Here is a 129,504-nt window from a genome sequence, read left to right as displayed (position 1 = left end):
TAATTCAAATGCAATAATGTAGACCTAGATTGATATCTATGTTTATTAATGTAATGAAATGAACAGCAGAAATGAAAAAAGACAATTTTGCGAATAACAAAGTTAACCCATATTTTGCTAAGTATTTTTGTTGTTCGTTTTTTGAATCCATTGCGATCTCTGCAACTGATTTTATTTCACCAATAGCTTTTTGTTTATGTGTTAAAAATAATGTGAAAAAGTCAAGAATACGATAGAATATTGGACACACAAAGTATGAATTTTATTATAAAAGCACAAAGCAAATATTACCATTAATGCATTTTCATTCACATTGTGTTAATACTCAAATGGATTAAAGTATAGGTTGAGAAATATTTGTTTAACTAAAGCATGAAACCACAGACCAAAAGCAGGTTTATGTAAATTATACTTTTTTTGAGGTAAAAATTTAAATAAACGTTATTATTAATAGGTGTATACCTGTGCAATGCATAAAATCATAAAATCATGCAGATATATGTGAAGAGCTTCAGTTATTGTTTAACTCAAGCATCAGAATGAAGAAAAAGAATGTGAACTTTAATTGTCTCGTGCCAAAAGTGGCTGGTTTGAGTATTTCTTCTAGGATTTTTACACACAACTGTCTCTAGAGTATAAGCAGGATGGTGTGGAAAAACACACTGAGTGAGTGACAGTATTTTGGGTGGTAATGTGTTGTTGATAAGAGAGATCTCATGAAAATGGCCAAAGTTATTAGAAGTGGCAGGAAAATGTAACCACGCTTAACAACTGTGCTGAATAGAAAAGCATCTCAGTATGTTCCAAATGGGTTTTCACAACCACATAAGCAATTGCTTAAAACATAATGTTCTACATATCATTTTCCATTTTATTTGTCCAAGTACATAATAGAAATAACTGACTGCTCCACCTTTAACGTCAGTACAAAAGGCACAAAGCTGGGAGTGTTTCCAAACAAGACTGTGTAATACCTGATGACACCAGATAATTACAAATATACAAGTCTGTGCTGCCTTTATGGCACGAAAGCCCATTTAGGCACAGCCCTAGTACATATATGGGAGACTATAATTTGGAGGAAGTGAACAAAGAGTTTCGATTTCAAGTAGCTTTAATATATGAAAGCAAAGGCTCATCTCATCTACACCAGTTGTGGAAGTATTCACACAACACAGACACGAATGATAACAAAGCATTTCACTTTTTCTCATCTTAAATTCCTTTCCTTTCTGCATCCTAGACTAAACAGGACATTGAAAATTAGTCCAAGGCCAGGATTTTGTCTACGAAAATAAAGATTAAAGAAAAACTCCACCCAATGTGTTTACATTTAAATATAGTTGATGTTTTTATAGATTCTGTTGATAATTTCATGGTTGGTGTTGCGATGTCATTACTCCTGTGAGAAGTTAGTGATTGTCTGGCACTTTAATGTTACAGGGGGACACTGTTAGAACATGATTATTCAACAGGAGAAAAGATTTAACTGTAGATTACAGCAGAATTTATTACTTGTTTTGATCTGCTCTGTTATTTCTGGTGAAGAAAGACTCTGTTAACCCAACATACCCTTTGGCATAAACCAGTTAAATCTAGTGTAATGTAGTGTTCTTTCTATAGTTTGCGTGTGTTGAAATATCTGTATCTGTATACGCTGATGTCCTAACAGTTGTGCAAGTGTGGGAAGGAGTACAAGAACAAAGCTGCGTCAATCACATTAACAAGAATGACTCACATCCATCCATAATGATATGCCAGATCATGTGGTGTTAAATATCAGTGAGCATGTGTGTGAGTGTAAGAGAGAGACCGTGTGCAGATGGGAAGGGCTTTGGGTTGTCTGGCTCCTCCTCTTGTACCTATGCCAAGAAACTCCTCTGACGTGGATTCCAAGAAGTCTTCCCTATGGAAAGACTGGTTTATGTGTTTCATGGTTTATGTGTCTCAGGACTTTACATCCTGAATTTGCCTGAAATGAGGGGAATATTGATTCTCCACTCTTACCAATTGTCCAACATGGTCTAGGGAGGAAAAAAGTATATAAACACATAAAAAATATATATTTACACTTTGTCTGCAACCTGGGAAAGAACATTTTCTGCCAGGTACATTGTGCTGAAATACAAAATCAATTATGTAATACATGCTGGCAAGGAATGTGGAGTAATATCTGTGTTCCTCTTTGTATGTCTCTTGTGACAGAATTAGACATACAACGAATTAGAAAAAAAAATTTAAACCATATTTGAGCCTTAATTAGCATTTGAGCCTTAATGATCCTTAGATTAGTATTGACAGCAGACCTGTTAACACAAATATAACATAATTTTGTGTGAGAAACATTTTCGCAATATGTCCTGTATGAGTAATCTCCCCTCACACACACAGACACAGAACACACACACACATTACAACCATTCTTAAAATTTAGGGGGAAAATAGAAAACATGTTATATTATCTGTGGTCACGTCATCACAGGACACTGCAGATCTGTTAAACAGTGACGTCAAACAACAGATAAACACATCATCTCCAACCCTCCTTGTCTTATCAGAAAGTGATTATACATAAGCTTGGAGCCAAATAGAATAAAGTATACTGTTTATATTAAGTGTAACTTAACTGAGACAAAGAGGAAAAAATCCTCTGATCCAAATTACAGATTATTCCTTATAAATATTAAAGCCCACTACAAAGCCAAAGGATTTGTGAACACCTGACGATCACACACATATGTGCTTGTTGAACATCTCATTTCAGATTTAGTCCTTCTTTGATGTTATAATAATTTTTAATCTTTAGGGAAGATTTTCTTCTAGATATTGGAGCATGGCTGAGAGGATTTGTCTGTTCAACCACAAAAGCATCGGGAGAGGATGTCTGTGACGTAATCAATGTTCCGCTTTATCCCAAAGGCATTTAGTGGTGTGGAGGTCAGGGCTCTGTGCAGGACACTTGAAATATTCGCTCCAACTTTGGCAAACCATGTTGAAGGTCATGCTAGAACAGATTTGGGCATATTATCAATAGTACCAGTTAAGAGAAATTGTCATGCAACAGCATACAGAGACATTCTACACAATGCAACAGTTTAGAGAAGGCCTACATATGGATGTAATAGTTAGGTCCCCAAAAACATGTGGCCAGATATTTTAGGTAACTAGTTGAATATTTTGTTGCCTAACTAGTTTAAAAAAAAAAGTCTCCCTGGTATTAAAACTTGACTGTATTACGTTGGCTGTATCCAACTTTCTAATGTGTTGTAAACATCACCAATGTGACCCTTATGTTGATGTATGGACAAAGCACAAAAACCAGTTCACAGTGTGCATTTGTTGTCATTTTAATTTTAATGGCACCATCAATGTTTTCCAAGAAACTGCTATAGCTGGAAGCCAAGAGTGTTGCCAGAAATAAAGCTTTTCTTAGTTAGAAGGTTAAAACTTGCAGAGTCACATACTGACCTACAGGCGCCTTTACAGTGTACACATGTAGTATCTCTCACAAATATAGCTTCTATATGTACACACAGTTTCAGCTATGCCTTTCCAACTCTGCCTCCTAAGAAAAAAGCCCACCTACATAGTACAGCAGAAATTCTGACTCAGTCCTGTAGCCTTAACCAACTTAACCAACAGTATATTTCATCTTCACAGGCCCTGAACAAAATTGGAACATCATCTTACTCATCCTCAGACTTTTACTCATTAAAAGTGATGTGCTTCCTAGTGTTTGAAGCTAGAAATAGAAAATTGCCTCATGCTCTGGTTTGGAAAGAGATCACAGAATCTGTCTGGAAACACAGTGACAAAATGGGAATAGATTAGAAAAGGTCTGGAATATGGCTTGGAAGCCATATTCACAACCACCGCTAGAGTAATGTAGTCTTTACACATAATGAGGTTTCTTACGTTAGGCCTAAAGTGGAAACATTGACAACTTCAAACCAAATGCACTTTTCAGATTCTGAAGAATCAAATTTAAGAGTAGGTTTATTATAGCCAAAAATGCATCTCATACAGTATTACAGAATTTATAATTTGTACATTTTGTCAGTTTCTGATCACTTCGTGTAATTATCTGATAACATGTGATATAGGTTTTGATCTTTTTTTCTTCTATTTTTATGTTGTAATAGGCTTAGTGAACTATGCTAAATATCCCGGGAATGGTAAACGGTTGCTAATACAGACTAATTCACTTTTAAACAACACTTAAAGCTTTGCTTGCATTTTTGTTAATAGTTCATTAAAAAACATTCATGTTTAAAGAAAATAAATCACTGTTGAGATTCAGTTAAATACATGCTTTCATAGTTAGAAGAGGCAATGGCAATATGCGTATCTGTGTAAAATATCCTATAATAAGGTATCATTCCCCATTTCGAAAGCCAGTGGGTGGGACACTTTCCTATTTAACATATACTGGCTAAGGAACTAATATTTTTAAAAATATTTTGGCAATGAATTACATGATTTACATGTCTGCATGTTCAATATTACCTGTCTTAAGCTTTTGCTCAGTATAAATTATAAGAAAAAACAAACACTGATTAAGGAGACCCGGTAGCTTCCTCAAATCTTTAGTGAACTCTTAAGTCGTATGTTAATATTTTACTGCCAGGTTTTTCATAATTCATTATTAACCAGAAAAAGCAGTGATTTAACAAAATATTCTAATGTGATCTCTTTATCACCTAGAAATGTATGTGATGTATGCAGACCAAATTCTAACACAAAATGTAATTCCTGTAATCAGTTTCACACTTTAATTGAAATATCATTCATGCTATTATACAATCAGCTAATCTTAGGCAGCAGTACAATACTTAAAATCATATATCGAAACAGGTTGAGGTTCAAATCAATTATAAGTTTGGGAAAAACAAAGATGATGTCAATGAGTTTCAACTGTGGCTTGGATGTTTATCCAGACAGGCTGGTTGAGGGAGTTTAGAATGTTCTGTGGTTTTTCACACCCAACTATCTATAAAATTTACTGAGTGTTTTGAGATTATTTATCTAATCACTATGGTTGTCGTGAGGGTTATTTGAATTGTTTTAGCCTTCCTGTCAGCTTGAATTAGACTAGGAATTCTCTTGACATCTCTCAAGGCATTCCCTCTGGCAGAACTGAAACAGGTTTTTCGCGCAATTCTGTGTAAAAGCTAGACAAAGTTGTGCACGCAAATCACAGAGTACCGACAGTCGAAATATTCCGATCAAAGGGTGTTACCACCATTCCATGGTTAAAGTCACAGAGAAAACTTATATTTGATATGAACATTAAACACAATGCAACACTGACGCTTTTGACCTGTATCGGCACGATTTTTTTACATTGTGCATAGATCTCATAACTCATTTGATATTTGCAATTGAAGATCTTTCTATATAAAAACCTATTTATTTGGAAGGTAAACATTAGCAGAAAGATTGAAATCAACGCCTTATTGTAGATATTATATTACCCTCAAGACTAAAGTAAGCTTGAAACCCTGCAGTTCAAATCTTTAAAATGTTCCACATAAAATATATTAGCTAAAAAAGGAAAAAAGAAAAAGCATACACATGACCACATTAGAAGTCTTATTAAAAGTAAGTAAGGTCCTGTTCTTGATGAAAAAATAAGTAAATAAGTAAGTAAGTAAGTAAGTAAATAAATAACACACTTTCTGTGGCATCTCCTGGTATTTATTCTTTACAGGCCGCTCCAACAAATAAGGTTTAAATGTGTATACTATTTGTTGATATTCTTTCTACACTTTCGCTTATTTAAAAATGTTTTAAACAATATTTAGAGAGTTAAACCTCTACTTGTCTCATCTTTTTCAATGTGGTGTTAAAGCATGCTTTGAGCTCACACGCGACGTTGTTGCGCGCGCCGGCCGGTAACAAGCTGGAACCGGTTCTCGGTCAAGGCAGACAGAGGAGAGGCCGGTTTCAGCTGGCCTGTTGCCCTGGAAACCGCTGAACTATATATGAATGCCGGCGCATCATCGACCTCATTCAGAACAGTGCACGCCGGCAGGGTGATCCAGGAAACGCGGGCTATTTTTATTTCACTGATTCTGGTCTAATGGGCAAAAATCTTTGTAAATGCTTTTTAAGGTATGTAACTGACATGGAAATGTTTTTTATTTTGGTTTCTATTCTAGAAAACGGTCCGCCGCTGGCTATTGTAAACTTAGCACGCTAGCGTAGCGGTAAGCATGCTAGCACACGCTACTAGCTAGTCTCTAACTAGTAAGTTTTCATGAATAGCAAGAACAGGACGCGCGGTAACTATTCGGTGCTACTAAGAAAATAATCATTTCGGTCATTTTAATATTATTTTATAATCGATTACATTGAGTTGGCGTTAAAACAGACTAGCTAGCTAGTTGACGTAGACTAGCAAAAAACCGGTTAATCAGGCGGGACGTCCACTTACTGTATAAAAACCAAGTTAGTTACTATGGTGATAACTTTTTAATAATCGGCGAAGAATAAATTGAATTTCTATTACAATAATTATCTGCTTTCGATCAACATAGTTATTGTCTATGTTTGTCTAGGTTTAAATTTAAAATAACGGTTTATTGCTGCACGTGGCTGGATGTTGAGGAGGGGACTAACGGTACATTAAGTATAACGCTGTAAAAGTGAGAAAGGATCACAACAGAAAGCGTCTGTTCACTCGTACACAAGCTGTAGCAAATGAATTTTAAGTAAACCTTAGTTTTACATTTTTTAATTTTCGGCTAACTGCTGAAAGCCGCGTTTGTGACTACGGCCCTTCCATCTTTAATGCCTGCGTAGCACTTTTCTCATTGGTCTACAAATTGTAGCTCGTCTCCTATTGGGGGAACCTCCGAGAGACCTTCTGACTGAGGGTAGATCCCAAAATGTGGAGTGATCACTTCTCTACCCTATATAGTGCACTGTGGGGATTGGGAGTGATCATGTGTCGACCTTTACGCCACCAGCATTTGAACGTGTGTGGATTGGCTTGATGTTAAAAGAAACCATATTTTTTTTGTATCCACCCTTTTTTGTGTCCATATGATGAATTCTGTATTAAATAATACAAATATTTGTAAATAATATCAATTTATAGAATTGATAAATTAATAAATTGTCCTCTTGATTGATGTGTAATATTTAAATAGCCCTGAGTGATGAAAGCTTGAATCTTACTTTTAGTGCTTCCTCATTTCAGATCATTCGCTTGAGCAAAGCACACACTGGCCCTGGCCTTGAGGCTTATCTGAAAGGATTTAACTTCACTGGGGAGCCACCTTGGCTGCGCTGAACTGCTGACATTTAATAATTTCATCTCTTTCTGTCCAAGTAAGTAATAGTATTTTGATTTACTGAAATCAACACATGAAGATGATAACTACATTCTGTGTATTCTCTTGATTTTTTTTTTTTGTTTGCACTGTCTTTTGTCCTCCACTGTCTTGTTTGTCTTGTCCTGCAGTGTTTGCAGCAGGTTGCACAGTAACCTAACCTGACTGACTAACTTACTGAAGTCTTTAGCTCTGTCGTTGTTTTATGTAGCACCATGATCCTGGAGAAATGTTCTCTCATTTCACTGTGTACTGCAACAGTTATATATGGTTGAATTGACAGTAAAAGTTTCTTGACTTGACTTGTGGGCTAGAGAATAAATGTGTATATATATAAACCCTGTATATGTATATAAACCCTGAAAGTTTTAAGTTTTCTTGTTTTTAAATACATATGTTTAACCAAAGTTTCCTTTAAAATCTTAAATAACGTTTCAAAATTTTAAAAGGTGCTTTTGATGTTTGCTTGTTAGGTGTTAGAGTATCGAAGGTAAATCTTTCGTAACTTAGCATTTGGATTAATGAATTGACCTTTTCACAATAAATTGATAAATGATAAATTGGGAATTACGGCCCATTTTACATGGAGCAAGGTCATGGTTTTTAAGAGCCATGCCAAATTATGAAAGGGAAGCCCTTGTTCAATTTGCTGTTCTGTCAGAGAATGCATGTTTGTAATGAACAGACTGATTTTGTTTAACATTAGTGTTGGTGTTTAACATGTATCTTTCTGTAGTTTTTTTGCAGTCGGATCTTAATTATTGACCATGACTTCGTTCGAAGACTTTGAATTTACCTTCCTGGAGGAGGGGTTCTGTGCACGGGACATTGTTGAGCAGAAGATCAACGAGTCCACCTCATCAGTGAGTTTTTTTTTTTGTCACATTTATATTTATCTAGATTTGTTGGTGATGTGTATAGCATGCTACCATATCATTTTCATTTAATAATTTTATTTTGTTTGCCCTACAGGATGACAAGGATGCTTTCTATGTAGCAGACCTGGGTGATGTTCTTAAGAAGCACCTTAGATGGGCACGAGTCTTGCCTCGTGTCACACCGTTCTATGCCGTGAAATGCAATGATAGCAGGGCTGTTTTAGAGACACTGGCAACACTGGGAGCAGGCTTTGACTGTGCAAGCAAGGTTTGTCAGCAATTTCATATGGTTATTTTCAAAAGAAATGCATAATATATCAGTAAGAGTAGCAGTAGTAAAAACTAATGCTGACTTATGTGTATCTTCTTTTAGACTGAGATCCAGCTTGTGCAGTCTCTGGGAGTGGAGCCCAGTCGGATCATTTATGCCAACCCCTGTAAGCAGGTGTCTCAGATCAAGTATGCCTCTGCACATGGAGTGCAAATGATGACCTTTGATAGTGAAGTGGAGCTAATGAAGGTTGCTCGTAGCCATGACAATGCCAAGTGAGTAGCTTTTGTGTTTTGTAGTGTGAATTGTGTTTACATAATGACAAAAAGCCCAATATCCTAAAGTCCATCTAACCATGATTTGTATATCCATGCAGGTTAGTGCTGCGTATAGCTACAGATGACTCTAAGGCAGTGTGCAGGCTGAGTGTGAAGTTTGGAGCCACACTGAAAAGCAGCAGGCTGCTTCTGGAGCGGGCAAAGGAGTTAGGGCTGGACATCATCGGAGTCAGCTTTCATGTAGGCAGCGGCTGCACAGACCCAGAGACATTCACCCAGGCCATTGCAGATGCACGCTGTGTCTTTGACATGGGGGTGAGTAGTTACATGCTGTGGAATTTGCTTGTCTGAATTTGCTTGTTTGATGATGCTGCATTACTAAATTGCAACTTTAACTGTCCCTCAGGCTGAGTTGGGCTACAATATGACCCTACTGGATATTGGCGGTGGCTTCCCTGGCTCTGATGATTCCAAGCTGAAGTTTGAGGAGGTTAATGTTCTTTATATTCATTTGATTATTTAAAAAAATTTAATTTTTGGATTCAAGCTAAAATGTTAATTTTGGTTAATTTAGATTACTGCTGTAATCAACCCTGCACTGGATAAGTACTTTCCTGTAGACTCTGGTGTGAGGATAATTGCTGAGCCTGGACGATTCTATGTAGCCTCTGCATATATGCTAGCTGTCAACATCATTGCCAAGAAAGTCAACATGAAGGAGCAATCGGGCTCTGATGGTAAGACCTTGATGACTTGTGTACATTTTATATTTCTGAAACAGCAAAGCCTTATTTTTTTTATTTTTGATTAAAACAATACAGATGAAGATGATGGGACCGATGACAGAACTCTAATGTACTATGTCAATGACGGTGTTTATGGATCTTTTAACTGCATCCTTTTTGATCACGCACATGTGACTCCCATTGTACACAAGGTACAGAAATCATTTTGATATTTTAATATGCTGTGTTAATCCTTATTAATATGCTATGTGGCATGTAATTTTCATTTATAAATAATTATTACCATTTTTGTTGTGCTCCATAGAAACCCAAGCCTGATGAGCAAATGTACCCATGCAGTATTTGGGGTCCTACCTGTGATGGCCTTGACCGCATTGTGGAGCTGTGTACCCTGCCTGACCGGCAGGTAGGAGACTGGCTGCTGTTTGAAAACATGGGTGCTTACACTGTAGCTGCTTCATCTACATTTAACGGCTTCCAAAAGCCAGAAATCTATTACGTCATGTCCAGATCCGCTTGGTGAGTTCACGTTTTCTTATTTCCGACAGTGTTTCTTGCACTGAGTTTATATTCCTGCTGAATCCATCTATACAGTTCGATAAACTGAGAACTTTCTTCTGTATCATATATTAGGCAATGCATGCAGCAGATCCATGCCCAGGGGATGCCTGCTCTTGTTGAAGAACCGAACCATGGGAACATACCAGGCCACTGTGGGCGTGAAACCACCTTGGAGATGCCAGCGAAGCCCTGCACTGCCCGGGTTCTCTAAGTCAACATAAATGCAGTATAGAATGGTGGTGTGCTGCATTTATTTTTTACATAAATGGACTCTATTGATGGTCCCCTAAAGAGGAAAGTCTTGGTGCCCACTGTATTTTACCATAAAATTGTAACTGGTCCATGAATATGCATGTGCCCAGAATATTGCAGATGCAGATTTTTTTATTATTATTATTATTTTATTATAATTTTGCAATTGTTTAAATATCATGTCATTGCTTCCTTTTTATAAAGATACTTAACCAGCGAATAGGGAGACCATGGATGTCTTTCCCTGTATTTACTGTGTTTTATGGTGGTCTGTTGCTGTTTTACCACCCACTTGCCCAAACATCCATTGAATTACACCATCAGCACAAGACAGTTTGAATATACTTAACCACTACAATGGACCACTATACTAAGGAGCTTGGCATGTTGTTTTTTTTCTTCTTCTGACCATTCACATATCTCATACACATTCCTTTTTTCTTTTAGTTTCTTTTCTTTCTTTTTTTTAAATGGTAGTAAGATGGTAATAATTCTTAAAACTAGCATTATTTATGACCATGATGCATTTGAAAATGGATATGAAAGAGATGGGATTGCATACATACTGCGTTCCTATGGAAACTTTTTGTATTTTATTTGTTTTTATAAATAAAACCTCAGGCAAACACCTCTTTTCTGTCTATCATTGAACATACAGTATACAGATCTTAGAATAGGCATTACACACAAGAGCAAACACAAATTTTAATGTAACTAAAGTATACTTGATTGTGTACATGCAAGAAGATTGAATATTGTAGAGGGTGGTATTTTACTTGGTGTTATAGACCTAATACATTTTTGAGGTCTTGAGAGAAGTAATATGCAAATCAGTATATGAAAATCAGAACTGGAAGGTTCACTGTATTGCTTAATACAAAATAGGTCTCACCTGGTTCATGATTATAGTAAGTTGGACTCAAGGTGTTTCATGTCTCTTCAGATCCTCCAGTTTCCTGTCTATTCTCTTGTGAACTCTCATTCGCCTCATATCAGCTCATTTTATTGAGGTATTGGTGGGGGGTCTGGATTTGGCCATGCTCCTATGGCATTTGAACAATCTTTTTTGGAGATTTGAATCATCTTCCTGGAAGAACTAGTCACAACCCAGTTGTCATTTTATGGCAGATGCAGTCTGATTTTCATTTAAAATATCACATTTCACAAACATCCCAAAAAGAACAGCTCCATGTCATCACATATCCCCTGCCATACTTAACAGTAAGAATTAGATTCCTTTCTGTACAAATATTTATTTTTCTGCCAAATCCACTTTTGAGTGTTTGACAAAAAACTTTATCCTCTGACAGTCGAACTACGTTCCAATCAGATTTCCAGTAGTGTCTACGGCACTCCAGGTGCTTGGATATTGTCTTCTTTTGGTGCTTCCAAATAATTGACATGGAGATTGTGTCTAATATGGAGCTTTTAAAAACTTGAGGATCACAAACTGCTGCCAAAATCTGCAAAGATGATCTTAGAGGATTTTTTTTAACTCCTTAATCCTCCTCAGTGTGTAGGGGAATTATACGTCTCCTCTTCCAGGCTGGGTGCTTTAAACCTCTTAATTATTGAGTGTCTGAGTAATGAGTGTCTGGATTCTGGATAAATGTATTTTGGACCATTCCTCCTTACAGAACATCTCCAGTTCAGTTAGGTTTGATGGTTGCCGAGCGGACAGCACACCAGATCACCCCACAGATGTTCAATGATATTCAGGTCTGGGGACTGGGATGGCCATTCCAGAACATTGTACTTGTTCCTCTGCATAAATGCCCGAGTAGATTTTGAGCAGTGTTTTGGGTCGTTGTCTTGTTGAAATATGCAGCCCTGGCATAACTTCAACTTTGTGACTGATTCCTCAACATTATTCTCAAGAGCTGTTATTGAATGGAATCTATGCGACCGTCAACTTTAGCCAGATTCCCAGTACCGGCACTGGCCACACAGCCCCACAGCATGATGGAACCGCCACCAAATGTTACTGTGGGTAGCAAGTGTTTTTCTTGGTATTCTGTGTTCTTTTGCCACCATGCATAAAGCCCCTTGTTATGACCAAATAACCCAATCTTTGTTTCATCACACCACAGCACCTTATTCCAAAATGAAGCTGGCTTGTCCAAAAGTATTCAGGTATGCGTTTGCATACCTCAAGAGACTCCGTTTGTGGCATGCGTGCAGAAAAGGCTTCTTTCGCATCACTCTCCCATACAGCTTCACCTTGTGCAAAGCTCCAATATTTTACATGGCCTGCCACTTCTGGCCTTAACAAGAACTGTGCCTGTGGTCTTCCATTTCCTCACTATGTTCCTCACAGTGGACACAGACAGCTTATATCTCTGCAATAACTTTTTGTAGCCTTTCCCTAAACCATAATGTTGAACATTCTTTGTTTTCAGGTCATTTAAGAGTTGTTTTGAGACCTCCATGTTGCCATTCTTCAGATGAGAGTCAAAGAGAACAACAACTTGCAATTGGCCACCTTAAATACCTTTTCTCATGATTGGATGCACCAGTCTATGAAGTTCAAGACTTAATGAGCTCACCAATCCAATTGTGTGTTCCATTTAATCAGTTTTAAGTAGTTACAGGTATTCAAGTCAACAAAATGGCAAAGGTGCCCAAATTTATGCACCGTCTAATTTCGTTTTGATGCATATTGCACATTTTCTGTTAATCCAATAAACCTCATTTCACTACTGAAATATTACTGTGTCCTTCAGTTATTTGATATTTGCTAATCCAAAATACCCAAATATTTATAAATGAAAATCCTGGAAATCGTCAGAGGTTCCTAAACTTTTGCATACGACTGTAGCAATAGTTTAGAAATGAAAAGTTATAAAACTGTGGAAAACAGGAGTAATATAATGTACCTCTTCACTCTGCCACTAGGTGGCAATGTTTCCACACGCAAGTCTGAATGTTAGTGAAGCCTTACTGTAGCATAGTAAAACTGGCTTAAAACATGAAGTGCATACATGGTGTTACTCATTTCATAAAACTCTATGAATTTGTGCTGTGAAGTGGTCTGCTAGCTTGCTCATTACTTTAGTAGCTGTCTGCCTCCTCCCGCTTCCCTGTTACGCGTTCACCATGGCTCAGTGCTCCATGACAGCTTGGGAAGTTGCTTCAATTTACTTTAATCCCATCGACTGTTCTTTTCTTATTTAATTTTTTTCCTATCAATTTGTTTAATAAGAATTCCACCATGAGATCCTGCAGACGGGAGTCTCTAGTGTATGAACTCATGCACTTGTTCGATATTTCTTCCTCCACAGGAATTAAACACCAGAGGAGCTCGAGGCAGGATGGATTCAACAGTGCACCTTGGCTAATTAGCGAGCACTAATTGCTGATGTTAATACGACATGTGCCTTGCTGTTTGGGGAACACATATGCAGCTGTGTAGTCCATGACAGGAAGAGAAAGCTGGGAGTCAAAGCTTTTTACACATCATTACACCTCAAAAAAAAAAAAAAAAAAAAAGAGTTAATGGGAAATATTTATCCATTTACATTTCAGTTCTAAAATGCAATTGCACCAGACCATTGCAGAAGAAGGAAAAGAAAACCTTGGTTCTGTATATCCTACCTTCATACTTGCATAATGATTTATTTTTTTATTTGATTATATAATAAAATAGGTTGTGGCTTAAACATATGTGTATTCCCTTACAGTGTAAGCAATATAAACTGGAAATTTGTCATCCAAGTTGTCCTGTTTGTGTTTTTCCCATGAATATTAATTTCCCTTTAACATTACATGGAAGTAAACCCTGACCTCATGAAATAGACTGACCAAAGAACTATGAAACAGTCATTATTTCAATCCAAGAAGGAAGCACAAGCTTTTAATGAAAACAAAAGAAGAACGAAAACAGTAACTAACATTCCAGAGCATAACAGCACGGTCACAGTTCCCTTTATAAACACTGCAGGACATCTGTTATAGCCATGAACAACATCTTTGAATACAAAATGTCAAGATCTGTTAGCTTCATGCCATAACTGTCAGGGAGGGATTTAAAATGCTATGCTCATGATCAAATGCTGATTTGATTTACCTTCATTCTGGTTCTTTTTTACTAGGAGATGTTTACTTAACACTTCCAGTAACACTTCATCTGACATGTTCCTGACAGCGTGTTTTTACAAGACTTGGAATACGGCCAGTACCGAGGTCAGACGCATCTCCATATCCATCTCAAGTCAAGCAGCATCTTACAAATCAAGCCACAGTTTCTATGGTGATGGAAAAAGGAAAATGATGAAGTTGCATTCTCGGCATCTACATGGTGGAAACTCGTGATCCAACAGAAATGAAGGGAGATATAGTATGTGGCACATTGTTATAATGCATCAGTTTGTGAAAGGCAGAGCACTATTTAAAAAAATAATAATAAAAAAAAATGGAGAAACAAGATGTAGATAAGCATTCACATTGGGTTTCACTACATTCCTTAGTGGTGTCAAACTGCACCATTAACACATATAAGGGCACAGAATACAAAATATCAATAGCAATACAGTTAACTCAGTTACAATCTAAAAATTGCCATAATACATGCAACAAATACAAGCAAAGAGTTCAACACAAACATGATCAAATCATCGCTTTTATAAAAGAACAATCACTAAAAGTAATACATGCCGATGAATATTCATGAACAAAATACTAGAAACCTGTCAAGCAGAAGTTTAATAAATATGCACAAATATGCTGTCATTTTATATATAACAATTGAGATCTGTTACAAATAAAAACACAAATTTTATACCTTAAAATATGAAAAGTTAAAATAAGATCATTCTACATTGCAAGCTGAATAATGTAGACACAGCTGTGATTCTACAAAAACGTTACATTTCTATTCAGAATTTGTAAACGTGCACTAAACGTTTGATAACGGATGAAGTAATGAATAATAAAGACATCTTTATACCCAGAAATTATAAATAAGGCTTCTTGAGATAGTTCGAGATCATTTAGTACTTAATCATTCTGTTGGGATTTATTCTTCAACTCCGTCTTCATATCAAAAGGGGGTTATAGTATATAGTGAAACAAGCTTTCAGACACAGAGTATGCCTCACTGACTCAAAATAATGCCAAAGTCACATTCGTACATCCAATACCAATAACCTAAATACATTCAACGAGAGTCTACAGTACTGTTTTGCACCAGTTTTTTTGTTTCACTTCCTTTAATCAGCTCTTTACCTGCCTGCACCGGTGTACTGATCTGGGCATTGCGATAGCTAATCCAGATGGCATTTTGAGTTACATTTCATGCCAAAGGTGACTTTCTAGAGTCTAGATTTGGTAAGTCCCATCACACTATGTAGCACTTAGACACAATTATCATCGATGGCTCAAATTAAGAGAATTAAGATTCTTTCTTAATGAGTTTTCATGTCCTTTTCTATCAAAGGGACTTTTTCCTTATTATAGTCACCTCAGACTTGCTCATTAGGGATAAATACAAAACACATTTAAATATAAGTCTAATATTAATCTTAAACTTTTGTATAATATTAGTCTTTGTATAAAAACTTTGTTCTATATTTCTTATATTCTGTAAAGCTGCTTTGAGGCAATGTCCATTGTCATTGCGCTATACAAATAAAATTGATATTAAAAAAACTAGAACTAGAACTAAGTTTAGAATAGACTAGAATTTGAATGTACTTAATATTTGCTAGGTCATGTTTGATCAGATTAGTGTTGCAGTGGGATTTGTGATTGAGAGCTGATGGATTAGGTTTGGTATTTTGGGATGTAAAGCCATTCTTAAACAGCCAACTCAAGCTTGCTTAGTTTCATTCTTAAATTCATTGAATTTATAATCAATTTCTTGAACTGGAATCGTTACCTGGTGGTGTGAATTTAAAAAGCAGTTTCTGGGATCTCTTATCTGCTTTATTACTAGGTTATTCGAGTTTTAATAGATGTTTAGAAGATACAGAAAGTTTCACTTGAAGGAAAATACTTGCTTAAGATAGAAACCAGAGTTGGTTCCTGATTATTTCTGTCTCGCTGTATATTTATGGTTCGTCTACATCCCACTGCTCTGCCCAGGTTTCTAGCAGTTAATCAGCATGCATGGACATTTGCATTTATATCACCTGTTTGTATTAAAGCAAATCATGTCTGATTTTTTTCAGGGTAGCACTGCACCTCTTCATAGTCTTGCATTGGTTTTCTGCTGGGAGAGTATCTGAGATCTAAACTCGCCACAGCCATCAATAGAAATCCACTCAATGTACAAACTCTTTGTAAATCACCCACAACACACCCACTAGCTCTGGATACGGTTTAGCAGATTCCACTCACAAATCAGCCTCTTTATTTAAAACGTTAGTAAACCTGGCGCCTAGTTTCAGGGCCGATCATGCATTGCTCCTCAAAATGAACACAATCCCAAACATTGCTGCTTTGCTATAAACATTCCATATTATGAACTGCTGTTTTAATACACACATACACGATATACACAACACTATATTCCCAGTCCATAAGTGGTAGTTTTTTTTTTTTGTCTAAATCACCGCTAACAGGACTGATCTAAGTGCTCACTGGCCTCCATTTAGCATTCACATTTTAAAAGTGGTCCCTAATGCCACTGACAAATTAGTAAATGTGATGATAAGTACAACCACATTCTTACGCTTACACAAACACTTACCATGTTCACTTTAGTCTTGAGTGAACACTGTTATAGTGTGCTATGTTTGTTCGACTCAGAACTGACTGGCGCTGCTCGGGTCACACTGGAGGAGGCGGACGATCGAGGGGTCGCTCCGGGCTCCTTTAATAAACTCCTCCAGAGAAATCTTTCCTATAAAAGCACACAGAACCTTTAAAGTTTGTTACCCCTATTAAATAATCACTCTGTAATTATGGTATTGTACAGGGCTGTTAAATCAGTAATTGTGTGCACATCCCACCTTCTGGCAGGTGCAGGACAAAAGAAACTGTTAAAGTAAAAAAATTTGTAATGTCCGCAACACTTTTTAAACTCCCATCTTTATTAATTAATTAAAAAGCAACGTTTCGACCCTGTTGGGTCTTCTTCAGGCGAATTGTACAGGGCTACAATTTACAAATGAGGCATAATTCATCACTATTTTTTTTTTATCTGAGTTTATATCCTGATTGCTCTTCAGATGCTCTAGATTGCTCTAGAGTAATTCTGTATGGCGGTTCACTGATCACATCAAACCTGGCTATAATAATAGAGTCAAGTCTTTATTCTTAAACATTATGTCTTGGAATTACTCTCAATGAGCTGTGCTGTTATAGGAAAACTTCATCTTCACCTCAACAGTAAGAGATTCAATGTAGAATATTTCTGAAATCATTCTGGGTATACACCAGTGTGCATTAAGGACTAGGCTACAGTAGTATACTTATTATTTCCTAAAACCAATAATGGACTAATGAACAGATTCTTTCTGCGGTCAGGTGGAGGGCAGGACAGTAAGAATAATGAAGCACAATGTTTTTTCCCCCTCTTTACCATCTTTATTGGTGTCCATCTGTCTGAAAATCTTATCAGTTCTCTTCTCTGGAGTGGACTCATCCTCTGGCATCTTCATCACAGATGAAACCATCTTATAGATTGCCTAAAAGAAAAAGTAAACATGTTAACCTAATCAAATAAATAAAAGTATATGTACTACTGTTTACAAAAAGTTAGTAACTGTCTTTAAATGCAGATTGCTCATAATTCTGTAACACTTTTTTAATGTTTATTATTTTATTTTGGTGGTGTCAGGATCCAGCCTGTACTTTTGGCCATGTGCTTTTGTTTATGTTCTGTGTCACATGTCTGCCCTGCCCTTGTTTACTCCTCCCCGTCTCTGCACACCTGTTCCTTATGTGTTAATTGTCATTAATATTTAACCGTGCCACATTGACTATGGCAGCGTAGAATCCTCATCGTTATTCCTCGTTCATTGTCCTGTCTAGGTTCGTCTGTGTTCCTGTTCTGTGTATATTATTTATTAAACCTGTTTATTTGAGCTATCCTGTATCTGGGTCGGTCGTCCTCCTCCCGATGTGACAGGTGGTGGTGGTGGTGGTTTTGGTGGTGGTTATGGTGGTCAGCAATTATAGCAAGCGTTGGATTGCTGTAATAGCCAATAAAGGCTTTTCAATTGACTATTGAGAAGGGTATGTATAATTCTGGACATGCCACTTTTTGTTCAAATGTAAATAAAAGATGAGTAATAATGTTTTCCACAATGATGCCTCTTATACATCTTCTTATTATCTTCTGGGAGACGCCGGTGTCATTTCTTATCAATAAAAAAGTTGCTGGTTGAATAAAAGTAACTTTAAGTCAGAATTTTTCCAGGGGTATGAATAATTTCGGGCTTGACTGTATATTTTAAATTTAGTATTTTGCGCCCAGGACCTCGTGCCATGCGATAACCAAGACAAAATATTGGTTAAAAGTGTTTTTAGACAGTTTAGTTAAGTATTAAGATAGTTAAGTATTTTTATTTTAAGTTACAGATCAGCGTCTTAAATTTGTCACAAAAGTATTATAAATTTTCACCTGGAATTATGGTCAAAAAAAGTGTTGACTTCATAAACCTTATAATTGGAGGATACTTTATTAGTTATTTATTGAGACTACTGTTAATAAGAACCTTATAAAAAATACACAGCACTTGATCTTACAAATCAAGTTCCATTTGTGTCTGTGTCCACATTCAAAATGGACTTTATTCTTGTCTGAGTAGAAATTGCAAATGTGACAATGCTCTTGTAAACTCTGTAACTCAAAATCTCTTAGCTCCAGATGAAACCTTATGACCAAGGTCATGATTTGTCTACAAGACACAGATTAAAGAGTATTTTTATCAGATTATAGATTCAGACAAATTGAAAAAAAAAGAGTGTTATTTCTGAAACATCTCGAACTTTGCAAGAGAAAAAAACAGGTCTGCTCTGACCTGTACGATTTCCAGCATCTCGGCTCGGCTGATGTAACCATTGCCGTCCAGGTCATACATGCTAAAGGCCCACTTCAGTTTCTGCTCCAGCTTTCCTCGTGACGTCACACTCAGCGCGATGATGAACTCTCTGAAGTCGATAGTCCCATCACCATTAGTGTCGAACGTTCGGAAGACGTGTTCTGCAAATTTGGAGGCGTCTCCGTATGGGAAAAAATTGGCATAAATTTTTTTGAACTCGTCCACAGTGAGGTGACCTGTTGGACAGTCCTTCAGGAAGCCCTTATACCACTCCTGCAGCTCATGCTCACTGAACTCGGTGTTCTCGCGCAGATCGTTGAGCACCTCCGGCCGCAGCTTGCTGTTCTGTTTCCCCATGACTCCCAAATAATCGAATGCCTCTCAGGCCTTTCTCTCTTCTTGGTCTCTCTTTCTCTCTTTTCACTGTGCTCGATTATGTTCAGTCGTCTTCCTCTTATCTCCTCACACCTCTTACTCTGTCCAATGACCCGTGAGCAGAGAGACAGTCAATGTCAGCTTATCATGTGGAATAAGAAGATAAAGTGTGAGTATATGGTACAAAAACACTTGTTTCTTACTACAGGTGCCCGAATCCGCTATTCATTTTAAAAACGATTTAAAAAATGTGCTACATTTAACGTAATGGTTTCAAAATTGCAATTTAGTTTGAAAATTAAAACTAGGGCTTCAGAAAACAGACTCACAATACATAAAAGCATAATGCTATGCTAATTCAATATATTTTTCATTTTTTATCTGCAATCTCCATATCTGATCATTAACATACTAAAAGCAAAGGATTAGAAACTAAGCCCTAATGCACCCAACAGAGCAAATATTTCTTTTTCTCTTGTCATTTAATTATAATGCTCTCAAGTCATTATTTAAGCAGGAGTGATGGACATTTGGAGATGTTTCAGTCATAAAATCAGTTTAAATTGCTTTATGCAAATTCAAACCTTTAAATAATTCATCAGCTAAAGTTTCAATGGTAATAATAATAATAATAATAATAATAATAATAATAATAATAATAAATGTTTTGCATGTATTTGGTATTTAAAAGAATCTACATTTATTTATTGCCAGACCACCATAATAGATTGGTTGCGATTCATTATATATTCCTTATTTTCATTTCAGATTCCTGGTTTTGTGCTGAAATGCTGCATCTGACCTTTAAGTGTTTGCTATAGTGAAGGACACTGTACAGGTTAGTATTAAAAAAGCCCTGAGAGGTAACTAGGTTTGTTTAGCTAGGCTTATTGATGACTGCAGCCTTGTTCCAAATTGCTATCCCCACTGTGATGAAATTATATGCATCCCACAGGCCTTGCTCTCAGCACTATCAAAAACATCCATTTCCTGCTTCATGTAACAAAGAGGACTTGGCTGGATTTAATGGATGCATGTGCAGAGGTTTATTGGATACACAGAGGTAGTTGGGTAACCATAAAACAATAGTGAAAACACAGAGCAGGATACAAAGTGCAAGAAACAATCCACTACCCAAAACATGAGTAATTCAGATGCCAAAGGTCAAAACCAGGGTAAAATAAATCAATACTATAAAGAATGCGGAATACATTATCAAATAATTTCACCGGTTCTAAATGGTAATCCTGGTAATAATGATAAACATTTGTGGCTTGTGCTGGTGTTGCACAGTCTGTGTTAATAAACGCCATTCATTCACCCATTTATTCATTCATTCATTCATCTATACCTTCATCCAATCTTTAATAACAGATTCCTCCTGATCTATCCTGGTATCACTAGGTGCGAAGCAGGAGATTTCACACCAGATGTCATGCCCATCATTCACCCATCATGTCATTCACAACTCAAAGTCAAGTAAGCATAACCAGTCCATCTGCTAGCATAATTTCAGACAATGTGAGGAAACCACAGAAGTCGGAGTTATACCGCATGGACACGCGGATAACATGTACATACATTAAAATAAACCTAAACTGTATGTACAGCAGTAACACTGCCCTCGGCACTGCCTGACTTGTTTCTGATTCCAAAAACAATTTCAGAAAGCAAAGTTTCAAAGTTGTACTACCACAATGCAGGATCATACAGTAAAACAAGCAACGCAAATCTTAGTTTAGCATATTCCTTATGTGCCTAAAACACTAGCAGATCAATACAGTACATCAAATTTATCTCGGCATTATTACTAATTTTCAATCCCTTACAGAAGAAAATGGTTTAATTATGAGATGATATGTAAACTATGGATATTATTTATGACATTAAAATGGTATTATGATTGTTCTTTATATAGTGTTACACCAAGTCTATTTTTAATAGTGATTTTTTATTTTTACTTGTACGTTACGGTCTGACCTAGACCAGGTCGTAACAATAGTGATTATGTTTGTTATTATGTAACAATAGTGATTACATTATATATATATATATATATATATATATATATATATATATATATATATATATATATATATATATATATATATATATATATGTACACTGTATATTTTTTTAAATAATCCCTAATAAGCCATAGTTCAGATAAGCGGTAGAAAATGAGTGAGAGAGAGAGAGAGAGAGAGAGAGTAATAAGCCATAGGTGACTGAAAAAGAAAAAAAACTCCCCAAGATGATTTAAAAAAAAGAAACCTTGAGAGGAACCAAAATCTAGTTTTAACATCAACTTAATTTTGTCTAAGTTATCAACTGTTCACTGATGGAGACTCAACTGATAATCTGTTTGTTCCAACTGCAGTACAAAGTCATCTGTATGGTTTCTAAGTGGTTTTATCCTCAGTAATATTATCTATCTATGGGCTGTCCATGCAGGGCCTTATATCCTCGAAGCAGAGGGCGGCCTTACTTGCTGTAGGGAGCTATATAGTTGAAAGACATGGGTTGATGTTCTTTTATTATATGAGGAAAGAAATTTAAATAGTGTTATATTTGTTCATAAATAAGAATTTAAATAAATAAACAAATAAACAAACAAATAAATAAACAAACAAAAAGGTTCACGGCTGGATCTTGAGCTCAGGTTACTGTCACATGGGTTTCCTGCAGGTTTTCTGGGTTCCTCTCGCTGTCCAAAAGCAAGCACAGTTGGACCAGCTATGTTAAATTAGCCCTAGGTTTGCATGAGTGTATGGATGTGTGTGTGCAAGGTGAACTCAGAAGGACAGCATTCTATCTGAAGTTTATTCTCCGGACTCAAACCTAGAGTTCCCGGGATAGGCTCCAGCCATGATTTCTTGTTTCTTAGTTCGTTTTACTTTCTAACTGCAAGTCTGCATTAAGGTTATTCATCTTGCTCTATAAAACATAGCAAAAGGACTAGGAAGGTCTAGTATAGCAGAACTGGACAAAAGTTGCCCAAGGCAAACACGGTCAGTTAAAAACTGAAAACTTTTACCCATGCCTTACTGGCCATAAATAGAACCATTGCCTGAGGAAGGAAAAGAAAAAAAAAGAAAAATCAATCTCTCTTCACACACGGGGGGGAAACTGAAACTCAGGCTGAAGTTTCAGTAAGTTGGAGGCCATTAATATATCATAAGAGCATTAGCTAACCAAACAGTAGCAACATGGACAAATGGATAAATATGGTTTCATTAACAAATATAGCAATCTGCATTTAACAACAGCATCTTATCTTCGTATAGGAACTAGTCTTGATTCATTTTTCATTATTCATCCTATTATTATAATATATATTATTATATTTTTTGCTGTATTCAGGACTGACACATTACATTAGAGGAGACAGATTCATATCTATGAAAAATACACAAGATTGTTGATCGTGAACGTTTTCAAAATGGTAAATATCGCACTTAAATGATACCCGCTGAAACTCTTTGGTGATTCAATAATCCTGGATATCTAAAGAAAATTTAGATATATCATGCTCCATTATTTTATACAACACCATGTGTGGAATAAAATGGTAGACAACAGGGTGGTGTGATGAGACCCACAGTTTGCTCCTATTCAAATAACTGCAGATCCCAAAACATACAGAAGATTAAATTAACTCCTCCTGACCAACCAGAATAGAGAATTCAGAATGATTAATAAATATCAAACGTCACTTTTGCCACAAAATGGATGCAGTAAGATCTCAATAACCACCAGCACAATAAGAAACATCAACCTCTTCAGAAGTACAGGGACTGCATTCATACACTGCATGTTAGTCACCACATGGTTCTATCTTTAAACTGAACAGCATAAATTCAAAGACTCTTACAAGCCAAAACCCCATCGAGATACACGCATGTGCACACAGACACAGGTTGCAAAAGCAGATGCTGCATCAAAGTAATGTGCCAAGATCTGACGCACATTAGTCTCTCACCTGATAGTGAGAGAAATACCCTCCAACTGCCATGGCCAAACTAAACACACCTTCATACACATGCAAAGCTTGCATCAGTGACAGTAATCCCTCTCATTACTCATTCAGCTACACTTTCACTGTTCATAGAGCCTCTGGAGCCATGATATAGTGTGCCATGTTTACCTGTTTGTGCCACCTGTTTTCATTCCGCATCCACGATAATAGCTATTCAAACTCATGGTGAATGATGCATTATAAAATTCAGTGGACAAGATATTTTGGAAACTAACAGGCCGAAGACTAGAGCGAGAGATTATACCAAAGCTTCTCTGCTGCAAACAGATCCCCCATCTGGCAAAATGAAGGGAGAAATAGTGAATATTGATCAGAAGATGAGATGCATCCAGGGGAATGGAGTTAATTGCAGAAATCACAGCTCCTTGCTGTCAAAAGCTCTTAAAGTTGATGACACTAATAGTACTGCAGGCTACCTCATGGAGTATGAAACAAACATTTCATCCACATCACTGTGCATGAAATGACGTCCAAGTTACGCATAAACCCTTTGGTCACAGATGGATTTATTGGAGATTTGAAATGGGGAAGAAAGCAATTCATCATTCTCTGGAACAATTCTGCATTATAACAAACCGATGTGAATATTCACCTACACAATCTCAAAATTGAGATGAAAGTAACTATAAATTCGTTTATTAGGGAGGTTACAGTGCAGCAGTACTTTTCACTTTAATTCAATTGAAAATAAAGGGGATTTTGATTGCAATTGTTTAAAAAAAATTATGTTCACTCTGACATCTGTATCTGAAATACATTATTTTTCATGATGGCTGAAATATATACACATGGCAATTGGAAAATAGGGATACAAATCAGACGTTAGGGTTATAGAAAGAAAAAAAATAAGCATCATGATGCACTTTATGACTGCATCATCATGATCTCCCTTGAGCGTCACACTGCTACTGCACGGCGATCTGTATTAATGAACGTCAACTATGAAAATGTAAATGCTTTTCTTGCTGACCCTGTTCCTGTCACAAAGCTACTGAGAAAAGAAATAAATAAAAACATTAGTCTTTATCTCATTTAGTTTTTATGAACTTATTGAATCAATGTCATTGTCCTCATACTGATTCATAAAGGGACAATGAAGAACAACAGGATGTGGGAAAAATTGCCCACCCCAAATATCCTGTGGGTTTATGGGTAACAATAGACTATACCTTTTCCGGCTGTTGACTTAACTTAAATCACTGACTCCAACAGGGAAGGAAGGAGTTATTGAGGACAGATCACAATACCTCGAAGAGGATGTTGACAGAAATATTCACATTCGCCTCAATCCTGAGATTGTGTGCAAGCAAATAATTATTAATTAGTTTAATCGCAGTAGTAGTCCTCGTGTAGAGTACTATACCTTCACACAAGTTTCATAATCGGCCTCTTAGCTAATGATCAAGTTAATAAATCTTGAAAGTGTGAAGTTCTTGCTTTTCTTTTCCAAAGTCGGCTCTAAATAAAACGGTTATTAAATGCTGCTAAAGCAGAACACACAAGGCTCTTGAGACTGCAGATAGACCTTCCACTCCCACAGGTCTGACAGTGTGAAAAGATTCTGTGTTCCAGTGGAGGTGTGGGAAGTGCTTGCGTGTTTGGGAATGCTCAAACCAATGAAAAACGATAGACTTGTGTGAACAGATCCCAAAAACACAGCACAGCTGAATCCACGCAGGAACAGACGAATAAGTTACGCAGCATACAAGCATGTTTTACAGGAGTGCTTTTCAAAGACTCAAAAAGTTTAGTAATTATGAAAACAATTACAAATTGCAGTCTATATATCCCCCCAGATGAAAAAAATCTGATTTGAAAATAAAAAATTATTATAAATATATATAAATCATAATTATTTACATTTTCATTTCTTTTTTATTTGGAGATGATGATCAAATGATTTTTAGTCTCACTAGCTACAGTCTCAGTTGTAATACAGTCAGCTATACGTTTTCTTCATTCAAGTGTGTGTCATTAATTATGTCAATAAAAAACGTGAATTTTAGGCAAGATGATAAGCTAGAAGTATAATCTGAAGCATAATCCTTAGGTAAAAGCCTAATGTCAAAACGCTTAAAGAAATACATGTTTCTGTCTAATTACTACAGAAAATAATGTTTCACTGTGATGAAAAAAAGAACTGACTTTACAAACATCTCAAAGAATTGAACAGCGAGTTTTTGTTAATAAACTACAAGTCGATACAATTCATTTCTTTTCAGATGGAACTGCTTTTACATCTAGGGACGAATTTGTGACGAATGACTAACCACAAAAGTGCCTGAGTTTCCCCAACTCCAAAAATGAAGTGATGTATTGAGGTGCCAACAGTGCTAACAAGAAAGGGAGAGAGAGAAAAAAAACAAAGCTCTAGCAGACATCAGTGGATGAGTAATTTAAAAAAATGTGCCAAAAGAAATCGTGAGAAAAAGGTAGGGGGAAAAAATAATAAACAAACAAACAAACAAACAAACAAACACACCACTACTAAATAAAGCCAACAACAACAATAATAATAATAATAATAACAATAATAAGCAGGTCCTCAATTTCGTTACCAACCAAAGAGATATTAGTCCGGCCTTCATTATTTCTAGTGACTCATTATTTCTAGTGACAGTTGCTCCCAAATTCACAGGTCACAGTTTACCTACATAATGTCAGTGCACAGCAAAAACAACTGCAAATACAAGTCTTTCATGTCACCAGTACTTTCGGTTGCAAAGAGTCGGAATTAAAAACTTAACAGCTAAAATAAAATCTTCACCACTCTGGATTCTTCTTACAAGTTCTGCTCAGAACTGCTGTTGGAATTTTGGATAAAACCTCAACATTACCTTTGCCAAGATGTTCACTCAAGTCACTCATATCCTCATCTCATTTTATACTTTTTGGATTCCTGAAGATTTTTGGTCTGTAATAGCTCTTCATTGTGGCAATGAACTCCCTCCCACACACAGGCTGTTACACCACGCGAGAGGAACCCAAGCTGTCAGCTCTTTCTCTTTCTCCCGCTCAGCCTCTCACTCGTAACTCACCACGTGTGGCCTTCATTGGAGATACTCTGACTGTATAGGGGGTGTGTTTATTAAAAAAAAAAAAATTAATAATATAGGTGACTGCTGTGAAAAGAAAACTTTTTTCTCTCTCTGGCAAGCTTGACACCTTAAAGTATTACAAAAGACCGTGAAAGAAGCCCACGTATGTACGAACACTAGGCACTTTTTTCCCCTCACAACTCTCGCTGTTCAGAAATAGACTTTATTAAGCTGAAGAAACTGAGCTGCAGCCAAAAGACAATTGCATTACAGGGTATTATGTAATAGATTTACTGTAACGTGACCTGAAATGTATCATTATTATATTCTAAAACTGGAGTAAATAACATGCATCTTTTAATGAACGGTGCAGTATTCGACTGAACAGCCATTCATCAACAGTGTTACAAGAACTGGATGCTAACAGCCATATGTTCACATCAAACAACAATAGCTTCACCCCCTCCTTCCCCCCGTACTCCCAGTTCCCTTTAGCAATTTCTTTCACACCATCTGGTCACAGAGAAAAAGAGAGACAGATAGATAGATAGAAAGAGAGAGACAGAGCATGAGAGCTAGAGAGAGAATAAAGCTACAATTCAGTCAAAGCTCTCATCACTAATGCATGTCCTGAGGTATTCACTCAAAACCAGGTCACACAATGGAGTGAAAGTAACCTGACCAGGCCTCAGGACAACACCGCATGGTGGATACACACACACACACACACACACACACACACACACACACACACAGCAACAAAATACTGAAAATACTTGAAAATATTATTCAGGTGTTTATTGTGGCTTACATCAACATGATATATGCAAGTCAGAGTTGTGCTTAGGGATTAAAATATACCTAAAATATAGATGCAATTGGGCAGCCAGATATTTGTGTGTAAATTATGTGAACACCCCTGGTAAATACTGACCACACCCATCACCATTAGGTACATAAAATCCTTCGCATACAAAAACATTGTCAGTACTGTAGTATGGGTCATACTGAAGTCATAAGTTGCCACCTTTGCTACAAGTCAGTTTGTGAAATTTCCACAAATGCTAGCAACATGAAACTTTAAGTTACATAATGGTGAAATAGAAGTTTCTAGAAGCTCGAACAGCTCCCCCACAAAGTGATAGACCACGCAAACTCACAGGGTGGGCTGCAGAGTGCTGAAGCATGTAAAAATCGCCTACCTCTTTTTAAACACTGAATACAGAGCTGTACACTGCCTCTGAAGGCAAACATCAGCACAAGAGCTGTGCGTCGGTAGTGCGCTATGGCCGAGATGCTAGACATAAGACTAAGATCACAGTGTGCATTGGAGTGGTGTAAAGCATGCAGCCACCATACTGGAAACATGTTCTTGGGTGTGATGGATACAACTGATTTCTAGTAGTCTGATAGACGGGTCTGGGGTGTGAGGATAACGATACTTTCTGAAATGTCAACAGTAAAGTTTTAGTAAGGGCAGTGGAGGGATCATAGTATGGAGTTGTTTTTCAGGGCTTGACCTCTATACTTCCAGTAAAGAAGAAAAAGATTATAGCACACCATTAATGATAGATAGATAGATAGATAGATAGATAGAGATAGATAGATAGATAGATAGATAGAGATAGATAGATAGATAGATAGATAGATAGATAGATAGATAGATAGATAGATAGATAGATAGATAGATAGATAGATAGATAGATAGTTGTTATAATTTACTGCCGTGTCAGCTACTGAGGCTATCTTCATGGCAAGAACAGTTAATAAGAACTAAAATAACCTAAAATCACAAAGAAATAAATATAGACAACTTCAATTAATTTTTTTACACTAATACATGATAGAAACTCAAACTTTTTCTGATGAGACCTTGTAAAATAGCTCTTTAAATGAATTGTACTCATAAAATAACCTTCTGTGGTCATTATGCGCAGGACGGTCCAACAAAATATGCTTGACAGTAAGGGAAATGCTGCAGTACAAGCACTGAATGGGGTCTTCTCCTTTCAGCAAGTATTCACGTGTCAGTCTTGTATGCCCTATTCTACATCTGGTTAAGGTCACCTGATCGAATCTTGATTTCATAGGTATTAGAGACCTGTTAGTAATTTCAGGGTGTATTTCAAACGGTTTGTTATTCGACCATGTATTCCATTCCTATTGCCACTTATTTAGTACATAGCCATTGATAATAGGTCTATATTCCGAGGGAGGAATTTGGCATCCAGTCACATTCTGCCTTAAAGCTTTCTTAGCAGCTGTATCAGCTCGCTCATTTCCTGAAAGTCCAACATGTCCTGGAATCCAACAAAAATTTACATTATAGGTTTGATTCTGCAGATGATCAACTTTGGTTAAAATAGTATCAATCAATGGATGGTTATGCTCCAAGGATTCCATTGCTTGAAGGCACGATCTAGAATCCGTAAAAATTATAGTGTTCTTCAGTTGGAAATGATCAATGTGTTCCAAAGCTGAGCAAAGCACAGGCTTCAGCTGTGAAAATTGAGCATTCTTTTGGAATTCTAGTTCCATACTGTTGATGTCCGGTCACCATCGCTGTAGCTACGCCATTTTCCGCCTTTTATCCATCCGTGAATATTGTTAAGTTGTAAGGGGTACTGACTTCTTATGTCCATATATTGCCGTCTATAAACATTTGGATGAGTCTCACCTTTTTTCTGATGTCCTAAAACCATGTTGATTACAGGCTTCTTTAATATCCAAGGAGGCAAGGAACTGAAGTGTGTTTGACGCAAGTTGTCCAAATTTATGTTCAAATGTCGTAAACGCGGATTAATACGGACGGCGAAAGGTTTGATGGATCTTGGTTTGCTCTCATACAACTGATCTAACTGGGGGTTAAAAACTGCAGAGTATGCTGATTTATTTTCATTCGCTTTCAGTTTAATAGCATATTGAAGTGACAGTTTTAACCGTCTGTTTTGGAGCGGTTTTGAAAGGTTCATTGGCTTCAATATATAAACTCTGCACTGGAGAGGTTCTAAACGCACCTAAAGCTAGTCGTAACCCTTGATGATGCACTCATCAATTATTTGTTTATATGACTTCCTGGCAGAGTCATAAATTATACTGCCATAGTCCAAACGAGATCAAATGAGAACTCTATACAGTCTCAGAAGAATGATGTAATCTGCACCCCATTTTATTTTGGCCAAGACTGTGATAATATTCATAGGTTTCAGGCACTTGATTTTTAACAATTTTAAATGCTGGATAAAAGTCATTTTTTTTTCGCTGAAGGCAGAAATTAATACAAACAGTTTTGGTTTTGGAAAACTTAAAACCATTTTCAAGGGTCCACTGGCTAAGTTTGTTAATACATAATTAGCACACCATTAAAAGAAGATAGTTTAGACAATTGTATGCTTCAAACTTTTCTAGGCCTTTTCCTGTTCCGGTACGAGTGTGACCCTGTGCACAATACAAAGTTCATAAAAAGGACATAGTTCATAAAGCTCCAGTTGCCTGCAAAGAGTCCTGACCTCAACCCTACCAAACATTTAGCATAAACTGGAAAGTCACATTCTAGCCAGTCCTTAACCTTCATTATCAGTGCAATACCATGTTAATGCACATAGCTTTGGAATAGGATGCCCAGCAACATTGTGCACGTGCACAAGAAGTCCACATACTTATGACCATAAATTTTTTTAACATAAAGTATGACACAACCAAGTCTTAACCTAAAATGGTAACAAATCAGGTACTGCAGGATTGCAGATTAATCTCGTTTCAAACCAGAAGCAAAAACCAGTGTGTTTTTTTTTTTTTACATTTCACACGAACATTTATGTTGCTTCATTCACTGGTTTAGGATATAGAACATAGTACACTTAAAAAAATTAAAGGAAAACTTAACAGTATAACACTTTCACTTATAACAGTTTCACCTGTGCGATATAATTATATACATGTGCGCATGGTCACTGAGGTTGAGTAGTACTCCAGGATTTTTCAATACTATTCTTTTCAACCATGTTCAAGACAGAAGAAATGAGGCAGAGTGCCATGTTTAAATAGAATTTAATCCAGTCAGATTTTCAAAAATCCCATCCACAAATATCAAGGGTTTCAGTAGGCCATTCAGCTATATCTGTGCATATCCTAGTATTTTACTCTTGTACAATATTAGATGTAACACTTACATAATAGTGTTGTTCTCTTTATTCAGCACAAATCCTGAGGTTATTTAAAAGACAACCAGGAAAAAAAAGAAATCATCTTTAACCAGGTAAACAGCAAAAAGCTGAAGGTTAACCTCAAGGGATCATGTACATGCCTGGCTCTACATTTCCACCTATTCACATTGATGTGGCAGGTGGCTCAAGCTCTACATTGATAGTCTGATTTGATTATGCAAGCAAGCAAAGCTTTGAGCAAAAGCTCATCGGGATTTCAGGATATTGAGGCAAACCGCAGTGTGCGAGACAGGACAATAGGAGTCATTAACAATAACCACCAACTCATGATGGCCATGATAGTGCAAAATCCAGGGTTCAAGACAAATAAATGTATGTTTAAAAACATTTTTTTCCATCTTCATATTCAAACTACTATTTGAAAGTATTGCAATTCAGAAGTTCAAGACCTTTCAGCTATATTTATGCAGAGTCTGAACCAAACCATTAGCTGATCTTGACCTGATAGTTGATTAGAACACAGCTCAGCTCATGTAATTACTGCTGACTAGCTCTCCTTCTGGTAAGATTAAACCCAGATATTTAATGAATATTGTGATCCTCATTTCAGTACAATTCAATCTCTAAAAATATTTCTCTTCCCCGTGTAAAATATGTAAATTAATAACTATAATTAGGTCCATTCAATTGCTCATTCACAAAAAAAAATCAGTCATGTAAACAGCCTGACACATGGAGCTCCTCGTAAGCTGATCAACACCTCAGACAAGAAAAATCCACCCACCATTTCCAGCACTGCCTGAAAAAAAAATCAGCCATGTCTGATCCCTGTTTCCTGCCAGAGCAGCATGGAGAAGCTCCCTTTCTATAATTGACTGAACAGAAACCCTGACAGGGGAAGAGTGACACCTTGTCTGATGGTGTATGGGTGTGTACAAGTGCAAAATATATAGCTTCCTATACTTAGGGGCCTGTGGTAGCCTAGTGGCTAAGGTATTGGGCTACCAATCGGAAGGTTGTGAGTTCGATCCCAGGTCCGCCAAGCTGCCACTGTTGGGCCCCTGAGCAAGGCCCTTAACCATTTATTGCTCAGTTGTATATATATATAAAATTAGATAAATGTAAGTTGTTCTGGACAAAGGGCATCTGCCAAATGCTGGAAATGTACTTATTGGCTAGTAATTATTCAACCAATGTTCTAATGTCCTATATATATATATATAGATTAGGCATGTAATGCAACACACTACACTGTAAATACTGAGAGCTCCAAATATCAGTCATCTGTATTTGAATTTAAAACCGACTACTAACCCCATGACTACAGGAAAAAAACAAGCTGTAGAAATGTCAGCTCTGTCAGCATGGTGTGTGATCCTGGCTCTGACAGTTCCTCAACCTCAATATATTTCAAAGAAAATGTAGTTCCAGCAGTCCCAATGCACATCTCTAGTCTCAACCACATGCAATACGATCTAATGGTTTATTTCCTATTGGAAACTAGATATATACCAGTTTAGGAGACATTGTCTATTCAGTCTAAATGTATTTGGTTACATCCCTAGACTATTTGTCTTTTTTAAAAGTGCATGTGGATTTATTCCTTAATAATTCCTTGCACATGTTATTTGGCCAATATACCAGTACACTTAAAAGAAACAAAAACTTGGCACTTGCTTGTCAGGCTGCCTGTCAGAGAATAGCGTGTTTATGACTCAGCAGGAATAAAAGTCATTTCCCCACACACAGTGCAGGGCACGCCTGACAAACTCCTTGTCCAGAAGTTTACTGTAGTCCTCCACTGCAGACATGCTGGCTGCTTAATCATTCACACACACAGTTTCCTGCCTGCAAAATATCCTCAAGCACGATGTGAGCATTTTTTTTGACATTGACATGAAGACTGTTATTTTAAATGTTAACGGACATCAACCCGAACTCCATAGTGCATCTTAGTACTAAGCAAGTAAACCATTACTATTAACAACATTAAACCCACATGTAACTCTGCATCATCATCATCATCACCACCACTAATCAAAAGTAACTTAAAAGTAGCCAGATCTGACTTGATTTCTATGAATCTCATTGAGCATGTTGACTGACAGCACAAAAGAAATCCTACATATGGACTCACATACCTTAAACAGAACTTGCAGCAAGATGATCAGGTTCTAAGAGAATGACAGTATTGGTCCAGTACCAGATCAGCATCGGTTAATGCTCATCATGCTCAATGTTCAGTTCTGATATTTGTGTTGCCTTAAAAACAAAGTGGGTTTGGAAGATTCCTGAGAAACTTTACGGTTTATAGCACTCAATGACATTAACCCCAAAAATTGGACTACTTTATGTAAATTCTATTTCACTTAGTATGATAAGGTTTAAATTAATTATATTAAATGTGAATAATGAATTGATGAATATATATGAATAATGAAATAACATTTTACAAATCACATCTTTAATAAAAAAAAAACTTGAACTGTAATTTGTTTTTGCACATAAAAAGTGATGATATACTCCTAAAGTCCTAAAACGATTTAAGGTGGTTTTTGTCTGTTTGACACGTGAGGTAATAAATTAAAAAGCCAATTATTGAAAAGGTAATTCTGAAAACAATATTTAACAATGCACAACCTGACCAATCAGATTTGAGAATTCAATAGTACAGTTGAAGAAAACATTTTACTTCATTTTCTAGAGCAGCATGATTAATGGCAATTCAACTATACTCAATTTCACAGAAAAATAAAAAAACAAATCTAAATTCTGCATAAGTAACATGCACTGGTGTATTTGACAGTAATGAGGGCTGGTACTCTCAGTTGGCTTGGTCTGAATGTTTTGAGATAAGAGAACTTTTTGCCAAAGTTAATTAACCAACCACATATGCCTCATTTAGCAGTATGCTAATGACTTCTACTGGTTTGATGTAAGACCAAAGCTACTCAGATGAAAAATGTGCCCTATTGTGTTGGGATTTCATGCTTTAGAATTTCAGCTCCAGACATAAGGTATGTCTGCATGGCCACCAGCACCTCATGAAAGCTCAGACCTTAAAAGGCTTTTGCACATCTGTTTATTCAGATATTGTTTTCTCTCGTTCTCTCTCTCTCGTTCTCTCTCCCTCATTCTCTCTCTCTCATTCTCTATCATTCTCTCTCTCTCATTCTCTCTCTACCTCTCACTTCCTCTCTTGTGCTCATCCCCCCTCTCACTCTTGCCTACCCATCACCTCTCAGTTCCATCCCTTCACAAATACATTTGAGATGGAACTCGACATTTAGCTCACCACTTTTGAAAAAATGCAGGAGTACAAAGGAAAATGTATTCGGAGACAAACCAGGTCACAATTAAATTTAACCATTTTAAAATTCAGACATTTTTCATGACAGCCAAGATGATTTTACCAAATTTACTGTAACGTTTCTCTCTCTTTCAAGCCCTCCTTCCTCTGCTCACTTCCTCATGTTATTTCTTTACAGCTGCTGTAAATTGCACATATAAAAACATATTTAATTCCAGCTTACAGGAATAATGTATTTCTGAAATCTTACAGGCAGCGATGACTGACAAGGAAAAGCACATGTTCATACATATGCACTCCTACTGGATATTGAGTCATAATATTCTATATCTAAAATGGGTATGAATACATAATGGTTCCTTTTTTATTGGAGGACACTCATTTCCACCATAAAAAGCAAAAAAGGGACTATAAAGCTATTATATAAACTGTTCCTCCTTCTTTGACCAACAGTACGATATGAATAGTAAGAAATGTGCAAAGTATAAAATAATACAAATTCATGTATCTAATGTCTGTGATATGTAACAGGAAACTGAAAAACATTCCTCAATTTACAGCAACCCTCCTCAGTTCACGTCCCCATTAAACGAGCTCATCAATTCAATATTTCCTTCAAATAGAAAGACCTTTCGTCTCATTACACTCTTGTATGTTTAACGGCAGAATTATTGGCAAGCTCCATGAAAATGTGGAAAATGTAAAAACGTAAAATGAACATCATGAATAATAATTGAGATTCTAAAAATCATACAGTTACACTATAGTGTTATTTTGATATCTTAAAATTAAAAAGTTCACATTTCTGAAAATGTCGATATTGCAATTATAGTCAGGTCTCAATTACATTCAAATTATATTCCCAGGAATATCTAGGCACTCAACCCTTCCATGGGCAGGTGGGTGTTATTCCCTCGTTATTTTACTGAGAAATAAGCAGATGAATTAGAATAAAGATTTTTTTTACTCCCAAATGTTGCATTTCCGTTTAGAATCTGCTGCTCGTAATGACAGTCCCATGAGCTTCCACTGCCAGTGAAGCGAGCAATCATTATGCTGAAAAATCTAAACAAATCAATCACACATAGAAACTCATTAGATAATGTCAAGTCAGGAAGACCAACTAAGACAGGAGAATTCATTCCCTCCTGTAGGAAAAAAAAAAAGCTTCATCACAACAACTGGCTAGATCAAGAACACACTACACATGGGCCAAAATTCCAGACAAGAGTTCACCAGATTAAATACAGAGGGTTTATAACAAAATGTAAATGCTGCTAACACTCAAAAACAGAAAGACCAGATTAGAGTTTGCTGAAAAAAGAACACATGTTAAAAAAACACATGTATCAGAATGATGGGAAGAGAAGAGCATAGACGAGGGCTTTCCATTGCTCATAATCTGAATCTTATCCCTTCAAATTATGTCATGAGCAATCATGGTTTTATTGATGATGTGATTGCTGGCAAAAACAACAGGATGAATTCTTAAGTGTGTAGGTTAATATTATTGGCCCAAAATCAGGCAAATGCTTCAATCCCCAGTTCAAACAGACAACAAATTCAAAACAAACCCAATACTTTTTTAAGGCAAAGACGTTTCATGTTCTGAAATGGCCCCAGAACAACCTGGAGCTGCAGATTTCTGCGATAAAGTCCAGAAGAACATCACCAAGGAAGATACGTCATGTCTGTTGTGTTCTAGATTTCATGCAGTTATTGACTGCAAATGATCTCAAACAAGTATTAAGTTTATGATTGTTAATTTGTCATAATGATAACGTGGTGGCCCTTCTGCCACTGCAGGGAATTTACAATCAGCCACATCACAGAAACAGTTCTCCTTGCTGTGGTCTGGCAAATGCTATCACAACATGAGAGCAAACAGAGCACTTTAGCAGAAGCTACTTTCCTCAAACCATCTGTCTTATCGATGTGGATGAAACTTAGGTACAGACATATATTGCATAATGCATGAAATATGCATATATTACGTACAGATTGAATGCAGTATTGCACCTTTTTTTGCTTCTTGCTCTGAAAAAAAAAAGTATTTTAAAAAGAAAAAACATCTACAGTATACACACACGCATGTACCTACATAATACTCATCTTGTCACACTGCCATCATCTCTGTGCCGTTGGCACCTTTCTCTCTGGTACGTTCCTACCTGTAGACCTTTACCACTTGCTGTACTGCACATTACCTGTACTTGAATTTAATAAAGCAGTTCACTGCAACTGGTTACAATTTATTTTTTATAATAATGCATTTATATTTGTCTTTATCTAATTATTTTCACTGAAGTAGAGATGCCTTTGAATACTTTTCCAGTGTATTTCTAAAAGTTGGACACATCAACAGCCTGCTCGTTTCCTCTTTATTAAGGTTTTGGTTTTTTTTTGTTTGTTTTTTTGCATTAGATTAATAAGCTTAAATAGGAAAACAATGTTGGCTTCTACAAAGGGGGGGGGCTGTAATAAGCCTGGGAACACGAAGCTTGACAAATTAGATTTTTTATTTATTTATTTTTTTGTAAACAAAATACTGGTCTTATGGAAAATGTGTAACCAATACAAAAACCGCACGTGCCTTACATTTCTTAAGTGCTCGTGCTCTTAAATTCATTGCAATATGTGAAGCACCTAATGCAACATAAATAACCAACAGGTTTAGGGAACATTTGTCGATCAAATCACATGCATGTCATGATTCAAATGTTGAATGTTGAAGCTGCATATTTGAAACATGACATGCATGTGACTGATCTGCAAATAAAGAATAACAAAGCAGTAGTTTCCTTAATAATGTGCTGTAGGAAATACTATCCTTCACTACCGAGCATCAGAGAGAACAGATATTTCGTAGAAGTCGAGTAGTTACTCACCAGCTCCACTTTGTCTGTTTAACAAGATGCAACTCGACGAAACCAGTGAAAGGACCTTGCAAACACACTTTTGTAACACCAAACGTGGGCACGTGCGCTATACGAAGTCCTGTACGGAAAGTCCAACAAAGTGCAAAGCCACAGAGGCGTGAAAAACAGGGCTGCGATATAAGAGGTTTGAGGATGTCACAGACAGACAGAATGCGCTTCTCTGCTGCTGAATACTGAGGAACTGCCTCCTGCAATGGTCTCGCCAAGTTTAAACTGACGCCACATGAGTTAGGGGCGGAGAATGTGAGTCATGCAATCATCATCATCATCATCATCATCATCATCATCATCATCCAGGGTTTGATAAAGGGGGATCCGAGAGCATCAGCTAGCCGTCTCAAAGGGGATCCCATAACAAACAACAGATGGGCTTCTTGACTGAATGAATTCACTATTTCATTGCTATAAACTCTTATCTTATTACAGGGGCGGTTCTAGTATTTCGTCTTTAGGGGATAATTTAAAACAAGAAGTTATATATTATATGACTACATAGTAAGCCAAAAGTTATGGTATTATTTAAAATAGCAAAAGTGGACACCAAAATTGTATGCATGATGTAATGATGCCAGTCTTGAATCAAATCAGTTCATGTGCATTCTCTACAAACAGTGTGTTCAATGAATGCAGTCCTTAATAAAAACTATTCACAAGACAAAGAGCAAATCAATAAATGTTATTTTTATTTAGTATTGAATGGATTTAATATTTCGTTTGTGATATCAACTCTGGTAATAAGAATAGTGAAATTTCATTGTTTTTGGTTGCAGTCTTTGCGGCTTTCCGCCGATTAACGTTAAAGATAAACGCCTCCAGCTCTGACTGCGCGTGCACGCTGCGCGTGCCTGAGCTTCTTCGTTCAAATATAGCAGACAGCTGATGCACTTTTGAAAGACTACAACGCACGTGCGTAAAAGCAAAGTAAAAAAAAATCGCTCTTGGAACAAATTAATAAATAATTCTTTCCCATCAACGACATGTCCTGCATTTTAACATATTTTTTATTGTTTATTTCTGAAAGTAAATATTATACTTTTAGTTTTAGGGTGGCTGAGATCACAGACAGGGGGCTGGAGCCACCCTAAAAAAGGTCTAGAACCACCCCTGTCTTATTATAACCTCACATCATGGTACCTGCTTTTGACTTCACGTAAAAGTTTAAAGTCTGAAACACAGCAGTAGAAGTAGAAGTATGAAATAATTTGGCTGCAGAAATTTCTGGATGGTGACACGGTGGCACAGCAGGTAACACCGCCATCTGACAGCATCACAAGTTTTTCATTTTCTCCCCATGGCTGTGGAGGTTCCTCCAGGTTCTGTGGTTTTCTCCCATCTCCCAAAAAACATGCATGCAGGTGAATTGGCTACGGCACATTCCATGGATATGTTCCCAGAATATATAGAATAGAAGCCACATATCCAGTACAGTCACATATACATTACTGCGTCCCTGGAGAAGAGAGGGTTAAGGTCCTTACTCAGTGGCCCAAAAGTGGTAGATTGGCAGTGCTGGGGCTTGATCCCCAATTCTCCGATCACCAACCCAGAGCCATACCCCCTTGTGCCACCACTATCCAGAACATGCTGACCCACCACAACCCTGACCAGGATAAAGCTCTTACAGGCATGGTGGTGTTGGTGGTGGATCCAGAGCCTACACAGGGAGTACTGGATGCAGTGCCAGATAATTCACCCTGGATGGAATGTCAGTCCATTACAGAGAACACTGGTGTCTTGTCTGAGGTGTATTCCTGCATCCAGTGTTTCTTGGATAGGCGCCTGATTCCCAATAACCCTGACTAGGATAAAACATATACATTCAGTATATAACTGTATTGCAATAGTTATACTTGTATGAAGTATTCATACTGTAATATTGTTCAGTAAGTTACAAATAAGGCATATTCCTATTCAGTAGGGCATAATCTGATAAAAAAAAAATATAGCAGGATGATGCCATTTGAGATTAGAATTTAGAAAGCTCACTTCAGAGAGGAGAAACAAAAAAGACGAAATGTAAGTTGCTTCAAGTTGCTTGAAACTTTTTCTACTGAAGTGGTATGGTAAAGCATGTTATATAATGTTTCCCAGGAGAGTGTGAGTTAATAGCAAAGTATTGCATGAAAGGCTGTCACCACACCAACCACGCTGTTCTGTTCACTGTACACTGGAGAATTCATTATAGCACTCGCCCAATATGAGATCATTAGTGTGGGAGAATAAAGGGCTCTGAACTTTTCAAGGATGGAATAAAGTTTTCTGTGAAAACTTAATCTAAAAAGTGGTGGTGATATTCAGCAAGATCTCTTTAAACAAACGTTATGTTTTTTTAATGAGGAAATTTATCAGCTTATTTTTGTGGGAGGAGTTTTGGGAGTTTCAGTTATTAAGAAAAACCTTTAGTCATACCAAAAACGTTCTCCAATAAGTATGCCAAGATACAGTATATCAAAGGTCTTCATACAGCAGGGTTTTTCAATTCAGTGATCAAGATAGTAGTATGGTGAATCAAAATAATTTAGAGTAAATGGCATGGATTTGCAGGTGTGAATAAACCCTGAAACCCACAGGACATTTCCTGATATGTTCAGGCAGTAACCAGAGCTCAGAATTGTACCACTGGTGTGTCAATGCTACCAGCTTTGCCACCATACCAACCCCAAACATACAGTAAACCATATATATTTACATTTATGCCATGGCATTTGGCAGCTGTCCTTATCAAGAGCGACTAAATCAAGTGCTCTGAAGCCCCTGTCAATAAGAATACTATTGATCTAAAACCTATATTGGTCTAGATAGACTGGAATGGAGAACACAGAAATAGAAAATCCAAACAGCATGATCCCAAAGGATTAAACACAGAGTGCTATCCACTGGTAAACATTTATAACAGAGATGCCAGATTGCTAAAAGTCCAAAATAAACTTATGGACAGATTTATAAATACAGATTTATAAACACTTGAATCATGGAATGATTCAAGTGTTGATAAAAGAACTGCTTATGCATGGTGGAATGCAAGTCAGGATTGCTGCTTTAAACTCTGTTACCCCATGGCATTTAATTTGGCTTATGATTTTGCTTCATAAATGGAGGTAAAATCTGGAATTATATCTGCATTTACTAATATAATCTGTTCAATTTGACAAGGTTACTGTTACTAATATTAATCAAGAGATATTAGAACCATTCCTGACCATAAGAGGGCATCATTATTTTATCTGTAGTTTAGAGGGATGGTATTAATTAATTTCTTTCCTCACAATCAGAATGACACTAGCTAAAAATGTCATTTATATAGAGCAGCACCGACCCTCCAAGTGCATTCAGTTGCCCAGTGCGGCATAAAATGTTATGGCTATATTTCTGAAGGAACCTGTGCTATTCTTCTAAACAATTTAACTTGCTTTAATACATCCGAACAGAAAATCTAATTATGTTATAAATAATTGATGGCAGTTTCAAGGCATGACCACCAGATGGCACTAAAATGCTGTTGTAGGGTTAAGCCACACGAGGATGAGTAAGCATGTCAGTTATCAGTATGAATAAATCTTCATTGGATTAATGGATGCACTATACATGCAAAGTTTTTTGCTTAGAACACAGTGGCCTATCATTGATTATTATTATGTGACAACTAAGGACACAACGGCACCTACAGTATATTCTTTTAGATATTTTGTCTAAATGTACTTTCACTTATTAACAGTTTTAGAAGCTTATTTGGTGACATTTAAAATACCAAGGATTAGTACTCTGTGAAGCAAAGCTGAATTTGCCAAAGAAGGGTTATATGTATCTTAGAGATCTCTCATAAATCAAAGACATCCTTTATCTCTGAGATATCTGTGGAAGATGTGAGTGTGAAACAGACTTCACTTTTCTCCAAGGACATGCAGTTTATTTGCTTAAGACTACATCAAATCAGGGACAAAGATCTGTTGGCATCCATTCTTTTCATTCGTCGGATACATGAAAGCTACTCTGAGAGTTGGCAGAAGTGCTGAAACCCTGGACCAGGCAAGCATAAGTCTACCATTGATGAGGGAAAGGAAAGCGATATGCTCCACAAAGCATCTGTTCATGCTCCTTTTCCCACACTTCATTGGGGCAAGAAAGGGTTAGATCTCAGATGACTTTGATGAGCAGCCATGTCTCTCGTAAGAAGAAGGGAATATTAAGAAGTGTTGTTTTGTAGTTCATCAGAGATGAAGGCTTGTAATTGTAGTAGAAGTGGTAAAGCTGCTGTACTTTAAGTAACAATTAATCTCTTTTGCACCAGTTTGCATGGTGACATTTTAGTGTAACAGGAATTTCTATCTTAAGAAAAATATCTCTTAAAATATATTTTAATGCAATAAGCATGGCAATGCAATTATATAATGTTTATGGGTGTAGTATAAGATGAGTGTATATGGATGTAGCACAGACATCGTGTACTTCTCTTAACCCTTGTGTGTGCTGCTCTGTAAACTTTCTCTGCTGGTGCTGTGATAACATCCATTTTGTCCAGACACCATGAACTTGTGAAATTCAACAGGGAACAGTCAGCTCTGGATTCAGCCACCCACCTTTACTTTTCCAACACCCATAAATTTTAGTTTTCTGACACCCGAGATTAACATGGCAAATTCACACCACAAAGTCCGGGAGAAGACATGGTTGTTATGTCGAAGTAATCCTTCATTTACACTGCTATTTTACTTATTAGTGTTCTGAAAGCTTTCCATAATTCATATTTCAGTTGACACGTTTGAGTGGTGAAGAACGTTGATAATAAAGCATCATCATTGTAATCATAATATTTCCGTGGTTGTAGACCTTTCCTTTATTATACAGAAGCAGACCAGATTCACAGCTGGATTAAATGGTGGAAAGGACCACATGAATGTAGTCTGTCTGCAAATTGTATAAGATTATATCTGTTAATACTGTTAAAAAACTATTCCTTAGGTTCCTTAAATAGTTAAGAGTTTTAGGTTTCTTAAAAGGGTCCTACTTAGAAGTTTTGTGTGTGTGTTTGTGTGTGTGTGTGTGTGTGTGTGTGTGTGTGTGTGTGTGTGTGTGTGTTTGTGTGTGTGTGTGTGATCTTAGGAAAGCGTTATTCTGAGCTTCTACATTCCATTTTCATCTCTGCTTCAGTGCTGGCGGTGCTTGAAAGTTTGTGGAAGGGGATACAGTGCCTCTAATCTAAAATGCACACACACACACACACACACACACACACACACACACACACACACACACACACACACACACACACACACACACACACACACACACACACACACACACACACACACACACACACACACACACACACACACATTCCAGCCATTCTCTGCCTCTGAAGGCGGCATCATGTCTCTAAACTTCATTCTAACCTGCCTTCGATGGATCCGCCCTTATAACCCATGAATTTATTTATACATAAATAGAAATGTATCAAAAGGGCATGTTGTAGTGGTTAAGGTGTTGGGCTGCCAATCGGAAGGTTGTGAGTTTGATCCGAGGTCCACCAAGCTGCCACTGTTGGGCCCCTGAGCAAGGCCTTTAAACCCTCAATTGCTCAGTTGTATAAAAATGAGATAATGTAAGTGGCTCTGGATAAGGGCATCTGCCAAATGCTGTAAATGTGAATCACGTTCACATCAGGTGATGTTGGTGCTTTGGTACCTGACAAAAAAGAGCTTTAGAGATTTGGTATCCAGGTTTTAAAAACTTGGGTTATTATATTTCTTATTAAATAAAAGAAGCTTATTGTGTATATCTGAAATCCCACACTGAAATTTGCATATTTGTCATGTAATTGCACTATAAAGGATCTAAAAATATATCCTCAAATCTATTTGCCTATGTGATAAAGTGGATTATGCTGATTGTATGTATGTGGAAACCCTTCCACTCTATTAAAGTCTGGTTCTTTCTTTAGCAATCACAACCTACACTTTACATTGGCACTGTGCAGTATATAGTGTTCTATATTGACTGTATATATATATAGACTTACTGAAATCGGACAGTCTGGAAATAAGACTTGGGCCCATATTCATGAAAATATTTCGTGCAAAGAGTTGATTCTAGTGACTTTTCTAAGAAAGTTCTTAGAAATCTGGTAGTTTCCCTTTAAAATCAAAGAGAAGATAAAAAGTTATTCATAAAGCATCTTAACCCTTCGAAAAACTCCTATGGTCAAAAAATGTTCAGGAGTAGTGAGGAGGACTTTCTTTAGAGGCTTAAGAGTCTCTTTAGCTGAGGGGAAATGGCCGAAAGGTGAAGAGAGAGAAGAAATGTGTTGAACACAATATTTAATAATGATAGGGAGTTAATAAAATGCTACAGAATAGATCATGGAAGGATTATTTTTGTGACTAATGATATTAGAGATAGCATCTTCAACACAGCGCAGATATGCCACAAAAGCTCATTTATTTCAGTAATTCAACTCAAATAAAGTTGAATATAAATTCACAGGTCTTAAGTCTATGGTTCTTTTAATTGTGACGATTTTGGCTCACATTTAACAAAAACCCACTACTTAACTATCTCAAAAGATTAGAATACTTTATTAAACCAATTAAAAGACATTTTTAGTGAATTGTTGGCCTTCTGCAAAGTATGTTAATTTTCAGTATATGTACTCAATACTTGGTTGGAGCTCCTTTTGCTTTAATTACTGCCTCAATTCGGCATGGCAATGATGTGATCAGTCTGTGGCACTGCTGAGGTGGTATAGAAGCCCAGGTTTCATTGACAGTGGACTTCAGCTCTTCTGCATTTTTTGTTCTCTTGTTTCTTATTTTCCTCTTGACAATACCCCATAGATTCTCTATGGGTCTGATGAGTTTACTGGCCAGTCAGACACACCAACACCATGGTCGTTTAACCAACTTTTGGTGCTTTTGGCAATGTGGGTAGGTGCCAAATCCGCCTGGAAAATGAAATCAGCATCTTTCAAAAGCTGGTCAGCAGAAGGAGGCATGAAATGCTCTAAAAGTTCTTAGTAAACGAGTGCAGTGACTTTGGTTTTTAAAAAACACAGTGGACCAACACCAGCAGATGACATTGCACCCCAAATCATCACAGACTGTGGAAACTTAACACTGGACTTCAAGCAACTTCGGCTATGACCTCCTCCACCCTTCCTCCAGACTCTAGGACCTTGGTTTCCAAATGAAATACAAAACTTGCTCTCATCTGAAAAGAGGACTTTGGACCACTGGGCAACAGTCCAGTTCTACTTCTCCTTAGCCCAGCTAAGATGCCTCTGTAGTTCAGGAGTGGGTTAACAAGAGGAATACGACAACTGTAGCCAAATTCCTTGACACGTCTATGTGTGGTGGCTCTTGATGCCCTGACACCAGCCTCAGTCTACTCCTTGTAAAGTTCACCCAAATTCTTGAGTCGATTTTGCCTGACAAGCCTCTCAAGGCTGCGGTTCTCTCGGTTGGTTGTGCATCTTTTTCTTCCACTCAGCTTTCTGTTAACATGCTTGGATACAGCACTCAGCCAGCTTCTTTGACAATGAATGTTTGTGGCTTACCCTCCTTGTGAATGGTGTTTTTTTCTATTTTTCTGATTGGTGGGTTTTTGATAAATATGAGCCAGTCTGTATGTACTGAATTTATATAATACACAAGTTTCACTATTTGAGTTGAATTACTGAAATAAATGAACTCTTCTATGACATTCTAATTTATTGAGATGCACCTGTATATATATCCAGACGTTAGCGCATTGCTAATATGATCATTTACGAATGTAATCCCTACACAGCCTCAAATATCTTTACATAGAGACAAAGTGAAGGCTTATATCGACCATATTTTAAAAGCGCTCCTATTTTTTATTTTTTATTGGACAACCAATCACAGTCCTCAATAAAATGAGTCACACTGAGCAATAGAGTCAGCCCTGCCTCCTCTCTAAGATAAAAGTTGTTTTAATTTGCTTGCTCAGAGTTGCTTCGATATCAGTCCTGAATCACTCTTAAGCTAATATTCCTAGTTAGAAATCTTTAAGCTAAATTAGGAGCTCTCGGAGATCATTCTTAGAATCTTTATGAATATATTTATGAAATTCTTTTTAATTCCAATCTTCAACTGTCCAGTTTTGATAAACCAGTGGCCAAGACTCTTGCTCTTGGCTGAGTGTAACCCAATGTGGTCTTCTGCTGTTGTAGCTCATCCAACACAAGCTTTGATGTCTTATGCATGCTTAGAGACAATTCTACATAAAGTAGACAATGACAGAATGCACTGTAGATAAATGGTTAGTCAGAAAATGTCAGTTTCATACCTTTTTCAATAGTTAAGAATATGAAAGATATAGAACAATTAATCATTCCATGCCTCCATACTTTACTTTGTATCTAGCAGTCCGTCTATAAATACCCCAACTCACAGCCTATGATTCTTCCACCTCGTCTTAGCGACTGTCTGAGAGTGTTATGTGAAGTATAAGCAGATTCACAGACAATGTCTTGGTAGTACATGGTTCAGTTTGAACTTCAGACAGTTGCTGATATAAGTGCCAGGTTATTTGAATATAATACCTTGTGGAGTTCTCTGCTTTTGTGCTGGAGGTTGTTGCAGTAGCATTGCATCACTGTCTGGCCATCTCACTGCAATACCATGTCTCGTTACCTAATAAATGTAACATCATTGTGCTTATGTGGACATGCGTAATAAGTGTGACTGAAAATTTCTAGTTTTAGAGTGGAAAGAATGTAGAACAGAGTTCACCATGAGCCGATTTTCTCACAGTCCTTTCTAATAAGCGATTTATAGGATTGCAGAAATTTGTGTAAAGCAAGACCATAACGCATTACGCTTGGAAAAACTTTTGTTTATGTGTTCAGAAGAAAGACGCTGTGTTTGTGGTGGATTCTGGGAGTATGATAGCTGACATGTGTGGTATTCCAGTCAGGCATGTTGCATTGCAAATCACACTGTAGTTAAAAACTCTTTCACTGTATGTTTATGAACAGTGAAATGCTAGACTTCCTTTTGTCTACAGTATATTTTTAAGAGCTTTGTTTCAGCAGTTTCTTCCGTTTCCTCTTGGCCTTCACTATCTCTTACCGATGTCTTGATTTTTTTAGTTCAGGCTGCTTTTCACTTTACTGAAAATAAACCTTTTGGTGTACTCTCTGTCAATCCTGAAGGTAAAGTGACTCTTATTTCCAAGCTCAATCATTTAAATGCCAAACATTTGAAGTTTAATGCAACCACGTTTTTTTCTCAAATAGCCAAACACATATACAAACACATGTGCATGAATACAGTAAGACACATGCAAACACCATTAAGACAATCAAATTTGCAAGCTAAGGGATGTGGTAAATATCAGCCAGTTACATTGTTGATTCATTAGACAGTGTGTAATGGTGAATATGTGGAGAAGTGGCAACACCAGTAAAAAAAAAAAAACACCACTGAAATTTCACTCAGGAGGCAATGTGAGATCACAGCCCACACAATAAATTGCAGTCCAAGGCCTTTGATATTTTCTCTTTTTGACCCTTTCAGTGTGGCCATCTGGTACCCAGAACAATCTGCTTCAAAGCCCTATTCCCCCACCGTTAAAGCAAAGCATGGCAACATTAATTATACGTGTTTATTAAAATTAGAACAGGGTGGATATTTATGACATAGGAAAGCATGCAGTGTGCAGGATGAAAAAAAGGGGAAGGTGATAAGAGGGACAGTCAAGAATAAGAGAGAATAAAACACAGTGATGAAAAATCCATTAAAGTATTAGGCAGACATTTTTTTTTTATTTCAATTTATTTTGCACTATAACATCAAATAAATGATATAAATTGCATAAAAGTGGAAAAAAGGCCATACATCTATTTCAAAATACAGTTGACCTTTAAGTCCCCCCTTCATATCTCTTACTGTGTTTGCCTGAGAAATAAAGCAACAGTAAGATGTATCACCCCTGAAAAAGCCCAAAAGTGATTATTGCCTCACATGCCTTTTTTGCAACATGATAGCCTGTTAAAAGGTCTGTGCAATAACTCAGGCCATGAGGGCATTTTATGCATGTCGCTGAAGGGCCTGCAGACCCAACATCAGACTCAACTCCTTTCTATAAAGTGACCAATAAATCCTGTGCCCATTTCCAGGGCTCGTTAATGGAGGCCAGTGAGGATGTGGAAATCCTTTCCCTTTTGATCGAATCAGGCTTGTGTGTGCATTTTCTCCATAAAAGCCCTGGTTGAGGAGGAAGGTCCAGGAGCGACACGGTCTAATGACGACATGTGAACACCAGTCAAGGATAAAAATGGGATCTGGACAAAGTGTGTAACTCCAAAATGTTAGGCAAAATTAAATTAATCTGGCCCATGTTCAAACACTGTGCAACGTGCTGGAACCAGCTGACCAGATTAAAAGTAAAATTAATTACTAGTTTAAGATATGCATTTAGATGATCATTCTATGAATTCTATATAGGCTTGCAAGAACTAATTGTGCATTTTTAAGCAAATTATTAAGCAAATTCTTTTGGCTTTAGTAATTAGTAAGGGCACAGATTTTCAATGAAGTAGACAAGCAGGAACTTTGCTTGAAAGATATTATGCAACTATTGAAAACGGATATTAGAAATGAAACACCTTGTTTTACCTGTTACATTTAAATGTGGTTGGAAAACTGACACTCAGCAGGAAACATCAGAACCCTGGGTCATGCAAATGAATACGTTTCCAAACACGGCTCAGTATTAAAAACTAGTCGAAAGATATAACCCAGTTTGTGATCCATCTACAGTCTAACTAATTAGACTTTTTATTTCAAACCTGTATCATGACCTTTGGCAGAAATGATTGTGTTAATAATTGTATTGTGTGACTTTTATTGCCTGTTTGTCCAGGTGTGTGTGTGAAAGGACCTCTTGATCTACTTGATCCAGCTGGGGCTGGCAGTTGGAGAGGAAAATGAGGCCGAGGGACATCTGATCATTACTGAGCTACAAAGCCTTTCTCCATCACTCCTTCTTCCTCTCCTCCTCCTCCGCCTCCTCCTCCTCCTCCTCTCCTTGGAACTTTATCCCTCACCTGCAGTTTCCTGTCTGTCTTAGACAGCCGGCTATCTTCTCATTTTCAAGTTTCTTCCTGCTGCTTTATGATTTAAATCTGCATTCTCTCAAGGGCTTGCCAAAATACTTCTTCTCCGCCTCTTCATGTTACATACTCATAATAACGCATGGTATAAACTGGCTGTAAAAAACAAAGGAAACATTAATAAATCTATTGTAAATAGACTAATCCACATGAACATTACTTAAGGTAAATTTCATTGAGTACTCACTGAAACGAATACAAAGTGCATAGATTTCTGCATACTACAAGGCTACAGTCTACTCACATGCTGTTGATATTCCAGAAGTAATAAACATGATGTAGCTTCGTTAGCAAACTAAAGGAGCAAACTCTGGTTACCATGTTGCAGAAAATTGTGTTAATTAGATTTAACTGGGTGAATTTTATGATGGGTAATTAACACAAGTCATTGTAAAGTCTATGTGCACTGATGTGTACTGATCAGCCAAACCAGTCAGCATTATGATATTTACATATAAATATAAAATAATGACTTTAAAGTGCAGCTGTTAATCTTAATTACCTTTCTTGAATTATTATAAAATGTTAGTCACTCTGTGTGAGTTCCTTTTTGTCACATTCCGAGTGTTATATGGTGTATATTTATTGATCTATCACCTGAAGTTTACATTCACAAAGTGCTGCACTATATGAACAAATGTTTGTGGACACGTGACACCTAATATGCTTGTTGAACATCCCATTCCAGATTTAATCCTCTTTTTCTGTTATATTACACTCCGTTCTTCTGGGAAGGATTTCCACTAGATTATGGAGTTTTGCTGTGCGGATTTGTGTTCTTTCGGCTTTAGTGAGATCAGGCACCGATGTCGGATGAGGAGGTCTGGGGGGTAGCCAGTATTATAGTTCATATCAATGATGTTCAGTGGGGTTCAAGTCAGGGCTCTGTGTTCATACATGAGTTCTTCAACTCCAACTTAGACAAACACTTCTTCACAAAGCTTGCTTTGTAAGCAAGAGCAATGCCATGCTGGAACAGGTATGGTGACCTTTAATTCCAATGAATGGAAATTATACTGCTAAAGCATACAAAGATATCCTGTAAAATTGTGCAATTTCAAAGTTATGGCAACAGTTTGGTGAGGACCCACATATGGATGTGATGGTCAGGTGAAAATATAGTCTTGTTTCTAGTCTATCTAGTCTTGTCGCTTGGCCATATAGTCTGTTATTGCATAATGCTGCTGGATGGCATCAGTGCATAACATGGTGGTTTTACTGAAGCTTTGCAAGAGTCTTTTGCATGTTACATAATAACCATTTCAAATAAAAATGTCTACAGAAAAAAGAATGACAAACTTAAACAATGACTTTTGTCTGTTCTGTATTATGCTATGTAAACTTGGACAGTTTGTAAATTGATGCTTGGAGTTTCCCCAGTCCTGGCAGGGATATTAATGTTCGTTTGATAGGAGGGAAAAAGAGAATTGACATGAGAATGCTTGGCATATGGCTCCTGTGGGACTGTGGAAGTGGAATGTATATATACCAGGAGTGGGACAGATCTCCTGTTATTGTTTAGTTAACTCTGCTCCTCATAGACAAGTAAGGATTTACTTCACACTACACTATATGCTGGACACCATCTTTATTCAGTTATGCTTAACATCTAAGATAAAACATATTCAAAAATGTCCAATATGTATTCAACTTTATTAATGGAAATAATGAATTGCATACATTTATGCATATACTGTATTTTGAATCATGCTGAAAAACAGCTTAAAAGTTCAGCACATTCCCTTCACTTGTTTCTGAACTTGTTTTTCTCTCCAGTGTGTTTTCCTGCAGGCTTTTTACAAGTGTTTGCTGTCTAATCTTGTCTACCTCTATACACTCATCCATCTACTGCATGGCACACTCATGTACATACAAGTCATAAACCTATTTATGAACTATATGCATTAAAAGCTTGGGAACTTCAAAAGTATGTCTTGTCTTTGAGTATTCTACAAAATAGTTCATATTACATATTTTCTTGTTCAAATTTGGAGCTAAGACCTACTTTACAAAACGTGACAGGGGTAGCTTAGCTATTAAGGCATTGGCTTACTGCTCAGAAGATTGGGATTTTGAATCCCAGGGCCACCAAGCTTCCACTCCTGGGCAATCAATTGCTCATGTGTATAAATGACATAAATGTAAGTCACTCTGGATAAACGTGTCTGCCAAAAAATGCTGTAAATGTATTAAGTCTATATAAATGACTGAAATATTATTACATATGTTATGAGTTCAGCCAAACAAAAATCCACTGTGTCTACAGTTTAAGGCATAATTGTAGGCTGTCCTTGCTTGTATTAAGATTCCTCTTTGAACCTACTTTTTACATTTTTATTTTGGTTCATTAACTACATTAAGGGTACATTGAATAAAAACTGTTTAATTTCCTTTCCTTAATGTCCTTTACAGAAATAAATGTGGGTGAATCTTCATTTAGATGTTTTATTGCAAGAAATATATACTATAATGAAATTCAGTTTTTATTATACAAGGCTCATCCACAGAGTGGCAAGTAATTATCACACACAGCTCATAGGTCTACATGTACACATATGTTAGGGCAGAGAAAATTCTTCCTGCATTATTTCATTAGAATATATTCAGCTGGCCTTTGTTCCAGATCAGAAAGACCTCAGGCAACAGTGTGATGAACAGTGAATGTCTCTGGTTGGGAGGCGTTACTAGGCAAGTCCATTCTTGGCTGTGCTGCAGTTGTGGGAGAGTTATTTGAGTGGATTAGTGTTATATACACACAAACTCTGACGTCTGAGAGTTAATCAAGATAGGCTTGGCATGAATGCTTTGAATAGACAGTTAAACCAATGAGTCAATCAGCATAAGTATAGTGTAATAAGCATAATTAAGATGAAAACATGAAAGTAATGAGATAAAAAAAAGGAAGTATATTGCACCTCTACATAAAAGAAATGACTTTTTACACTTCACCACTGGGATTGATCTTTGGTAATTTTAGTTAAATCTAAAGGGAAGCTCTGAAACCAAAAACAGGTCTTTTTTAAGGTTAGGTTAGATTAAAAATGTGTTCTCAAGATGTAATTTATGATAACCCAGTGATTACTATTATTTCTATATCCTCATCTTTATCAGTGAATGAGTTATTGAGTACTTCGGGTTCTACATAGGACTTTTCATCCAGTAAACCTCTTTATCCTTGCTACATGCTAATAGCAACATGCAGAGCTAGTTAGCTGCAGCAAGAACAGAAAGAGGAAACCCCAAACTTCTAAGTGAAATGATGCTGGGGAACTGTTGTCTTGAGGAGGCGAAGTGCAAATAAAAACATTTATTAATCTATGTAAAGCAGTACTTTATTTTTAGCCCTGTGGCCCTTTAGGGTTTGTGTTTAGCTCGGAAGTTCTTTGGCAATTTATGGTTAACTCTGTGGCAGTCCTAGGGCTATTTTTGTACATTTATTACCACAGTTTATGATTAGTTGTCTAATGGTGATAATTAAACCACATCAAAAGAATCACAGAATTTGTGATATATATTTCATTTGTATTACCTCATCTCAGTACTTGACCTTACTTCTCCTGCCTCAGAAAAGTGAAGTGATGTAATTGGCACAGCTACCTTGGAGGGTAATATTAGACATCACCTGAAAGTCAAGGCTGCCTATTTTACCACATGAATCTGACAGATTAAATCGAATCGTTATTATACAATTAAATATCAAATAGAACTAGACATCAAAAAATCATGTTGTGATGGTAGCTCATGAACATAAGCATGACAAGGCAGGAAGGCTCTCACAGCCCACCACTATCACACATGAGTCATAAAACCGCCACAATGATTCACAGACAACCCAGACCAAGGATATGGACTGGTGATACACAGATCCCCAACTTGCTGACAGGAAAACGTGTGGGACTCACACAATACCACATTACCACGCAGACTGCATATAAACACACCGGCCTTGCTGTAGACAGTGGAGCTTGAGGTTTGCATCTACGATGCTGTATGGGATAAAAGGAAGTCATAAAGAGAGGTTAAAAGTCTGCTTTACGATTTAATGCGACAAACAGAGCGCACAAGCTCCTCATTAGGAGGAGGCCCCTGCTGGGCTGGGTCTATTTGGGCCAATGTGACAGACGTGTGTGTGTGTGTGTATTGGGCTTTCCCATGGCCTGCAGCAGACTATGGTTCCCCAAAGAACAGTACGTTGATAGAGGTTATATACAAACTGAAGTTTTAACATATAGGCAAACTGTAAGGCTAACAAATAAATAATCGCTCTCTAAAACAACAACTGAGAAATCAGTAAATAAATAAATTAGGTTGTATATATTTTTATATTTCCATATGTACTGTGTCTTGTGATGGCTGTATATACAAACTACTTATACAAACCCCCATTTTCATCCTTTTTCCAAGCTTTGTTTGTTTGTTGTTAGGATGCGAGTACTACGTAATACCAAACAGCACTTTTTCATAGCAACCTGGTGCTTTTAATTCATGTCCTCATGATGTGTCTGAGCTGATTATATCTAGATAAGATAACAGGAACCAGTCTGTGTTCCAACAGCTCTTAACAGCAACTGTAATGGAAGTGACAGTTTACAAAAATTCAAGTTGCTACATATTTCTCTTCAGAGCTGATGCAGGCTCGTACCAATTCCAGAGCAATGAAACAATGGGAAGAGCTATAGTGAAGCATGGACTTGGCACTTACTTGGTTATTGTTTGAAAGCACTTGAAGTACAACTGTACAATAGTATGTAAATCCAGATATCTTACATCCACTATTTTTTTTCTAAGCTTAGTGACCTCATTTTTTTCATCATTGAAAGTTTTATTCATTCCCAAAAGCAATAACAATTCTGTCCGCACTAGTGATGACAGGAAGTAGTCTTTTTTTATTCTCTGTGCAGTCCATATGGAGTCTATCAGGAGCCAGAGGAGTGTGGAGTTGGACAGATAATAGAATGTTTATGCTGTGTTTTGCCTACTGAAGCCCAGCTGTCATCTGATAAATGGTTGAGAGATTGTCAGTCGAAACATTTCGTCGTACACATGAAAGTCTGCAAGGGCTTTGAAAAAAAATATGCACTTCCTCCTCTGACGCTTTCGTCTCAAGCATCCCACAGCTTGATGGGCTTTTAGCAATGTGTGGGGTCTTTGTGAAAGCGTGCTCTTGTTTTCTCTCTCTGTATTTGGCTTTTCTCCTCAGTTAAAGCAGTAGCCCACAGGCCTACAGCACCCAAGGGGAAATTAGTCATACTGTGATGAGATGGAGCAGAACTATCTGGAAAGAAGGAACAGCTTCCTTGGCATTCTGTGACTAGTCTTGACATGCCAGTGCTTTATCTTCAATCACACACCTTTTCAGTTCCCAATCTTTACATGCTTCAGGTAACCGGTAGTGATACGCCTACACAGCGGTGTCATGGTTAAACCCAGCGACTTTAGGAGCGTTGAATTTAAAATAATTGGCAGTAAATAAAAGTTTTCAACAAAAAGCAAATTTGAAAGTGCTTAAATAAATCCGTGTTAAAACATAAGGCTTAGATGTGATACAAGTCAGTACTTTATTAAGCTCTGAAGTGTCCAATGTCTTTTGTACACATTTCTCAACATAATCTCAAAGGGTTTGAAAGTTCAGTCTTCCATGAGCCAGTATCCTGAAGCAAAATACATGTCTGCATTAGATTCTCAGGTAAATGTCTGGTTGAAATACTGTTTCTTGATACACGTTACAGAAGATATAAGACTGTAATAAGCTGGAGTCCTTATTGGTGTGTATAATCTCACCACTCGTTATTCACTCAATTAAAACATAAAAGGCACCACAATAACCGAAAGATCTATGTACAAAGACATTGTCCTATTCAGTCTATATGTTGTAACTCTCTGGCTAGCTGGTCTCTACACGTTATAACAAGAAGCGAGTGCCAGAGGTGCTTAAATCATTTCCACTGGTAAATGACTCATTCAAGCATGACCTGACGCGTCCGTTAAGTTGTTTACGTACAGTGAGTAGCCTGACGTGGAACATCATTCTAAATCAGCGTCATTCATTTCAGCCTTGTACATGTTGCAAAAAGTCACTTACAAAGATCATGTCTGACTCACCAACATTAAATTGCAGTAAAGTACAGGTGTGTCACGGTTATCAGGACAAAGTTATTAACATGATTGGAACATGAAGCCATAAGCTAACAAAAAAAGTTATATACTAAAAGGTCTCTGATCCTCTTTTTACTAAACATACAAGACAGATTCTCTCATTCAGCTGCACAGAACAAACTCCAAGTTACACAATGCTGAAAATGGACTCCCTTTTATTAAACATAGAAAACAACTGTGAATAATAAATAGAGAGATTTGTACAAACTATGACATAAGTAGGTCTAATTTTCTTTTGCACAGCAACAAAACACAAAGGTAGCTCTCTCTGAGGCGTGGCCAGCCATTCTGCGAAGGCACAAGCGGTTCACTCTACCGCAAGTGTACTTTCACACACACTTTTGCCACTTCCTCTTTCAAAAATTCCATTATGGACAAATAGGTGAGCTAACCTGAAGCCTGGAATATGGTACCCAAAGAATCAAAACACATTTGTCCATTTGTAAAATAAAAAAAAAAAAATAAAAAATACTAACAACTTAAAAAGGTGAAAACAAAAGAAAGCTGTACAGATCACATGGCACGCGCAGGTTCAGTAATACACACAGAGCATGAAACTTTAGTAGTAATACGTCTTTACTCTGCTCGGCCATTATAAGCAGCTAAATCCATGGCAAGTAAGATTAGCATTTACACAAAGGAACAGGTTTAATAAAATATTTTCTTATTTAATGACATCATTTAGAAAACTGATTTAATGCACAAAGCTTGGTATTGTCCAGGAAGCCAATATAACGTTTCTTTCAGAACTATTGTTTAGGCAGAGTTAGGGGTGAACATGAGCAAATAAGTTGCATTATGATGCCTTTCAGAAAGCTTGTCGCAGCCGAGAAGTCCTTTAATACAAGTGATAACTAAAAACAGAGAAGCATGTATGCACTTATACAAGTAGGCCTCATATGACCTGGTAATATACATTAGCCATCTATCTCGGAAAAGGTATTCAATCTGTAGATTTGGTCCACTAGCATATGTACAAAGAGCTGGAGTCACAAAGAAAAGACTGCACTTGTAAAATTTCATACAGTATATTTGAGAATTCAGGGGACACAGAATGTCACAACACATTTAGCTTTCCAGAAAATAGAGCAATATTGTGTAATACAGTCACATCCCATCAACAATTATTTATACAGTTTCCCCAATACCAATTTTGCATGGCTGGTTCTTGCACGCCATCTTCAGAGCAAGTACAAAAAAAGGAGGAAATTGAATGGAATCCCACTCGTCACGGTGAAGCACCTCTCCTTCAACACGCGTGATAAAACAACAAGTGAAAGTTGTTTTCAACGAGTGAAAGTAAGCATGTCCAGGCCAAGCAGAAACATTAACAGTTCCAAGCAAACAGTGATTGTAAATGTTTGCATGTCAAAAGTGCAATCCATGTTTTCTGTCCCTATGGCAACTATCTGTTACCACAGCAACAAACAACTGGAGGAGGTGAGCTCTCTCGCTGCTGCACAGTGTGCACTTCAGTTTGCTGGAACAGGAAATAAGGCACATTGGAAATGAGAAGCTGGGTTCATGTTTACTGTGGTTTCACAGCACTGGCAGAAAGCAGAACCCTTTTTTTAATACATTTATACAAAAAAAAAATCCGCAGTCTGTAACTCATAACTAGGGCTCATGAGAACAGTCTCAATCCACAGTGTGATAATCCTTTAGTAGCAGGAAAAAACCCACAGAAAACACAAGTGAACCTTTCCTGAAGATCAACTAACCGTTTCTGGCACAAATCCGATGTATTGCGAATCCAACGTGGATATAAAACCAAAACAAAAAATGGGTCACCAAGGATAGGAATCTGACGAGTTGAGAAGTGGCAGTCAAGCACAGAATAAAGAGAGACAGAGATAGTACGTTTAAAGGAGTCTTTATGCCAGAAACTCTTCCTGTTTCTGTGGTTTCTGGTAGCCTCCATTGGGATGTTTGTGCTCGTCTAGTGAATAACTTCCCTCATCCTTCTTCTTCATGCGGTACACCATGAGAGCAACAAGCATGATGGCAAAAGCCAAGCCCACCACACCTCCCGCAATGACACCTGTGAATACAACATGGAAATGATCAGTCTAATGGAAAAGATCATTCCATTCAAATGACCTCATCGTCTTAAATTTAATTGTGTATTATGACACCGGATGGAAGTATGGAATAAATGTTGAATGAGCAAATGAACTGACTCATGCATTATAAATTAAGGTTACCATAAGCTGAACAAGGCAGCATGTTCCACTGGACCCAAATACCAAAACACAATATTGGAACAATATGGCATTGTTAATATAATGCATACCTGCAAGGACCTCTTTCCTTTCCAGTAAGCTATCGTTGTCGGAAGCACTGCCTCGAGCAAAATCAGACCCAGACCCAGAAACGTCTGAGTTTAATACCGTCTGGATTTCATTTTCGAATTCAAAGTCATGATCATTCTGCCAAAAAACAAAACATTGGTGTGAGATGGATTTTCTTGTGGAAAGATTTTTTTCCTAATTGTAAGGCTATATATAGTATTAACATTAAACTACAAGTAACTTATGAAATTACCCTCTAGATATGTTAAATAATACAAAATATCAATACAATTCAAGTCCTCTTACCAATCTTGGTTTCCCCACATGTTCACGGTCCTCTGGAATTATGTTAGTTTCACTAAAATCTTCACCAATGCCTTGAACAGTAGTGACTTCAACAGAATCACCCGAAGCTTCAGTATCAGCTAAATCACTAGGTGATGCTGTGCTCAGAAGGAGTGGTGTGGTCTCCATATCAGGTGGTGCAGTCGTCACAGACACAGATTCAACAACTGTGGTTTCTTCTATCTCTTGTTCGGTGACGGAGGATTCTGTGGTGTCCTCCTCCTCTTTGGCTGCAGTCGTGTATTCGTCCTCTTGCGTAGGTACCACTGGTACTTTCACAGCCGGAGGTACAGTGGTCTCTGGCTGTGGTGCCACAGTGCTGATTGCTGTGGTCTCACCTTTCTGATCTTCCACTGAGCCAAATGATTTGCTGATGAACAGAGATGGTTGAGTCTCCATGATTTGGGTGGTGTGTGGCAAAAGAGCTTCAGAGACATGGTCAGATGTTTCAGTCTCAGTGTCAGGATTGACAAACGGGGTAACTGAATGTTCTGGAAGATTAACAGGGGCATCTGTGATCCAGGGTGTCTTTGTAGTGTTAGGATTTGCTTGGTATGTCACTTCAGGTTCAGAGAACCAGATTTCTAAAATATTAAAACAAAGAATTAAAGTTAGTATTACAACTAATGTACGTTCACTGTATAAGAGAGAGAGAGAGAGACTAGATATAAAAGACTACACTAAGCTGTTATCTGTGATAATCTACACTAATTCATTAGGCTGACATAGGTTATGAGATATGCTCTGCGTACGATGTCACAGTCCAACCATGTAAGAAGCAATACATCTCCTACCAAAATCTCCTGATCCTGACCCTGACCCAGAGAACTCATCATCTCCTGATCCATCTTGATCTTCTGGTGCATGAACTCCAAACTGAGGAAAGAAATAAAGACAATGTTAAGCTTAGGTTCCTCATAGATTCACATTACAACCACGGTAGTTTGTCTTTTCTTTCCCCATCATACATCTTTGAAATCTTTTCTATACACACACACACACACACACACACACACACACACACTATATGGCCAAAAGGATAGACACATCTGACCAATCACAAACATGTAGTTTCTGAACATCCCGTTCCAGATATAATCATCATTTTGTAAATTCCACTCCACAGGGAATGCATTTTGTAATGTGTTTTTTTTTTTTTTAATTCAACCACAATAGCATTAGTGTGGTCAAAGAACTGACATTGGCAAGCAGTCAGCATTTAGTTCATCCCAAAAAGGTGTTCACAGACTGGGGTTGAGGTCAGGGATCTGCACAGGCCACTTAAAATCACCCACATTGTTAGCAAATTATGTTTATGCACCGTGCTTTGTGCACATGGGCATTGTCATGCTAAAACAGGGCCCCATAGATCCAGCAAACACATCGCAACATACACGGTGTCTCAAATATGTGGCAACATTTTAGGAAAGAACCAAATACAGGTGTGATCATCAGGTGTCCACATATTTGGCAATATATCTTACATGTATGACAGCATACAAGTTTCATTTGTAGTAATGTTATTAGATTTTACTTTCCACTACACTTATAGTCAGTTGATTTCTGACAAAACAGGTTCATGCATACTGATAAGAGATTTTTTTAAACCAGCACATGCAAGTACATATTCTCAAAATATTCTGATATAAAAGGCTCCCAAAATGAACACCTAAAGCCTCGGTCCCTGTAGCTTTATATGACGCTTTGTGCCCTTTGACCCCTCAAACCCTATTGCTTAATATGAGCCATAGACACCATGGAGCCAGTTTAGCTAAAGCGGTCTGCCAGCAGTTGTTCACTCAGTGTTAATACCACATAAAACTGTTCCTCTCTGTGTAGGATATTGTGTCCCTGCAGTTATGCCTACATTAAACGAAGCTGTTAAGTCTCTACTCAATGGCTCGTGATTTGTTTGCATTCAAGGAAAGTGTGGAGTAAGACAATAAAAACAGTTGATGGTTAACTAATGTGGATCTGCAGTCCAGATCACAGGAAACAATCTCACCGACTGTTTTCCTGTACAGCAGCTTCAACTGATTTTTAAAAAGGTTGGGAAAGTTCAGGCGATGTTCAGAAGACACCATCATAGATGAGAGGTATTACAAAAGGGAGTTGAAATTCTAGTTATGTTTTTATGTGCAGTAATTAAAAAGCTGAGCAGAAAACAAAAGGGGCAGGTACAGATGGTGATTCAATATGAGAAAAGAAAAACCCTTCACTGTCAAACAAGCAGCTTGTCTAAAGCAAAAAAGGACAACCTGCTGCCTGTGTCCCTGAAACCAAATACATGAATAGCCTTAATATAAAAAGTATTCTCTGGCTAGAATTTAAGCCGTCTGAATGTAGGGTTGTACGCTAAGGTAGCCTGGTGAAGGACAAGGTATAGACATGAAACTCATTTTTAACTTTTCCCCTAGAGGAAGTTTACAAAGTAATACATGTCAGCTAATACAATAAAGAAAACCCACTCTTACTGAAAGTCTAAAAAAGGTGCTCAAACGTTTTGTAAACAACCCTTTAGAAGAAAAAAAAAATCCAGCCCCATCAGCACAGACAGACTAAATTAATATATACTTCCCAACTAACCACTCAAACATTATACTATTATTTTATTGTGTACACAATACTATGCTGGCTATTTGTTGAAGCCATAGAGGTTCCTATAAATTACAATAACGGGACAACTACATCCAAGCGTAAGCATTTGCATGCAAAAGTAACCAGTTAAACAGAATAATAACTAAAGTTAGGTGTGATTTTCACTACTATTAAAAAATAATAATAAAAATTAAAAGGCAGACCCCACATCTCCAAAAAAAAAAAAAAAACTGCTCCAAACTCGTAAGACTCACTGAGAAGCTTGAGTTCAATCATATTACATCTACTCAAGTGACCCGCACTTGAAAAGTAAGTCTGCACTAAGTCACTGAGCCACAGGCCTCAGGCTATAACTTTACACAAAGTTTCAGCCCACTGGCCAATCACAATGGAGGCCAGTAGGGCAGCTTCACATTACAAAAATGCATACTTCAGGTGCTTTTGGCTGATCCACAAAAAACAACAACGCCACACCACATAAAAATCTTTCATGAGGTAGTAAAGCTAGTCTATATTCCATCCTCCTGCTACCATTTGGCACCGAAGTTCAAGTTTCATCTAAATCTACTTTGGTCAGCTAACAAGCCCCAACAGCTGTACGGCTATACAATTAAAAGTCTTAACCATGGGGTGTTCTAGTAGTCCCCAGGCAATGCTTATCCTAGTACTCCACTAAAGACTTAACAGGTTTTGGTCGGTGGAGGCCATTTAGTGCGGGCATTTTTATATCGAAGAACAAAACTCTGAAAACAAAAAAGCATTTGTGTGCCTTAAACAACTCATGCAGCCTTTTTCATTACAATGACGTAAAGATACTCCATTGTCATTTGAATGCAAATCGACTGGCCGGGTTCAGTGTCTGACATTAAGCAACAGTTAGTTGTATGTACTTGTCTCAAAGCACTGACGTACATGATATTTACTCTGAGTAATTCTGTGAGTGTGATTAACAGTACAAGGCTATCACGTAGATCGTGACTGGGCTGAACTGAATTACAGTAAACAGTTATTCCGATTACAGTAAACGAGTAAAAGAAGTTCCTTCTTTACTGTGGCAGTGTGGAGTTGTCTGGAAGCTGATGCCATGTATAAATAGCCCAGGGCCAGTGTAGGTGTCTGCCCTCTACACTCGCATACACGTGTGACATCCCACCTCTATAAGTCTCCTCAGCCCTGGGTTAAGTTCAGCACTATTCAGGGAAAAGTGTGGGGGCAGATACATTTCACACAATGTGCTGATTTCCTGAGATCACTAAAGTCAGCCAGACTTTGTGTTCTGCCAAAAAGTCTGTTTTCCCTGAATTCAACCCATGACACTATAACATACATAAGCATGCAACAACATGTGTGGATAGGAACCACACACATGCCGGCATCCCACAAGACAAGCAATTTTTACTAATTCCCTCCTTTAAAAAACTCAAAGGGCAAACAGTGAAGAAAAGTATATCAATGTTCTAAAAGAAACTTTTTTTCCCAATACTGAAATCTTGAGGAAAATTTAACATATTAAATAAAATGTTAAGTTTTTTTTTTTTTTACCACACATCAAGGAGTTCAGGGCCATGCGGTCATGCTCCAATAGACAGAACACTAACATGACTCCAGCAGCGTCTGGAAGATTTCAGCCAACACGTCCGACAGACGTGACGTTATCTTTCACCGCTTGGTACGCACAGCATTGCTTTAATCCCTCCTCTATGGTCATGACAAGGCCTATATAAACACAGGCCATTCTCAGGCCAGGCGTCAAAAGGAAGTCCTGACCAGTTTACGTTCGAATATCAAATGTTCCTCGCAAGCTGGCCCGTTTTACTGACTACATGTGAATCCCAAAACTTTTTTACTCCATAGAAAACAGAGGTAAAAGAAACATTTCACTGAACAGAGTTCAACAACAGCACAAAGTAATAAAGGTCATTTGAAATCACTTCAGACTTCCATTTAATGAACATAATGTTGTGCTATTCTAAAATTTTCGAGATGATTAGAGTATGTTATTCATATTTATTTTTATCAAAACACTGCGAGTACAGACTTCACTTGACCACCCTACACACACACTGGCACTTGTGGAATGTGGGGGTTGAAGTTATAGTGAAAAACACTGACAAGAAGCTTTCAGCACCTATCTAATTTGGTGGTATTCTAAGCCAAACACAAAAATACTAATTAAAACAAAGAAATGAATTAGTAGTGACTGCAGCAAACAAACAAACACTTATTAGAATGCTAAACTCATTGACGATTCATCAAATAATAAGCTGCTGGTGAGCTCAATGATTTATGAGAAATGCCTCGTTAAAACAAATACTTTACTCAAGTGGACCTATTACACAAAATGACAGCTTTCATATACACCATTGCTGGACATTTTTTCCCTGCAACATTCCATCTCTCAAGACCTGTCTGTTCACACTGATGATCCAGGACAATGGTTAAGAATAATAAGAGAGAGAAAAAAAAACACATCAAACGCATGATGCACACCTGTAAATGTCACACAAGCTTAGGCTGCTTAGTGAACTGTAAAGAGCATGAAAACATCTTGCACAAGCTGGGTGTGACACAAGCTCACCAAGTAATATGCATGGGAAAAAAATGGCTTGCATTCAGTGGCTGTGCTCCGGTAACCGGTAAGGCTTGCGCTTTCAGTCTTTTAAAAAACAGGCTGAGACATATCGATGACTGGAATTCAGAGCTGGGATTTTCCTCGAACACCACAAAAAGGTACATTATCCTTACTGGAAGGGCATGATGGACAAAATGTGTGTGGATTAGACAATAGCAGTAAAAATAATATTTAAGCTATGCAATTCAAGGTTGATGAGTGGGTTCCCCAACCAGAAAGAATATCCCCTACTTCTTACTCATGTACAACAAATATTTTATTCAGCATGCATATTTAAGGTCCTTTAGGTTGGCGTCAATGCAGTAATTACAGCATGAGCAACATGTTCCGAATCATACCGCGCTTTGCACTACACACATCGGCATAATTGTTTTAAATTAACTAATCTGCCTGGAAGACAGATAACCCTGCTAGTAGGTTATGCTTGTAGTGAAACATAATAATGGGAAATAAAAATTGGAACAAGTCTTCTGTGAAATGGTGTCAATGGATGTACTAACTTAACAATGACCACAAATATGCTATACGTTCTTATAATAATTTCCCTTATTAATAGACTTGGCTATCTAACTGTCCAAGAGCACATCACTACCATACACCAAGTACCATTTTCTACCCTATTCACTTAGGTTCCTTGGTAACCAAGACATGGGACTGCACAGCACAATGAAGCGTTTATTTGTCCAATAATACATGCAGGATATGTCCAGACATGTGATTTGTGATGAGCTTTGGAAGAATGTTATTGCAAAAAAAATAAAGGACAAACTTCGGTTGCATATGCAATTCTCAGGATAGCAGATTATCAAAGAGTTCCAAAGCTTAAAGTCTACAATCACACACCATAGCTTTTAAGAAAGAGGCTCCAATTTAGGTCTTTGTAATTCAGAGCTCTTATTATACATATGATTTAGCCTTTTGTTAGCTGCTTAACAATCTGGATTTTCACTTTCCCTGTACTGATGAGTCATTCAGTGTTTAAAGCTGCACAAGTTCACTTCCGAAGTAGGATTAGCCAAACCGTTCACCAGGACTATCCGAAAGGTGAAAACAATTATGACTCAAAAAGGCTGCCAGCCAATCAATGAATGGGGTGATAACAGGCAGACAGTAGTTCAGAAGTGTGAAGAACAAAAAAAAAGTGATTGTGATCCACTCACATTTCATCAGAGTGCTTGGGAGTCTGTTTCATTGTCATGTTAATTAATCACCAAGAGATTACACTGTACCACCTTTTTTTTTGGGGGGAATGGGATTATACCACATCTGAAAAGGCTTTATACAAATACAGAGCATCACATCGCTGTAGTTAAAGGGTGTGATTTGCTGCTTCACAAACAGCAACAAAAGATTTTCCTTCAAATAAAGACATGCATTAAAGTCTCCTGTGTGTGTGTGTGCGCGTGTGTGAGAGGGAAGAGCTCTCAGACATGGACCCGGTGAGTCAGGCAACATGACAAGACCATGTGAACTATTCTGTAGTCATAGCAATTACTTTGTTATGACAGCAACCACAGAAAAACCAAAAGCACATACCCAGGTAAGAAAAGTGTTATTTGGGTTGTGTCTGACAAACAGGAGGTTCAAGAAGACACCATCAAATATGTAATAAACTGGAATTTTAAGGATTTGTACAAAATGAACATGTCCAAACAAAGTATCCTCCACAATAGTTTCAAGTTTGCTGACTTCAGTAAAATCAGTATTTAGGAAGTTCAAAGTGATCACGGGACAGATATAGGGAACACACACACACACACGTACATATATATATTTAGAGTAAAAAAAGCCACTGTCGTGGAATTACATACTCATCAGAACAAATGGGTGTATAAGCTTCACTTTCATACCAGAGCCTCGTAAAATGTTTCTCATTCTAAAATAGTCTCCACTTTCATAACAACTAAGAAAAACCAATCCTAGCAGCCAAAAAAAAATCCAAACACGCTGAAAGGGAATGACAGACAAGAGGAACTAATGGCCTGGATAATGGAGTGTCTGGGTGTGTTCAGTTTGTCTTTATGTTTCTCAGTGTTTGCTTCAGATAAGACCAGGTGGCCTGTTCGTTGTTGAAAACCTCACATAGCTACTGTTTGTCACAAAAAAAAGCTGCTAACCAAAGACCTCAGGAAATGGCAATGTAAAACTAAAGTCAGTTCCTGTTCTCAACCATGACAAGTCACCAATCAAGTACCGGTCTCTCATATGCGGTTATTGTAAAGAGTTTACAATAGCATGCATGCAACGCACACACAGCAAAGTCTGATGCGTCTTAATGATGCGTCTGATGCGACAAAATTTTTGTATCTATTCTTTTATTACACAATTTAACCCCAAGACAAATGTAAACGTATGGGACATCATAAAACGCAGAAATCTGCGCACTTCTTGAACTCAGCACAGTAACTGCAGTAGGGATCCAACTAAAATGGGCTGTAACTCTATAAATAGCCATACACTCTTACCATAAAGTGCCTAGCATAATTACATTCCCCGACAACCATGGCGGGACAATCTGGGTAGGCAATTTGTTTAGTATCTCAACATAGCTGACACTGTGAAAAAGGCATTTACGTGTACAAGCATGGGGGGGGGGGGGTAATTAAGGCTTGGCTGTAAGCAACAACCATCAATAAAAGCCCCCAAGCCATTCAAACTTTCCACATACAGCATTCCTGATTAAGAAGTCATGTGCAAATGCTTGCAAGGTGAAGGCAAGGCAGTTTACCACATAAGGAACAGACATCGGTGCTGCAATCTGATTGATTTATTGTCTTCTACTGAATCTCAGATTGGCCCTCATGATGATCTGATATAAAAGAAGACTCCAACAAACACGCCTATGAGGATCTGATATCCGAGCCCTTACGCATATACGGACACAAAGTGATAGATTAAGGTCAAGAACACAATCGTGACATCCACAGCACGAAGTGATGGCATGTAACAGATATAAAGAGGGTGAAAAATACGGAAGTGCAAGGGTTTGAATCATGATCCTGCTCTTGGCCTGTGAGAGCTGATGTGCGCGTGCCATTCTGATACACTTACCTGCTCACGTACATTATACGTATCGCCTCCCTTTAACACGCAAACACAATCTTGGACTCTTTGTAACACGGAAAATAATAATAAAAAAAGCCCGATAGAAGTTTACGGCTGTTCTTAATTCACACGAGTCACTTTATTGAAAAAGGGGAAAAAAAAACTCCATAACAATAAAAATTCCCAGGGACACAACGACACTGCGCTCGAGCGCATAACCATGCTTTCTGTGCCACGTGTGAAAACCGCGTCTCGAAGCAAACAAAACAAGTTAAAAAAAATAAAATGAATAATGAACAAGTTAAAATGAATCATTCCGACACGTGAATAAGTGATAAGACTCCCAACTCACCGACTGAGCAACAGGTATCCACAAGCAGAGGCACAAAACAAGCTGGAGCCTCATCTTCTCACACCGTGTTTTCACGTCGATTCACGGAGATCCTGAGCTTCTTATTAGAAGACGTCGAACTATTAAAAAGTAACAAACACACACGGGGACGTTAATAAGCACATAGTCAGTGACGAGGACAACTCCGCCCACTTCCACTGTTGGCCAAAGGTGAGCGCGGTTTAAGCTCCGCCCACAGACATATATGGTAGTTACATCCTCCGACACAGTCCACGGACTGTACACTGTATCACGTTTCAAATCAAATCAAATCAAATTTTATTTGTCACATACACAAACATACATAGTACGACATGCAGTGAAATGCTTTTTGCATATGTATTGCATATTTAAGCATAAAAGGAATGCAATTAGGGGTAAAATAAATAAATAATTAAATAAAACCAAAACCAAAAGGAGATAGATAAATACAAAGTATAAACTATATAAAAAACTATATAAAATATGAAAATTTATGTGAAAAAATTGTGTGTATACATAAATATGCATAAATGCGGATTGTTTTTTAATGATTGTCCTTAAAGTCAATATGTGCAGTATGGTGTGTATAGAGTGTATAATGTGGCACTGTGCTGTGCAAGTCCAGAGTTAAAGTGTCAGTGCAAAAAAGGTGTTTAGAAAAACAGTGAAGATGGAGGGAGAGGTCCAGTACTAGATCCTGGGTGTTTCCTGGTTTAAACTCCGAAGGATAGGTTTAGATCAATGCATGTATCCAGAACCCCATTGTGGTCGCTATTAAACGCATATTCTTATGATAGCTTACTAGGTCAGGGTTAAATTTTACATTGTACAATGTGTACTGAGCAATTGAGGGTTAAGGGCCTTGCTCAGGGGCCCAACAATGGCAGTTTGGTGGACCTGGGATTGAATCTCACAACCTTCTGATTAGTAGCCCGACACCTTCGACACCTTAAACACTAATCTAAAACACACTCCGCATCGTTCTTACGTCACCAGTCAGCGAAACTATACCGAAAAGTGTGCTGGGAAGAATTACCGTGTCTATTTAAATGCGTTGGTTCTGTTTTTCCTTCGCCAGTACTGTAATTATAGCTGTCCAATGAGATTTTACATGTCACAACATTACATTACATACTAAATCATAATACCACTACACATCAGTTATGATAAATTATTCAAATGATACTGTGCTGCTTCATCTGCTTATTATACTCTTCTGTGTCTATATATGACCACCTGGACACTGTCTTTGACTGTAATGGCACCTTCAAGCATACCACATTCTAGGTCTATGCTCTAGGACCAGACTTCTTTTATGATGGGTGATGCAACAACAAAATCAGGCCAAATGTCTTACAGTGTAAAGCTGGATTTAGATGAAGATCATAGAACATATTAGGAGACACCCTTGCAGAAATGCTGATAACTGTAAACAGTTTACAATCTTTTTTTAACCCAAACTTTATCTGCATAGGCTGTTGACATCAATTATTGATTGTGGATTAGTAGTGACATATACAATGGATGGATAATTCGACAGAGATACCTAAATTTTGGAAAGTTAACTTTGAAAGTACTAAGCTGTATTAAAAATTTGCCAATAGATGCAGCAATATAAACTATAAGCTTTAAATCACTTGATGAAATTGATGTTTTATTTATTTTAATTCTTATTAGAATGTACAACACTGATACACCGTTGATGTAATGTTTTCTAATCAGGTCTGTGGTGAACTCAAAGTTTGCGATGACCCATTAGTTCCTCAGGAGCTCTCGCTTGCACATTTATAAACTGTTGTATAAAGGACATTATTTACATTTACCCTATTTACTGTAGAGTGTCACCCAAATGAGGCTGGGTTCCCTTCTGAGCCTGGTACCTCTCAAGGTTTCTTCCTTATATCATCTCAGGGAGATTTTCCTTGCCGCCGTCCGGCTTGCTCAGTAGGGATAGTGATAGATATAAAGTATTTTAAGTTTTAAGTGAATCTTTTTAAAATTCATTTTAAACTTTAATCTGATATATTCAATTATTTATTTTTATCCTTATTTTTTCTTCTTCTTCTTCTTCTTCTTCTTCTTCTTCTTCTTCTTCTTCTTCTTCTTATTATTATTATTATTATTATTATTATTATATATGTATATATATATTTCTCTCTCTTCTGTTTCCATACTTCTGTAAAGCTGCTTTGAGAAAACGGGAAATTCTTAAAATTACTATACAAATAAATTGATTAGAATTGAATCGGAATCTAATCTTCTGTTATGTTATAGCTGTTAGAGATGAGAAAAATATTTATTATTTCTGAATATTCCAATGAAGATGCTAATCTGACTGACTGAGGATGTGACCCTTACAATCAAACCATCAATCATAACTGTATATCAGAGTGCCAGAATTCTGGGCCAGGAATTCTGACTGTTAAACTCTTAGATTTTCAGATTGTTCAGTGAATGCTGGTCAAAGAGGAAGTAAGACTGTCTTTCGTTTTCAACATTGTCTACAGTCTAATTCAACTGTGAATTATTAACATAGTTAAGTGATAACTATGTTCAACCAAATTAGATTTTTTTAGACCATTACGACTACAAAAATGAAAATTTTAGATTTGTTCTTTAGACAAATTGATTATATTTTTGCAGAACAGATTTCTTGCAGTGTGAATGGCTAGAAACATGATACACAACTTGTACTGTATATGTACAACTGGTGTGTGGTTACATTAGAGATTCTTATACATCTGACTTTAAGAAATAAATCTTATTTTTCTGCAGGGTGAAAAAAATCTTACATATCCATATTCATGGTCTGTATTTCACAAGTGCTACAATCAATAATAAAAACTGTCTAGGACCAGTTTCCAAAAAGCATTGAAGAACAAAGTTCAGCATTGCATGTTAGAATGTACATCACAATGAACACTTTCGATCCAGTTAAGATGACCTTAACATTGTTATGCTTATGGGAAACACAGCCCTGATTATAATTATAGTGTTTTTTCCTTTATAATACTAAACTGTGCATTGGCGTATTGCTGCTGGCTCCAATCCTACAACCACAGATCCTGGCACAGAATTGGCAATAATGCCATGGCTGAACAAAGTAACTTTGCATCTGGCCTTCTTTTGCTTTCTAGTCCTAATCCTAAACATCAGCTGGCATTTAGAGGAGATCTTCTTTGCAATGAAGGCTAATTTATTACTGTAGAGATTAAGTATGGTCTTTTTGTTACTGTTCATAAAAGGTATATCAGGTTGTTATTGATTCTTTCACAGCAGAGGTCCATATACATGAATAATCTCATATGAACAAGATGGTAAAGTATCAAAGCAGAATTGGATTTAGGCAAAATCTTAATTGCGGTTTAAAGACTGAATTTCAGGAACAGTGGAAGCTACCTCCCTTTCTGTTGGTGCAGAGAGAACAAAAATTAAAGGTGCTGCCAAGAGCTACAAATTACAAGTGCAGATAAACATGGTGCAAAGTACAATTCAGCAATAATCAAGCCAATACTTTGCAAACACACAACTTTAAGTAATGCTATAATTAAGGAATAAACAAATTTTCAATGAGATATTGTCATTTACTGTAGTCTGATATAAATAATGCAGAAACTGCACAATAAATACAATCCAATAATAAAAATGAACTGAACAGAGGAGAAACCAAATAATATCACATACTAAGGTGTAGAGCATCAGGAAACATACAGAGCATGTGAGTGTATTAGAATCACGGTCAGTAGCTTGTTCCACCATCATGAAATGTATTTGGATGCAGGCTTCAAATAACAGCAACTCCAAACGCCATTCATTTGCAGACAGTGGCAGACAGGATAGGGCATTGGGTCGAGTTGTAAGTGCTATTCCAGTGACTTCCCCATAGACAAGCATGAATATTTTGTGTGTTTGTGTGCTGCATGAAATAAGATCATGGGATATTTCGGGAGTCTGCTAGCCAGCTGTGTTCATGTCAGATTGTGGCTCTGACACATTCCACCCCTCTGTGAGTAGACATCTTATCTGGTAACTGTAGTTAAGCTTCTTGACTGAGAAACGATATAAGGCACCTTATTAAAGAGTAGTTTGCTAGTGCAGACCATGTCTCAGCTAAGTGGCTTGAAGAGTGTAATGGGAAGGAGAATACAAAATTTAGGCAGAAGTTGGGCTGGAGTTCTGGCTGCTTCTGCTTTTATATAAATAAGGTCCTAATGTATTCTGTTAGCAGACATTTTTGCAGTTACACAGTATATGATTTTGATAAAAAGCCAGTACATATTTAATTAATAACCTAATATTTGAACAATTACATTTTTATCAAAGAAATTCTACAGATCATTTTTCTGACTGCAAAATGGCTGAAAACCCCTGGTATCCTGGAAGTGTGTGATTTGTAAGTCATTACGAGAGGTAATTAGGAACTCCAATGAGGAAGCCAACACAGCTAAATAGGTGAATAGGGGGATTCAGATGTTTTATAAAATCAATATTCTTAATACAATGCATATGTAACATAAAAGTGTGCACTGGCATAACACTGCTTGGAGAAAATCCGTTGTTTTTAATTCATTGTTTTTAATGAGGATTAGAATTTTATGAAACATTGTACAGGATGAATCTCCAGACATGGGAACTTCCTCCACTAACACTCATGACATTTAAGTGCTGCTTGGCTTTCAGTACTACCACATCATAAACTCTTGAGCAGTAATAATAATAATTCTGTAAAAGTCAACCTACTTAAAAGTTCAACTCTTTAACCAGCACTGGGTAAACTCTTTTTTTTTTTTTTAAAAAATAAACACTGATGTGATCTTTTTCATCTTAGTCTGAAACTGTACTCAGAATGGCAAACTCAAAGAAGAGTTATCCAACCACTTAATGACTGAGTTATTTCTTACTCAGTGCCACTATGACTACAGCATTCATATATTATTTTACTCACTAGTCTGTTTTTACTCTCTTTGGGAGCAATGCTGTGGTACAGTAACAAGCCATTTCTTCCCAATGAATTGAGCTACGATTGAAGACATTTCAAAATAAACTCAGCTCAGGCTCTCGGTTTGGCATAATTACCACCTGACAATCCAAAAGAATGATGCTGAGCAAAGACTTTTACTTCATTTTTTTTCTTCTAGGAACTTGTAGGAAATAATGATTACACAGCTGAAGTCATGTCATTTCCCATGTAGCCTGATGAAATCTGTGTCTTTTCCCTTTGTGGTCAGCATGATTATACACTACATCATTGCTTATGCTATCAGTTCCTGTCTGGAATCAGCTGCTGACTGAGTCGTACATGTGGAATGATTCACAGCTCCATTTGTTGAGCTTGTCTGGACCAAATTCAGAAAGTAGAATCACTTCTTGATTTAAGTAACAGGATCAAGTTGATATGGGAAAACTGATATATTCACAATTGTGAACATTATGCCATGGTGTAGCCTTTATGAATGACCTCAGAATAGGCATGGACATATATTTAGTGTCACAAAAAAAAAGTTTTTTTTTCACTAGACATCTGTGAATCCTTGCTTGTGTCAATGTGACGATAATTGTGGTGAAGAGACTTTCTTATTGCTCCATGATTCCCACAGGTTGCCTCCATGTGGCTTTGGGTTTTTGTTCTTAATGAGGGATTCTGCACAAGCTTTGCTTGAATGTAATTGGGAGCAGCTGGCTGTTGATCTGATGTCTGCGTCTCACTCATGCCACACTAAAGCTTTGTCAGCACAGTGAAGTTTAAGCCAAAATTCTATTTTATTATAACGTTGGGCGGTGCATTAAATAGTATCCTGGAATGCATTTTTAAATGCATGGAATTGCAAAATTGTAAACATTTGGTCTATACAGTAAATACACCTACATATATATTTACATTTTGAAATCTATTTTAAAATAGCTTACAAGAAAACTAGTGAATGCAAATTAAAAGTAGTAAATCTGCTTTGTTTCCATGACAGAAAATAAACCTCAATTGGAACTTGCTTTGTATTTGAAAATATAAGTATCTGACAATTTAATGCATAAATCGGCACAGATAAAAGTAGTTCTTTTCAAATCTGGAACATGCAAATCTGTGATTAATTGGTACATTTTGAAAAATGCCACAAGCCAAATGTCTGTGTCTTTTCTTCCCTCTTGTTCTGGGTGGGAACATGTCTTTGTGACCCTCATGTGCATGTGTTTGGACATTTAATTTGTGTCACATCAAACCTTCATTAGGTTTGATGTTAGGTTTGATGTTTATTGCAGGCTGTGGCTGAGCCTTAAAAGTAATCCAATCCATTCAGTGATTTAATCAGTGTGAAGTACAGTGATACACTGGCAATGGCATTTCCTAACACAACCTGGATGTCAGTCTGAGTTTGTAAAATGTACAGTAAACTAAACAAGCTGATTTGTGTATGAGCCACAAAAAATGCAAGAAACAACAAAAAAAGATTTGCACAACAGCATTTATGCAGGTAGCTGATTAATTTCTAATCTCTAAACCAACATCAAATTTCTTGCTCAGATTCTGCCATTGTTGCAATATTTGTCTTTTTTAAAATTTGAAATGCATATTATGAAAGGCATTTTATTTACACAATATTAAATATGTTAGCAAATCATATTTGTATACTTTTGTACAATAAAATTTGAATAACAATTTTATTTAACTCTTCAAAACAGATCTTGAAATTCTCTTCTTCTCTAACACACACAATGCCTGTACACTATATACTCACCATCCACTTTAAAAGGAACACCTTTACACTTCCTTATAGACTCAGTTATCCAATCTAGCCATCATGTGGCCTCAAAATCTTGTATTTGGCTGACAGGTGTGACACCTGCTGTGGTCTTCTGCTGTTGCAGCTCATCCATCTCAAGGTCTGATGTGTTGTGCATACTGAAATGCTTTTTTGCTTAACACATTTGTAAAGAGTGCTTATTTGAGTTACTATAGACTTCCTTTCAGCTCTGACCCGTCTGGTTCCAGTCTGTTCTACCTAATTAACAAAGTTTTTTAGTCTGCAGACCCACCACTCGTAGGATGTTTGTATGTTTGTATGTTTCTCGTACCAATCTCTGTAAACCTAGATATTTGTGTGTGTGTGTGTGTGTGTGTGTGTGTGTGTGTGTGTGTGTGTGTGTGTGTGTGTGTGTGTGTGTGTGTGTGTGTGTGTGTAAATTCAATTAGATCAGCAGTTTTTGAAATACTTAAAGCAGCCAACTCACCTAACATCAACAAGCATACCATAGTTAAAGACGCAGAGATCACACATTTTCTCCCACTCTGAAGATCTTAACTGAAGAGCTAGATCTAAATTTTGATTAGTCTGTATATATCAATCAAATGGGTCCAGTGAGGTGCCCATTATTTCTGTTTAGCATGCAGTCTTATCAGTTTAATAGTAAATCATCTTTGCAGTTTAATTAAAAAAAAAACTTGTACAAAATAAGGTGTTTCTTTTCCTTCAGTAGAAGTCTTGAAATGCATGTTGAGACACATTTCACATATTTCCTATTATTTGCCTATATGGAACTAAATTGGCCTGCATTCTGTTGCTAACATGCTAGGTTAGTACTGATTCCAGTAGATGTTGTAACATATTTAATTAGACAAGTACAATTTTGGATAATGGTATATTTTTTAATTACGGCAGAATCATATTATACTTTTTATATATAAATTTTCCCCAAAACGATCAAAGGATTTTTTTTTAAATTCACAATTGTTAACAACTTTCAATTTTATTTGTATAGCACTTTTAATAATGGACATTGTCTTAAAGCAGCTTTACAGAACATAAGAAACATAATACAAAAAGTTTAATATCATGCAAAGATTATTACAATACAAAAGTTCAAGATCTATATTAGACTTATATTTAAATGTGTTTGTATGTATCCTCAATGAACAAGCCTGGGGTGACTGAGGTGACTGTGGTGAGGAAAAACTCCCTTAGATGGAAGAAGAAGATTTACTTATAATGTTTGGACAATTTAGTTATAGAGCTCAGCTGTATTTTACGTTTAATATTAAAATAAAGGGGACAGTGATAATGTGAAATGTTTCTCTTACACAGATATTTAGTGTTTTCTTGCCACAACTGGTCACTGCATCCTAGCTGAATTACAGGTCTGGATTGAATACTGACTGTTGAAATGAATACTTTTTGATGCCATAATTAATGCTAATAAATAAAGGTTTGTTCAGTAATTCAAGTTCGAGCACTTGAGATGTTAAAATGAAAGTAAAATCTTGTCAGTGATTCGGAATATTGATGATTGCTAGCACTGCCTCTATTGTGTGAAATAATTGAGGTGTAACTATTGGATATTTAGCAGTGATTGTAGCATTTAGTAATATTTATGAGTGCTGATATGCCATAGTCAAATCCCTGAGTACTGTGTGTTTGGTAGATAGTTATTCTGATGACAAAAATATATATTATATGACAAAGTTAATAAACTATATGACCAAGAGATTATTCCAGACTTTGGTATTATAATAATCTCCATTCTACTGTTAAGGCTTTCTATTAGATTCTGGAGTGTAGCTGTGGGAATTGTGTTCAATCAGTCACAACATCATTAGTAAGATCAGGCACAGATGTAGGGTGAGGAGGTTTGGGGTGCAGTCACTATTCCAGTTCGTCCCAAAGGTGTTCAGTGAGGTTGAGCTTTGGTCATTATACAGACTAGTCATGTTAACATTTAGCCATATAATTTAGTTTTTGACCAACATAGTATTTTGTTCAACTAGACCAGAACCAACCCAGCATATGAGAATGGCCTACACATTTGCTCCTAATCATTAATCTGCATCTGTATAATGCATGTATGAGCTCCAATTTGAACACTAGTGAAAAATCAGAATTAGCTGCATGAATGCAAGCATTTACTAATTGGTTAAATATTATCATTAACTTGAGTACAGGATCAAAGCATTGTGTATACAAAGTGGTAACCACATTGTGGCTACTTTGCCTGTTCAAACTGTGTGCAAAATAAACATCAGAATGTTTATATTCAAATTCAGTTTATTTGTATAGTGCTTTTACTATAACAATTCCCATTGTTTCAAACCAGAAACAGAAGAGAGAGAAAAAAAGAAATATATATATATATATATATATATATATATATATATATATATATATATATATATATGTATATATATATATATATATATATGTATATATATATACATATATATGTATATATATATATATACATATATATATATATATATATATATATATATATATATATATATATATATATATATATATATATATATATATATATATAATAAGAAAAAATAAGAATAAAAATAAATAAATTAATACATACAATTAAAGTTTAAAATTAATTTAAATATATTAATTAAAAAATATATATGTATGTATCTATCCCTATCCCTTATGAGCAAGCCGGAGGCAATGGTTTCAAGAAAAAAATCCCTGAGATGATCCTCATTTGGGTGACACTGAACAGTATATAAATATATACTAAGAGTACATAAATAATGTGAATGTAAATAATGACCTTTCTACACACACACACACACACACACACACACACACACACACACACACACACACACACACACACACACACACACACAGAGAGAGAGAGAGAGGGGGGGGGGGGGGAGAGGAAAGCTGTTAGGTATGACTGTAAATCATTTTATGGGGTCTGTAACCAGTGGTACAAGGGAAATAATAAAGTTACTTCTTAAATTAATGAAATCTTTTCCATAAATATCTGAAGGTCAATATAAGTTAACATTTTTCAGACTATTTATATATAGGATTTATATTATAATATATATAAAACATACCTGAGTAGTTTTGTATTTTATTTTTTATTATTAACTACAGTTCTTTATGGTTTTGCAGTAATGGAAACAGTGTGCTTTCTCAGCTCTTCTCGTCAGACATGGATTGTTTTTGATTATTTAACTACAAATCAAGTATTTTCACCGGTTAATATGCTGATCTTAAACAACCTCATTTACTTAATGCCTGCAAATTGAATCACACATGCATAGATCAATGTTATTCAGTTGCTGAATTTGTAAATTAGTTATATGAGGACATCTTCTGGAACAGCAAGTCATTACAGGATACTGACTTCAAATGAGTTATTTTCCAGCTGACCTACAAGTTACAGTTTACGAATGATCAATCCAAAGTCAGCACAAGTAAAACGTTTTAGAATAATATTTTATTAGATATTTTTTATCAAGTTATAATTTGAGAAATTGCTGCTATCCTGCTATATGATTAGGTCTCTGTGTGATGCAGGTCTTAAACACATAGGTGTTGACCTATAAGTAGGCTATAAGCAGGATAATAATAGTAGTGTATCTGAAAACTGCAAATCCTTAAGTTTAATGTGCCACTCACTTTACCCAGCAACATTTCCACCCATGCCTACTGATTCAGTCTGATCCATGAGACTTACTAGCAAGAGACATACTTCAGGCTGGAACTGAGCAGAGTGATGAGAAGACCAACTACATAGTGTTTTCTTTTCATGAACCAAATGTTTATGAGCTCCTACTTTGTAGATGCTTTCTCTTATACTCTTATTCTAAACGTGAAGGATTGAATCAACTAAGGATTGACTTGTTAAATATAAACCTGAAGAATCCCTCAGCTTATTGACTAACATGTTAACATGGGTATGCAGTAAAATAATCTTGTAAGATCTGTAAAAGGCACAAACTTTGTGTTTCTGAGTGATCAAAGTAGTTATTCAATAACAAGCTTGTGAAAAAGAATATTCTATGAATCTCTGTACTCTTTAACACTTTAACTATATTCTCAGCTCAAAGGAAAATTTAAACAGAAAAGTTAAATGAGTGGCCAGAGATTGCCTGTAATTATTAACTGGCACTAGTAGGTGGGGCAGAATTTGCTGTAACATTATACAGTGTCTGTAACAATACATCAGTTGGAAAGTCTAGTCTGTAATACACGTATAGACATGGACAACACAGCTAAGAAAATTCAGCTAAAATCAGAGGTGGGACTGATTGGAGGAGTGTCCCTCATTGCAGGGGTTATGATTGGGTCAGGGATCTTCATGTCCCCACAGACTGTACTGAGGAACATCGGGAGTCCTGGGGCTAGCTTGGTGATCTGGGCTGCCGGTGGTGTGTTGTCAATGATGGGATCATTGAGCTATGCTGAGCTGGGAACAGTGATTCGTGAATCTGGAGGCAAATACATCTACATACTACGCACTTATGGCAACCTGATGGCATTTATCTATGCCTTCACCTCTGTGTTGATTGTACGGCCAAGCAGCATGTGTGGACTGGCTCTCAGCTTTGCGCACAATGCTGTTGCACCCTTCTATGAAGACTGTGCACCTCCGGCTGTGGTGGTGAAGTCTGTAGCTGCTGTTGGCCTCTTACTCTTGGCCACAGTGAACTGCTTGAATGTACGCTCTTCCATGGCTGTCACCACAATCCTCACTGCAGCTAAATTCCTTGCACTGCTTGTTATTTCCATTGGTGGTGTGGTGTTGCTTATTCAAGGAAGCACTGATAATCTTGAGAATGCATTTGAGGGGACCAACAAGAGCATCAGTGTCATAGGAAAGACTTTCTATCAGTGTCTGTGGGCCTATGATGGTTGGAGCGTTCTGAATTCAGTGACTGAAGAGCTTAAGCGTTCTGAGGTAACCATCACATGCTTTACAGTCAAGTGACTGGCATTGTTTGGTTCTACTTGTCCACTTAAAGCACAAGTGTCAAACCTAATGCCTATGGGAACTTGCAAAAATCACATTAAAACATATAAATAATAAAACATTATATAAATATCAAATATTTTTATTTGTTAGTATTACACATTACATAAGATGGGTTAAAATTGGGTTAAAATTGTCTGATGCAAATCAGATAAGCAGCTAAAATTTTTCAGTGTTTGCAGTGCAGTAGAATGGAATTAATTAGAGGTGGGCCTGTACAGAACTTACTATATTGTCTTTAAATGTTAAACATTCAGCTCAGTACTGATACGTACATTTAAGGTCAGCTGTTTATGCTCAAACGATCATTTATATAATCATCACAATTATATGGTTAATTATGCATTGCTTTTTTAATATTGTACTAATCATATGTAGCAGATTTCAGTAGTTGTGTCTTGGCTTGTTATAAAATCATTCAAAATCATTCAGATATAAAATATTCAAAAACAATTTCATCTCATTGGAATGCATCGTTTATAGCAGGATATTTTTATTCATGAATTTTCCATCTACAGAATCTAGATTTTATATAATTTGATTTTAACTTGTATGAAACATTTTTATCATATTAACCATATTTATTACAATTATTTATACTCATATTTACATTAATGAGGTTTGGATTAAAGCCTTTCAATTTACCAGATTTATAATAATCTGAGAATAGAAGCCTTTTGATAGACATAAGTGTAACAAATTCACCCATGACTGATTTTGGGGGTCATTTAAAGTTTATTGGGGCAAACTTAACACTTAACAAGTACAGATAAAGTGTCCCTGGTTCAATCTTGAGTTTAGGTCACATTTTCCCTGTGTCTGCATCATTTTCCATTTTCCTTCCTCATTTCAGTGGTATATTGAGCGTCTCTAAAAATTGTTGGTCTGAAAAAACTGTAAGTCAAATTCAAATGTATACCTTCCTCAATGCCCATGCAGGGAGCCTTCAAAGTGGCATCAATCCAGGTCAATCCTGCTCTCATCCAGAAGCAGGCCAGACTTTACACATCCATTATTCCCACTTACACTGTTCAATTCATTGATATATCATCAGCCTTCAACTGTACTCCAAGTTACACAGAATAAAATGTGTCCCAGTAGACAGAATGCAATCATTAGCCTGCTGGCAGTGAAAGACATTTCTTGCAGAATAAGTCCCACTGGGATTATGCCCCACTGGAGAGGAATAATCATCATGGATTCTTCACCCACAGGCTAGAGAGGTTGTCAGTTTGGCATCTGGTTTAAGGTGCATCAGTCAGTTGAGAGCAGTCCATTCATGATAGTTCTCAAACTTTGCAATGTTTTGTTTTTGTCTGCTAAGACAATATTGTGACAGTTACATCAGGACTCGAAATGGTATGAGGACGAGCAGCTGTTTTCACCATGTCACTTGGGCTTACTCATATCTTGTCTCTGAGAGCAATTCAACTGCCAGAAATGAACTGTCAAGATGACGCATACATACAGGGGAGTGATGTGTACACCTTGATGGTAGCCCTTGGGAAAAGATTGTCCATGAACTCTTTGCTTGTGCCAAGTTTACCCGTTGCTAATAATGGGTCACATGAACATTTTATTAACTCACTATCATTATTAAATATTGAATGCAACACATTTCTTCTTCCTCTTCACCTTTCAGACATTTTCTCCTCTGATAAAGAAACTCTTAAGCCTCTTAAATTTTCTCTTCACTTTTCATAACATTTTTTGACCTTATGAGATCTTTTAAGGGTTAAGATGATTTATGAATAACTTTTATCTTTACTAGGATCTTTTCTTTAATTTTAAGAGAAAATGCCCCAAAACCACTTGGAGCAACTCTTTATCGGAATCAGAATCAGAATCAGAATCAGCTTTATTGCCAGGCATGTTTACACATGCAAGGAATTTGTTTTAGTGACATAATCTCCACAGTGTAACAGGATGTCATATGCAGTATAGAAGAAATTGTATGTACACATATACAGGTGTGAAATGTGCAGTTTAAATAGACATATGCAAATAAATATACAATATATACAATTTGTATGTACACATGTGCAATTGTGAAATGTGCAGTTGAAGTAAACAGTACAGACAATATGTATGTATGTATGTATGTATGTATGTATGTATGTATGTATGTATGTATGTATGTATGTACTGAGTGCAAGTATGAAATGTACAATTGAGGTATACATAGTGCAAATATTAGGAGTTGTGTGTTCCATGGTGTTAATTGTTCATCAGGTGGATTGCTTGAGGGAAGAATTGCTTATGGAAGAATCTTTATGAAAACGTCAAGATGTCATTGGGTCAAGATGCTTTTATAGTGAAGTGACATATGGCTAAGTATGGTGACCCATACTCAGAATTCGTTCTCTGCATTTAACCCATCCAAAGTGCACACACGCAGCAGTGAACACACACACACCGTGAAAACACACCCGGAGCAGTTTTATTTGTGTATTATAATTATAAATGGCTTTACGTTTTTTACATTTCTGATTGTCAGCTCATTGTGACTGAAAGGTGAAAGTATTCTGGATTTCACAGAATTTCATGCCTTTAAGGCTTAAAAGTGTCATCACATTAGATACCATGTTGGTTTTGAACCTCTTAATTGTAACCTTGTTATATGATGACATCTTCTGGATAGATTTGTCATTACAAGATACTGGCATCACATAGCCATGTCATAGTAAAGCCTTATAGGGTCCTCAAGATATGCTCATCCATTGTTGGTCCTAAGTTTTAACAGAAATATTGTTGCTTTTCTAAAGACAGCAAATCCTGGTGGTTAAGGTGCCAGCCTGCATTCATAAAATGAAAGTTAAAGATACTGAAGGACTTCTTGGAACTGAGGAAACCACTGAAGAAGAACAACCGATATATACATGCAATGTCAGCCATTCATGTGTAAGCTATCCACACTATCCAGTCAGCCATTTATGTGGAAGCAGTGCAGTGCATAAACACACACAGTTAGAGCTTAAGAGCTGTTCATCAAATATCAGAATGGGGAAAAATGTGCTATCAGTTATTTTGATCATGGTTATGGTGCAAGTAGAGCTGGTTTCAGTATTACCAAAAATGCTGATCTTCTGGGATTTTTATACAAGATATTTCTAAAGTTTCATGTAAAATTGTGTAAAAAATAAGGCAAAAGTATTTAGGGCGGTAGTAGCCTAATGGTAATTACTGTAAATGGTCAGTCCCCTGTTCAAGCCACAGCACCACAAAGCTGCCTCTCTTGTGCCCTTGAGCAAACTCCTTAACCTTCTCTGCTCCAGGGGCATTGTATCATGGGTTATTTCTTTAGCTTCATTTCAAGTTGGGATATGCAAAGAAAGAATTTCTCTGTGAATTTCAACTGTGAATTTCAATAAGACAAATAGAAACCTCTTCTAATGACCAATTGGTGTCAAACCTTTGCTAATAGGCAGATGAAGTCAGGGTTTTCCAGTCACTAATTTTCCAGTCATGGTGAACATGTGCCCAATGTAACCCGATGTGATCTTCTGCTGTAGTAGCCCATTAATCCTCAAGGTTCAAAATATTGTGCAATCGGAGATGCTTTTCTGCTTATCACAGTTATAGGAGGGATTGTTTGAGTTATCATAACCTTCCTGTAAGTTTGAAAGATTTTGACTAGTTTTCTCTGAAGACCCTGTGCACAAAGTTAGGTCCAAAGACAATGGAATGCAAAGGATGGCCTTAAGAAAGAGCCCTGTGTAATTGAGAAGTTTTAAACAAAAAAAAACAAAACACTTTTTTTTCTACACATGAGAAACCAGATTACTGCCAAAGTGTTCTGTTTTGTTTAATCACACTGCCTTTGGCAGAAGATATACTCCCTTAGTTTTTAGATAAGCACTACTTCCTACTTCCACTTGTACGGAGGACCCTAGAAAGTGCCACCAAGTATGCTCCTAAGTACATGTTTTAGTAGTGTGGCTTCTGACAACTGGAAAACATTGCACACTGTCCTAATTTTACCGCCCATATGGATGATAATGGCAGTGGACTTAGGAATCAGTGGTGTATAAAATACTAGAAAGCAATACTTGAGTAAAAGTACAAGTATCGTACTAGAAAAAGACTTTGGTAGAAGTGAAAGTCACCTCTTAGAATATTACTCAAGAAAAAGTCTTAAAGTATCTGATATATACTGTACTTAAGTATCAAAAGTAATTTTCTGATATTTAACGTACTTAAGTATTTGAAGTAAAAGTAAAAAGTAAAATTTCAGCGATTTTCAGTAGGCAGAAGAGCAGGGCCGGTTCTAGGATTTCATCTTTTATATTTAATATTATATGACTACACAGTAAGCTAAAAATGGTATTATTAAATGGCAAAAGTGGACACAAAAATTTTATGCATGATGTAATGATGACAGTCTTGAATCAAATCAGTTCATGTATGTGTGCATTCTCTACAAACAGTGTGTCCAATGAATGCAGGATCTCCGCCTGTATGACTTGCCCAACAAAAAGTGGTACAGCTCCCACATACTTTGACACACAGGGGTGAGCCTGGTCTCATTTGAAAGAAGAGATTCTCTAGTTTTAGAAACTAGTTTACACATCCATTCCATTACACATCAGATTCTAGGCCTTACTGGCACAAAGTTACAGGGGTTAGAATGCAGGTTTTCCTGTCCGCCTGGGTTGTTTTTCTGATAAACTGATTAATCTTATTTTTCTGGAACATGCTAGGGACAAAACAACAACTGAGCGTCATAGCCACATGTCGTGGCTTTCACCAAAAAAAAATTCAAGTCAAAAGACCCAAAAATGGATTTTATATGAATATTTTTCTACGGCCCTGGTCGTCGGGTGCAGCGTTTTTGTGTACTTGTTTACTATATAACTTTGAAATAAAAGGCTGCATGCTCAGTCTGAAAGGCCTTAAATAAGCCTAGACTCTCTCTCTCTATCACTCTGGTGTGAAAACAGGCCTGTAACTTGACACCCTGAGCTGTGAGAGGGACAAAAGGTCAGGGATTACGCAAGAATTCCTTTGCTCATCCAGTTCACGCAGACACAGTCAAAGAACATACGGCATGCCGCATACCGTTGGAATCGTCTGCTTATTGGCTAAACAGCTATATAGGTCCCAGCCCATTTCATTGCTATTGGAAGGAGTAATTGTCAGTCAAAGGCGGGTTCCCAAAAATGAGGTCATGCCATCATTGGCTTCTCAGCCGTCTATCTCTGCCATACAAGCACCGATTGGCTCAAATGAGGGCTTATTTGATTCGTTAGGACCTGGGCTATAAATAATTTTTGAATATCCCAATTAGAAGTTAGAGCGGCAAAACGAGATGATAGCGCACTTCTGTTTCCAGTTTTCAGAACACTAACGGAATATTTCCTTGGATCTGTGTGGATTTTTGTGGATTATTTGTGTTGGAATATATTACCCCAGTGAAGAAAGAGACGCGTCTAAAGGTAAGGGAAAAACCGGTCTAGCGCCACCTAGGTCAGTTTTGTTCAAAATTTTTTTCTAATTGTATGAAGGCTGTGAATCATATTGTGCTTTGTGTGTGGGCTTAAAAAATTATTGAGAGTATAAACTTTACTAGGTAAATAGGTTTTTTCGTGTTTTTGAAGGATTTGATGCTTTAAAGTTGAATTGAAGCTTGTTTCTGGGTCATCCCCTAGTGGCCACTTTGACTTCCGTGCCGTGCACGGCACGGCGACCCGTAAGAGTAAACAAATATTCGCAAGACAAAGACCAAATCAATAAATGTTATTTTTATTTAATATTGATATCGCATTAATATTTTGTTTGTGCTATAAACTCTGGTAATAAGAATAGTGACATTTCACTGCTTTTGGTTGCCGCCGTTATAGATAAATGCCTCCAGCTCTGACTACGCGTGCACGCTGCGCGTACCTGTGCTTCTCCGTAGAGCGTGCGGACGTGCGTAATGCAATGTAGGAGCAGTGATTCGCCAAACCTCCCTTATTGCAGTCTCACACATTTCTTATGATTTTATTTTGTAGTAACGAGTAACGAAGATGTTTATTGTAAATATAACGGAGTAAAGGTATACATTTTATCTAGGAAATGTAGTGTAGTAAAAGTGAAAGTTGACAAATTTAAATAGCGAAGTAAAGTACAGATACGTGAAATTTCTACTTAAGTACAGTAACGAAGTATTTGTACTTCGTTACATTACAACACTGTTAGGAATTCCCCTACATGCTTGCTAAAATTCCAAGCATTTCATAAATAGGTCATCAAAGTTATTCAATAACAAGCGCGTGTCCACCAGAAAAGGCTTTATTACACTTTAACTTTTAATTCTAAAAGGGGAAAAAAAACAAAAGGGGAAAATTTAAGACAAAAAGTTAAATGAGTTGCCAGAATTCGATACTGAACACCTATGCAGTAAGCTATACAGTATAGTGGGTTGAGTTTAAAATGTGACAGTAGGTAGGGCAGCGGACACTACCACAATACATCAAGTGGAAAGGTCAGTCATACATAGAGTTATAGACATGGACAACACAGCTAAGAAACTTCAGCTAAAGACAGAGGTGGGACTGATTGGAGGAGTGTCCCTTGTTGCAGGGGTTATGGTCGGCTCTGGGATCTTTATATCCCCACAGATTGTACTGCTGAACATTGGGAGTCCTGGGGCTAGCTTGGTGACCTGGGCTGGCTGTGGATTGTTGTCAATGCTGGCATCACTGAGCTATGCTGAACTGGGAACAGTGATTTGTGAATCTGGAGGTGAATACATCTACACACTGCGTACTTCTGGCAACTTCATGGCATTTCTCTATGCTTTTACCTCTGTGCTGTTTGTGAGGCCAACCAGTTTAAGTGGAAGTGCTCTTAGCTTTGCGCTCTATGCTGTTGCACCCTTCTATGAAGACTGTGAACCCCCAGCCCTTGTAGTAAAGTCTGTAGCTGCATGTGGAATTGTCTTCTTGGCCATATTGAACTGCCTGAATGTGCGCTCCTCCATGGCTGTCACCACAATCCTCATGGCAGTTAAGTTCCTTGCACTGGCAGTTATTTCTATTAATGGTGTGATTTTGCTTATCCAAGGAGGCACTGGAAATCTTCAGAATGCATTTGAGGGGACCAGCTACAGCATTAGTGGGACTGGAATGGCTTTCTACCAGTGTCTGTGGGCCTATGATGGTTGGAGCACTCTTAATTCAATCACTGAAGAGCTTAAGAGTCCTGAGGTAACTATCATATATAAATCAGGTATATCCATTAGAAACATTATTTGAATATATAGTGTTTTTTGTTTTGTTTTTTTTATGAAAATATATGATTTAAATATCTAGACTAGTAATCTATGTGCGCCTGAATGTTCCCTTTAGTTTGAACACCCCTTTGATAAATGAATTCCTTAGATAAATTAATTCTACAGGTAGTCTATATTTCCCATTGCACATTAACATGGTTAATTTGTCCTCTGCTGTGTGCATGTGGATTTACTGAGATATTTCAATGATCACATTGTGATGTACATCATAGTGTGTGCAATAGATACTGCTGTCATACACCAGTCATTCTCTTTTTCTTTGATTCCTGTGCTCATGTCTGAACATTTTAACATAATATTAAGCTATCTGCATCTTACACACTGAGTGTTTTCCTTTCTGATATTACAAGAATTCTTTTAAAACACTACAAGCAGCATATTTAATCCCTTACATGCTTTACCTTGTTTCACTTATTTTTGTATATTAAATTCTGGCTTCAGCAAATGTAACTCTCTCTCTGTCTTGTTGCCAACCTTCACCACACTACATTAAAATTTCACTCTGTTCTTCACCTTGGATGTTTTCTGATAAACTGCATAATTCCTTGTAAGTTGTGTAAAGAAGCACCTCTCATATTTTTGTATTCTCTGAAAGCCAACACTCCTTTAGATTTCCATACTTCTGCTAATTTCTCTGGTTAATGTAGCTGGTGGCTAACATGCTCTTAAACATCATAGACTTAGTGCTTCCTCTTATGCACTACGTCTAGACACAATAACATGTACACAGCATGTACAGTACTGTTTATTGCCGAGTGTGCAGGTCTTGGCTGGAGGTTTAGACCGTTTTGTTTGGGAGTCAGTACAGTATTCCCGCTTAATAATTGACGGCATTACTTAGACTGGCTTGCACAAAAAATTCATATTGTACCGAGTAAGCTGACATTCCTATCCTATAACTATAGTAATGACAAAATCATTGTGCAGGGGACAGTCAGTATGATTACTTAAGGAAACTGGGTCAAAGATGTCCTGCATTGGCTAATGACAGTGCTGAAACATGTACTTGCTGGCATAATCCTGGCTCAGAGCTTAATCTGACTGAGGTCCATCAGTCTAAGCAGCCTGGTGTTTGTAAATGTCCACGCTCAGTGACAACCAGAAAGAAAAAAGACCAGAAAGCAGTCTGTGTCTCCAGTTCTGCTATGTCCATGCTCCATGGTGTGTCTTTCAGCTAATATTACAGATTTTGCAGATTCTGTTCAGGTTGGATATGAACATGTGCGTGTTGTTGTTTGTTTCACTTTACTGGTGTTTTTACTGGATGAAGTGCTACACCCTGAAGACATTACATGCAACCACATGAAGTATTGTATGGTGTAATTATTCGTTATAAATATTATATTAATATAAATTATCTCTAGAAACTTTATATTCAACATCAAGTTTGGTTTGAACAAACCATTCTGCTAAAAATTTGCTGTGCATGTAGAAGTAGACAGCCATCTGGAACAGGATGCTTTGGCCCACTACTAGTCTCACAAAATGAATATATACTTTCTACCTTTACTGCTAATATTTTCCACTCAGCAGGAGTCAGCAACTTGTAGACTTGAGATGGCAAGCAAGTATTTTGTGCACTGCTGCTTTCACTGGTTGCTCTCAGTGTGGTTCGACCTACCTGATAAGATTTTCAGTAAAAAAAAACTCCCCTTTCTTAGAGAGAATCTTAAGAATATTAAATGTGCATGAGTGATTTGTGTAGATGGGTGAGTGGATTATAGACCAAGTATATATGTGAGATGCTTAACTTTTAAAGTGGTACATTATTAGAAATGGCTTTACTTAAATGAATGCTGCTCATTGTAGCAACTCATTGCAACAATCATTTTAAAGTCAGTCTGGATTGGCAGAAACTCCTTTGCTTTGCAATATGTGCCCAGACACTTGATGACTTTAGAAGGCTGATGGGAAAACTAGCTATAATATGACATCTTCTGGACTGGTATGTCATTATATTAGCATGAAGTTAATTCCTTGTTTGTTGCATGTTATACCATGTTATATTAAGACCTCCTTTTGTCCTTGAATCCCAATTCTATGCTACATGTACTATATGTATGGATTAGGCTTGATAGCACATGATTAAATTTCCACTGATTATATTTGCTGTATAGCAAGACTATAGGAGTAAGTGTGTTTTTAGATGAAGGATTCTGAATGCCAGACTCAATATAAACCGAATAAATAAATGAATTCTAAGTAGTTTTATACTAAAAACTGAAGAACAGTACTATGCAAAGTATTTACTTTACTATTTTGTTATATATAAGTAAAAGTGTATGTATAAGTGACTTGACTTGACTATATGGCATTATTTTAGTTTTAGTTGTAAATAATACGTGTAGTTAACACTGTTTAATGTTTCAATAACACTGTTTCAATTCTATGGATACCTCATTAAAGCTAAGCCCTCTCTTTTGCTCATGAGCTATTCAAAAAGCAAGAACTTGAACACTTAAAGCTATGACGAAAGGAGGCGAAACATTACACACAAATGAATGGCTTGACATGAATATAGCTTCTCTTGCTCTTTAGATAATACTAAAGAGAGGGTTGAGTTTAAATGCCCACAAGCCTGTAATTATTGACTGACTTAATTGCAGGTGGGGCAAAGTGCAAATAAAACATTGCAGTGTCTATGAAAAGTATGCACTAAGTATTCATTAGATAAAACACATATAGACATGGACAGCACATCAAGTAAACTTCGGCTAAAGTCAGAAGTAGGACTGATGGGTGGTGTGTCCCTCATTGCAGGGGTCATGATCGGCTCAGGAATCTTCATGTCCCCACAGACTGTACTGCTGAACATCGGGAGTCCTGGGGGTAGCTTGGTGATCTGGGCCTGCTGTGGGCTGTTGGCAATATTGGCATCACTGGCGTACGCTGAGCTAGGAACAACGATCCGTGAATCTGGAGGTGAATACATCTATATAATACGCACGTCTGGCAACCCGATGGCCTTTATATTTGCATTCACCTCTGTTCTGGTTGTGAGGCCAACCAGTATGACTGGACTGGCTCTCAGCTTTGCCCAGAATGCTGTTGCACCGTTCTATGAAGACTGTGCACCTCCGGCTGTGGTGGTGAAGTCTGTAGCTGCTGTTGGCCTCTTACTCTTGGTCACTGTGAACTGCCTGAATGTGCGATTTTCCCTCGCTGTCTCAACCATCCTAATGGCAGTTAAGTTCCTTGCACTGCTTGTTATTTCCATTGGTGGTGTGGTGTTGCTTATTCAAGGCAACACTGGCAATCTTCAAAATGCATTTGAGGGGACAAGCCAAAGCGTTGGTGTGATAGGAATGGCTTTCTATCAGTGTCTGTGGTCTTATGATGGCTGGAACAACCTGAACTCTGTAACTGAAGAGCTTAAGCGTCCAGAGGTAATTCTTATCTTAAGATAAAGTACCTTTATTAGGAAGATAAGTAAAATAATGTTTTGTTGCATGTTATCCCACAGGGAACAGTGGGATAGATCATAGATCAAGGTCGATAAATGTAAAAGGTAAATGCTTTACCGTTTAGGAGTGTAACAGATGATTAATTACCACAAACTCTGGAGTGGAACTATGATTTTTAGGTTAAAAGGCAGCAATTCTCTGTGTACAAGGTCTTCCACAATTTCAGAGTAAATTACAATATTTCGTTTGTATTGCTCAGAATTTATTATTTCATTGTCCTTGAGCGTTTCCTTATCATTTTTGTTATAATGTCTATGATAAAGCCTGTTCTGTGTCTCACAGAATCCAGCATACAGACCTGCTTGAACTTTTCACCAGCTCTTCTTTAGACATACATGAACATATGTAAACAAAATATCTCAAATTTCAATTTGTATAGAAGCAAACAAATTTGAGCAGCTGGATTGACATACGATTGAATAGACAATACACAGAGTGAAATCAATATAAAAAAAACTAGAAAAAAGTTGCATACTTTTCTTTTGACTTTTGTTTAGCTTATTGTTATCTTGTTTTCATTAGATAGAATACGAAGACCTTCCAAGTAGGGTGCGAACTATACAACTAAATTGGGACAGCATTACAATTACATGGGAAGATGCGGTAATTCCCTCTCTTTCAGGTACATTAGACCAGTGGTCCCCAACCTTTTTATCGCCGCGGACCGGTCAACGTTTGATAATTTTACCAAGGGGAACTTGATTTTTTTGATGTAATAATTTTAATTTAATTATATTTTAAACAATTATATTTTATACTTCAAAATAAAATACAGTAACACAAAAAATGAATATAAAGTGATTTAACATTTTAACTCACTAGAACGCTAAATCAGTGAGAACCCTGATCTTGTTTCTTTGCAACGAGACGGTTCCATCTGGGGGTAATAGGAGACAATGACACCCAAAATGTGTTGGTTATGTCCAGTATATTCCGTTGTTTTGTTTTGGTTGCCTTCACTGCAGAAAACCCCGCTTCACACAGATAGGATGCCGGAAATGGCAATAGGGATTTAAGTGATTTAAGTTCCTTTCCAAAGGAAACTTTCTAAAGACGTCTGTTTCCTACTCATTTTTGCTAATTTGTGGGTTAAATTTGAGTAAACACAATATACACGTACACCAAGCGCTGTTAAACATGAGAAAGTACTGGTGAACAGAGAGAAGAGCGATACACACCTTCTCTCCACCAAAGCTACAACGCCACTGCCGCTTGCAGCCACTCAGCTAGAGACGTCACCTAAAACCGCCCCAATATCACGATATTTTGCACATGCGAGGTATTGGTGCAGCTTTAGGTGACGTCTCTCAGCTCCCGGTTAACCTCTCGTCCATGGAAAGTCGCACAAACCCGAGAGAAATACATCATAGTAAATAAAATGGAAATAATTTAATGTTTCTTGTACCGGTTGGGTGCTTGGGTACCGGTCCGCAGTCTGGGGGTTGTGGACCACTGCATTAGACAACACCAGAATTATTGTCTGGCTAGAAGGGTGTTCTTCAGATGGAGGTGGAGGTGATCAAGAAGCATCACAGGACGTCCTCAGACTATTAAGCTTTCCTCTGGGCTGTACCCAATTACACCAAGCAGTAGAGTCGGTGCCTGATCTTGAATCTTCTAGAATACATTAGTAGCATCTCGTTTAGAGAAAAAAGAAATCTAGATTAAAAAACCTTGTTCATAAAGACAGCTTTGCCAGCTTTGTTAAAAATAAACTCCATTACAGTACCTCCCTGAACTAGGTTTTAGTGCAAAGTTCCCAATTCACAATGTGATTATCCATGTTAGTTTATTTTATGTTATTGATTACATTGTTCTACTCACTGTACATTCTCCAGTCAAATGAACTGACACACAGATACACACACATACGCACACACATATATAAATTTACAACACTCTAATAAAAAAAAAAAATTATATGCTATTTTTGTACATATAAGTCAAGTCAAGAATATTATTATTGAATATTGTCATTTCAACCATAGATAACTGTTGCAGTACACAGTGAAATGAGACAATGTTTCTCCAGGATCATGGTGGTACATAAAACAAAGACAGAGCTAAGGACAGAGTAAGTAGCCCTAGCCACACAATGTGCAACGTGGTGCAAACAGTGCAAGACAATAGACAAAAAGAGAATACACAAAAGAAGTGCAGATATACACTATTGCATGTGCAGAAATACTGGACTGAACACTTTATATGATATGCAGCAGTTATATGAGGTCTTGTAATGTATTGTGCAAAACAGCAGTTCAATTTACTTTAATGCTGCTACCATCTACTGCTATCAAATGTGTATATAAGTTTACAAGAATACTTTTCTTTGCAGTCGATCATACCAACTGTACACTCAGCGCTGTTTTATGTATCTGTCCTGTAATGTATTGTATTGTCTGTCTGCACTGTCCTTGTCTTGCACTGTTTGCACTAGTACGGTGGCCGAGAAGTGCAAAACAAATGAACAAATCCGAAAACAAATGAACAAATCTGAAAACAAATTAACAAATCTGAAACAAAGCTTAACAAAACAAAGCTGTTGAACTTCCTTGAATAGCTTGAGTGACTTGTCCAATGATCGGTATGTGTTCCAATCACAAACTATACCAACCTCTTCCAGGTTGTCTGAATTGTCGTTGTGTTTTCATATTTGTTAATGTGTATCGTGCAACGATTCAGACAACCCGGAAAAGGTAGGTATAGTTTGTGAATGGAAACTTACCGATCATTGGACAAGAAACCTGTCATTCAAGATATACAGTTGAATGAAAGCTGTCTTGTCCGATGATCGTAAGTTTCCATTCAAAAACAATACCTACCGTTTCCAGTTTGTCTGAATTGTCGTTGTGTTTTCAGATTTGTTAATGTGTTTTTGGAATTGTTAATTTGTTTTCAGATTTGTTAATGTGTCTTCAGATTTGTTAATGTGTTTTCGGATTTGTTAATGTGTTTTGCACATCTCGGACACCGTACACTAGGTTGCCCACCATGAACATTATGTGGCTAGAATAACTTACTTTTTAGTCCTCAGCTTTAACGTTGTTTCTTGACTTGATTAGCAATACTAGCAATACTTCACGCCATCAGAGAGTTCTGAGTGAGCTTAAATAGACTTAAGTAAAGATTCACATTTTCCCGAGTCAACTCTTGAGCTAAAGGGTGTTACTACACAAATAACACCTAATTTTTATCGTAGTAATGTAGACAGGCAGCTACAATGTAGCTACAACCCAATTTTCCTCAATATCAGCTTTCTTCCGCTTTGGACAAAATACATAAGTCAGATCACACATTTAATTTTTATGATTTTATGAAAATCATAAAAAAAATCAACAAAGACATTTCCCCAAAATAAGTGTTTTAGCATATGTAATAGGACATCAGTGATGTGTGATCTGAGTTTGGTGACAGTACAGTGTATTACAGTAAAGTTATGACCTGCAGGCCATAATTATGGCCTGTGGCTACCCCTGACACGCTGGCTCCTCACCCCATTTTTAAACACACAGAGCACAGAGGAAACTCATTATAATGAGGTCCACTCTCGTGCCCGCGCAGTGATTTGCATTGACTATTTATGGTTAAAAATGGGCGTGTACAGGGCGGGATTTGAGGTTGGTTCACGTACGCAGATTGCGGGTGATCTGTGATTTATAAAGGGAACATTGCTTACAGGTGAGCGTACGCTCGGTTTTATAAATCGGATTTTTTTTTTGGCGTACGCCATTTTTGGCTTTTGGGTGTACGTAAACTTTTAGTAGGGATCCTACGCACAGTTTTATAAATGAGACCAGGTGATTACAAACAGGAAACAGGTGTGCTGAGTTGGTGGTGCAATTTATTGTGGGAAATGGAGTCCTGATGATAAAGTGCAGCAAATCCTCTGCAGGCCAGCAGAGGGAGCCCTCATGGCTCTCATAACAGTAGGTTGCTCATATTTGTTCATAAAGCTACATCCAGATTTCTGCATATGTAAAAGTTAAAAGTGCTTTATAAGCCGAATTGAAATCAAATTGAATTATTCACATTGTCTGTGGTTCAAAAAACAAAACATGTAATTACATTTTATACAATGTCTCAGTGCTACAGAGTCGATATTTTTTTTTTATTTAATAACACCAACACAGCACTACAACTATATTTGGCTAATCAGGTTTTTTAATTATTATTTGAATTATATGTGATGGTAGTTAATGTATATGGAATAACTAAATACAATGATGATGAGAAACAAATGTTCTTTAAATGTTCACAGAGAACTAACTATCTGGTTGCTTTTATTGCCGTAATACTTTTTGTTTATAGAACATTTTTCCAAGCATGTTAATATTTAAACAGAATTACTTAGTGTCTTATGATGCCTCTTTTCATTTTTTCTCCTTTCATTCAAACTTCGATAAGCTCATTTTCACTTATATTATGAAGAGAAGAGAGTATAAAAAATTTAAGCTGAAGCGGGAGGTAGGGTTAATTAGTGCGATCTCTCTGGTCGCAGGCACTATGATAGGTTCGGGGATCTTCATGTCCCATCAGTTTGTGATGTCTAATGTTGGAAGCCCTGGAGCGAGCTTGATCATCTGGGCTGTGTGTGGCCTGGTGAATCTGTGCTGCGCTCACTTATGCAGAGCTCGGTACCATGTTTAGAGAATCTGTAGGTGAATTCATCTACATCCTGAGAATCTTCTGACCCTTACCTGCATTTTTTGTGGCATTCACTTTTATAATCTTGTTGAAGCCAGCAGGTATTGCAGCCATGGCACTAAGTTTAGCTCAGTATGCTGTCGCTCCTTTTTACTCCGGCTGAATGCCACCTACATTAGTGGTGAAATGGTCTAAATATTGTGACTGAGGAGTTGAAAAATCCAGAGTTGAGATGTAAGATATTTTGTATTGAGGATGTGTATAGTACAGTATACTTGAGCAATACAAATATGCATGCAATGTTATTGTTTCACTTTCTAATGAAATAAAGTTCTTTTTGAAGTGGATCTACAAGTTAGTCATTATTATGAAACTTGCAAATGTCAGTAAAAGATGCACTTATCTCTAAATTCTATCCATTTGTTTAAGGTAAATCTCCCCCGGGCATTACTGATTGCCATCCCGATGGTAACCATCCTCTACTTGCTGGTTAATGTCAGTTATCTGGCTGCCATGACTCCAAGAGAAATGATGGTATCCAGTGCTGTAGCAGTTACATGGGGGTAAGTTTTTTTCTGCATGCTGACAGAAGGAATGGCACACTAAATATGTTGTTAGTCACTGACTGAGCAGCTGTTGATACTGTTATGTCTTTGGAAACAGCAATAAGGTCCTGGGTAGCTGGGGCTGGGTGATGTCTATTGCTGCAGCACTGTCATCCTTCGGCTCTCTAAATGGATCCTTTTTTAGCGGAGGACGAGTTTGTTTTGTCGCTGCCCGAGAGGGTCATATGGTAAGGAAAACAAGAACAACTATTATTTTGCCTTCATCTTCTTAACTGCAACAGCATGTTCTTTCAGGTGACTCATTTAATGATAATTTGTTAATAATGTAGTACTCACTCTTAAACTACAATAATAGATTTCCAAATAACTGTTTATATTGTAAAAAAGAAAAAGAAAAAAAAGAAAAAAATAAGATATTTTTTTTGTTGCTGTTTTAGCCTAACATCCTAGCTATGGCTCATGTGCGGCGTCTCACTCCCTCTCCAGCTCTCATCTTCACCACCATCATCTCCCTCATTGTACTCATTCCTGGAGATTTTCAGGGTATAGTCAACTTTTTCAGGTCTGTAACATTTAACCTGCAACAGGGTCAGTACATCATTATTATTCACACAGAGAGTGCAAATAGGGTGTGTTTCAAATTATGTGAATTTATTATTTTTTTTACAACATTTCTTCCAATAACATTACAGGTTAAACTGTACACATATAACATTATTGTGGTTGTGTAAAGTAAATAATGTGATTAACATAATAAGAATTATCTCTGAGATTAATGTTATTACAAATGGGATCAATTCAGTTGGAAGCACCTGCACTATGACTACATTTAGTTCGTTCAGGTTTTGTGTGTGAAGACTAGTTTTAATGCTAATTCCAACCCATTTGATCTTCAGCTTTACAGCCTGGTTCTTCTATGGAGTTACGATAGCAGGGTTACTCTATCTAAAAATAAAATTTCCTGATCTTCCTCGTGCATACACGGTGAGATTATTAAACTATTATGAATGTGAAAATGAAGAGTTTCTGTGCTTAAATTGTGAAAGAATATATGCACACTCTGCACCATGACACAAGTTTAGATTTATCAAAAAAAAGTATTACTTTCTTTAGCTCTTTGTAATTCTGTGTTTAATATGATCATCTCAGGTACCCATTATTATTCCTATCCTGGTGCTGCTGGCATCTGTGTTCCTGGTTCTAGCTCCGATCGTTGACAATCCTCAGCTCGAGTACCTGTATGTCACCCTCTTCATCCTAAGTGGTGCTTTGATTTATATTCCATTGATTCACTTCAAACTGTGTCCACACTTGCTGGACAAACTCACAGTGTTCCTGCAGCTCATCCTGGAGGTTGCACCAGCTGAGAAAAATGTATAACACACCACATCAGTCTTGGAGGAAGGTTAATATTTGTCTCCAAATGTTCCCAAAGAAATGTTTTACCAAATTTGTCAGTCAGTCACAGCCTAAATTGTTTTTTTTTGGGGGGGGGGTTTTGTAATTGTGTGTTAGCAGTTTCCAAAGGTATTGTGGCACAATGATTGTTATTAAATAATACAGCAAATATCACAGTGGATTCTCATTGTAAATACTGTATTAATGTCATCTTAACTTAAAATTGTATTAAATTCTTTATTTTAGTGTTTGAGCTGTGTAAAGAGTCATGTATAAACATGTGTAAAGTGTCAGTTTGTGTTATTACATACGATCATGGAAATTGAATTAATTAGAAGTTAGATAAGTTCTCCAGATCATTAAAGATCCCAAAACAATGTTTCACCAAATTCAACATTGTATGTCTCTTATGTTTCATAAATGTTGACAAAAGGGTACATCTAGGACTTTTGAAATACATAAAGTTGGCAAAATCTTAAGTTTTCAGTAATATTTGTTAGCTTTAAGAAATAAAATAATATCAAATACCTTATTTGCTTTTTTTTCTGCCAAGAAATGATACAGACCTTTAAATGAGCTAAATAAACAAATCTTTACTTTACTGGGTTAAACGTGTTTTCAGAATATTTGACAGAATACAATTATTGCAGAATTACATTATTTTATTTATTTAAATGCCCTTTAATGGTTATGGTTTAAATTTCTGACAAATTATAGTAGTGTAACTAGCTCCAATTCACCTTAACCATATGAGAGAGAGCTCATCTCCCTTAACCTAGCCCCACCCCTCTTCTACTAACTATACAGATACATTACCATCATTTTCTTGGCTGGTCTCAGACTTCTACACTAAAATGTACAAAAAACTGTTTTAAATGTTAATATTTAATCAACAACTTAGTATCTTATTACCCATGCTTTAGGTATTTTCTTTTACTGCAAGATGTATTAAGCTCATTTTCACACACAGCACAGCACCATGACAAGCAACGAGCATGAAGGATTGAAGCTGAAGCGGGAGGTAGGGTTAATTAGTGCGATCTCTCTGGTCGCAGGCACTATGATAGGATCTGGGATCTTCATGTCCCCTCAGTTTGTGATGTTCAATGTTGGAAGCCCTGGAGCGAGCTTGATCATCTGGGCTGTGTGTGGCCTGGTGACTCTATGTGCTGCGCTCACTTATGCAGAGCTCGGTACCATGTTCAGAGAATCTGGAGGTGAATTCATCTACATCCTGAGAATCTACGGACCCTTACCTGCATTCTTTCTGGCATTCACAAAAATAGTGGTGGTGAAGCCATCAAGTATTGTTGCTGTATCACTGAGTTTAGCTCAGTATGCTGTCGCTCCATTTTATCCAGGCTGCATGCCACCTACATTAGTGGTGAAATGTTTAGCAGCAGCGTGCATTTTAGTGGTGGCGACCATCAACATGCTGAATGTTCGCTTTGCCATGACCATTCAGGTTATCTTCCTAGTGGCTAAAGTGGCGGGGTTGATGGTGATTGTTATAGGTGGAATCATGACCATGGCCCAAAATGGCTTAGAAACCCTTGGAAATCCAGACATTGCCTTTGAGGGAACAACTTTGGGGATCAGTACCATTGGAATGGCTTTGTATCAGGGACTCTGGTCTTTTTCTGGATGGTCTAATTTAAATTATGTTCTTGAAGAGGTGAAAAAGCCAGAGGTAAGTTGCTTGAGATTTTGTGTTGATATGATAATTTGACATAGTTAACACTGTATGTATTTTAATAACTCAGTTGGTGTAAATGGTATTTTCAGTTGGTAAATATGCATCCTTCTACAACAAAGAGTCAAGATATGATCTAGAGGAAACACAAACCTGTATCTGTCTGAATGATTTTCATGAGATTTATAAATATAAGCAAAAATAAATTGTTCTGAGTTTTATACGATCCAAGATAAATCTCCTGCGGGCATTAATGATTGCCATCCCACTGGTAACAATCCTCTACCTGCTGGTCAATATCAGTTTTCTGGCCATCATGATGCCTAGAGAGATAATGACGTCCAGTGCCGTAGCCGTTACATGGGGGTAGGTCATCACAGTTTGCAATTACATGACATGTAACACCTCTGGAACTACACTAAGTTCATGTATTACAAAGAAAATGCAATATTTTCTCTGAGAACAGCAATAAGGTGCTGGGCAGCTGGGGCTGGGTGATGTCTATTGCAGCAGCATTATCTTCCTTTGGCACGCTGAATGGATCATTCTTCGGTTTGGCACGGATTTGCCTTGTAGCTGCACGAGAGGGTCACATGGTAAGTACAAATGAAACGGTTAATATTTACAGTTATACGTTTTAAAACTTTGACTCTCTCATTTGTTCTCATTTGTTTTAACACCTTAGATCTCCTTCCTGATGTGTTAAATCCAAAAATTTTTAATTTTTTTTTTTTTGGTGGCACTTTATGTTTTGTTGCTTTTCCAGCCAAACATTCTGTCCATGGCCCATGTGCAACGCCTCACTCCCACTCCAGCTCTTGGCTTTACTACCATCATTGTCTTCATTGTGCTCATTCTTGGCGATTTCCGACGCATAATCAACTTCTTCAGGTATGGCTAATAGTATGTTTATACATTTCTTTTGTCCACTTAAAGGGTATAAAATGCACATCCATAATATATGGCTTATAATATATTCAAAGCAATGCTTAATATTGATTTTGCATATTGAAATTAATGTGCAATAAATATATGACAAATACATTTAGTAGTAATGCTGTTGCATAAATCATGACTAATGATCAACACATGACAGAATGAACAAATACAGAAATATCAAATCATTTATCTGAACTTCTTGTCTTTGAAATAGCAAAAAATACTGAATAAATATATATATAGAATTTAGGTTATGCATGTGTCATGAGGTAACCAGTTTTACTGCAGCCTATATAACCTATTCTTTTTTCTTTTCATTCCTTTATATTTCACCTTCAGCTTCACATCCTGGATCTTCTATGGAATCACAATATCGGGATTACTCTACCTAAAAATTAAAAATTCTTATCTTCCTAATGCATACAAGGTGAGAGAGATTCACATGCCCAAAGCTCCCATAAAATGTGACCTAATATATATTTTATTCCTATATGATCAGGTGCAAACAACAATAATGATAACTCAGTGTAATTTTCTGGTTTCAAAAGTATTACTAACTGTACAATTAATACTCTGTGTGCCTGCCCTGGAGAGTCTCTTCCTGTACTTTATGTTTCACAATTTCCTCACCTCTGCATGAATTTTGTTCACATTGTTATGTGCCTTTGTATTGATTTGAGTTTTGTAACTGCCCAATCATTGGTGTTTTGCCAAATGTGTCCAGGTATACTATGCCCAATAGTTTTTATTCCCTCCTGTGTTTTCATATCATCAGAAAAGTCTTATCATTAATATGTGCAACTAAGTCAGGTTTACATGCCTTTCCTTGTTCCCTTGTTTGGCATTTTGGCATTTCTAGTTAGTTCTGTGCTTCTTCTTCTTGTTCTTCTTGTTCTTCTTGTTCTTCTTCTTCTTCTTCTTCTTCTTCTTCTTCTTCTTCTTCTTCTTCTTCTTTTCCCCCTTGTTTGTTTATTTTTGAAGGGGAATTTACTCCCAGATTTATCACAGGACACCTAGTAACCTTTCATTTCACAGCTTGTTCCTATTAAAGTGACAATTACTAATCTTGTAACTTGGCAACCACAAAAAATAACCAAACTGTGAGCTTTAGACACTTTTACCTCTCTTTCATCATCATCCTTACTGTGGTCGTGAGTCCATTCTTGGAAAATTTCACACCCAAAATGATCTGTTATTGCCATAATTGTTTTAATGCATTTTAACAGCTTAATTATTTCCAAATCCATTATGTAAATTTTGTAAATAAACCAATTTTATATATACATACTATATAACAGTTAAAAACGACACAGTTAACGTTCCTGGGGACTGAGAGCAATGTGTACTTTATTTGCATTTCTGTAAAGCTTTAGTTAGGGTTGTCTACAATGTTGGCTTGTATACAGCAGGTAATTATTACATGTGTATGTGTGATACGATCTTTTTCTCATTCTGTGTTTAATATGATCATCTCAGGTACCCATTATTATTCCTATTCTGGTGCTGCTGGTGGCTGTGTTCCTGGTTCTAGCTCCGATCATTGACAATCCGCAGCCTGAGTACCTATATGTCACCCTCTTCATCCTAAGTGGAGTTTTAATGTATATTCCATTCATTCACTTCAAACTGTGTCCACACCTACTGGACAAACTCACAGTGTTCCTGCAGCTCTTCCTGGAGGTTGCACCAGCTGAGAAAAATGTGTAAAACACGACATCATTCTTGGAGGCAGAGTTTTTTTATCTGGGTCCTTAAAAGAGTATTTCATGATTTTATTACCAGAATATTATGGGTGTTGAGCATGTAGACTCCAAATAAACATTTTTGCAACACATCATTGTAATTAAGTCAAATAAGGTAAATAAATGTATGCGTATCTAAACATGCTTTCATCGTTCACAAATGTAATTATTTTTAATGTTTTATTACATTCTTTTCAGTTTAATTAACAAAAGAAAAAAATACCAAAAAATAGCACAAAAAAAATTATATATATATATAGTGCTCCAAAGATTTCATATCCTTGTGTTAGTACAGAATTGCACTCTGGAATAAGAAGGAAAGTAAGAGTAAACTTCCAATAGACAATATTGCTAAAAGCAAAAAATTATATAACATAATAAAATGCTAAATTGCCTTGTTTCTGCTTTAAATCAGCTATTTTCTCATCTTTATGATTCCAAAATATTTTACAAATCTGTTATTAACTCTGGTTGTAATGTAGTTTTCCTATTCGTGTGTTAACTGTGTGATTCACATAAACATTGGGCACAAAAACCAAATTCTTTGTTTGTGTGACATTTGTTACAAATAAATAATAAGACACGATTTGTATTAAGGCTGATATAAATAGTGTACAGGCACACAACTGCTTCTAAAATGGGCATCAAAATCAACTACACTATATTATTTTTGTTTGTTTGTTTGTTTCACTGTGATAATAAAAAGATCACAGTGGAGAGACATTTTTGCGTCACAAAAAATAAACAGAAATGTTGATGTGGTGCAGTGAGCAGACATCAGAATTCAGTCCTTGAAAGTTTTTTGTTACATTTGTGACAAGCTTTCCACACCAATTGATAATTTTCTTGGCTGTTCTGAGACTTCTGCATAAGTGTCATAAATGTTAATATTTAATTAGTTATACTTTGTACTTTGTAGTTTTTTATTGCCCACGCCTCAGATCTTTTACTGCAAGATGTATTAAGCTCATTTTCAAATGCAGTACAGCACCATGACAAGCAACAAACATGAAGGCCTGAAGCTGAAGCGGGAGGTAGGGTTAATTAGTGCGATCTCTCTGGTCGCAGGCACTATGATAGGATCGGGGATCTTCATGTCCCCTCAGTTTGTGATGTCTAATGTTGGAAGCCCTGGAGCGAGCTTGATCATCTGGGCTGTGTGTGGCCTGGTGACTCTATGTGCTGCGCTCACTTATGCAGAGCTCGGTACCATGTTCAGAGAATCTGGAGGTGAATTCATATACGTCCTGAGAATATACGGACCCTTACCTGCATTTTTTGTGGCATATACGTTCACAATTGTGGTGAAACCAGCAGGTATTACAGCTGTAGCCTTGAGTTTAGCTCAGTATGCTGTCGCTCCATTTTATCCAGGCTGCATGCCACCTACATTAGTGGTGAAATGTTTAGCAGCAGCGTGCATTTTAGTGGTGGCGACCATCAACATGCTGAATGTTCGCTTTGCCATGACCATTCAGGTTATCTTCCTAGTGGCTAAAGTGGCGGGGTTGATGGTGATTGTTATAGGTGGAATCATGACCATGGCCCAAAATGGCTTAGAAACCCTTGGAAATCCAGACATTGCCTTTGAGGGTACAACTTTGGGGATCAGTACCATTGGAATGGCTTTGTATCAGGGACTCTGGTCTTTTGCTGGATGGTACAATTTAAACTTTGTTCTTGAAGAGGTGAAAAAGCCAGAGGTAAGTTGCTTGAGATTTTGTATTGATATGGTAATTTGACAAAGGTAATTTAACACTGTATGTATTTTAATAACTCAAATAGTGTAAATGGTATATTCAGTTGGTAAATATGCATCCTTCTACAACAAAGACTCAAGATATGATCTAGAGGAAACACAAATCTGTATCTGTCTGAATGATTTTCATGAGATTTATAAATATCAGCAAAATAAAATGGCAGAGGTAACTTGTGAGATTTTGTGCCAATAAACACTTTGTTGCCATAGTATATGTCTATTTGATATAGCATACTCAGTTGTTGCTGAACGTAAATAAAGGTTGCTGAACAATGAATAAAATAACAATCCACAAGTGTTAAGATGCCTTACAGTCCAATTCAATTTTATATGTACAGCACTTTTATTAATTATACAGCAGATCATGTAGATTTAGATCACAGTGTTATCAGCGGCAAGTAACTATTCTTTGAGATACCATTCGATGTCTATAGCAAGCGATAGGATATTTAAATTTATGGCATTTGGCAAACACCATTATTCAGAGTGACTTACATTTATCTCACTTATACCACTGAGCAGTTAAGTGGCCATGCTCAGGGGCCCAGCAGTGGCAGCTTGAGGTTGTTGAGAGTTTAATTCACAATCTTCCAATCAATAGTCCAAAGCCTTAACCACGTAAGCCTTAACTGCCCTATTCAATATTCAGATATTCAGATATTGAACTCTGTCCTTAGTAGCATCTGAAAATGAGGCTGGATCATTGTAGTTGAGTCAGCATGCACCACTGATTTGACACCAGTCTAGCCAAGTGGGATATTTTGCCATCAAAGTGTTAACAAAAAGGAATCTGTTTCTATTAAAGCAAAAGAAAAGTTTAAAAAATACATTTCCCTATGTAGTGAAGCGGTTACTATAAAACTGACTACAATCTAGTCTGAAATATTTTTAGACAAAGTACAGTTAGCTTTTTTCTTTATCACCTGCCTTGCTGTTTTTTCCACTGCCTGACTAACAGGATTCTCCAGACTACAGTAAATGGCTGTCTAGTTTATACAAACCCTACTAGATAGATCAATTCAGTTAATAGGTGTTGATGAGTAAAGGCAATTGGTGTTGAAAAGGTGTAGAGCAAAGATATCCTCCAGAGGAAATAGAAATCCTAGTTATCAGGACATCTAGAGGTCCATGAATGATTATGGAATTTGTAATTAACATCAATTAATTGTATTGAATTTTATACTATATCCATTTGTGTAAGGTAAATCTCCCACGAGCGTTAATGATTGCCATCCCAATGGTAACGATCCTCTACCTGCTGGTCAATATCAGTTATTTGGCTGTCATGACTCCTAGAGAGATGATGACATCGAGTGCTGTAGCAGTTACATGGGGGTAGGACACCACAGTTTGAATTCATAGAAGATGATGGAACACCTATGGAACTGCACTAAATTTAAATGTAGGTTTTATAAAAATAAATAAAGAAATTAATAAGACCTCAGCATCTTTTCTCTGAGAACAGCAATAAGGTGCTGGGCAGCTGGGGATGGGTGATGTCTATTGCAGCAGCATTATCTTCTTTTGGCACACTGAATGGCTCGTTCTTCAGTGGAGGACGAATTTGCTTTGTAGCTGCACGAGAGGGTCACATGGTAAATATGAAGAAATTAAAACTTTATTACACATTTATAAAAATACACCTGGAATGCATTATTATTAATATTTTAATGTGGACTCTACTGTATGTACCTTCCTATTATTCATCTGGTTTGAGCTTGTGTATCATACAGTACATGGCTTAAAAGTCTGACCTAAGATGTTATATGTTCTGAGATTTCTTTCTTTGTGATTTGTTGCTCTTTCAGCCTAACATCCTGTCTATGGCCCATGTGCGTCGCCTCACACCCTCTCCAGCTCTTACGTTTACCAGCATCATTGCCTTCATTGTGCTCATTCCTGGAGACTTCCAGGGAATAATCAACTTCTTTAGGTATTACATAACATTTAGAGCTTCACTGGCATCACAAGTTATTATATCTACTTATGTATATACATACACATACATAGTTATATACTATATATAGTTAGTGGGCAATGGGCTTTACTATAAAACATATCAATACAAGATTATTGTTGTTTGGTAAAGTATAGGAATAAACTTGAATGAGTCTGTCCAGTTTTATTTCAGGTTATGCATGTGATGGTTAGTTTTGTTTATCACCTGTTCCTTTAATTATACTCTGACATTCAGCTTTACATCCTGGTTCTTTTATGGAGTTACGATATCTGGACTACTCTATCTGAAAATCAAAAGGTCTGAACTTCCAAGTACATACAAGGTGAGAGAGATGAAGAACACTTTCATTCTTATAAAAAATGGATGCGCTAAAGATGATAGACTCTCATGGCCACATTATTAGGAACATTTTATTTGTGCAGTTATTCAATTAGCCGGTTATGTGGCAGCAGCACACTCCTAGAACTATACAGAAACAGGTGCAGATCTTTAGTTACAAAACCTATCCAGAAGGTATCGGTTATTTTCAAACAAACCATGGTCCAAACCATGTTTAATGTTTTGTTTAACTACATGCATTTACAGTATATGTCCTTTACTTGATTACAGGTCAACTGCTGTCTGTTGCTTTTATGTTGAATTTTCTTTGGTGTTTCTCATGTCAATACATGACAATGGGATTTTTACATGTACGCAACCTCATATTTATATCCCAGTGAAACAGGACATGGCTAAAAGCAACAACAGAGGTTCTGCAGGACTGAGAGCAAATAAAAAATTGGACTTTTTTCAATAATAAATGAATACTATTATTTTCAATAATAAATGACTATTAATTAAAAAGAATCTTATAAGAATCTTATTTTAACAAAGACACAAAATTTCTCTGACTGTTTGAGTAAAAGTTTTTTTACTCTGTATAATATGCATGAATCATTAAAATCAAAAGCAGAAAAATGAATGAAATAAACTGTTTGTGTTTGTTTTTCTCAGGTTCCTATTTTTATCCCCATCCTGGTAATTCTGGTGGCTTTGTTTCTGGTTCTAGCTCCTATTATTGACGATCCTCAGCTCGAGTACCTATATGTCACCCTCTTCATTCTAAGTGGAGCTTTAATTTATTTTCCATTCATTCACTTCAGGCTGTGTCCACACCTGCTGGACAAACTCACAGTGTTCCTGCAGCTCTTCCTGGAGGTAGCGCCAGCTAACAAAAATGTATAAAACCCCACATCAGACTGACAGGCAGACTTTTTAGCCTCTTGTTCTGATAAGCTCTGGGGCTTTATAATAATTTGTAACAGCTTTAGTACTAATGCTTTCTTAATATTGTTAACATTTAGTCCGTCTTTGCATTTGGGCATTTTTCGTTTTTGTGAGTTTGTTAAAATATCAATAATATGCTGTGTTGTATGATGGCACCACTAGAAATTGCCAAACTTGTTTGTAAAAATATAATTTACAATACATTTTTGTAGCTGGAGTTTTTGCTGTTATTATTCAATTATATGAAAAACACTGTATTCTGAATATTTGCTTTTACGTTTACATTTCTGGCATTTAGCAGACACCCTTATCCAGAGTGACTTACATTTTTTTTATTTCAATGTAAACAACTGAGGGTTAAGGGCCTTGCTCAGGGGCCCAGCAGTGGCAGCTTGGTGGACCTGGGATTCAAACTCACAACCTTCTGACCAGTAGTCTAACAATTTAACTACTGAGCTAGCACATTCCTTTTGCATCCTGAAAGTAGGAATAATATTCCAGATTTCTAAAACACTTGTGTTATAATTATAAATAAAAAGGCAGTGCTTCCAATTAATATCCACATGATCACATGTAAAAATAACAATCAAGGAGTGCAAAATGACCTCAAACCAAAACAAGAAAGAAAAAACAAGCCCTTTAAATTTAGAGAAACATAAAATGTATTTCTTTGCAAGTAAATTCTTCAACTTTTGAAGTAATGTAAGATTACATTTTGTTTGTGATGACACTAATATAATGATAAATTACATTTGTTATGTCATAGCCAGCGTTTGTTGTAACAACAAAACTCAATGAAACTTCCACACACGTCCTAAATTCGCAGTAAATAGCCGCCACCGCCACAGGGTGCAGTCCTCGCATTTATCCACCGCACATGGCGCGTCATAGCGCGTCATAGCCAACATGGAAGTCTGTCATACCTCTCGCGAGATTTCCATACTTTAAAGGAATGCATGTAGACGTTGAAACAGAGCAGCCATTTTGCCCCCGGGGTTAAATCTTATAAAAACTATTTTATTACTGTAGACCTTTAGTATTTTTTATTTTTATTTTTCAAATTATAACAAATAACATAATACAATAACATAGTATTAAAATCTTAAAACAGCAGTATAACATAAAAGGAAAGAAAAATGGAAATACAAATAAGGGGTATCAAACAATACAATTAATTTGGAATTAATAGCAATGTAAAAATCCATAGTTTTCATAGCTTTTCGGCCTGTAAGTCATTTTAAAGTTTTAAATGCAGATAATGTTTGGTTTCCTTCCAGACCATTTAAACTTTCCAAATAAAATACAAAGATTTAAAATAAAAATAGGACATTTTACCATTTTATTTTCCCCATAAAAAAATAGAACATATTTTTCCTGTTTATTAATTTTTGTCCCACGTAATGACTCAAAAACAATTTTTGACATCAATCCAAAAAACATGGTGTACATACAATAAAAAGGTGCACAGCAGATTCTGTATTTATATTACAGAATGTACAAGAATCTAATATATTATTTTAAAATTTTTGTAGAAATTGGTTTGTTGGCTAAATTGTGTTTTGTTTTAAAATGTACTTCCCTAATTTTATTATTAATGCAATACTTATTATTGTAAGTCCAAACCAATTTGCAATTAATATTATCAATGAGTCCGTCCCAGTATTGTTTGCTTCCCAATTCTGCAGGACGGTGAAGTAACTCCCAAAAAAGTTTATTATTACATTTACTGTCTTTAATATTAATACCATTCAAAAGGACTTCTTTTAAACATTAGATTCTTATCACTAGAGTTCATATTACTTTGCAATAATCTCCAGAAAACCTGCAGAAACTGCATCAAATACAATGCTATATTTTCTTGAAGAACTGGGATATTAAATTATATTATAAGAAACTCAGAATATGTAAGTAAATAACCTTTGTCATTTAGCAGTTTTGAAATAAACAATCTATTATTTTTAACCCAGTTATTGTAAAATATTGATTTATTTTTGTATTTCACATATTGATTATTCCAGATGAAGTACCTTAGGGGTTAAAAAATTATGTTTGTAGATAAGAAGCCAGAATTAGAGCCTGCCTATGAAAACTGAAAAAGGAGTTTATTTACATCAAAATCACATTTTAGGAGAAAGTCTATACCGCCAATTTTTTTCAAAACACACGGTAACTAATTATATACCATATCTTATCTTTATCTTTTATAAAATGTTTAATTCAGTTCAACTCGAACAAACCTGTAGTGTTTAAAGTTGATAAATCAGCACATGTATATGCATCTCTTTTATTAAAGACACGTGTCAGAGTTTCAAATGACCATAAATTATCAATAGGCCCACAATCAATAAATAAATAGTTTAGAGTGAGATAACATAAAATTTGTAGGTGTTCTGTATATTATTTTTCACATAGTTTCAAACACTTTGTCCAAAAATAAACAAAACAATTAATTTTGTTACACTGAAATCTACCTTAAATTACAACAATAAATACATAATAGATTCATTAATAATATTAATAATTAATATTAGTCAAATAGAGGTTGTAAAATATGTATAAAGCCATGGCATTCTTACAAATAAATAAATAATATGGTTTCTGTCTTAACTTTGTCTCAGGATGTCATTTTTTATGATGTTTTTACCATTTAGATTAATCGTCTTGTGAAACGTTTATACTTTTATAAATAAACGTGCCCACTAATTTGAAGTGGCATGTGCGCATGCGCACACAAGAGGCCGGCAGTTCTAGTCCTCGTGGTAAAAGAATAAACCACGCCCTCTCTGCTGATTCAACCAATGATATTGCGAGTTTAAAAGCATGAAGTCATCGTGCTGCTCTCCATTGGAGTGCTATATTAAGAAAGCAGCGAGGTTGCTTTATAAAGAAGTTGTGCCCAGCAGCTGTTCATGGAAACGTTGTGGTCAAACCTTGTGAGAGGAAGTCACTGTAGATTATATGGCAGCGCTATAAAAGCAGAGAGATCACTTGTATCTAATAAGGTTGTTTAGTTATTTGTAGTGTCTAATAGAACCAGTACAATGGCCGCTATCCGAAAGAAGCTGGTGGTGGTTGGGGACGGTGCTTGCGGTAAGACCTGTCTCCTGATCGTGTTCAGCAAGGACGAGTTCCCAGAGGTGTACGTCCCTACAGTGTTTGAGAACTACGTGGCGGACATCGAGGTGGACAGCAAGCAAGTGGAGCTGGCGCTGTGGGACACGGCCGGTCAGGAGGATTACGACCGGCTCCGACCGCTTTCCTATCCGGACACGGACGTCATACTAATGTGCTTCTCTGTGGACAGCCCTGACTCGCTAGAGAACATCCCTGAGAAGTGGGTTCCCGAAGTCAAACACTTCTGCCCTAACGTTCCAATCATCCTGGTGGCCAACAAGAAGGACTTGCGCAACGATGAAAACGTGCGCAATGAGCTAGCGCGCATGAAGCAGGAGCCGGTGAAGGGCGAGGACGGGCGCGCCATGGCTGTACGCATCGGTGCTTACGACTATCTGGAGTGTTCAGCTAAGACTAAAGAAGGCGTTCGGGAGGTGTTTGAGACCGCCACCCGCGCCGCGCTGCAGAAGAGGACGAGACCCTCTCCGGGCTGTGGTCAGTGCTGCAAACTGCTCTGAACAAGCTTCAAATGAACTCTTCTGAAAACACCAAGAAATCACGACGTGTCCTGCTCCGTCGCTGCACAAACGCGCACGCAGGGCAGCAGCTGTTGATGTAAAATGGGCGCGTCTCTTTTTTGTGTAGTATTCTTCTGAAGCCCATTGAGAGGGAGAGGGGACACTGAAATGCTCCCTTGATCGTTGCATTATGGGATCGGACGACTAGGGTTGAATGGCAAACCTATTAGTCTACTACAAGTCCGGCATTGGGGTTTACAGATATGACTTGCCTTCCTAAACACTTATAGGGTCACAATTTGACGCCTGGGGTTATCCTGCTTCCAGCCTTGACTAGAGAGAGACAGAAATATGTTTCTTACAAGGAAACGGTTGCCACGCAGTCCTGCAAAATCTTGAAGAAATGCATGAGGATGCATAGAGTGGGGGATGTGATGTGGGTGGTCAGGGCTGTGTTTCATTGTGCTTTGCTTAAAATTCAACATGCTTTTAATCACAGCCAGCGATTTATTTTTATTTTTAAAATAGTGCATCAAAATGTTGCCATAGAAATCACAATATGTATACAATGGCCCATTTCATTTATTTTATTTGCACTGGGTGACCGTGCAGTAGAAATGTACATAAATAAGTTATTGTTTTTATTTTTTAAAACTAGGATTTTTTTTAAAATACCAGTTCTACAATGATCAGCATAATCTCACTGCACTGAAGAAATAGCTATATGCTGTTTAAAAAGAATGAAAAATAACAATGTACAAGCCCTTATCTTTGTGTTTGTTACCAGCGAGGCACATAGCTTAAGAGATTTACAATACATGCATATTCGACTTCTTTGTCTGTGGTACTTTTAAGTTTGACTTTAAAATAATGATTTCTGTTGTAAGTTGCCAAGTTTACATAAACCCAGCAAGTATTTCACATGAATGAATGTTTTACAGAACAATTATTAAAAATGTAAATGTCAGTTGTTGACAGAAGCCTTAAGGCTTCACTGTCTTTCTTTTTTTCTTTTCTTGTTTTTTCTTCTGGAAATCATGTGGTATTATTTGTGTAACTGGTTTTACAGTAATAAAAATTGGAAGTGAAATAAAACAAGGGTGGGGTCAGATGCTTTGTGCACAACACCGTTTAAGTTTCACTGAACAGTAGTCAGACATTAAAGTGTAAGTGTGTGTGTGTTTGTGTGTGTGTGTGTGTGTGTGTGTATACACATTGATATTAACAGCAAAAAATGTCATTGTATTTCCCTTCACACAAATTTGTGATTTTGACAAAATGTAGTCAGATGAATTGTACAGTATTGAGCAAAATCTTTCTAAAATCTAACTATAATGCAGGAAACTGTTAAATTAATAATAATAAAAAAAAACAACATAGCAATATATTGACCTAACATTATACATATAAGGATGTAATGCAAAATGCAAGTTTGAGTATTGAGCTAATTTTTCAAATAAAAATTGTCTACTTTTGGATAAGGTATAGTGTCCCTATACAGTGTCTTTATCTGCTAAATTGACTTTTGTCTTTTACAATTACCCCTGCAACAAAATACCAGCATGTACACCTCACATGTTGTGTGAAAAAATATTGAGTGAGATAGGGTTTGTTATTTTGACTTTGAAGAGTTGTGTTTCTAGTTAGACTTTAAGTGCAATTACCTGCTGCTCAAATGTCTGAGTTTTTTCCCACAGAATACACATTCTCTGGGATTATAGTCCAGGCCTTCTGAAGACCGTTACACACCAGAATTACTTGATATTTGAAACCTGAAGGTGATGCTTCCGCTAATTTGATGAACAGTTATCAGTGCTCTTCTAATTAGCACATGAAAGTTTGCAACGATTTCACATGCCCCAGCAAGTTTACAACGCTTAAAGCCAAATCACAGTGGCTTCAAATATGTGGAGAACATTCTTGCAAAACACTGAAGGTTGTCATACTGCTGATGCAACTAAGAGAAATGAAAATGACAGTAAAATACAATGTGATGATGTAACATTATGACCTAGAAATGCTTTCACATTGTGCTAAACCCTTTGTGTTGTAATTGGCCTATTAATGTTTCCATTTGTGACAGTGGAAACTAAAACAATATGTCAGACCTATCACAGGAAAGAGTGACATATCTTATCCACCCAATGACAATAAAAGCTTCTTGACTTGACTTGAACAGGATACAAAACTCTCTGATATTTTGTTCCTTCTTTATGTTCATATTACAACAGCAAAATCATTTTAAAACGTCAATTTATTGGGTAAAGCATGTTGTTATGGGTAAATAATTTTGCTCATCTTTGTTCCTCACAGCTATTTTCAGCATCCAGTAAACAATGTAGTTTCTATTGTCATGTTATGACAGGAATAAAGAGTTATTCCCCTCTTTGGTCACTCTCTTAAAGTTAATAAGGTTAAAACACAGCTTGTCATGTTACAGAAAAACCCAAAAAGTACAGGACAATGGAAACTTAAAGCTACAGCTTTAACCTCTGATTGTTGTATAACACTGCCACTAGTTACCACTTCTAATAAATGCTAAATAATCACCACCATATCAATAGTTACACCTTTTTTATACAATTGATGAGGAGCGAAAAAATTCCTGTGTAGGTTGTTACTATAACGCATTAAAATAAATATGTAGTTTTAGAAGAAAATGAATCAACACCTTCTAACCAATCAGAATCAACAATTCTTCAGAGGAACGGTCACTACTGTCACATTAACACTGCTTACTCTCATTTACCCTTTACACATCTACGCATAACACAGTAGTTTCTCTAGTAGGACATTTTTGATAATATAGACATTGGTTTAATTTTTGATATTTGCCTTCCATGACATTTTGGGACACGGTGTAAAACGTCTTGTTGTTGGGTGGAATCTTCATAGTTGAATAAAACAATGTACAGTAATAAAAATAGATGACCTACTTAATGCTTTTGAGTGCCAGTTGACTGATCTGTTCCTATTAGCAAGAGCAGTTTGAGCCTCACACACACACACACACACACACACACACACACACACACACACACACACACACACACACACACACACACACACACACAGAGAGAGAGAGAGAGAGAGAGAGAGAGAGAGAGAGAGAGAGAGAGAGAGAGAGAGAGAGAGAGAGAGAGAGAGCTACATCCTTTATATATTAGGCATCTAGTGATTGTTGCACAATTCTTACCTGAGGAGTATGTATGCAGAGTGCAGCATTTTCTTCCCAGAAAATCTTCACACTCTCTTGGATGAATACGGGGGTGGCAGGGATATATAGGCCATCAAAGAATAGACAAGACATACAGAGAGAGCTCAGGGTGATGATGAGATAGCTCAAAGGGAAATGAAGGCTGACTAGTTTGGATGGATGAAAGGCTGGAAATATTGATTTATTTATGTATTTTAACTCTCTACTTTTGGGGCCACATGTCACTGGGGTGCTCTGCTACAAAGCCCTAGTCTGCAAATTCAAAACATATAGTTACACAGAGATCATATGAAAGACATAAACTAATGTGTTATGTGATCTCAGTGTATTTGTGCATAGGAAGGGTAAAACATGCACAGAAAAAGCATTCCATTCAATTTGATTCAATTTGAGTGAATATTAATATAGATTTGTACATCCATCTGTACACTTCCAGAAAAAAGTGTACTAAACTAGATCCTTTTCATGTGTGTTTACATTTAATAGCTTTAATATGTCTTTCACCTGGAAATGTGTTAATTACATTGCAGTGGTAAGCTTTAAAGAAACACTACACGAATCTTTGTAGGTAAAATATACTAATGGAACAAAAGGGTACTACCCCAGCAACAAGGAAGGCTACAGTTTAGAAACCTTTTTGTACATACACAGTAAATTAACTAACTGTTCTATTAACATCAATAAAGAAACAAAAGCAGTTTCCAATGCATCAGACAGTATATACAGTTTCAGTTCATATTTGATGAAATAATAAGCATCAATAGTGCTGTGTGTACTTTACCAAAAGGGAAAACTACTACACAATGACAGGATATGATATGAATAGGGGAAAATCTTCACAAAACAACTGCCTGCACTAACAAACGACAGCTTTGCTCATCACCTAATATTACAAAGGAAACCTGCAGGAAACACTTAGATGAAACCTAAAATAAAAGTCTGAAGAGTGACCATTGTTCTGAATCAGCTTCGCCAGAGAGGATGTCTGACCGCTTGATCCATATCCTACATTGGTAAAGTTTTCCACAGAGTGTTAGGATACAGAATAAATAGGCACAGCCATCTGTGTACCTTCAAAAGTCTATTTGTGAACGGATGAAAACAACGCTGTGATTTAGTAATCTTATTAGCATTTCCTCCTCTTATATCACAGCTAAAGATTAAAATATGTTTTTTGCACATCATTATTAAAATGGCCAGTTACTGAAACGTAGCACTAATGTTTAATAGGCTACTAGTTGACTTAGCTGATGATATCTCTTTAAAGTATTCAATGTTAATTCTTAGCCATGTGTGCTAGCTAACTCTCTAATGATAGTTAACTTTCTAGCAAACATTTCTGAGCAGTTCTTCTTTATCCTGTTCAAAGTGGCAGTAGATCTGAAGTCTATCCCATATATTTGGTCATACTAATTGCAGTTTATCCAGCTTTCATGATATTTGTGAAGAAGGAAAATTGTTTGTTTTTAAAGATGTTTTAGAGTCAAAATAGCTGCTAGTGGCAAATGGACATAACAGATTTATATGGTTTTCAGTGTGGCTGTGCAGATGTTAGATCAAGTATCAGTAATTGTAGTAAATGTAGTTTACAGTGGAAAACAATTTGCAATATGTTATAAAATTCTAAAAAGAATCCCACAGAAAGTAACCCCAACTCAATTTAGTTCATGATGTTTCCTTCTAAACTTGGAAATATTTGAACCTGAAAAGACAACATAAAGACCCAGCCTTCCAGTAAGACCTACACAAATGATATTATTCTATATACAGGAAGTGTCTTTCTAAACAACTGATCTCACTTCAAACTGGATCCATCTAGACAATCTTCATGTTCTGTTTTGTCATATTTATACAGGACTGGTGGCAAGAGACAAGAATCCGAAACAGTTACAACATGCTTGAGTAAGCACAGAGATAGAATGAACTGGAAGATCTGTTCAGCGTTCCCTGGTGGCTGGTAGTTCAGGGAAGTGTTCCGAGTTGTGAGCTGGATAAACACTTCCTTTAGCCAGATCTGTGCTCTGAGGTCATTGGCCTAATGAATGACTCACTTGGGAAGGTCTCCAAGCTTGTTTATTTTCAGACCAAGTAAGAACACAGCAACGCCAGCTACCACTGTGTAGTCCATCCCTGTACGCAAATGTACAGTATGTGTGTATGTGTGTGCGTGTGTGTGTGCGAGTGTGTCCGTATTTTCAAGTATGTGAAGAAAAGCAAAGTACACAAAATCCATGGTACATTTTTTGGTGAAGTGTTTATAACACTTTAAATAAAAAAGGTCGTGAAAGTAGGATCTGGGGGTATTAGGCTTGGAATTTCCTGCTCCTTATCATGTGTTCAGACAAGGTGTGATGACTTTGAAAATATGTGCGCATGTCTTTATGCATCTCTATGTCTCTATGTGTGTGTGTGTGTGTATCCATGCCTTTATGTCTGTGTGCTTATTTCTGTATTAAATCATATATATTTGTGTAATATTTTTAAGCTCTGATGAAGTTACATACTGTGAATGATATCTATATCCATATCAAAATGTCTTACAAATACACATGGCCCTTGTTTGTACTTTTACTTTTTTTTAATCTGTGCACATTATATGATGGAAAGTATTTATTTTTCCAATCCGCATTGTTAAAAAAAGTCTAAACACAGAAGAGCTTGTGTGTGTGTCTCTGTGTGTGTATTTGATCTGCATCCATTCATTGTAAAACATATAATAATGTCTAGTTTACAATTAGTACCTTCAGCAAATGTTTGATGTGTAAGCTGCTAGCTTGCTAGGACACAGTGCTAAGTTGCTAGGACAGGTTTATAGGATTGGTTTTAAGAGCCTGAACATTCCAGACATTTATACACAGCAACTCAGAGGTAGAGGAATAAGAAAGGGCCTGTCTCGGATACAGATACATTGCTGATTAAAACTTACGTAAGCCTGCAAACACATGACTAATTCTTGTGTTTCCATGGGCAAAAACCTATACCGTGTTCTTTAATAGCCTTTCTGTCTGAGTGAAGACTAAGGAGATGTTCTGATAGCTGATTAAGGTCTTAACAAATGAATACCTTCTTCTTCCCTTAACTATTTATTAGAATGAATGATCAGATTTGAGATTCAGCAATGTGAAAAAAAACGTTCCGTTTCATCTCAGTTTTTACAGGAAAAAAATGGAAAGCCTGACAGAAAAGAGAGAGTCTTTATACTGAAGAAATAATAATAAAAGTTCTTATACCACATGATATAATGGAAGTTTTACCAACATCAGTTCAGATCTGATATATACAGTACCTGGGGTTATTTCGACTGCTTACTTTACAGGTCTAAACATGTCCATGGGCAGTCCATAAAGATGTTTCCGACATGATGGATTTGGATATGATACATTCATAATAAAACAAGTATAAAACAAATGCAACTTGAATAGAAAAGATATTAATTTCTATAAAATGTCTTACATTAGAAGGTAAGTAGGTCAATCGTTGCATTATAATTAGAAGCTGAAAGAAGGTGTAGCTGTGAGGAAAGGTAAGGCTAAGGGAAACAAAAGGCAAAAATGTATTTTAACACTTGAAAAGGTCAGCAGTAAGGTATGTCTCATATTGTACACCTTGACAAACCATAACAACCCCAGTCATAGGAACGGCTGAGCTTCCTCAAGAATGATTTATACTGTAGAAACAGAGTAGATAGAGATAGGTTATGTATCTAGCTGAAATGAGTATCAAATAAATCTAATTAAACTATGTCATCTTGTTTAGAACAGTTTTTGCCATGGTTTTCATTTATTGAGATCATTTATTGAGTTCTGTGTTTTACAGACTCTCACACATTCACTTCACCAATAAACTGAATCTAGCCCTCATTTTATATATATACTATATCTGTTTATTTCCTTGAGAACATCCAACACATCTGTCTAAAAAATTATTTTTACCAAGATGTAAAAACCTTGTTCATTCTCTTTTAAATGGTTTGTTTTGCAATTTGAGGAGAATGTCTGGAAGACAAGTGAGCTCAGACCTTAGTACAGTTAATCAAGCAGTTCTAGACACTGTTAGATGAGTAATGTTGATGGATCCAGTCTGATCTGGTTTCTTAAAGTTGCAACACAGCCTTTATCCACATTGCTGAGCTCAGAATAAGATAGCTGGATATGTACACAAGATGGCCAAAAGTAGGTGGACACCTGAGCATCACACCCATGTTTTCATTTATGGCATACAACTGAGCAAGTGAGGATTAAGGGCCTTGCTCAGGGGCCCATCAGTGGCAGCTTAGTGGACCTGGCATTCAAGACTGTAACCATGCAATCCATAGTCCACCACCTCATCCATTAGGCTACACACCCTTAATGTATGTGGGCCTTTCCCCAACATGTTGCTACAAAGTTGGAAGCACACAAATGTTTCAGATATCTTTAACTATAACAGTAAGATTTCCTTTTATTGCAACTAAGGGGCCCCGACATGTTCCAGCATGTCCCTGTGCACAAAGCAAGGTTTATTAAGTGGTACGTCCCAAATCGAATATTTTTGCACTATTCCAAAGGTTATTATTATTTTGTACCAATTCAGTGTAAATAAAGTGTTATGTGTAATAAAGTGTAATGAATGTTCGTCATTTAGTAGTATAAATAGTGTGACTAGTTTGCTCACAGTGAAAAATTCCCAGATGATGCATTGATTTAACTTCACTGAATTTTTGACACTTCATGAAGCCAACAGTTGCACTTTGCTAAAAAAAAAAAAAAAAAAAAAAAAAAAAAAGGGTGGGGGGGGGGGCAGGGATATCAGAAACTGATGCTGGATGAGAAAAAAATATCAAGAGAGCTGATGACAATTGTGTTATCTTACAAATGTTTCTAAAATTAGCCCACAGTGTGTAATTCACTTTTCAACATTTAAAAAATGCACTGTATTTTGTTAAAGCTTGCGGTGTCACATTACATACATTTGATGTCATTTGCCATCAAATGAAAAACAGCATATGCATCCAGTTAGTAAGAAAGTTACAAGTTAGTGTTCCATATGAGAAGATAAAACCCCATAAAATTCATACACTAGAAGGTAGAGTACATAGTGCATAATGCGTAAATGCGTAAATGTAAATGCAGTGTTCGAGTGGAACAACTCGAGTATCCTGCACAGAGCCTTGACCTCAATCTTACTGAACACCTTTGGGATGAACTGGAACGCTGACTGAATGCCAGGTATTCTTGTCTGACGTCATTGCCTGAATTCACTTATACTGTTGGGGCATAATGGTCACAAAATCCCCACAACCATGTTCTGAACTGAGAGCCATCACAGAGTGGAGGTTATTATAACAGAGAAAATGGAACTCCGTCTTGAATGGCATGTTCAGAAAATACATACAGGGGTGATGGTCAGGTGTCCATAAACATTTGGCAATGGAGTGCTGATTTAGATTTAAGCAGCTTGACTTTGGGATCGTTGATATCTAAATAAATACTAAGTGTGAAAATCCATTAGGTGTTGGAGCACTTAAATTCAAGAAAAGAGTTAAAAACAATGAAAACATCAAAGATTACAACAAATGGCAAAAATTGGCAAAATGACTTTGCGAATAATATACTTTGACATCTGTAAAAATAAATTAATAAATAAATTAACGAGTAAATAAATAAATAAATAAATAAATAAATAAATAAATAAATAAATAAATAAATAAATTTCATTGTAATGATCATAAACATGTTTGAACTTCGTTCCTCAGACACAGTCGGGAGTCTACACTAGCCTGCAGGCCTGGCCTACATTTTTGCATTACTCATGGATGAGCTTGCTCCCATGATTCACAGCTTATTTGTCACACACCAGTTCAGATCCATTCACATCTCAGCCACTGCTTCACCAGAATACAAAAAACTCATTAGAAAACACCCAGTGAGCTTTTGTTCAGTGGTTTAAATGTGATTGCAGTATCTGTTTTGCCAAGACAATGTCTCATTCATCAAATTCATCGAATTTCATACAGCTTAGCCTCTTTTGCATACGTAAGAAATGTAAAGTGTGGAATGCTAATCTACAAGTTGCAAGAGGTTTTGTGTTAGCTGAATGAGTGTACTGTCAAAAGAACAAGGCTAGTTACTGATATAAGTTCATTATATCTATAATAAGACAAATTTACGAATGCCGTATTTATTATATTTACCACGGCACTGTGGTATGTTTGTGTACACTGTTTACAATGTTCCATTAGTTATAATCTAGTCTTATGAATACTATCATCAACATGGGATTTGAAAAACTGCAATGTGTGTGTCCATGAGTCATGCTGTTTGCGTTGTCTGGATAAAAAGGAAGAACACTACCTACAGCATGTATTGTCTGTTTGTTATTAAGCATTATATTGTTTCACAGAGACTCAAAAATATTGCTAGGATTTTATTTACAATTTACAGAACTGGGATATAATTATTTCTACTTGCTGATAGAATCACTTTGTGATATGAAGAAACTTTCAGAATCTATATTCCGGTTTTCAGTTCACTGATGCATCCACTTTACTTTTACATTGACATTTACTCGTATGGCATGACTTTTTTCCCAAGCCAACTTATGGTACTTATGGTAGCATAAAATAATTCAAAATACTATAAATCAGCATACAATTATGCGAGAGATGATTTTATTGATGAGCCACAATGGTAGAGGTGTCACTTATCGTCAAGACTCTTCACACACTTTTCTTACCAGGACTGCATTGTATTCAAGAACTGTATTCAAGACAGAAGCTTGTCAGTTACACAAAGGAGGAAAACATCTTACTCCTGTGAGAAAATAACAAAACTGCTTTAACTGTTAAATCATTGTTCTGGTTCAAGGTAGTTAGTTCCAGTTACCCTGGAATCTCCTCAGAGTCTTTTTAAGGAGATTTCGGAAGCAAACTCAAACCTAAATGGTCACTTTTACATAGCTAGAGGTTTTTGAACATCATTTTCCATTCACCTGGAAAACAAGAATAAATCATTTGACAGTAATCAGTACTGTCCTTTACTGTTTGTCTACTTTATGCTAGTAGATCACTGGATGCTACAGTAGCTATCAGGAAAAACAGCTATGTTCTTGCACGACCGTATAATTAAAGAACAGTTACCCAGTAAAATAAAGTGGCAAGTGATTTGCTACATATTACCAGTGTGCTTTCTGAATAATGCCTAGCTTTAGCATTAGCCACCACCATAAACTATAAGTTAACCTTTAACCCTTGCAAGATGTATTTCTGTTATTTTCTTTCAAATATATGTTTATTATTTATGTTTATTATATATTATATATGTTTATTATTTATATATTTGTATTATATAATTATAATATTTATATATTTGTATTATATAATGTCTATAACACAGCTGTGACAATTATCTATTGTTAAAAGTGCTATGCAAAATAAAAAGTGTTTTGAGCAGTTCTTTATTCAATTATTTTATTGGTTTTTTCAATCCTTGTGTAAATAGCATCCTGAGATTGAAAAATAATCAAGTATAATCCCCTTTCTCTCTACAATCTTCACTACTCTGGTTACACCACTTGCTACCCAGAATTTAAAAATGTCACAATTACATTTTAAATATAAAATATCCGAGTGAATTAACTCGGTCTCCAAAGAAGGTTTGGTTTTGCTGTGGTGTGTTTGTTTGAACTCATGTGTTACGTAAGTAGCACTGACTTTCTCTGTGTTACATCCTAAAGAAAGCATTAACCATGCCCTCTGATGTTATTCATTGTATCCTGGTATTCATCTGGAGTCTATGGCACATATGGCTTCCATTGTTTGTTGAACTGTACCTTTTCTTTTCTAGTGTACTGTATCTGCCCTGTTAGTTCCTGCCCCTGCCCCATTCTAAGTACATCATGTTCAGCATTGTTAGTAACAGGAAATTTGTCATTATGTGTAAAATGGAAGTGTGTTTATATGAAGTGAAACTGATAGCAACAACATGATATGTTACGTTTCAGACACAGACAATGATAAATTAAACCTTTATCAATTATTGTAGAAATGGTTATTTTTGCACTTTAGTAATAAACCCATAATTATTCAAAGAGGCCACACACAACCAAACAAACTACTTGAAAAATAAGTTTAATATTTATATACGAATATATAATATATTTCATTAATATATACATCATTAATAGTTTAGAGTAAATCTAATTTTTTGTATGTTTATCAAGAGCTTTTCTGGTGTCTTCTCTGGTGCTGCATTTCAAGCTCAGATAAACATGACCTCCCATTGTATGTAGTGTGTAAAGAGTCACCTCAGCATCTCTGCTGTTAGATGATGAGGGGTGACTCTGAACCCTTTTTATAAACATTTATTGTACATACAAGGTACAATCACACACACCGCACACACACACGCACACGCACGCACACACACACACGCACGCACGCACGCACGCACGCACGCACGCACGCACGCACGCACACACACACACACACACACACACACACACACACACACACACACACACACACACACACACACACACACACACACACTCTTCACAGAAAGTGATGGTGCTTTTGACCATTTTAGAGACTTCCTAATTAGGGGCATAGCATGATACTGCTACACATTTCCTTTTCTCATAACTGCTATCTCAACTGGACTACAAGCACAAACTCCACAACAAAGTGTGATTATTCAGGGAATGAAAGATTTATGAAAATCTAAATACTCTCTGATTGGAGTTTTCAGCTTGTGTTTGTGTTGGTTTCCTCCCCACATCATAGTTTGTTATTCTGGGATTAGCTCTGTTACCTGATCGAATTTAAATAGTTACCGTGGTAACTGAAGATGATCATATTTTAATGTAAAGCTCTGAATGAAGAGAAAGTGTGATCTCTGTGACTTTTATTGCGGCATGGGTGTTGATACCATATGAGCTGGCACAAGGACAGATGTGTAGCTCACGCTGAGACAATTTTTCTGGTGACCATGTTTGTAAAGTGTGCTTATATGAGTTACTATATGCTTCCTGGTAGATCTAACCAACCCAGCCATTTTCCTCTGATCTCTTTTATCATCAAAGTGTTTGATGTGAACATGAAGCTCTTGAGCTGTACCTTATGCATTGTACTTTATGCATTGTGCTGCAGCCACATGATTGGCTGATTGGACAACTTCATGAATGTGCAGGTCTACTGGTGTTCCTAATAAAGTGGACAGTGAGTGTATATATTCCCATGTGACATTTCATTTTGCTCCATTTTTAAAGAGCACAGTGAAATTTCATAGGGCATAAGGGAGCTTATAAAAAGCTGCCTGTATGCTCTTATGATTCACTGCACAGAACAATCCACAGTCAAGGCCACTCATTTTTATAGAACAAGTGCAATCTGATGTTCCACTGAAATGCATAACATTTTAAGCAGGACTATTAAGTAATAATAATAAATAATGTTATTTATTCAATGCTTACAAATTGGATCCATCACTTTCATTTTATTTAATTAAAGCATTAAAGACAAAAGCTGTAAATAATGAAGCTCTTTGTGACCAACAATGAGAAAATCAATGTGCAGTATCCAATGACACACTGCTACTTTGAGAGCATGTATTTAGAAATTGCTATAAATTAAATACACTGGAAATACCTACAATATCTTAAAAACAACTGCCGATTTTGCTTTTCATAAAATCATATGATCATGATGAATTCTAATGCTTCATGCACTACATTATGTGACACCCTGAAATTCTGTTTGATCTGTAAGTCCAATAAAACCTTATTATAACGGCATTGAAATGCCTCAAAATGAGATAAATGTAGATATTCAGTAACAAGATTTTGAAAGCATGCACAGATTAAAAGAACAGATTAAATGGTTTGGTTAATAATTAACAGGAATAACAGGGAAGCAAAACACAGCAACCAATATTCAATTAATGTGGCTGCTGTTTTGCATTGCATTTGATCTGGACTTGTGTACTTATGCAAAGTAATTAAGGTTTTGGGGAAAATCATGGACAAATAGGAACAAAAATATACATTTTTAATACAGAATTTGTTTTCTAAACCATACAACCTTTTCTGAGAAATTTCACTTAATTGACAGAAACAAAACCAAATCTCTATGGATAATATTGCTCTTGTGTTCAGTTATACACCAGGATTTCCCCCAATGAAAAAAGCATACCAAAGCTGAGCCAGAGCGGAAGCAGACCTCAGAACATTTGTCCTGATGACAGCTGTGGAGTCCAGTAAAAAAAAAAAAAAAAAAAACCCGGGTCAGCCAGTTCCCAGCTTTGTTGAGATGATGAGCCATTAAATGGGGACAAGCCACAGCCATGGTGAAAGGAAGGAAGCTGGCAGGTACAGTATTTTGATTTAAAAAATGCAAGAATGAAACACAAGTTTCATAAAATACTAAACTGAATAAAAACCTAAATCATGGTTAGTAACAATAACTGAAATGAACTCCTCTGAAGGGGATTTACACCTACTGTCAGAAAACAGGAAGTAGGAACTTATGGCAGCTCTCACAGACTGTAAAGAACATACAATACAAAGTCATTACCCAGGGTAGGGATATGAGGAATAAGGCATAACATTAAGAGCCAGTTTCGACACTAAGCTAAAAAATCTAAATCATAGCGAGATATAAATAAAAGCAACATGCCACTAAGTACTAAACCCAATCTAACCCAATCACTGGTGTGACAGGACATGCTACTGTACTCTACATGTGAGGTAAAAAATTTGAGGTAAAGTAAATAATCAGGTTTCTGGTTGAGGAGATGTGTTATAGCATTAAAGCTGCATTGATTTATTTTTTTTGTTGTTGTATTATTCCTATAAATAAAGCTGATGCATTAACTACAAATCTGACTTTAATGTTTTCTATAAGTCTGATTTGATTACTGACTCCATGTATAAGTTCAGTTGAATGAAAATGGACCTGCTAAGCACTCACTAAGGTCCTTTAAATTGAATATACAGTAATACTACATATGCCATTGTTCTAAACAGGAAGCAGGTGCCAATAAGCAGGAAGTTCAGTACATTCAAACATAATAGGTAATAGTATGCTAACGATAAAGCAAGCCTAGGTAAGATAGACACTTTAAAAGATAAGATAGGATAAGATATACAGTACCTTTATTCGTCCCACAGGGGGGAAATTTATCTGTTACAGCAGCAAAGAAAAAGAAATCATGTTAATCATGAGTGTTAGGTGTGTGTGTGTGTGTGTGTGTGTGTGTGTGTGTGTGTGTGTGTGTGTGTGTGTGTGTGTGTGTGTGTGTGTGTGTGTGTGTGTGTGTGCGTGTGCACTCGTGTGTTTTAGGTTTCCTTTTTTCTTTAATATTTATTTAAAACACATTATTAGCTCTTCCTAATCCGGGCAAATCACATGGCACATTTTATGCCTTATGAAAGATTGGATCATCTACATCAGAATGTCAGTCTGGGCACAGTGTGTCTTCTGAAATAAGCTTTGAAAATTTCTTTTAAATCTGAAAATCTATTTTTTCTGATGAATGTATCTTGGTCTATCCCACTATCAGCTGCTGAGATGCTGATACGGGTAGTCCATCTTACCAGCTGGTAGAAAGTACACAGTTGCTGAATTACTGCTCCTAAAGTTTAGACTCAAGTAATAAGGAAAATGACTTACCAGATGGCAGCTGGTCTACCTGTTTGACCAGCTCGGCTGTTTTGGCAGCTGCTGGATGATTAGATGAGCTTTTCAGATGGGTAATCAAAACCTAATGCAATTCCATAAAGAAATGAGGTCATAAAAATTGAAAACGCAATAAATATAGTATAGTATGGTTTTTTAAATTATACAAATATTTAAAAACTTTAAAATGTATCATCAAAATGTTTTCACTGGGTATAATTACATCTTGGACGTGATGTCTGTGAAATTGTATATGTATTTATTCTCAAGAGAGAGATAAAAAGCATCATATACACACTGTAGGCCTGAAAGTCTAAAACCTCAGACTGAATACTGCAACAGAGAAATAACATTCCATCTAGGACCAGTACTATATTATGTGCTTTGCCCTTTCCAGCACTGCAACTTTACGAGGTTGGGAGGCTCAGGAATAAAGAGCTGATCTATTATTCATCTTTTTATTGCCCCTTCCTGTGCTCAGTGGCTCAGGCAAGAAAGAAGACCCTCAACTCCCTTGGCACCAAAATGCACTACAGCAGCTAATGCTGAGACAGGCAATGTGATTTAAAACCTTAGTAAGCATGGTGAAAGGAAACATTATGATCTTATAAGAATATGGGTAGCCATACATGGAAGGGACAGAGGTATCATAATAAAAATGACCCCACATTAGGATGCTGGTATGAGAGATTTTAAAGGATAAGACATCATGATTATATTTAACGATTTAACTGGGCTCATAATTATTAATAGAAAGTCCAGTTTAAACAGATTATGTAATCTTTCATTCCGTTCTGGGATCTGGTCTACTCGGAAGCAAGGAGAATGCTTGCACTTGGGATGCAAAGTTAGTTTTGTCATTACATAGCAATAGTTCATTTATGATTAAATGAACTGAATTGAATTGAAATCAATGAATTGAATTGAATTGAATGATTATTATCTTAAGTTATATAACTTATGTAATGTATAGAACATAATTTTGTGTGTAGAAAAACAAAAAGGATGAATTAGAAGCCCGGAGTATGAATTAGAATCCCATAACAGTATGTCCCAAAGTGCTTTATTCCTCTTATACAGCAATACACTCACTCACCCACTCACTCACTCACTTTCTACCGCTTATCCCAACTTCTCGGGTCACGGGGAGCCTGTGCCTATCTCAGGTGTCATCGGGCATCAAGGCAGGATACACCCTGGATGGAGAGCCAACCCATCGCAGGGCACACACACTCTCATTCACTCACACACTACGGACAATGCCAAGAGATGCCAATCAACCTACCATGTATGTCTTTGGACCGGGGGAGGAAACCGAAGTACCCGGTGGAAACCCCCGAGGCACGGGGAGAACATGCAAACTCCGCACACACAAGGCAGGAATCGAACCCCGACCCTGAAGGTGTGAGGCAAACATGCTAACCATTAAGCCCCCTTAACAGCAATACAACAATTTGCCAAACAATGCATTTATTATTTAAAGAATGTCATACCTTGTTTTTGTATATAGTTACATTTTATGTTAAAAATCCACAAACAATTTAGATTTAGTATGTTAGAAGAACGACTGAGTTTAAAGAGTCATTCCATCACTTTGTCCTCTGTACTGAAGTGGAGAACCATTTTCCTCTTTCTTATAGATTTCCCTTTTTTAAAGGTTTCAATTTGAACCACTTACTCATGACCTAAATTAGAAATGCATTAACCAGATTAGAAAAGACTTCTGCTGATATGGAAAAGCACTGATTAATTATTACTGTTTTTTGGCATGTTCTCAGTATCAGTATCTTATTTCAGTCACATTCTTGAACCTCGGTCTATTTCTGTGCTTTCTCTTATTGCTATGACAACACCAGGTATGATGTCTGGTATGTGACAAAATATCTACAGACATAAAGAAAGGAAACCAGATGTTAAAGGCAAGCAGGTCAAAAACATGGCTTCGGTCATAACAGGATAAGGGTCAGTATGCTTTAGTCTACTTTGCTGTTTCCTGTTTTTCTCTGGATGCTATGAAGTTCCACAGGAGTCTGCTGTGTGCAGTCACATTGGCAAATTTAAAATCATCATGCCTTTGAATAGCTTGTATGCCACAATGCCTTTTGAAACTTTTTTAAACATTGCATTCCTGTCTGTTGACACTTTGACACATTTGCCCTTCTGGGACAAGCAGCAACATTAATTATTGACAGATTGGCAGACAGAAGTGATTGACAGATAGAAGTGATTGACAGAAAGAAGTGATTGACAGATGTTTATAGAAGTGGTTTAGTTTTTTTTTTCCTAATCAGTTTTCTCATACTTGTACAACATAGAGTCAGAAATATCCCTTTCACCAAAGGCTATGCCTAATAATTTAGTTTCACATTGGTTATTGTTCATCGTAACCTTAATTTAGTGTCACAAATTATGGTCTACATTAGAAAAAAAACTATAATTTGTCCAATAAGTTAAAATAAATAGAGGCCTAAATAGGCTCCTGAAAATCATCTCAGAACACCCCAGAAATCCCATCCTGTTTATTTTAACTGATGTAAGTCAAGTTTTTGGGATTATTAAGTAGGCACATAATATGATTATGTAACAGGTCTTTCTCTTCAGAGAAAAAAAGGGAAAAGACATTATTAAGTAAAGTCCTTTAATTAAATCTAAATTTGGATTTTGCATTCTAACAACAATAACAGCCTGTCTTAAAGCAAGGAGTCTGATTTTTAATCCAGTTTCTTAACTATAAGCAATACAAACATCCAGTTGTTTCTGTTTGACTGTTATTGCTAGACTCTGCAGTCTGCAACTTTTTTCTATTTTTTAACAAATGTCTCACGTGGCACACCAGCCAAACAACAGTTCATAAACAGCAGCATTTTAATCCATTCTTACATGACATTCTTTCATCGTTCCTCTTCAAAACTGTAGGGTAAAGCAAAGAAAGTTGGAAAGCTTTTCATATTGGAGATTTGGACACAAATACAGACACTTCCATGCCTCATGTGGGGCTATGCTTCAGGAAGTTGCTGGGGCCTCTGCAGGGTCAGAACATAGGAGACTGATACAGCCAACTTAGCGTGAAAAGCAGTGCAGGCATAATGCCAAGCGAGCCCAGTCTGTCCTCCTCCTCCACCCCCCCCACACACACACATCCACCCCCCCCACCCTCCAATAAAGCCTGCTCTTGTTCATGCTGTGCAGTGAAGCACAGAGATTATCACCAGGCTGAAGAATGTTCTAAGCGTAAGTGTTACAAAAGTGGATGCCGTCAGTGTTGTACTTACTTAACATAGTTTACAGATGCCCTCATAACTCTTTTCTGTCTCTATACACATCTCTGCCTTGTTTGATTTCTGAAAACACAATTTCTTAGTACCCATCAACTCATAAAAGGACTCATTTGTATATCTGCTTGGATGGCTGATTTCAATTATATCGTTTGCTGTGTGTCTGCAATTTATTATCACAGCACATAAGTCACATATTTTTACTTAAAAATGAAACAGACTTTGGTGAGCTCATGAAATTAGCTTTCTGTCTTGAAAATTTAACATCCAAAATGTCATACATGTTTTGATAGATAGATAGATAGATAGATAGATAGATAGATAGATAGATAGATAGATAGATAGATAGATAGATAGATAGATAGATAGATAACAACCTTTTAAGCAATACACAAATTAATGTTCTTCATATGCTGTTTCTCCTGCTGTATTGAACATGTGAAGGCTTCACCATGGTGGTTTTCCTGGTTACACAACTCCATATGACTGCATACAACTGTAGAAAGGACATTTTATATTTATAATCAAACTATCCGGTGTTTATGATGATTTAGAAACACACTCAGGTGTCACCCAAATGAGGATGTGTTCCCTTTTGAGTCTGGTTCCTCTCAAGGTTTCTTCCTCATACCATCTCAGGGAAGCCACAGTCATCTCAGGCTTGGTCTTTATAGAAAAATATAAATAAACTAACATTTAAATTTTTATTCAATATTTCTTATATTCTTTAAAGCTGCTTTGAGGCAATGTACATTGTCAAAAGAGCTTTACAAATAATTGAATAGTTAGAAACACATTCAGTTTGTTTGGTATGGTATATTGACTAAATTGGTAGTAATGGAAAGCTCTGATACAAACACTTGGGCTATTGGCAAATGTGAGCTACTTTAGCAAAAGATGCCTTTATTTGTCACATATACATTGGAGCTGAGTAAAATTCATCTACTCAGTGCTGGGGGGTTGAAAACTCTGAAACCGTTTGATGGGTGACCCAGAGCCTTAACCATTACGCCTGCACTACACTAGTTTACTAGCCTCTAAGTAGTCATGTAATTACCACTGATAGAAGAACTATGTACATATTCCACGTTCGTATCTTTCTGTTTTTCACACCTTTAGCTGTCAGTTTGGCAGTAGTGTGGTGTGTGATGTTTTTGTCATACTTCCTGTTCCATCATAATCTGGTATCAGCTTCCCGATCCAGCCACGAGCATGATTTCAGTATGTCGTTCTTATGGCAAGGGCATTTTCACAAGCTTCTAAAAATATACAATCTAAAATGAGTATGAAACATTTGCAAGACATTTTGTTAATAAGCATTTATTTTCCTATAATCCAGAAATCTCCAATTATATCCACTTCCATCTGATACCATCCTTTCTTGAAATATATTATTGTTCATATTAAGTGTTCTAGGGCACTTTGTTTCTGCAGATCTGTCCATGAACCTGATTTCACCATTTTAATAACACACTATCTAAATAAACCTTGATTTGTTTGGTTCTAAGCAACTCACCAACCTCGCACAGACCCCACACTGGCTTGCTAACGAAAAGGGTGAAAACTTTTCCATATAAATGATTCATATTTCTGATGCATTGATCTAAATTAGGATTCTGCAGAGCTCTGAGTAAGCAGTCATATATCTTGCTGTATTTGACCATCAAGATTTTGGCTCTTTGTCACAAAAACATGTTTATTTTTTTTTTAGAACTCGTTTCTCAAAGCCTGCATCACTGCTTTAAAGGAACAAACACACTTATTATCATTGTGGAAGCATAAGCATGTTCAGAGTAGGGATAAACATTAGAGCACTAGAACTATTAAGCAACATGTTCATTTATTTGCATCATTTAGCAGAATACATGACACAAGGTTAATATTCCTAACGCATGAATACTCACAGTTTACTGAATGCTGACATAGTGTCGGAACAGCCAGTTCTATAAAGCTGCTGTTGTCAGCAAGTAACACACAACAGCAAACAGCTGCTGTTCACAGAAAGGAAGAACCAAAGTCTGATCAGGGGCAACAGTGGCACAAAACTATTAAATAAACCCAATAAAACCACCTCAAAGAAGAAAAATCCGGTTTGTGACTAGAGAACTTAAAGCGAGTCAGTAAAGTTAATTCAAAACAACTCCAGGAGTTCCAGAGAGTGATGTATTGAAATGGGTACAATCATACATGAGAAAGTTAGCAGACACTGCAGGATGTTCTAAACATGTCTAGGTAGTAGGCCAGTGAGTTTCGATGTGACCCGATGTCTGACAAAAGCCACACCAACGCAGCATTAATCACTAGTTAGCAGTGGGCCTCACTGTCACTGCTTCCGGCTAAGCACTTCTGCTAGAGCACAGACAGCCCTTGTACTCCAGTTCAATGACCACACTGTGGATGGCTGTGGAAGTAATGGATATACATGTAAGCCATTTTTAAAAATGCATTCATTTCATTGTTAGGAAACTAAATGTCAAATCAAGTGGTGTTTATTTTGAACTGGGATTACACATTCTAACAAGATATTTTACAAAACATAGATTTCATTTGGAACAAACAAAAAGCAAACAAATCAGGATGAACTCAAGGCATTGACTTAGTGAATGATTCGATTATTTTAATACTTGCGTGAAGGACTGGAAAATCTGTTAGTGTGGATAAAATGTACAGAAATCCATTTGATCAAACCAGTTTTTCTGCCAATATGATACTGTCAGCTTTAAGGAAAAAAAGGGGGGGAAAATACATTAAATAAACAGGAAGCCAGCATCAACAAACACAAATAAATATAACATTTAAATATAGATGTTGCTAGCTAAAGTTTTTCTCCCTCTTGAATTGAATCTGTATGTTTATGGATATTATGTTTCAATCAAGTTTTTAATTATGTACTGAAGCAAAATAAGGCATGAGGATAGCAAAAATTGTGCTGAAGTGGCAGATAGTAGTAGACGGTGCTCCCTTATTAAAATGAGAGCATGATACTCTCAATAAAGACAATAACCAGATCTGGTGAAACAATCATCAACAACGTCATCTAAGTTTAAACAAACTGAGATTTAAACCTCCCCACAGACAAGTACATACAGGTCACTCTCACGTAATACACCCATAAACCTCATTTTTATGTGTCAAACACAGGCAGTAAATAAATGGATACTTAGTGTCTACTGCTGTGTTAAACAGAACTGCCGATGCATTAAACACCCGGTTCCTCTCTGCTACAGCAAGTTGAAGAAATGTAATATAACATCATTTTACATTTGGAGAGAAAAAAATTGAAGGACCTGCCAGTTCTAAATTAATAAAGCTGTTGTTAATCTAATCAAGCTGTATTAAAAGGAGTTGGACTGAAGGTTCAAAGGAAATATCTAACCCCAATCCCAAACCAAGATGTGAGAATGGAGCACCAGGAAAAACTGATGGTTCATATGAGTTTACTTGCTTTGGTTATTGTTGTTGTCCTGTCAAGGTTCAAAATCTGGCAGTCTTTTCCTACCAGTAAACATTTG

The 129,504-nt window shown here is 36.8% G+C and overlaps 7 protein-coding genes across 15 annotated transcripts; 5 read left to right on the top strand and 2 right to left on the bottom strand.

The window, feature by feature from the left end:
• The first annotated feature begins 5,956 nt into the window (after positions 1-5,956).
• Positions 5,957-10,951, top strand: LOC113659703 (ornithine decarboxylase-like). Its single transcript, XM_027172676.2, has 11 exons — positions 5,957-6,114; positions 7,205-7,335; positions 8,074-8,200; positions 8,310-8,483; positions 8,589-8,761; positions 8,863-9,079; positions 9,171-9,254; positions 9,339-9,501; positions 9,586-9,701; positions 9,815-10,029; positions 10,144-10,951. Exons 3-11 carry the CDS (start codon positions 8,105-8,107, stop codon positions 10,280-10,282), a joined length of 1,377 nt encoding a protein of 458 aa, XP_027028477.1. The 5' UTR covers positions 5,957-6,114; positions 7,205-7,335; positions 8,074-8,104; the 3' UTR covers positions 10,283-10,951.
• Positions 10,952-14,145: 3,194 nt separating this feature from the next.
• On the bottom strand, positions 14,146-37,411 carry LOC113659742 (hippocalcin-like protein 1). 3 transcript variants are annotated; one of them, XM_027172732.2, is made up of 4 exons: positions 37,127-37,411; positions 19,290-19,786; positions 17,846-17,951; positions 14,146-17,164 (listed from the first exon to the last, which is right to left on the bottom strand). In XM_027172732.2, the coding sequence occupies exons 2-4, from the start codon at positions 19,665-19,667 to the stop codon at positions 17,067-17,069; spliced, it is 582 nt and encodes a 193-aa protein (XP_027028533.1). In that variant the 5' UTR covers positions 19,668-19,786; positions 37,127-37,411; the 3' UTR covers positions 14,146-17,066. The 3 variants fall into 3 exon arrangements, with proteins under 3 accessions (XP_027028533.1, XP_027028531.1, XP_027028532.1); XM_027172730.2 differs by having other exon boundaries at positions 19,290-19,826; positions 37,127-37,404; XM_027172731.2 differs by lacking the exon at positions 37,127-37,411 and adding an exon at positions 26,562-26,708 and having other exon boundaries at positions 19,290-19,826.
• Positions 37,412-54,605: 17,194 nt separating this feature from the next.
• Positions 54,606-65,930, bottom strand: LOC113659602 (syndecan-1). Its single transcript, XM_027172508.2, has 5 exons — positions 65,731-65,930; positions 57,898-57,979; positions 57,065-57,687; positions 56,761-56,896; positions 54,606-56,508 (listed from the first exon to the last, which is right to left on the bottom strand). Exons 1-5 carry the CDS (start codon positions 65,782-65,784, stop codon positions 56,342-56,344), a joined length of 1,062 nt encoding a protein of 353 aa, XP_027028309.1. The 5' UTR covers positions 65,785-65,930; the 3' UTR covers positions 54,606-56,341.
• Positions 65,931-76,682: 10,752 nt separating this feature from the next.
• Positions 76,683-95,457, top strand: LOC113659315 (b(0,+)-type amino acid transporter 1-like). 7 transcript variants are annotated; one of them, XM_047821427.1, is made up of 8 exons: positions 83,879-84,234; positions 84,556-84,698; positions 87,583-88,170; positions 93,322-93,455; positions 93,556-93,685; positions 93,896-94,020; positions 94,355-94,442; positions 94,608-95,457. In XM_047821427.1, exons 1-8 carry the CDS (start codon positions 84,000-84,002, stop codon positions 94,836-94,838), a joined length of 1,674 nt encoding a protein of 557 aa, XP_047677383.1. In that variant the 5' UTR covers positions 83,879-83,999; the 3' UTR covers positions 94,839-95,457. The 7 variants fall into 7 exon arrangements, with proteins under 7 accessions (XP_047677381.1, XP_027027814.2, XP_047677382.1 ...); XM_047821425.1 differs by lacking the exons at positions 83,879-84,234; positions 84,556-84,698 and adding an exon at positions 76,683-77,436; XM_027172010.2 differs by having other exon boundaries at positions 83,872-84,698.
• Positions 95,458-95,785: 328 nt separating this feature from the next.
• Positions 95,786-100,000, top strand: LOC113659713 (b(0,+)-type amino acid transporter 1-like). Its single transcript, XM_027172690.2, has 6 exons — positions 95,786-96,546; positions 96,782-96,915; positions 97,016-97,145; positions 97,316-97,440; positions 97,828-97,915; positions 98,965-100,000. Exons 1-6 carry the CDS (start codon positions 95,836-95,838, stop codon positions 99,193-99,195), a joined length of 1,419 nt encoding a protein of 472 aa, XP_027028491.2. The 5' UTR covers positions 95,786-95,835; the 3' UTR covers positions 99,196-100,000.
• A 181-nt stretch (positions 100,001-100,181) lies between these two features.
• LOC113659650 (b(0,+)-type amino acid transporter 1-like) lies at positions 100,182-104,432 on the top strand. The gene is made up of 6 exons (XM_027172556.2): positions 100,182-100,933; positions 102,191-102,324; positions 102,455-102,584; positions 102,798-102,922; positions 103,184-103,271; positions 103,943-104,432. Exons 1-6 carry the CDS (start codon positions 100,208-100,210, stop codon positions 104,171-104,173), a joined length of 1,434 nt encoding a protein of 477 aa, XP_027028357.2. The 5' UTR covers positions 100,182-100,207; the 3' UTR covers positions 104,174-104,432.
• A 2,656-nt stretch (positions 104,433-107,088) lies between these two features.
• LOC113659651 (rho-related GTP-binding protein RhoB) lies at positions 107,089-108,942 on the top strand. The gene has a single exon (XM_027172557.2). It carries the CDS (start codon positions 107,257-107,259, stop codon positions 107,845-107,847), a length of 591 nt encoding a protein of 196 aa, XP_027028358.1. The 5' UTR covers positions 107,089-107,256; the 3' UTR covers positions 107,848-108,942.
• Positions 108,943-129,504: the final 20,562 nt, after the last annotated feature.

The sequence above is a fragment of the Tachysurus fulvidraco genome, chromosome 12 (genome assembly GCF_022655615.1).
Source record: "Tachysurus fulvidraco isolate hzauxx_2018 chromosome 12, HZAU_PFXX_2.0, whole genome shotgun sequence".
Lineage (NCBI taxonomy): Eukaryota > Metazoa > Chordata > Actinopteri > Siluriformes > Bagridae > Tachysurus > Tachysurus fulvidraco.
Note: the sequence above shows the minus strand (reverse complement) of the source record. Positions and strands in the feature narration are given on the sequence as shown.

What these genes read in the sequence shown, in the direction of transcription:
- LOC113659703 (XM_027172676.2), top strand. Translation starts at nt 8,105, where the DNA reads ATGACTTCGTTCGAAGACTTTGAATTTACCTTCCTGGAGGAGGGGTTC. An exon ending in GCTGTGTCTTTGACATGGGG is followed by an intron (nt 9,080 to 9,170) that starts GTGAGTAGTTAC and finishes ACTGTCCCTCAG; the next exon opens with GCTGAGTTGGGCTACAATAT. An exon ending in CCAAGCTGAAGTTTGAGGAG is followed by an intron (nt 9,255 to 9,338) that starts GTTAATGTTCTT and finishes TGGTTAATTTAG; the next exon opens with ATTACTGCTGTAATCAACCC.
- LOC113659742 (XM_027172732.2), bottom strand. Translation starts at nt 19,667, where the DNA reads ATGGGGAAACAGAACAGCAAGCTGCGGCCGGAGGTGCTCAACGATCTG. An exon ending in AGATGCTGGAAATCGTACAG is followed by an intron (nt 17,952 to 19,289) that starts GTCAGAGCAGAC and finishes TTTTTCTTTTAG; the next exon opens with GCAATCTATAAGATGGTTTC. An exon ending in GATGGACACCAATAAAGATG is followed by an intron (nt 17,165 to 17,845) that starts GTAAAGAGGGGG and finishes GTGCTTTTATAG; the next exon opens with GAAAGATTTCTCTGGAGGAG.
- LOC113659602 (XM_027172508.2), bottom strand. Translation starts at nt 65,784, where the DNA reads ATGAGGCTCCAGCTTGTTTTGTGCCTCTGCTTGTGGATACCTGTTGCT. An exon ending in GGATACCTGTTGCTCAGTCG is followed by an intron (nt 57,980 to 65,730) that starts GTGAGTTGGGAG and finishes TTCTTTCCTCAG; the next exon opens with TTTGGAGTTCATGCACCAGA. An exon ending in ATGTGGGGAAACCAAGATTG is followed by an intron (nt 56,897 to 57,064) that starts GTAAGAGGACTT and finishes GTTTTTTGGCAG; the next exon opens with AATGATCATGACTTTGAATT.
- LOC113659315 (XM_047821425.1), top strand. Translation starts at nt 76,738, where the DNA reads ATGGACAACACAGCTAAGAAAATTCAGCTAAAATCAGAGGTGGGACTG. An exon ending in GCTGTAGCAGTTACATGGGG is followed by an intron (nt 93,456 to 93,555) that starts GTAAGTTTTTTT and finishes CTTTGGAAACAG; the next exon opens with CAATAAGGTCCTGGGTAGCT. An exon ending in CTGCCCGAGAGGGTCATATG is followed by an intron (nt 93,686 to 93,895) that starts GTAAGGAAAACA and finishes TTGCTGTTTTAG; the next exon opens with CCTAACATCCTAGCTATGGC.
- LOC113659713 (XM_027172690.2), top strand. Translation starts at nt 95,836, where the DNA reads ATGACAAGCAACGAGCATGAAGGATTGAAGCTGAAGCGGGAGGTAGGG. An exon ending in AAGAGGTGAAAAAGCCAGAG is followed by an intron (nt 96,547 to 96,781) that starts GTAAGTTGCTTG and finishes ATACGATCCAAG; the next exon opens with ATAAATCTCCTGCGGGCATT. An exon ending in ATCTTCCTAATGCATACAAG is followed by an intron (nt 97,916 to 98,964) that starts GTGAGAGAGATT and finishes TGATCATCTCAG; the next exon opens with GTACCCATTATTATTCCTAT.
- LOC113659650 (XM_027172556.2), top strand. Translation starts at nt 100,208, where the DNA reads ATGCAGTACAGCACCATGACAAGCAACAAACATGAAGGCCTGAAGCTG. An exon ending in AAGAGGTGAAAAAGCCAGAG is followed by an intron (nt 100,934 to 102,190) that starts GTAAGTTGCTTG and finishes CATTTGTGTAAG; the next exon opens with GTAAATCTCCCACGAGCGTT. An exon ending in AACTTCCAAGTACATACAAG is followed by an intron (nt 103,272 to 103,942) that starts GTGAGAGAGATG and finishes TGTTTTTCTCAG; the next exon opens with GTTCCTATTTTTATCCCCAT.
- LOC113659651 (XM_027172557.2), top strand. Translation starts at nt 107,257, where the DNA reads ATGGCCGCTATCCGAAAGAAGCTGGTGGTGGTTGGGGACGGTGCTTGC.